The sequence below is a fragment of the Rhinichthys klamathensis genome, unplaced genomic scaffold (genome assembly GCF_029890125.1).
Source record: "Rhinichthys klamathensis goyatoka isolate OS25496 unplaced genomic scaffold, OSU_Roscu_1.1 h1tg000150l_1, whole genome shotgun sequence".
Taxonomy (NCBI): Eukaryota; Metazoa; Chordata; class Actinopteri; order Cypriniformes; family Leuciscidae; genus Rhinichthys; species Rhinichthys klamathensis.
Window position 1 is genome coordinate 1,076,657 of NW_026606685.1, and position 127,892 is coordinate 1,204,548.

Consider the following 127,892-nt stretch of genomic DNA (forward strand, 5'->3'; position numbering starts at 1 on the left):
GTTATCTTTCGCGTCTTATTGCGCTAATATCAATGTCAAATACACACAAGGTTTACATAGTTGGTTATGTCTAAAGTGAACATTTGAGAGAAAATCGGATGTGTGTCTCATAGCTTTGCTTTATACACAGTTTAATGTATTGCACAGTGGTTTGTGTCTCAGTAATGATATTGTGATTTTGCCTCAGTAAAACAGGGTCTTCTGCACTGAGGCAGATGCTGTCGCCCACCTGTTGGTTTACAAATCTAAAAGCGGTTACCAGCTTGCAGTTTAACTGTAAGTGCAGGGACTTCTGTTGCTTTGCTGTGTATAGTTACATATTTCCTTTTTAAAGGGGTCATATAATGCCATTTTTGTACAAGCTAATATGATTCTTTAGGGTCTAAATTAAAAGTTTGTAATATACTTTAATTAAAAATTATCATTAGTATTGTAAGAAAACACTTATTTTACCTGGTCAAAAACAGCTCTGTTTTCAGCACGCCGTTTCAGTGTATATGACTTTAAATGATCATGAGCTTTGCTCACTCCGCCCCTCTGTTCTGTGCGTACACGTTTGTAACACAATAACCATAACGCGTTGTTCATTATAAACGTGGGATTATGAATTATATTGAGAACGTCGTACATAGAAAACATGCCGTAATGTACCCTAAGTGTAAACCTTAGACGCATTCATCGTGAAGCGTGCAGCAGCTAGCGATTTGCAAAGATATAAATATTAATATAAAGGTTAATAAAACGTTACACTCACTTCAGTTGTTCTAGAGGTTCTGCAGGAACACGAATAGCTGGTACGAACAGCTTCTTAGCAAAACCAGCTTTATACTGATCCTCATTTATAAAGCAGTCTGCTGAGAAATGATTCGCGCAAACATGAACGCATTGACGTTGCTCGTGGGGAATATTCCCTTCGAAAACAAACTCAGCCACTGCGTCTTCAGCAGTTCGGATTTAGGAACATTAAAATGACTGCTGTGTTCCTTATTGCACCCAAGAACAGAACACCACAATCGCTTAGACGCCATTCTGCTCATAGACAGCTCCAGCATATCAACAATGACCGCGCCGGTCCGCGCAGACTATGATTGACAGCTCGCTCACGAGCGAGGGTGGGTCTGTGTTGAAACGCGCCTGTCAATCAACAATCGTGGGAGGGGCGTGCGAGCTTGTGACGTCACAGGCTCGAACGGCTCGATTTGAGGCAGGGGCAAACATATAAGGAGATTAAAACAAAACCACTGGATGGATTTTTATCATTATATGATGGTTGTGTACAGACACTGCCAACACACATTTCAGTACAATCAACTTGTAAAAGTGCATGTACCATTATATGACCCCTTTAATTGTTCTGTGGCTGTGGTGGCAGAGGGTAATATCTGGTATTCTTTCCACTTACATCTTTGCCACTTACATCTTTGTTGATGTTAGTTTTGGTTGTAGTGCCGGTGTTTCTTGATCATAATTAAAGTGATGTTTCTAAGCACTGGGCCTTGTGCTTGTCTGAATTTGTGCTTTGTTTGTAATGTTCAATTTCTCAATTTACTTATGGTGTGGTAATTTTCTTACTGTGGTGAATCCTTGAAGGAATGTTGAGGAGACTGTAGTATGGGTTGTCTCAATGTGTCTGTGTATGGCAGTACACCTTACTAATTATGTGTAGACCACTTATGGCACAAAACATACATTTTGGTACTCCCCCAGGTTGTCTTAAACTTTCGACGAACAGGGGCTATATATACCTCTTACCGTTAATTGAGTTGATTGACTAAATGCACTCCTCTCATTTTAATCAGGTTAATTATCTGAACGTGCTCCTCCCAAACTTTGTTAATAAAACATCATGTAGCTATTTTCAATTAACCTGTTTTTCAAAATAATGACTAACAATCCAATTACCTTTACTTGTTACTTACTAGTTAGAGAGGACTGCAATCTGAAAATGCTAAACAAAAGCAAGAACAGACAATTCACCTGAGGAGTGAATTCCTAAAACATCCATGTGAACACAAGTCTCTGCCACTGTTTCGTAAAATGACTACACAGCTGTCACAATATGTGCTGATGACACTGGACAAGAGAGATGCAAATATGAGATATCATATAGAAAAGCTAGGAGGAACCTATATTGAAATATCACTGGATAAAAGTTTTTTTTTTTTTTTTCATATACAGTGGTCACAAAATAGTTGGACACTTAATGTCTGAACGTCATTGTGTTAATTGACAAAATATGAAACCAAATGCTGTAGAAGTATTCATTTTTAGTTCATGTTAATTTAGTTAACCTATTATGGGTGCAGTTTGGCCTATTTATAGGTCGTATACAAAAAGTAATTGCAACAAATTTAATTTAATTTTAAATAACAGTTCTATTTTTAAATATACTAAAAATGTCATTTTTGCGCAAGAAACATTTCTTATCAATGGAGAAAACAGTGTGTATTAAAAAAATTAAAGCGTTTTCACAGTCACTTTGTGTGTGGGTATGCAAATGTATTGTAAATGTACGTAAAGCGACCTTGAGCTATACGCAAAGGAGCTACATACATAAAACTTCTTTGGCAGGTTGTGTTTGCAGCACTGCCCTTTTATTTTGATTTGCTCTTTAACAAATTGCCAGAATTATTTTTACACATGTAAATGCAATGGAAAATCATGACACTCAAGAAGTGCTAAACATGGAGAAAAAAAATGTCTGTTTGATTAATGTACAATTATATAGAAATAAATTAGCTAATTCATGTTAAAAAAATATAGTTAAATATAATTTCACTGTTGTTATTCATTTGATGGACAATAAAAAACAAACAGAAACTCACTGCAGTGTCTATGGCAACACCTGGCATTGAAACATGAAACATGAGGGTCATAGATTAATTGCTTTTATTTGATAAAACATGCAAATTGCTGATAATACATAAACAAAAATGGTATTGGAAGTAATTTGGCGCACAGTGCAACCTCAGACAATTGAATGGAGTTAGGGATGTTTGAAGAAAGGCAGTTCCCTTTCGAACGGTCACTTCGTATTGCGTAGCTATACGCAGGGGGGAAACTCCTTTTCCTCGATTTACTGAAGCCTATATGTAAAACGCATTTGCAGCTGCACAGCTAGCACACTGAGCGTCAGACCCGCTCATTGGCTGTGCTGCAGCAACTGCACATCCAATGTCGCGGGCGAATCTGACGCACGACCAATAAGCTAGCCCAACGTCAGAGCCCGTCGAGGGGGCGTGGCCCAGCCTATATAGACCCCCGAATTCGCCATTATAGCAGATTTTACTCCTTCAGCGACAGTACACATGTCCCTGAGCTTTTTACTGTAGTATTCGCCGTCAAACAAGCCTTTCAGCCTGAGCGAGCTTCTCTTCAGCAGACTTCGCCTGCACGTCGATTGTCTCCTGACGCCGTCTCACCTGTGGCTATCCGGCGACATCCTATATCCTTTGTACTATTATTTGTAAGATTTCTTTTCAGTATGCCTCGTTCATCCTGCGCCACGTGCGGAGGCCATCTGCACGAGGCAGACCAGCACACGAGCTGCATTTCCTGCCTGGGTGTCGACCACGCAGAGAATGCTCTCTCTGCCGGCGGATGTGAGGCCTGCGACAGCATGCCTATCTCCGTGCTGCGCAATCGGCTAGCTCTCTCCCGGGACGGCGAGGCCGCTTCAACCACGCTTTCCATTCCGAGGAAGAAGAAGCGTCGCAGCCAACGGCAACCGGAGGGTATGGAGATTTGTGAACGCACGCCGGCCGCGTCCCCGCGTGTTTCACTTTCTCCGACTCAATCGCCATCACTGGTCCTGTTCGCAGGAGACCAGCGTGGACGGGGGACGCGGACCAGTCTCCTTCGGCGGATCTCTCGAGCGCGACGACAGCATACGTTATCCATCGCCGCTTCTGAGGACGAGTGGCCGGGCTCTCTCGACCCCGTCACCGCTTCTCAATCGGAGGCCAGTGGATTAGCGACCAGGACGAACTCCGATGCCGAAATGCTTCGGATCCTGACGAAAGCCGTCGCGGACCTCGACCTCGAGTGGGCCTCGCCCGAGGAGCCGCCTCGTAGTCGGCTGGATGGATGGTTTCTGGAGGGGCGCCAGCAGGCCCCGCGTCACAAACCGGCGCCATTTTTCCCCGAGGTCCACGAGGAGCTAACCAAGGCCTGACGCGCTCCATACTCAGCACGTGTGGGATCCGCAGTTTCTGCGACGCTCTCCTCCGTGGATGGCGCAGCGGGAAAGGGTTATGAGTCTTTGCCGCCCCTTGAAGAGGCCGTGGCAGCTCATCTTTGCCCGAACACTGCAGCTAGTTGGTGAGCTAGAGCCGCTCATACCAACAAACCCTGCAGTAACACCTCAGCCCTCGCTGGACGCACGTACGCCGCCTCCGGTCAGGCTGCATCGGCCCTGCACACGATGGCCGTGTTGCAGGTCTACCAGGCCAAACTCCTCCGGTCCATGGACGAGGCTGGCCCTCGACCCAGCGCCGTGGCCGACCAGGCGCCTCCGAAGGGGAAAGAGAGAGGGCTCGTGTCTTGCGCTAGCCGGACCACCCTCGAAGAAACCAGCAAAACTTCCCACAGCTCCCTGTTCAGTTCAGGCGGCTGGGGATTTTATTATTGTAAACAGGCCCGCAGCAGTGAGCGCGTCTCTGCAAACAAACGCCGTTTTCACGGCGACCCAAATAAAGCACAAAAAGAGCATGTTTCACAATCACAACACACGGGTTCACGGTCCCCCTTCACTAGGCGGCCCCCGCCCTGTTGTAACACTGACTTCCCCCCGGGCAAAAGCCTATATAGTCAGTCAAACACTCAGTATGTGCACAAATCACATTATAAGGGTATCAGGTCCCCCTATGTTAGGCGGTCCCCCCCATTCAGTGTGTCACGCCCTAGCCACACGAGTGATGGCCTGGCAAGCCATCCCTGGTGTGTCGAGTTGGGTCATAAACACTATAAAGCGAGGCTACTCGCTCCAATTCGCTCGCAGACCCCCGAAATTCCAGGCGGTTATCGAGACATTGGTGAGAAGCGGCGTGAATCATGTGCTTCGCACCGAAGTTCAGGAATTATTAGCAAAAGGAGCGATAGAGTCAGTCCCTCCCGCGCTAATGTATTCTGGGTTTTACAGCCGCTATTTTCTAATTCCAAAGAAAGACGGCGGGCTCAGACCCATACTAGATCTGAGGCGTTTGAACAGGGCTCTCATGAGACGGCCTTTCAAAATGTTAACACTCAAACAAATTCTCGCGCAGGTTCGCCCGGGGGACTGGTTTGTTTCAATGGATCTGAAAGATGCATACTTTCATATTCAGATCGACCCACGTCACAGGCCATTTTTGAGATTCGCCTTCGAGGGGAGGGCATATCAATACACCGTTCTGCCCTTCGGTCTGGCTCTGGCACCCCGTACATTCACGAAATGTATGGATGCAGCGCTCTCCCCGCTGAAAAGCCAGGGAGTGCGTGTGCTGAATTATCTCAACGACTGGCTGGTGCTAGCGCAGTCGAGAGACGAACTAATAGTTCACAGGGATTTGATTCTCAGCCATTTAAAATGCCTGGGTCTCACAATCAATGTTGCCAAAAACGAACTGAATCCCAGCCAGACTGTGGTCTTTCTGGGCACAGTTTTAGACTCGGTGACAATGAAAGGGTGGCTCACTCAAGAGCGCGCGCTCTCTGTGCAGACACTGGTAGCCGCATTCAGGGCGCGCGAGCTGTCTAATGGCAGCTGCATCATCAGTACTCCACATGGGATTACTGCACATGCGCCCGCTGCAGCACTGGCTGAAATGCCGTGTGCCAACCCATGCATGGCAGTCAGGCAGCCTGCGCATTATGGTGAATCAGGGGTGTTTGAGAACACTGATTCCCTGGCGGGCTCAGGACTGGTACCGCAAGGGGGTGACCATGGGGATAGTTTCCAGGAGGAAAGTGGTTTTTACAGATGCATCCAACATGGGTTGGGGAGTGCTGCACGAGGGCAAGCCTGCCTCCGGCCTCTGGTCGAGCACGGAGCAGAGCTTACATATCAACTGTCTGGAAATGAAAGCAGTTCGTTTGGCCCTGAAAGCTTTTCTGTCAAATCTCAGGGGTCACCACGTCTTGGTCCGTACAGACAACGTGTCTGTGGTGGCCTACATAAATCGCCAGGGTGGCATCAGGTCAGGCAACCTGTATACTATGGCGAGGGACCTCCTCATGTGGGCAAAAGCCAATCTGAGCTCTCTGAGAGCAGCGCATGTCCCGGGCGTCCAGAATGTGGGCGCGGATATGCTCTTAAGGGGCAACACTCCCCTAGGCGAGTGGTCCCTGAACCCTCAGACGGTCAGACTAATATGGGAGAGGTTCGGCGAGGCCGAAGTCGACCTTTTCGCCTCGAGAGCCAACACCCACTGCAGGGTGTTCTTCTCGAAAAACAGGGATGCGCTGGCTCATCTCTGGCCCAGCCGCCCCCTTTACGCGTTTCCCCCCGTCTCGATGATCCCACAGGTTAACGAGCGGGTCAGGGAGAGCGGATGCCCAGTCCTTCTGGTGGCTCCTCTCTGGAAATCCAGACCATGGTTTCCGGAACTGGTTCAGTTGTCAGACACGACCCCCTGGCCTGTTCCGATGAGGAAGGATCTCCTCACACAGAACGATGTGGCATCCCCGACCCGATTTATGGGCTCTCCATGTGTGGCCCCTAAACGGGTATCCGGGGACCTTCCTGACAGGGTCTTAAGCACTATGTCTGAAGCAAGGGCCCCGTCTACTCGGCGCCTTTATGCTTTGAAGTGGTGGGGTTTTTCCAGCTGGTGCTCGAGAAATCGTATTGACCCAGAGTCATGTGAGGTTTCGGTGGTGCTCTCCTTCCTGCAGGAGCTACTGGACGCGGGCCGCACCCCGTCCACGCTCAAAGTGTATGTGGCAGCCATCGCAGCGCATCATGCTCTGGTGGCTGGCCAATCACTAGGAAGGAATGACCTGGTGGTAAAGTTTCTGAAGGGTGCTAGAAGGATTAACCCCTCCAGGCCCCCTTCGGTGCCGCCTTGGGACCTCTCCACGGTCCTTAGGGCCCTGAGGGGACCACCTTTTGAGCCGCTCCAGTCGGTTGATCTAAAACCACTTTCGCTAAAGACTGCTCTCCTGTTGGCATTGGCATCTATCAAGCGAGTGGGAGATCTGCAGGCCCTCTCTGTAAGTCCTGCATGTTTGGAGTTTGGATTGGATGACTCCAGAGTCATTCTCAAACCCAGGCATGGTTATGTGCCCAAGGTGCTCTCAACACCGTTCAGAGCACAAGTTATTACGCTATTAGCCCTTCCCCCTTCTGCTGAGGATGGGGAGGTTAATCTTCTCTGCCCTGTGAGGGCGTTGAGAATCTATTTGGAGCATTCTGCGTCTTTTAGACAATCAGAACAGCTGTTTGTCTGCTTTGGGGGCCGATCTAAGGGTGATCCAGTCACTAAGCAAAGACTGTCTAGATGGATAGTGGATGCCATCTCTTTGGCCTACACCGCAGTGGGTCAGGTTTGCCCCATAGGTGTCAAGGCCCATTCGACCAGGGGTATGGCCTCGTCGTGGGCTTGGTCATCTGGTTTTCCCATTCAAGATATTTGTGATGCGGCCGGCTGGTCCTCGCCTTCCACATTTATGAAGTTCTATAATATGGAGGTACCTTCCCTGCAGGCGAAGGTGCTTTCGGTATGATTGAGACCTGACAGTGGCTGGTCTTATCTACAAAAATTACTGTGCATAATCACATACATATTTATATAAACCCGCTTCGGCCGGTAATAAGGTTATACTAATAATCCCGACGGTGTCTGGTTTTGTTAGTATATTCTGTTAGTTGTTACTGACTTATATATATATTATTCAGACCCGACTGTGTCTGGTCTGTTATATATACATGTATATGCATATGTTATTGGGTTCTGGCTTGTTCTGTTAGCTCAGGGGTCCTGAGTGGCAGGGCAACCAGTTACTCATGGTGCGGCGTTTTGCATGGTGTCCCCACTGCGTATAGCTACGCAATACGAAGTGACCGTTCGAAAGGGAACTACTCGGTTACTATCGTAACCTCAGTTCCCTGAGATAGGGAACGAGTATTGCGTAGCCGGCCGCACTATGGTAACCAGTGAAGTTGTCGCTTCAGTCGTATAAACCTGCTATAATGGCGAATTCAGGGGTCTAAATAGGCTGGGCCACGCCCCCTCGACGGGCTCTGACGTTGGGCTAGCTTATTGGTCGTGCGTCAGATTCGCCCGCGCCATTGGATGTGCAGTTGCTGCAGCACAGCCTATGAGCGGGTCTGACGCTCAGTGTGCTAGCTGTGCAGCTGCAAATGCGTTTTACATATAGGCTTCAGTAAATCGAGGAAAAGGAGTTTCCCCACTGCGTATAGCTACGCAATACTCGTTCCCTATCTCAGGGAACTGAGATTACGATAGTAACCGAGTAGTTTCCCAACTCGCCGGAGAAAAAGAATAGCAGGTAAAAAACCACCCAACACAAAACAATACAAGCTAAACAGGCTTAACACTGGAGTATCTCGCTGTAGCAGAATATAGAAGAATCCTCTCATAATAAAAGGCACAGATATGATTAGCATAGTGATGGTCAGTATTAGAACGAGATAAAACGCTCTTCTCATATGTGGTTTCTCTCTCCCTCTCTCTCCTGGTCCTGACTGCTTCATAGAGCCCTGAAAACAGCCACAAGACAAAACAACTCAACGAAGAGGAAGAGGAGGAATTGCACGAATTAAAACCACATAAAAATTATGTGATGTGACAAAATAATGAATATGCAGAGCACACAGGATCCAAGAGTGAATATCCAGGCCACAGTGCAGCAGATCACTCTATATCTGAGAGGTTTGTACTTCAGAAAGGTTACAGGATGAACCACTGCCAGGTAACGCTCAACACAGATCAGACACTGAAACATAGGATGGATGGTGATGATGTTTCCTGAAAGAAATTTTGCTAGAATCAAGAGCCCTTCGCTTTGGAGAATTGGAATCATTCTCAGCAGAGAGATCAAAGCATGGAGAGAGATAATGACCTCACAAACAGAGAGATTAAGGTTGAAGAACTCTGATGCAACTCCACTTCCTGTTCCTGTGACAATGAGCCATATAACATAGGAGTGTGTAGGAAGACCAACCAGGAGACTAAAGCTCAACAAACTAATCTTGAAAAAGTCCAATGGTTCACTTTCATGTTCTGTTATGTTGGTTGATGGGAACACCTTGCATGTGGGATCCTCAGAAGAGCAGTTCATCGCTGTAGGCTACTTCTTAATTTTAGTTAATATCTGTGTGAAAAATATCAAGTTAACATGATATAAATCGAAAAGCAGAATCAAAAGTATATTAAGTAAATGTTGTTGCTATGGTGTTATGAGTGGTAAGTTGTAAATAAAATAAAGATACAAATTATGTTTACAAGAAAATTTCTCAGGTTATGACTGTAACCCTAGTTCCCTAAGAAGGGAACGAGATACTGCATCAATAACACTTTGGGAACACCCCGCGTGATTGCGTCTGAAGCACGTGTCAACTAGTCCAATGGCGAGAGTGAACGTCACTGGTAGGGGATCTCCCGAACAGGACAGGATAAAAGCACACCCAGAAAAAACGGCGTTAGCTTTTATTTAGCCAAAGCAAGTCGATCAAATGGATGCAAAAACTATGGCAAAGTGACGCAGCTTCTCGTTCCCTTCTCAGGGAATTGGGGTAACAGTTGTAACCTTAGACTTAGATTTCTGGGGTCTTCTCGGTGAGAAGAACTCCAGGTGACGAAGAGGTTCCACTTTAGAGCATAGTCTCGTGGACAAGGCCCTAGCTGAAGTGACGGTAGCCACCACCTGAGGTGCTAGGGTACTCAAACCTGCCGCTTCCCGTCCAGGACCCACACATGCAGGTTCCATAGATCGGGACGTGTGTGCCAGAGGGTTCCCTTTCTCTGAGAAAGGAGGTCCTTCCTCAGAGAGATTGGCCAGGGAGGTGCTGTCGCGAGGAGCACCAGTTTGGACAACCAAGTCCAGGTCTGGCGACAGAGCGCTCCACCGGGGGGACCCCAGTGTACCCTTTAGCTGCGGCCCCATCGAGGGAAGAGAAGACGGAGGAGGCCGCCAAACGATCATGGGAAGACAATGGTGACTTCCAGGACCTCGTGACCTCCCTCCTGACGGCCGTCAGCACTCATCGCCCCCAAAAACCAATCATACAGGGTGGAGGATTTCATTCCAGCCCGATGCTCGCAGCTGCCCGGGAGAGCATGGCTGTCAATTCCCGGATCAAACTCGGGTAATGCTAGCACACCTGAAGGCGAAGGCACAGCCGAATCTTTATCTCCGGAAGACTCCAGCCCACCTTGTGATCGACATCGTCTCATCATCTGGAGCGCAGAATGAGATGCGGGGAGCGTCCGAAGACGGACCCGCGATCTCATCCTGAACGGTCGCGGGTTACGGTGCACAAAGGGGGGGTGTGGCCCGAGGAAGAATCGTCGGGACTTTGTTCCACACGTCACTCTCAGGTCACCCTGGCCACCAGCCAAAGTATCGCCTCTCACGGAGGGGATAGAATGGGGTGTGTCAGAGGGGACTCTACCTCCACGGAGGTCATTGAGTCTTGACTCATGTTCCCGCAATGAGAACATGAGTCATCCACAAACGCTTCCTTAGCATGATCTAATCCCAAACACGCAAGGCAGAGATTGTGGCCATCAGATGACAAAACAAATCGACTGCACCCAGAAGTGGACGGGCGAGACATCTTGAAAAAGACGTGCCACGCGCAAGCTCTTTTGTGAGGAGAAGGAAACTCTGCAGAGTGCTGAAAAGCCCAGGGAGAAGCACACACACTGTTGGCAGATCACTGCACAGATCAGCAGCAGGCAATGTGATCTCGCTGGAACGCGCCGTTACACCAACACACTGGAGAGCTGCTCATCTCGTAGAGTCGAAGATCTCAGATACAGGCTTGCAGAGGAGTGAAGAGATATTCTTGGCTCCGAAGCAAAAACATAATGCGAGATTGCCAGCGTCCCTCCTTTTATATCCACGCGGTGGGGCTGAGTTGCGCTATACAAATTCCGCAGACCCATGGCATTTATTTGCCATTGGCTCGTTTTGTATAACTCGAAGGTGATAGGCTTCTAAGCGAAACCTCCATTTCGTCTTTCACTGACGTAACTCGCAGGAAAGTCCTTTTAGGCAAGTCATGCCACTCGGCCGCCATCTTGGCAACGCCTCCGGGCAGCTATTTCGGACTAACAAGACCAGGCTCCTATCTAAATGAATGGGCAGAGAGTCAGAACTGCACTTTCACTGGTCACCGGGAAATAAAAATTGCTTGTATAGAAACAGCAGTAAAATATGATAAAAATCGCTGAAAAAGTTCGATGACTTGGCCCCAAAATAAGGTTTAAAAGGCCTTTTTCCCGACAGGTTATACGTTTAATACGCATAAGCCTGCGTCAGTGGAACCAGACGATAGGCTTGACTGTTAAAAGCAGACGATTGGCTTTCCAGCGGGAGGGGCGGGGCATGTGCATACAACCGCCATCTTTGCCGTTACGGGTTTTCCATATATAGTTGTATTGAGGATTGAGGAAGTGGCATGTCTCTATATAAATTGTCTCTGCTCGCAGTGACTGAACGAAAGGGAACACTTATACAGCAGAATAGATTTACGAAAAGAAAGAGTAAAAACTGCAGTAGCCTACCACACATACACATGCTAAACAAACAGGATCTGAGAGCCATAAACCACACAGCAGCACAACAGAAAAATTTATATCTGAGAGGTTTGAACTTCAGAAAGGTTACAGGATGAACCCCTGCCAGGTAACGCTCAACACACATCAGACACTGAAACAGAGGACGACCAGTGATGTAAAGTCCTGTTCAGAATATTGAAAATGCACTGAGCTCTGGGAATCTTATCACCAAAAACGAGGTTAAATAATTAACAAAAAAAAAACAGATCTCACAAACAGAACAATTAAAGTTTAGAAACTCTAATGCAATTCTTATTCCTGTCACAATAAGCCACAGGATGTAAGCATGTGTTGGAGGACCAAACAGGACACTGAAGCAAAGTACAAAAGTGAAAACCTTCAACTGAATGTTGTCAAGTGAAGTTATGTTGAGATGTGGATTCAGATCAGGGATGGACGAGTTCTCAAATCCAGCCATCTTCTCAATGTGTCTCTATTCATGTCCAAAGAGACACAAAAACAGATCTAAAAACTCATTGATAAACTGAAAAAAGTAACAGCCCTGACTGGTCAAAATAATGACTAGGCTTGGCTCACTGGAAATATGTGCTTCTATCTTTAGTTTTGCAAAACTGTAAACTGTAAGTTTCCAGTTGAAATGAACAATAGTGGAAATAAAATGCCAACTTTTGATCCAATTCACTCAAATTATGCCTACAAGGGCAGATTATGGATTAATAAAGAACTTGTACAATAGCCTGACCACAACACGCTATATGATTAAACTATTTTGTGGTGGTGGTAAGTAACTAAAATACTTTGTTACTTTACTTAAAGGACCAGTTTGGTAATTTACACTTAAAGCCCTGTTTTAAGATAGTGCAACCACAGAAACCGAAAATTCTCGGGACAGCAGCATGTGTCCAAATGTTAATCTTAACCGTTCTATTTCATCAGAAACGATCTTAAAACAGGGCTTAAGTGTAAAATACCGAACTTGTACTTTAAATATTTTTTTTCGGGGATCTGTACTTTACTTGAGTAGGTTTTATTTGCATCTACTTTCACTCTTACTCCACTACAATATTAAAGACAAAGTTTACTTTTTACTCCGATACATTTCCCCATGCCTGCTCCAAGTATTTATTGCACTGGCTTTCCAAACCAATGAAAAACTTGGTTTGGAAAGCCTGCTCCAAGTATTTATTGCACTGGCTTTCCAAACCAATGAAAAACTTGGTTTTCTTTTGAAAAAAAGATTGCACGAGCTCTTTGCCAGCATACGCTCACATAGCAGTCAGTTCGCCATTGCGAAGTTGAAGATGACCGCAGAAACAGGTGAAGGTGCAGCTCTCGCTGCCAGCAAAAATCCCGAGATTCCCGACAGGGATCCCCCATGGCCATATACACTCACCGGCCACTTTATTAGGTACCCCATGCTAGTAACGGGTTGGACCCCCTTTTGCCTTCAGAACTGCCTCAATTCTTCGTGGCATAGATTCAACAAGGTGCTGGAAGCATTCCTCAGGGACTTTGGTCCATATTGACATGATGGCATCACACAGTTGCCGCAGATTTGTCGGCTGCACATCCATGATGCGAATCTCCCGTTCCACCACATCCCAAAGATGCTCTATTGGGTTGAGATCTGGTGACTGTGGAGGCCATTTTAGTACAGTGAACTCATTGTCATGTTCAAGAAACCAATTTGAAATGATTAGAGCTTTGTGACATGGTGGAAGTAGCCATCAGAGGATGGGTACATGGTGGCCATAAAGGGATGGACATGGTCAGAAACAATGCTCAGGTAGGCCGTGGCATTTAAACGATGCCCAATTGGCACTAAGGGGCCTAAAGTGTGCCAGGAAAACATCCCCCACACCATTACACCACCACCACCAGCCTGCACAGTGGTAACAAGGCATGATGGTTCCATGTTCTCATTCTGTTTACGCCAAATTCTGACTCTAACATCTGAATGTCTCAACAGAAATCAAGACTCATCAGACCAGGCAACATTTTTCCAGTTTTCAACTGTTCAATTTTGGTGAGCTCTTGCAAATTGTAGCCTCTTTTTCCTATTTGTAGTGGAGATGAGTGGTACCCGGTGGAGTCTTCTGCTGTTGTAGCCCATCCGCCTCAAGGTTGTGCGTGTTGTGGCTTCACAAATGCTTTGCTGCATACCTCGGTTGTAACGAGTGGTTATTTCAGTCACTGTTGCCCTTCTATCAGCTCGAACCAGTCTGGCCATTCTCCTCTGACCTCTGGCATCAACAAGGCATTTCCGCCCACAGAACTGCCGCTCACTGGATGTTTTTTCTTTTTCGGACCATTCTCTGTAAACCCTAGAGATGGTTGTGCGTGAAAATCCCAGTAGATTAGCAGTTTCTGAAATACTCAGACCAGCCCTTCTGGCACCAACAATCATGCCACGTTCAAAGTCACTCAAATCCAACTTTCTTCCCCATACTGATGCTCGGTTTGAACTGCAGGAGATTGTCTTGACCATGTCTACATGCCTAAATGCACTGAGTTGCCGCCATGTGATTGGCTGCTTAGAAATTAAGTGTTAACGAGCAGTTGGACAGGTGTACCTAATAAAGTGGCCGGTGAGTGTATATCAATGATATGTTCGAATTCACTGAAGTCAAGGGAGATTCTTATAGGCTGAAATGTATTCTTTGCCTGCCACGGGTGAATGAAATTTCAGCATTCAAAACTTCACCCTCAAATCTGAGAAAACATATTGAGGTGAGTTGACGTTAAAGCAACATTAAAGAAGATTTTTCTACCTTAAAATAATGTTTCCAAAATCGTTTCAGTGGTTCATCAAGCCGTAACAGTGTGAAAGGCAATTATGCCTTCGCTTTGTGGTCCTATCTGCTATAACCACACTATGTAAGTTTGCCAGATCGGAAATCCATCGGATGTGACGTGCATGTGCGCTCCCGAGCCTCTCTCCTTTTTAAATACAGTCTATGCGACGGCACTGCAGACATGGAGTCTGATAACACCAAAAAACGACCTGCCTCCAGCACAACACAGACTACAAAACACAAACTCCACATAAAGCTGCTTTGAAACAATATGTATTGTGAAAAGCGCTATACAAATAAATTTGAATTGAATAAATATAAAAAACAAAACAAAAATGTATCTGCTGAAGCTCGTCGGGCCAAACGTGAATCGGATCGACTTAGGACGAAAACACGGATCAACATCGGCAGAGCGTTTGAATTATGGAGAGACCTCCGCTATTTTTATTGTGATAAATTACAAGTTTTCAGATATGCTGAAATAATGGTGAACTGTAATGAAATAGCAAGGTAAACTACAACATACATGAGATATGAAATTAATACAAAAGACAAGGACAACAAAAGGTGCTTTAGGATGTAACTTATTTTATGAACTAGATCTACTGTCTAACGTCACTCATCCCACTACTATCATATTGTTTATAATTTTCAGACACGTTCAGTACAGTAATGTTACTTCCTACGATCTTACTGTTACACTGAAATTGTTCAGTCTAGTCACTAGCCGTTTTCGTTATCATATTATACATCCATCTATGTTGACATTGCTGCCTGATTGTGAAAGATACACGAATAGTTAGTGAAATGCCTTATGCCAACACTACATGTCGGCTAAATGCAGTCAATGTAACGTTATCATGGTACGAGCATGGAGCATTAGTTCAACGTCAAGCTGATTAAAGTAGCCTATTATTGTAACGTTGCAGTGGGAGTTTACATGAGTTTCCAGCATGTTGTGAGATGCTTTCTCCGGTGTGTTGAAAGTCTCAGTGTGGCCGGCCGGTACCATGAGTGCTCGCTCTTGTGTTCGAGCACGCGCAAGAGCACGCCACGAGCGCTCTTGTAAAAATTGGTTGCAATCTGAAACATCACCGATAGAGGCCGCTAAAAAATACATATAGCACCTATAAGTACGTTTTAAATTGGATACTTTTCTACTTTTACACAAGTGATGTTTGAATGGAGGACTTTCTACTTTTACTGGAGTAATTTTTTATTTAGGTATATATACTTTTACTCGAGTATAACTTTTGAGTACTTTTACCACCCCTGCTATTTTTACGTTTTCAAGCAGCTCCATAGGTGTGGTTTTTCTAGCGTAGTAAGTTTGCCCGGTAGGTCACCTGGTACAGCACTAATAGTTTCGAGTTCCTTGTCATTTTACTTGTTTTGCTAAAACAAACAAATAGGTTTAGTGTATATTTTCAAACATGACTGAGCTTTAATCTTTTAGTGTCATGTACACATTTCCGAAATGTAAGCTACAACCAACGCAATAAATCTGGTAAATTCACATTTAACTGTTTCAGATAAATCTGAACGTGCTTTTAGTTCCACTTACTGGACATTGCTAGTAAAATCATTTTGCAGAAATGTCACCCCATGGATGCATTTCCAAGAACACAAGTTTTGACAAATAACTACACAGCGGTCACAATATGTGCTGATGACACTGGAAAAGAGAGATGCAAATATGAGATATCATATAGCAAAGCTGGGAGGAACCTATATTTCTCTGAAATATCACTGGATAAAAAAAAAAAACCTTTTTTTTATTCATATAAAGTGGTCACAAAATATTTGGGCACTTATTCTCCGTAAGATAGACCTCAGCCTGACTTTCCTGTCTGTTTTTTCTTTTTGTCTTTATGAACCCTCTCTCTCTGGTGTGTATAAACTTGCTGACTTTGTAGTAGGCTACGAGGGGAAAATGGGAAGAAGTTTTTATTTCCTTTTCATGTACAGTATGTGTGTGTGTGTGTGTGTGTTTCTAGGAAACCAGCTCAGATAGTAGATCTGGATTTGTCCAGAACATATATACTGCCATATATTTCTCCTATGGACTTGTTTTTCTGTTTGTCTTGCATTCTATATGATGTAATGTATTCTCATTGGACTGTTGCAACACCACCCCTGGACCATGTATAAAAGCTCAAGTACAACAGAAAGTAAAGCTGAAGTAGTTTTGTAAACATAGATTGTCTTAGATGTTCATGACTCTTTCCATAGGCCTAAAATAAGAATTATAATCTAACAATGTCTGAACATCAGTGTGTTAGATGACAACATATGAAACCAAATGCTGTAGAACTATTGTTCACTAATTTAGTTAAACTATTATGGGTGCAGTTTGTCCAAAGGCCTATTTGTAGGTCAAATACAAAAAGTAACAGATTTCAACTGTTTAAACGATTTATTAAAAGACAACATGAAAATCCACACAGCCAAGTCGTATATACTGTCTTCCGCACAGATCATATCATGAGATGAACCATTCAGTCAGCTCTAGTCCATTACAGGTGGGAATTACTTGCGTTTTCTCTTCTTTAAGAGTGCATCTCTGAGGGCGATCTGAGGGGGAAATGAGTGGGGAAGATCACTATTAATAGGAAACATCACAAACACAACACAAACTGAACTTGAATGGGAAGCGCATGCAGGTTTATTGCATCTAAAGTTCTTAAAGATGTGAAAAGAGCTGCAGGCTCACCTGTTTGTCTCTAAAGGAGCGTTTGCCTTTGGTCCTCACGTCCTGACTGTGTTTCATCATTATGAAGTTCTTCTTTCGTTTCTTCTCCTTGTTACTGGTGCTGGCGAACGGGTTTAGCTTACTCCTCTTTTTAACAAACTCCTTCCTATCAGTCCGCCCAGCCTGAGAGAAAAAAATGTCAAGAAAGTGTAACTTTTAACCTTGTTTTTTTTGCTATGGGTAGCTGACAAAATGCCAATTAATGTGTTTTCTTTCCTTCAACATCAGGATTTTAAGTTAAAAATGATTTTTTTTTTAAATCCTGATATTGAGAGGGAAAAAAATACATATACATAAACATTACCATTCAAGAGTTTGGGCTCAGTCATATTTTTTTAAGTAGTCTCTTATGCTCACAAAGTCAGCATTTATTGGATCAAAAATACAGTAAAAAACTGTTTTTTTTTATTTTTAAATGAAATTTTTTATTTATTCCTGTGATGCAAAGCTGACATCAACATTCAACATCATTACTCAGGTCTTCAGTGTCGCATTATTATTCAGATCATAAAGCAATTTTATTTATAATTTAATTCAGCAAGGATCCATTTGATTTTTTTTATTATATTTTATATATTTTTTTTATACTCATACTTTAGTGCTCATATATATATATATATTAGGGCTGTCAGTTAAACGCGTTATTAACAGCGTTGACGCAAACCCATTTTAACGGCGTCAATTTTTTTTATCGCGCGATTAACGTTTTTTTTTGGCCTAGCAAACTTTGTAGTTCTTTTCACATGCTTTTGCAACAGGATGCGGCATGCGCGGCGCTATGAAACCCATTCATTTCAATGGCTTGCGCCGCGCGAGCACGTTTTGTTGCTTCGTTGACCAAAGCGCAAGCTGATCTAGCTAGACCGGAAACAAAACAACAGGCACACACTTGTTTGAGCTTGCGAGCCGGCCAAATACGTTACGTTTTGAGTGGATGGCGAGCGCGAGACGCCAAAATGGATGCCAATAAGATTCTGAATGGAAAGTTTACTTTTCAAAAGTTGCCAAATGGTTCCAATGACAAGACCAAAGTGATCTGTGTGTTTTGTCGTTGTGAACTGAGCAATCATCATCGCAAAACGTCCAGTCTGAAATACCACTTGACGGGCAAGCACACACACACACACACACACACACACACACACAGCTGATGCGAATTCTCCGCCCCCTCGTCAATATCAGGACCTCGTCAGTATTTCTTTCACCCTTTTATTGATGGACAGTTACATTGTGAGAGATTTATTATTTGCTCCAAGTGAGAATCTTAGTGTGAAATTGAACACAGTATATGCCAAGGTTGTTTTCAATAAAAACATTTGCACAAAGCAAGCCGATCCACTTTTCCATGTTGATAAGAGCATTAAAATGAGAAAAAAAAATAATGGGACAAAAAGAAATCAAGAGACATTTAGAATAGATAAAAATGTGTGATTAATCGCGAGTTAACTATGGCATTAATGCGATTAATCACGATTAAATATTTTAATCGTTTGACAGCACTAATATATATATATATATATATATATATATATATATATATATATATATATATATATAAAATATTATAAAATATTATCCCCCATACTCACCATGGCTGTTGCCAGTCGTGTTTCTTTGTCAGATTTGGGTTTCTTATGAAGATGCTCAATGTCTCTCAGGCTAAGCAACTCTCCTCTGAAAAAAAAAATATATATATGAATAGACTGATTATTATCAGTTCATACCAGTAAAGAAACATCCTGCCCAAACCATGTCCTACCTCTGCTCTTCCTCATCACTCTCTACGTTCTTCCTCTTCTGACCCTTCCCGGGTGCAGAGCTGACCTCTTTGGCCATCTGAGCGATGCGGATCTTTTTGAAGTCATCCTGCGTGAGGAGACGACTCGTGCTGACCACGGCAGCTTTGGCTTTGCGCTCGTCCTCTGGGATACTCTGTAACTTCTCAGCCTGACATATACAAACAACAACACAGGTTCAGATGCAGAATTTCCCATCATTAGAATCAAGTGTAGAATCAGATAAGAAAGTGGAATGATCCTCACCACTTCTGCCTGATCTTCATCAGAGGAGTGATGCACGTTCACCCACTCTCCATCTTCACCATCCTCACTCATGCTGGCGCTCTCCCAGCCGTCTTGGAAGGTAAAGCATTACATTGGAATAAATGTTTTACACACATATTACTCAAATGATATAATAAGCAAATGCTAATACAGATTTTCACATGCCTTCATCTTCCTCTTCATTTGCGTTCTCCTCTGCTTCCAGCACCTCAGCACCAGGGATGTAGTTTTTGGCCTCCAATTCTCCATAGCTCTGGATTTTGGCCTCCTTAGAGGATTCTGTGGGCTTTCCCTGATAACAATAATGAGTGCAAAAACAATAATGTACAATACTATTCAAAAGTCTGGGGTCAGTAAGATTTTGTAATGTTTCTGAAAGAAGTCTCTTATGCTCACCAAATCTACAATTACTTGATCAAACATACAGTAAAAACAATAATATTGTGAAATATTACAATTTAAAATAACTCTTTTTATTTTAAAATGTAATTCCTGTGAATTGTCAGCATCATTACTCCAGTCTTCAGTCACATGATTTTTCAGAAATCATTCTAATATGCTGATCTGATGCTCAAGAAACATTTCTAATTATTATCAATGCTGAAAACAGCTGTGCTGCTTAATATTTTTGTGGAAACTGTCATACTTATTTACAGGATTCTTTAATGAATAGAAAGTTCAAAAGAACAGCATTAATGTCCTAACATTTACTGTGACTTTTGATCAATTTAATGCATCCTTGATGAATAAAAGTATTAATTTCTTCCTTTCTTTCACAAAAAAAAATGATCCTAAACTTTTGATTGGTAGTGTACATCTAGAACAGGATTTCCAGCTAACAATTAATTAAATAATAAAAATGTAACATTTTAATGAATAAATCATTTTAAGATAAACAATGAAAATAAAACATGACATTTTATCTGTTTATCTGCATGTCATGTGACCATTAACAGATGGCAGGGAAACATGAACATGCAAATGTGTTGTTTGTTTATTGAAATATTCATTTAAAATCTCAGGGGGCACTTAAGTAAATATTTAAGTCAAAAAGGTTTGAGTGGCAAAAAAGCTTGGGAATCCTTGATCTCTAGAATGTCTTTTTTTTATTTTTTAATATTTTAAGCTTCTCACCCTGTCTTTTCTGTGTAGCATCTGTGGATTGAGATCTCGGAAAAGCTGGATAAGACCTCTGGCAGACATCCCAACATCTGGAAGATAAACAAAAAAAGTCAAACAGTCTATTCTGTTATCATTTCATTCAAAGTACGTAGCATCTGATGAACAGACTGATAAATAATGACAAACCACACACTTTTATCTTTGTGGGTTTTGTACTGTGTGAGATCTTGAAGCAGGTCTTCTGACATCGAGAGAGGACAGCGGGCTACCAGTTCTTTTATAGCGTTGATTCTGAGATATGAGGATGAACAAGAGAGACATTCATGCAAATGAGGGACAAAATAACAGTATTTTGCATTAAACAATTTAACATTTCAGTGTATTTTATTGAGCTTTACACAGCACCTACCCAACTGTCATGACCTCCCCTGAATTCCTGTCCGTAACAAAGTTATTGGCGATGGTCATGATGACTGGCTCAACGATCTGTAGATGTGACAGTAATTAGTTAGAACACTAAAAGTTCAGGGTTGGTTAAATAAGTATTTTGCATTTTAATTGATTTTAAAATGTAATTTATTCCTGTGAATGCAAAGCTGAATTTTCAGCATCATTACTCCATCACATGATTCTTCAGAAATCATTCTAATATGCTCAACAATTTGGAAAACAGTTGTGCTACTCCATATTTTTGTGTATATTTTACAGTGTATATATATTTCAGGATTCTTTACTGTCACTTTTGATCAATTTAATGCATCCCTTCTAAATGAAAGTATGCATTTCTATAAATAAAAACAAAGTCTGACGAACCTCGATCGCTGGTGTGCGAGGCGTGTGCACTAACAAGGACGCTAAACAGTAAACACGGCATTCTCTAGCAGTCATCAGCCTGCACAACTCTCACTAACTGGCCTCTGTTACACACGCAATGCAAGAGTGGATGTCTATTTATCGTAGCAGAAGCGCAACAAAATAATGCTTCACGAAAAATAAAGCGAAGATGAACGAACGACAAGGAAGCACAAAAAAATTAACATACATAGAGTAAATACAAACAAGAATTTGTTGTTAGTTGCTAACAGCACAGCAGCTCCAGGCAAACAATAACACTCAAACCCAGTGTTACTCACGAGTGGAGCCAAATCAAAGCAACACCCGCGTCTGTTTTCAGGCCTTCTCGCTTAGCTCTCTCCAGCGCTGGAAAGCTTTTCTAAAATTAGCGCGGGTCCTAAAGGTCTTTCCGGGTCATAACCTTCCAATTTCCAGTGATATTCTTTTGTAATGTCTCTCAGCCATCACTCTTTCTACAGTCATTCTTCAAATCTCCCTCTTGCTCGTTCTCTCTCCTCCACCGTCACACGGCCCCTAATGCTGATTGGCTACATGTTTGTTGTTGTGTCTGGTTTTGTCAGTCCGACCAACTTTCAAACAGCGTTTTACCTCACCTTCGTTTAATGATATATAAAGGCCTCATGATGAGTTCTTACCTCAGGAGGGACCAGCTGATGGGAGGCCTGGGCGGCACACAACAGAATTTTGGTCACCTCTGAAACAAAAACAACAAATTAACACGAGGAGGACATAAACATGGCCTCTGAAGACACGAGTATTAGATAAGAGACATTAATGATGTGTTCACACTTGGCAGTTTGGGTTGTATTAAAGCAACACCAAGTGACTTTTCCTCTGCGGTCGCCCTACAGGTTGGAAGCGGAATTGTCCATTACTGGTGTCGTAAATAATTTAGCCTACCGCAGCCTACTGTCGCACGTGCACGCACATGCTCTCTGTTTATCCAGCACCGGCTTTGGAATCAACAATGGCCACAGACAAGGTAGAGTATGATGCATGATTTTATGAAAGTGTAGTTGTAGTCTACTGTCGAGTACGCTCCAGCTATCGGCAATTGTAACGCTTGCCGTAAAGCAAGTCAAATTTGTAGTTTTCTTAGGTCTCATTCGCACTACATAAACGCGACCCGATCTGGCAATCTTACATAGCGTGGATATATCAGATATAGGACCGCAAAGCGGTGGCATAAGTGCATTTCACCATATCACGACCTGAACCACCACTGAAACGATTTTGAAAACATTATTTTAAGGTACTTAGAGTTGCTTTAAAACAAACTCTGGTGTGATTGCTCTGTTGAATAAGTGTGAACGTTGCCATCCGAACCCTGGTGCACACCAAACAAGTGGACTGAAAAGGTGGTCTCTGGTGCGGTTTGACTGAAATATGAATGCAACAAGGACCAAAGACATCTAAATGAACCAAAAACAACCTAAAAAGGACAGAAAACCTAAAAACATACCTGTTTTTTCTAGGGGTGTAACGGTACATGTATTCGTATTGAACCGTTTCGGTTCGAGGCTTCCGGTTCGGTACGCATACAAACCGAACGATTCCTAGGACCATTTTTCCTGCCGACAAAATTCACGCTGGCGCGATCACCACAACGTTGCGCAACATCAAATGGCAAGCGTAATGAAAGCAGAACGAAACTGCGCTATTGTGCTTCACGGATCGTTTATCAGTTCGGAGCAGCAACATTTGTGCAGCGGGAGCCGATCTCGATCAAGCGACACTGTTACAACCGTTACAACACAGCGCTAAGAGATCCAGTAAAGAAAACATTTGAGTTCGCCACTGAAGTAATAACATCGCTGCGAGATCTAGTGAGAAGCATTCAAATTTCTCCGTTATTAACCGTAGATCTCTATTAGATCAAACAGCGCTGACGTGGACACCAGGAGAAATATTGTGCCGTGAATGAACTAGTAATACTTTACGTCCACAGACCAGCAACATTCACCATGGATTTAATATAGTAACACTAACTGTAACCAGTTTGGCTGGAATAGTGAAATGCTTTCAAGTACTTCACACATCTTTTTCCAGCACTTCAAAACTCAAATATTATATAAATAAATAGCCTATATGAAGAGTTCAGATGCAAAAGCCTCTATAAGTGCCAATTGAAATTTTCTTCTAGAATGATCATTTTTATGAAGCTTGTACATTTAAGTTCAGTAATTTCACTCAAATGACAATAGGCAATCTTTATTGCCATTTAAGTGAAATTACTGAACTTAAATATACAAGCTTGATAAAAATGATCATTCTAGAAGAAAATTTTAAATGGCTTTTGCATCTAAACTCTTCATATATTTAAATGTTATTTTTAATGTGATGACCAAAACATTATTTGTTCATCCTTCAAAGATGACCCCCATTTATAAACCTGAAAGTTTCAAGATGTAGGAAAACTCACTTATTTAAAAAATATTTTTCTTTTAACAAATAGGAAATTTCTCTGGCATTTCTTACTTTTTGCTGTATCGAAAACGTACCGAACCGTGACTTTAAAACCGAGGTACGTACCGAACCGTGATTTTTGTGTACCGTTACACCCCTAGTTTTTTCTAGTCATGGGATCTATGTTGCCCGTTACAGTTCGGTACAGGCATCAGAACCGCCATCTTCTAGCAGCAGATGTTCATTTGTGTGCAACGGTGGAATTCCTGCCGCTGTATTGACTCCTTTACACATTTTATAAATTCTTCACGAGTTCTCAGCTGGTCAAAATACCATCATATGTACGCACATACAACTAGTGCATTAATACGTGTATTTTCTCTTTAGGATCGGTCTTAAAAATGACAGTGTGATCGCTAAGCGAACCAGGACTAAATGTATTCTTTTCTTTTTTGGTCTTGACCAAAAGAACCGAACTGCAAGTGTGAACACACCCTAAAAATACTGAAGTGAATTACACATTATTTGTGTAAGTATTCTATAAAGACAGCAGTGTTTACCTCTCTGGTGAGGCTGAAGGAACCGCTGGACAAACGGATAGAAATTAAAAAGGAAAAGCTGTAAAGATGAAAACAAAACAGGTTAGATTAAGTTAATGAGAAAATAATGAACCATAAATGTGCAAATGCTCACTTATACATTACCTCATGAATTCCCACGAGTCTAGAGATGAGCTCCATCATCATGATCTTCACCTCGAACCGTTCGTTTGAGCTCTCCAGCTGCTTCAGGAGCTTCTCTGCGAAATCTGAATAACACAGATATAATTATTAATCTAGATGCTTTTATAGAAAGTGATTCACAACATGGATCAGTTCTTGTGGGTCTGAACCTGCAACTTCCAGGTACCAGATCTTTAACCACTACACTACATCACTACATGTATGTTGTATTCTGTGTAAGTGTGCAAGGGTGGTCTGACCTTGTGGATCGTGGATCAAATGGATGGCGGAGAAATTAAAAACCTCCACTTTCTTCTTCTTTTTATGTTTCTGAGGAAACAAAATGAAAATTACAAATTTAGCAGTGACATTAACAAAAAACATCAATTTGCTAATTCTGAAACGATTCATTTAACCTTGAGGACTTTCATTGCTTTCTCCATTTTCCTCTTATTTTTGGACGTTTTCTTTCCGGTGGAATATCGGATCATTAGATCTCTGGTCGTTGGCCCATCATCCTGCAGAGGAAAAATACATTTAATAATTATTTTTAATATGTAAAGTACACTACCGTTCAAAAGTTTGGGGTCATTAAGATGTTTTTGGATGGAAGTGTCCTATGCTCATCAAAGCTGCAATTATTTGAACAAAAATACAGTAAAAACAGTAATATTGTGAAATATTACTACAATTTAAAATAGCAATTATCTATTTGTTTCTGTGTTGCATTTTCAGCCTCATAACTCTCCAGTCTTCAGTGTCACATGATCCTTCAGAAATCATTCTAATATGCTGATGATTTGGTAAACAAGAAACATTTTCAGTGTTCAATGTTTTATTCAAGTTCAAAAGAACAGCATTTTTTCGAAATAGAAATCTTGTGTAACATTATAAATGTCTTTACTGTTGTTTTTGACAAATTTAATGCGTCTTTGCTTAATAAAAGTATTAATTTCCTAAAATAATAATAATTGAATGACCCCAAACTTTTGCATGGTAGTGTACATACAAGCAGCAAGCGGAAGAAAAATCTGCACTTATTTTACCTCCGATTCTGAATCACTGTCTCTCTTTTCATCTTCATCTTTTCCCAGGAAGAACTTCAATCCAGCTACAAGGATCTGAGAGGAGACAGGAATTGTTAATTAGAAGAGATCATAAGCTCTCGAAAAGCAGCCTTGTAAATAAAGTTATAATATAGTGTATAACAAATAATAAAAGTGTCCTTAACTAATATGTCATTAAATGTTTTAATACTGGAAATCCATACATATTAAATTAGAGAGAAAAGGCAAAAACTCGAACCTTTGTGACTTTGGAGAAACACGCTGTGGTGATGACGTTCACGGTTTTAGTGTCATTCCTGATTAGTTGATGTGGGAATGAAAAACAGTTATGACTACAGATCATATTACATGGCATCACATAATATTACAAAGATGCTTCTGTTCAAGGACTCACCAGATGTTTCTTCTGTAAAGCTCAACCATCACATCTAGAGAGATCTTGGCAGCAATGGGGTTTGAATCCCTCAGCATGGTGTACATGAAGTTCTGTAAGGTCTGAGCGCAGAAGAAACAAAAGTGCTGAGTATTTATTTCAAAACGGAGGGAAGGGAATCTCATAAAGTCATATTCAGTGTCATATTTCACCCCAAAATATAAATGTAAAGAAGTACATGATACCAATTTAGATGGTAAATTAAGGAAAGAAATCTAATCCAAATTGACTATCCTTGTTTATGAAATAATGCAGTATTTATAAATGATATACACAAAGTTTTTTTAAATTCATGTCACCTCTTAATCTTTAATCAAAATAACTTTCCCTCTCGCTTGCAGCGACATCTCTTCTCTTCTCTGATGATGCGTTTACTGGCGTGAGGGCGGGGCAACCTGTCACTCACATGAGATCCACCAATAGCAAACCACAACCACCCAATCAATTCCCAATGGAGAAAAAAAGTCCCACCCTACATTTTTTATTGTTCGAGAAGCCATTCCTCTATATCATTAAAATATTGTAATGTTATTATTATAAACAACGCATTATATTTAATTTGAGATGTTATTTTTAACCTTTAATAATAATAACAGCAGACAGGGCTCTGTATGTTTACAGCATTAGGTGAGATATTTTTTTGGAGAACAATTAACATAACGTATCTACTGTACCTAATATTTATCCAAAGGAATCGATATTGAATCAAGATCAGAATCAAATCACAAGAATTGAAATTGTGAAATTTGTGTCAAGCAATAATAAAAACAGTAGCATACCAGTCATTGTACCATGTAAACAATGTGTTGTCAATAAACTTAATAAAATTTTGTTTAGTCACCAAATGTTTTGACAATCACAATACACTTATTTTTACATCCCCCTAATCCCAATCCACCCATTTTATGTTATGGTATGTTACATTTTCACTGTTTACAATGGCAGGGCCTGCCATCTTGTCTTTTTGGCTAGATGTTTCTGATAGCACTTCAACCCCAAGGGGAAAATCCAGATCAAATCCCAGAAGGGAAAATCAAAACAAAATAAAGTTAAAACTTGTTTTGAACAATTTCTTTGTCATCTGCAGATTGATTTTAAGTAGGGGGAAAAAAAATCTATTTAAATCGTAGATCGGATTTTTTTTTAGGACATATCGCCCAGCCCTAGCCCAAATACAAGCGGCTTACCGTGTTCAGTTTGTTGTTTTTGTGCTTGGCATTGATATTTTTGATATCAGTCACAATGTGGGTATATAAAGTCTGAGGAGACAGAGGACATTTTTTTTTTCAGTAGGCTTTGCAATAATTCAACGCAGCATTCAAGCATTTGCAATAATTCTAAAAACAGAATTGCACTGCAAAATTCACAGACCTTTCGCAAAAGTTTGTCATGACAGCGCAGCAGCTCAAAGAACAGTCCCAGAAGACTGGTGGGACTGACCAGATCTTTGTTCCTCAAGAGGATGAGGGCTTTGCAAAACGTCTGAAAGAAATAACAAAAAGTTATTTGTTTAGAAAACAGATCTTCAAAAGTTAAAGGTACACTATGTAACTTTGTAAAAACTTATGTAAAATTGTCTACATATGTTGTGAGCGCGCGTATCCAAAAAAAAGATAAAAGTTGCTCTGGCTACTTTGTATGGTGTGGGAGCGGCATATGTTTGTTCTCACAATGAGCGAGAAAGGTTGACATAGAGCTCACTAAATCTCTAATCTAGTCACACGTTTTAAAAATGCTAAAAATAAAACGCGACAGAGCTCGAAATAAAACAAGAAACAACATTAGCTTGGCTTTTTGGAGAACTGAGGGATTTGAAATGTAAAAGTGACGTGGAGATGACGTTTATATTCCTCAACAGGTGAGTAAGGTATTTTATTGAACAGATAAATTGCCATATGTAGCTCTCTAACAGAGTCCATTAAGCATTATCTATTGTGAAGGGTCATATTCATCCACAGAGCCGAAGCACACCCAAAAATGTTCTTAATGCAGTTTTGTTTTTTAACCGCTAGAGGGTCAAAAGTTACATAGAGTACCTCAAAATAAATAGCTCCTACTCTGAAAGAAAGACTGTAATAGACTGTCCGGATTGAGTTAGTTTAAACTAACCGACATACTAACTGTTCTGTAAAAACTTCATCTGAACAACAAATATCATTCGTACCATTCTGAGATCTGACTCCAGCACCGTATGATGGTTTAAGAGAAGATCAGTCAGCTGCTGTGGGAAGTCTGACAGCTCCTCTAAGTAACAGTGTCCAACCTGGAGACACAAACCACAATCAGTCAATAACCGTCTCATCCATAAGAGATCAAATGCAGAATAAATGGAGAGCACATCCATACCTGAGCCAGGAACATGACCAAATCAGCCAGGTCTTTGTTGGATTTGTCAGGCTGATGTTTAAAGATCTCCACATTTGACTGATAATGACGATACTGCTGCAAAAACTGGAATGACAACAAATTGAGCTCATTTATTAGTAGGGGTGTAACAATATATTGTTACAACATATCGCAATACAAAAATGCAACAATGTGTATCGTGGATACTAGTGACAATATGTATTGTGTATAGTTCACCCAAAATTAAAATTACTGTGAGAGAAAAAAATTCACGTTTACAAAGTTTTAGTGTCAGTACTACATTAACTACTATGTAATGTTGAATATAATGTATAAAAAATGCAATGGGGAAATATTTATGGGTCCTGATATTGCCAAATGTCTTATATTACCAGTAAAAAGTGGCCTACATTATTTTAAATATATCTAGTCAGTGAAAGAGTGCAAGCATATCCGTCTAAAATAATTCTGTATTTTCAGCTTCAGAATCATGAATATTTTTATTCTGGTGACAATGTATGCAATAATATCGTATCGTGAGTTCAGTATAGCATTGTGACATGAGGGTATCATTACACCCCATGGATAAAACTAAATGTGAACATTTATTCCGTATCACTAAGTATCTATTACAGTTACTAGCAGTACCAATTATCATAGCTGATATCTGAACAACAGATCCCCATAGCAATTTGTTAATAATAATAGAATAGTAACTTCTAATGAATACCGTTACATACTTAAGAAAATTAAAGTTACGTAAATAGAATAGTTACATAAAATTAGACGCTCATTAGGTTTAATGAATACATCTAGCTTGTCATAGTTCAGTGCAATGTCATATAACGTTAATTATTTTGGTTACTCGCGACCAGGCCAGTTGACAAATCCAATAGCAAGTGTCTTACCTCCTCCGTATAGCACTTCGGATCCCTCTTGATCAGATTTTGCAACTGTGGGAGGTTCGTCGGTAATTTGTTATTGTTGCGGCCCGACATTTTTGATTATCTTATAATACGCGTCAGAAAAGAACGTTTATTTTGACTGATTAGATTATTTTGTCACCAGCGTGGCTCATAAGGAGGCCGCCATGTTGCCAGCGAACTACGGAAAGCCTGAAAGGACAATCAGGAGGACCTGAAAAGCGTCACTAGCATATCTTTCAACAGATATCTCTCTGTAGACTGCAGCGGCCCCAAGTGGAGATTGGTGGTACTGCAGAAGACATTTATATATTTATTATATATTTCTAACATTTATTTTTGTATTTCACTAATATTACGGATCAATTCAAATCGATTTAAATACCACATCCATTTGAAATTGTAATCTGTTCGTTGTCACTGATCATTATGTTTACATAAAGAAATATGCAATTTCACATTTCGCTATTGAGGTTCTTTATGTAAGTTTAGTTTCTACAGCCTATGATTTATATAATTAGTATTTTGTATGCCTATAGTATATAAGAAATGAGGAAAACATCAATGCATGGGGAAATAGTCAAATCTGTTTTTACTGATACAAACCGCTATAGCCTAAATGTGTAAAAACTCTTTTTGTAATTCTGAAAACTGAATTTAGAGAATGTTTATCTCAAACCTAGTAAAACCTGAATGCATCCAAATAACATGAAAGAAAAAACATAAGTATGGCCTGAAAGGCTTAAAAACAGTAGAAGAAATGGCAACAACACATTAATTAAAGGAAAAATCTTAAAGGCATGATATTCTTTTATTTACAAATTGCAAATTGTCCAGTATGTAACAGCTTTAAAACATATCAACAGATTTCATATGATAAATATCACACTAAATATAACACTTTTAATTTCTTCGATTACCACTGGCACTCAGTGATTTCTAAAAGATTTACAAAGCAAATACTGTCCTGTATTCTGTCAAGGCAACATTTCCAGCATCATTTCGTTTAAAATACACAAGAATCATTTTGTACCACAAAAAAATATGAATTCATTTCTTTTTTTATTTGATCCATAATCTTTAAGGAATCTATAAAAACAGTTTTTGCCCCCCCAAAAAAGATAAGTTATAAAATAAATGCTTTCAAAGAAGTAGCAGCCAATGGTCAAGAATGTAAGCGATGAGAATACACAAAATTCTGCAAGAATTGTATGCATCACAGACGTCCAAAACATCGTAAGAACATCATTTGTTCGGACAAGGTCGAAGCCCCTGATCGGAAATCAAAGAAACTGCTTGGAAACATCTGGATGACTGAAGCCCGCTGGTATTTTCAGCTGATCTGTCGACTCTGAGGAGAGAAGGAAGGCAGTGCTGGTCCACGCTTTTATCCTGAGAGTTTCTCTTCTGCCTGGAGACATCTGAGCACATACAAGATGACCTGGTAGCAGAAAATGTATTGTTCCTGGAGGGGACAACAGGAAATGTTATGTGAAAAAAGACAGCAGAAGTGAACTTCAATTAAATTCATAGTTAGTTATGAAATTCTTACCTCTGTTTGCACCATGCCTTGCCTCTGGAGTCTCATGGTACGTACCACATCTGATATGTCAAACTAAAGAGAGGAAATGTGGAGAGCATATTACATGTAACTTAATTTCACTTTTATTAATCACAAAGCTAATAATGTACAGTTATATAATATAATATATTAATATATTATACATAATGTTCTTAAAGGTGATCGATTTGAGCCATTTCACTAATTTTGCCATTAAACTATTCATACAATTTATGTTATAAAATGTATTATAAAGTGTTACTAGAAACAAACATACATGCATACATTCAGCCAGACAAAATTGTGATTATCGCAAATTAAATCCAAATAAAAATGCTTTTCTAAAAGTAACACCACCAAACATTACGAATTTAAATTCAAGTCAATTGCTCAAAGAACAATGACAGACTTCTATATTTTAAAGGTGACACTTACATCTGCATCTTTGCTGATCAGTCCAAGAACCACGTCGATGCAAATGAGCGTTCCTGATCGGCCAATCCCTGCACTGCAGTGAGTGATGATGGGGCCTGATTGGTGGATGTGTCTCATGTAGGAAATGAATGTCAGGAGCTGTTCTGGTTGAGTCGGGGTTCCATGATCAGGCCAGCCTGTGTAGTTCAGATGAGTGACTCTCTGGATCTCACTAGTCTAAAAGAGAATGATATACACATATGATATACACATATGCAGATTTATGCATTTAAATCACTATATCTATAAGCGTATTTATAAAGATATTAGAGCTGCGTGATTTGGGGGAAAAAAATGTAATTGCTATCTTTCTGATAAAAATGGCTATTGCGATTTGAAATTCCTGATTTGCTGTGCTTGTTCGAAAGAGAGCGAGAATAATAATAATTATTATTAGTAGTAATAGTATTAGGAGTAGTATTAAATAAAATGATTAAAATAACTTTTAAAAAAAGGGGAAAAAATAAATATTACTATTGTAATGTCACTGTAAAATAAAAAAATGAGCATTTAAGAAAATAATATAATACCAATATTATTTTTAGTGCTATCAAATCAATTAATAACATGTATGTGTGTGTGTATGCATGCATGTATGCATGTATTTATGTATGTTATATATATATATATATATATATATATATATATATATATACACTCACCGGCCACTTTATTAGGTACACCTGTCCAACTGCTCGTTAACACTTAATTTCTAAGCAGCCAATCACATGGCGGCAACTCAGTGCATTTAGGCATGTAGACATGGTCAAGACAATCTCCTGCAGTTCAAACCGAGCATCAGTATGGGGAAGAAAGTTGATTTGAGTGACTTTGAACGTGGCATGATTGTTGGTGCTAGAAGGGCTGGTCTGAGTATTTCAGAAACTGCTAATCTACTGGGATTTTCACGCACAACCATCTCTAGGGTTTACAGAGAATGGTCCGAAAAAGAAAAAACATCCAGTGAGCGGCAGTTCTGTGGGCGGAAATGCCTTGTTGATGCCAGAGGTCAGAGGAGAATGGCCAGACTGGTTCGAGCTGATAGAAGGGCAACAGTGACTGAAATAACCACTCGTTACAACCGAGGTATGCAGCAAAGCATTTGTGAAGCCACAACACGCACAACCTTGAGGCGGATGGGCTACAACAGCAGAAGACTCCACCGGGTACCACTCATCTCCACTACAAATAGGAAAAAGAGGCTACAATTTGCAAGAGCTCACCAAAATTGAACAGTTGAAGACTGGAAAAATGTTGCCTGGTCTGATGAGTCTCGATTTCTGTTTAGACATTCAGATGTTAGAGTCAGAATTTGGCGTAAACAGAATGAGAACATGGAACCATCATGCCTTGTTACCACTGTGCAGGCTGGTGGTGGTGGTGTAATGGTGTGGGGGATGTTTTCCTGGCACACTTTAGGCCCCTTAGTGCCAATTGGGCATCGTTTAAATGCCATGGCCTACCTGAGCATTGTTTCTGACCATGTCCATCCCTTTATGGCCACCATGTACCCATCCTCTGATGGCTACTTCCACCATGTCACAAAGCTCTAATCATTTCAAATTGGTTTCTTGAACATGACAATGAGTTCACTGTACTAAAATGGCCTCCACAGTCACCAGATCTCAACCCAATAGAGCATCTTTGGGATGTGGTGGAACGGGAGATTCGCATCATGGATGTGCAGCCGACAAATCTGCGGCAACTGTGTGATGCCATCATGTCAATATGGACCAAACTCCCTGAGGAATGCTTCCAGCACCTTGTTGAATCTATGCCACGAAGAATTGAGGCAGTTCTGAAGGCAAAAGGGGGTCCAACCCGTTACTAGCATGGGGTACCTAATAAAGTGGCCGGTGAGTGTATATATCTATCTATCTATCTATCTATCTATCTATCTATCTATCTATCTATCTATCTATCTATCTATCTATCTATCTATCTATCTATCTATCTATCTATCTATCTATCTATCTATCTATATATATATATATATATATATATATATATATATAGAGATATATATATATATAGAGAGATATATATATAGAGATATATATATAGATATATATAGATATATGTGTGTGTGTAAAAAGTTGTTGTTTTTTTCAGCATTCTTAAACCGTTTTCAACATTGATAATAAATGTTTCTTGAACAGCAAATCAGCATATAAGAATGATTTCTAAAGACTGGAGTAATGATGCTGAAAATTCAGCTTTGCATCACAGGAATAAATTACATTTTAAAATATATTTAAATAGAAAACATTTATTTAAAATTCTAATATTTTACAATAACACTGTTTTAACTGTATTTTGGACCAAATAAATGCACTTATTTTAAAAACATTAAAACCTTTTGAACGTATATATCTCTGTCTGTTACCTGGATGTCTTTGACCTCTATGAGCCGGATGACAAAGTTGTCCAGGTGCTGATCTTTGACCAGTGTGATCTGCAGCCGGTCGTCTACCATCTCGGGTGAGCGGGGCGTATCGGGCCAATACCTCTGACATTTCACTTTCCCTCCTTCCACTTCCTGTGTCATCATGGCGATCACGTTGGACTTCTGCTCCCAGACCATCTGCCAGAAGTCCCCGAGCGTGGTGGGCAGCGGCCCCTGGCACGCGATGTACAGGAACTTCTCGTCTTTTACAGGCATCTTGATGAAGTTAGCATTTATGTAGCCACCATCCTTTCCCAACACGACCCTGGTTGTGTCAACTGAATCATGACAGAGAGCAAGAGATGATTATTAATATGCAAAAAAAGTTCAGAGAAACATGCTGGGACATTGTTTATACATCAGTGTTTCTCCTAACTCACATGGAACGATGTTCTTGTAACGGTTTTTCTTCTTGTTCTCTTTGGTCTGGCCAATCAGACATTCATCCAAGGGGCGCAAATTCTGCAGGTTCTTTGAAAGAAAACAATATGCACATAAAAATGTATTATTTAATCACCATATTAGCATCATATGCTATACACATGCCAAAAAAGATATCAATAAATAATAAAATATACACTGCGATTTAAAAGTTTGGGATTGGTAAGATTTCTTTTATGTTTTTGTAAGATGTCTTAAGCTCACCAAGGCTGCATTTATTTGATCAAAACTACAGTAAAAACAACAATATTGTGAAATATTTTTTTCAATTTAAAATAATTGTTTTCTATTCGAATATAGTTTAAAACGTAATTTATTCCTGTGATTCAAAACTGAATTTTCAGCAGCCATTATAAATGTCTTTACTGATCAATTGAACGAATTCATGCTGAATAAACATTACTTTAAAAAACAAACATGTACAATTAAACTTCTTTATGCACATAAAATTGTTCAGATACATAAAAAAAAATAAAGTAGGCTTTAAAGGTGAAGTAATTTAAAGATGTTTTAAAAATGTTTCTAATAGAAGAAAGTGTGGTAACACTTAACAATAAGGGTCCCATTAGTTCACATTGGTTAATGCATTGACTAACATTAAGGAATTATTTAGTTAAAGTTAACATCAGTTAATAAAAATACAACCGTTCATTCTAAGGTCATGTTAGCTCATAGCGCATATAAACAGATGAAACTTTGGATTTGAAATATATTAGTAAATGTTGAAATTATGGTTAACCTTTTAAAAGCTTTAGAATAAAATTTCCATGTGTATTTTTCACTTTTCATGTGGACTAATGTAGTAAACCGATTTTAACAAACGGAATCATATTGTAAAGTCTTACCGAAATTGCTTTAATACCGCAAAAAGTACAGATGTTATCTTTAAGTATATGGTACAGTGAAATATTTCTGCACCTCAAACTCTTGCAGAGGAACTTTCTGCTCCAGCAGGCCTCTCATCATACGGACTATAGTGTTGAGGTTAGTGGACGTGTAATGACCGTCAGGAACCACTTTAACCAGCGGCAGGGACGTCAGCTCATCCTCAGTAACAATGGGTCCATCTGAGAAAGAGAGAGAAGAAAAATAACATGCATTACCGTTTCAATGAGACAAACGGTGGTTTCAACAGCAAAACAGGTTTCTGCTGATTGACCTTCAGTGAATTTAAGGTTGATGTCCTCTATTGGCAGCTCATCGCTCCCCCATGTGATCTCATCTTCATCCAGCTGGCCTGACGAGGACTGCAGGGCACTAAGATTTGATCGTAACAAACGTGTTAGATTTAACTCTGGCTGAATTTAGGAGGATGTAGTTATTAGTTTCAGTTATTCCTGAAGCTCAAACAGAAGAGCATGACCTGATCATGCATAACAAGCGAGTGCTTTCACTCTGACTGTGTAACAGATCTCTACAGACAAAATAAAATGAATTCTGGGTGAGGACACCATTTATCTTTTATAACAACCAAAATGATAACATGGTTGTTGGGAGTTGGTCACTGAGAATTATTAGTGATGATTTATTGATGTTTTTGAAAGAAGTCTATTTAGTAGGCATTTATTTGATAGAATATCAGAAATATTTTGAAATATTATTACAATTTAAAACTATTTACTTCCTGTGATGACAAAGCTGAATTTGAACCAGCCATTACTCAGATGATAGAAATCATTATAATATGCTGATGTGCTGCTCATTTAGTATCAATTATTATTATTGGCAGTTTCTGCTGTTTCATATTTTTGTGAGAATCGTGATACATTTATTCATTATTAGTTGACGAATAGAAAGTTAAAACAGCATTTATTTGATATAGAAATCTTTAGTAACATTATAACTGTCTATTTGACCAATTTAATGCATACTTGCTGAATAAAAACTTTTGAACAGTAGTGTAGATCCAAACAACATTTAATATACACTATATTGTAACTATAAATTGCAGTCATGTTTACCGAATAGAAAGTGTTTGGGTGAGAAGTCTTTTTTTAAACAATATTTGATGTTGCTTAAAAAATACTTTTTTTGCAGTTTTGCACTGCATTTTTAACCATATTTTCTGAGTTTAAAATGTAAGCTGAAACAAAAACACCCACTGTAGATGTGAAATTAATGAATGAGTCCTATGAGAGTTGTTCAAATTGTTTTCATCTTCCTCACCTGTCGTTCAGTGGGGCATCAACATTTTCTTCCTTCCACTCAACCTTCCGAGATGTCTGAAGACAGAGGAACATGAATATTAATCTGAACTATGTGCTGTTCCAAGTCAATACAGTTGCCTTAAAGTCCATTGTTATTAGATCAGATCTTATGAACTATATTTGACTGCTGTAAAATTGCAGATATTGAAAGTTGAATTACAGATGGCCGTACCTCTGGTGAGTCTTCGGGCAGAGACGAGCCGTCACAGTCTGTGTCCTCTGATAGGTCATCACCACTTCCTTCTGTTCCCTTGCCTTTCTCTAGAGAGCCTGTGTCATAGTCTAGAACACACACACACACACACACACACACAGTAAAATACCACACTCTCACATCTTCAGGTGACATTCAGATGAGCCATCTGCTAGAATGACGTCTCTTATGGGGTTCTTATAAAACTAAAGCCATAAAAATGTTTGCTATTTGAAATAAAATTTAATTAAAAAAAATATTTGCAAAGGCAAAATTTTTCATTTTCATTTACTTTAAATTGACACAAATGTAAAATAGAAATATAAATTAATAAAGACTATATAAACATAAAAAAACGAATAAATTACATGCACACAAAATTACAAAAAAAAAATCTAAAAATTAAAACTTAAAATATTATTTTTCTATATTTTCCATTTTGATTTTAATTGTATGTAATTAATTTTATAATATTTTATTAATATTCAATAATATATTAAAACATATAATAACATTACAGTTAAAACACTATACGTTTTTAAAATATGTTATTACTATTTAATACAATTTGAACTAATTCAATATATATATGTGTGTATATATATATACACACACATACTATACAAACTCACTTTTGTTGCCAGCTATTTTGATAATAATGGCTGTATGTTGAGTTATTTTCAGAAGACAGAAATATATACTGCTATACAAGTACCACATTGACTACTCTAAAATATATCCAAGTTTCATTTCTATAGTATTGTCCCTTGAGTTGTGAGATACTGCGTATGTGTGTGTGTGTGTATATATATATATAATATATATATATATATATATATATATATATATATATATATATATATATATATATATATATATATATATATACACTAAATTAACACCGGTCATGTGATCTTTATTGTACCTATCGGAGGGAGGGGAGGTGAATTGATGCTCTTGCTTTGCTCTGATGGCGTCTGGAGTTTTGTTTTCACGCCACTGTCTTCACTCACATCTGAAACATCACACAACAATAACAGATTTTTATTAGCCCTTTTTGTAAAACTAAATTATCCTTAGGCCTGGTTTCACAGACAGGGCTTAGATTAAGCCAGGATTAGGCCTTAGTTCAATTAGGACATTTAAGTAGCTTTTATAAACATGCATTAGAAGAAAACATTACTGGTGTTCATCTTGAGACAAAACAATGGCACTGACATATTAAGATATGACAGTGCAAGTTGCTTTCAGTTAAAACAGCTCAAACATGCATTTTAGTCTGGGACTAGCTTAAGCCTTGTCTGTGAAACAGGCAGTAAATAAGAATTACCCTTTCATTAAAATAACATTAAAAAAACATGTATCAATTCATTATTTATAACAATAAATATTAAATATCTATTTAAGTCTTAAAGTATATTAAATGACAAAATGTTTTATTTTTATATATAATATTAAATATGTTGTTTTTATATATGTCATTTTTTTAATTACTATGTAAATAAATGAAAAAATGATTGGACAAAAAAATAGATAAACAAAACCTGACAGTTCCGGGCATTCATTCATTCTGCTTTATTAATAACCACAAGGTTGTTAGCGTGCAGACCGTACCGTTATTGCCATTAACACCGTTGGATTTGAGAGGCAGAAAGCCCAGGTACGTGTTGGGCATTTGGTCAGGTGGACGGGAGACGATGAGGTGCACCAAGCCTTTAGATTTACGAATGGTGGTGACGGCTTTAGAGTGAGACACGCCGATCATCAGATCGTCATTGACCTGTACAAAAACACAACCAGCAAAATTGGCTTTCGGAAGTTCAATTTAAAAATGCAACTTAAAAAAATGGGTGTTAAGTTTAAAAACATCGCTTATGTACCTGGATTAAACGATCGCCAACTTGCAACGTGCCCGCAGTGTCTGCGGTGCCTCCAGGGGTGACGGACTTCACGAAAATACCCCTTTCTCCACCAATCACAGAAAAGCCCAGGCCCCCTGCTGGCGGCTTCTCCAACTGCAGCTTCACAATCTGCTCCTGGAAACATTTTAGACAAGAAAAGAGTGAAATAAAGAAGGCAGAATGAATGAGATGAGGAAAAACTGGAGAAAACTTACACAGGGTTTCTGCAGGTATCTTCAAATTAAATGGAATGCTTTTTAATGCCATTTTTTAAAACATTTTTAATGCCATACACGACCCATGACTAACCACGGATATTTTTATCCTTTATCCTTCTTTATTTTGACCACCAACGGGCTGCTGCAACCATGTCCTAAATTGTTTGTCTTCCAGCCACTTCTGCTGGAATTTGAACTTTCCCATTTTTCTGGTCTAGTTTTATTCCTGTTGCTCCAGCTGTTCAAAATGCCCGCGTCACCTCCGCATCACGACAATTTTGCTCCGGCCGGGAGCAAACACCAAACGGGTTCCGCGTGTTTAACGTACATATTTTGCAACAGCAAATAAAAATGATTAATTATGAAGGCTATATTCAAATAAATTGATAATATAACATTTCCTTCAAAACTCTCAACATTTGTAATGCCTGTAGGATTAAAATGTAATGCTTTTTAATGCCATTTAAGGCCTTAATTGTAGCAAAATCCATTTAATGACTTTTAATGCGTTTTAATGCCTCGCCGAAACCCTGTTACAAAAGAAAGCAAGCCATAATGACAATAAAGCACAATTACAGTGAATTCAGTGAAGGAAGAAGCCTCAATGTTGGCCATTCACGGAACACGTTTCCTGAAAATCTAGTCAAATTCCTCTCACCGGCTCCTCTTGTAACGCAGACCGCAGAAATCTGACCAGTCTTTATGACCTGGCTCAGTTCAATTTCAGGCTGTTTGTGTCCCGTCTCACATGCCACAAACAGCACCCACAGTATAATAGTTTCTGTTTCTGAAGTCGGTCTATTTAGTGATAAAATATTTAGCCAGAGCAGCACCGATCAATATTAGGTAATAGTTTACCAGAGGTTCTACAGGTTCTTACCTCAGCAGGACAGATACCGGATAGGGCCTCTAATTCGTTACGATCGTTGCTATGGAGATAACCTATGATACAAAGAGAAAGAGCAAGAGAGAAATGAGGTCACTGTGTAAATTACTCAGCTTACAACCAGAGTAACAACTAACTACTAACTAGAGCATCAGAATGCCAACAGTCAAAAGAAAAATAAACGGTTGATACCATTCATTTAAGCAATAAGTCACACAAGATCATGTGATTTTACCATACAGTAGTTAAGGGGTAATGTTAGCTAAAAGCAATAATATAATATAATATAATATAATATAATATAATATAATATAATATAATATAATATAATATAATATAATATAATATAATATATACATTTAGGCTTCTGCTTCTTGCTCTGTAAATGACCAATCAGAATTCAGTAAGCAAATATTATGATGACATCTTCAGTGTGTGTTACATTACATCAACATTATCAGTCAATGTAAACTTTACAAACTTACCATTTCTTTCTAAATGTATAATTTCTTTAACCGCTTGAAATTTATTGGCTTATTTTAATAGATTTTATATAAATTTTCACAACTCATTTAGCATCACTTCTACATTACCACTCAAAAGATTGGGGTGCGCACCATAAAACGTACAACTTTTACACCATAAAAATACTACTTTCCTTTAGCAAGCATGAATTAAATTGATCAAAAAGTGACAGTTTAAACACATTTTTAATATTTCCTTTTTCTTTTCAACTTTCTATTTATCAAAGTATCCTGGAAAACAATGCTTTCCACAAAAATATGAAGCTGTTTTCAACATTGAGACCCAAATCAGCATATTAGAATGATTTCTGAAGGATCATGTGACACTGAAGACTGGAGTAATGATGCTGAAAATTCAGCTTTGCCATCACAGGAATAGACGAAGTTTAAAAAAAAATATTAAAATAAAAAAAGTTCTTTTAAATTATAAAAATATTTCACAATGTAAAAATGTTGACTATTTCTTAATAATAAAAAATGCAGCCTTGGGGAGCATTAAAGTATTTTAAATCAAACCGACCCCAAACTATTGAACAGTGTATGTGACTAAATTTTGGCCAAAAACTGTGCAGGTACAGCTAGTTTATGTCCCACTACACTTACCGTTCATACTCTGGGAGACTTTAGAACTGATGTTATTGTTTAGTAATGAAATCTCCTCCTCACCCGGAAAAACAGGCTTCCCATGCCTACGGAAATATAGTTAGATAGTGGCATCCGTCCAGAAGTTTTACAGTTTCACACATATCACATAACAACTGACAAACAAGTCCATCAAAAGAATCTTCCCAGCACCTGAATAATTCGATCCTTTTTGCATATTTGAATGAACGTCGTAGTGTTTTTGGTGAACATTGCGAGTGTTGTCGTGTGAGTAACTCACCTGGTGGCTTTGAGACTAAGATTCCTCAGTGACAGCTCCAGAAGTATGCGGCTCTCGCTCAAGGTCAGATCCTGCGTCGGAGCGCCGTTGATGTAATGTATGATATCCAAGTGTCTCAAACTGCCTTCAGCAGAGGCTACGGATCCTGGGATGATGTCCTTCACGTACAGTACTCCCAATCCACTGTCACTTCCTCCATCGAGAACCAGACCTACAAGAGACGGCCACACACACCCAGTAAACAAACACTAAGTGATCCGGCTGCTCTAAACTCGAACACCACCTTCTTTCTTCTTTCACTTTTTTGTCAGCAAGCTGAAATCCGACACCCTTATCTAGCTTGTTGTTGAACCCCTTGAGCTCATTTTTCCAGTGAAACGCAGGTGGGCTTTGTTTATGCTGATGGATATCTGTGTTTTTGCGTGACCTAGTAAATCCCCCATTGACCTCTGACAGTCAGATAACACTAATGCGCCACATGTATCGGTCAAACGCAGCAAAATATACTTGCCCAGCTGGATTCTGGGCATTTCCGGGAACACCATTGAGTTGTAAAGAGGATCAGTTACAATATACCTTGATATTTCCATTACCTAAAGGCTCGTCGTGACACTGAAATGTGATGTCGGGAAGGAGGTGGGCCTCTATTGGTGGTTTGGGAGGTTCTAGGACACGGCCTACCACCAGGTCCACGACTTTGGGGGCGGCACGCACCAGGTTGACCACCTCTGTGTGATTCATGCCAGACACCTCAGTGTTATTCACCTAAAAACAGAGGAAGAAGAATGAAGATGCATAAGTAACAATGTGGAAAATAAATTAAAATGTACGTTTTGTAGCTTGTAGTGCATATGTGTTAGCTTTATATGCTAGTGTACTTCAAAAAGCCAACAAAAATGAATCTATAGAAGACATGTGGACCAAAAAATAGATAAAAATTATTGATGACTCTAGTTTTCAGGCAACTATACAAATGTAGATTGGCTATATATATATATATATATATATATATATGATAATGTTACAAAATATTTCTATTTCAAATAAATGCTGTTCTTTTGAACTTTCGAATTATAAAAGAATCCTGAAAAGCATCTTTTTCTGAAGGATCATGTGACACTAAAGACTGGAGTAATGGTTGCTGAATGCTTTTTGTAATAATATTTCATAATATTACAGCTTTCATTGCATTATTTTATCCAATAGATGCCCCTTCGCTGAGCAGAAGAGATCCTACCGGCCCCAAAGTTCTGAACATTTGAAAAGTTTAATAGAAAATATGTCAAAACAGGAAAGAGAACTATATTTTCTTGATAACTTTTCTCCTACTTAAAAATTATTCAGATATCGGTGTGGATTTCTTTTACCAGCTCTATCAAGCTTTCAAAAACGAGTTAATCTGCAAAACTAGATAAGAGTAAAATTGCACCCATCCCTATGCCAACAGATGATAATATCGTGGTTCGAATAGTCAGATATCGCCAATAGCTGATGTCTTTGATGATAACCAAGATGATATTAGGCTAATTTTCCCATTATTGTATAAATTGTTATTCTTATTAGACTATTATTATCAAATTGCCCCTCCATAGTAGTTTCACATCAACATCACCGCCTATAGCCAGCACTTCATCAACATGCGCATGAAATAAGGATTAGTTTACATTGAAAATGTTTTAAAAACAGACTACAAAACTACAGCCCGCATCAAAACTTCATTGCAAGGTGATAGACATATATTCACAAATGATGTCAAGAGTGCTTGTTACAAAAGAGACATCATTTCTTAAACAGAGGCATCGTCATTCTTCAGCATTTCGTTTTTTAGTTGTTTTTTGCATAGCACATTAACAAAAAATATTGACGTTTATGCCTAATAATAATAATAATAATAAGACAGTTATGACAACACAATATTTGTTATTATTATTATAAAAGAAATATATATATTACACACACACAATCAGTCAACGGTGAAAAAAGCAGCTTTATTTCACACACCAACATAAACTACTTGTTTAACACTAAATATTGCGCATGAACCAGGCCGTTCATATTACTTGTTAAAATGCAATTAAAATGCCTTGTGTCAGCAGATAATGTTTGTATAGGTTTGTGGTTCGCGACTCCTTCACCGGCACCATTGCCTTCTTGTGCAAGGCTTGCATGATAATGGAAAAAAAACTGACAATGCGATATTTTGTTTTTTTTTGTGATATATACCGCAGTATGAAAAAAAAAATAGATTTGGAAATTTGGAAAGAATTAATAATTCTATAACGATTGGGGTGATTTTGTAGGGGAGTGCATCTGCATAAAAAATAATAAACAAATTACAAGCATAGATAAACACAATAGAACAAAGATACAAATGAAATAAACAGTGCTTTATGTTTTTCAGCTAAGTCTAGCAGTATTCAGGTACCGAAATCGAAGAATCAAATGGAAAATAACACTGCAGTCTTCACTGTATAAATTAAATATAATTCATCTATTACAGCTAATAAAAAAAAGTGATTTTCACTTTGTATTTTGTTGTTTGATTAACAATAATGACACAAAGTGACAGCAGCCTAATAAACCCGCTGCTGTCTAAGGCCGAATGCACGGATCCAATATAATGAAACGAATCCGTTTTCTTTCTCGATTGTTTGCGTTCACATGAACCATAAGCTAATGTTTACGCGGATACTTGCCATATGTGTCCATTCAAGCACAAATAGATGTGGAAGAGAACGGAATTCAGAATTCATGTGCTGTCTGCACGGCTTTGTGTGCGCGCCCGGAAAACAGCATGTGAGATCCGAATTGAGCTGTCTTTCGTGTCTTCTTGACCTCAAATGGTTTAGAATCGCTTGAATGTTTAAACTGACAGGACCTAAAACAAGTGCAAATGATAGACTTTCTTTCTATGGTAATTAATCCGAGACACACGTGCGTTTCGAACCCGTGGGGCCTGGTCCGTACGGATCAACTACGATCCCTATACTTGACATCGCACATCCAGTGTACGTGTTACCCGTTTTAAATACTTTTATATTAATCTTGTCAGTTTATCAATAAGCTAACAAGCTGAAGACTGTTTACGCCATCTGTCAGATTTTTACATAGATTCATCCACTTCATCCCAAAAACTTGAAAGTGTCTGGTGAACTGAGAGCAAACTTTACAGTTAACTACTAAATAAAACACGCCGTCAAATTATGTTTGAAAGTTTATTATATTGATTATTGGTGCTTCCATAGACATCAGTGTGTATTCTTACAAACTATAATTGTTTTTTTTTGTTAGTAATGAAACAAAATAAACATTAGATGGTTGAAAACATTGAGTAGTTGCGAAAAAGTCTTTCTCTTGCACCCACCCACATGCGCACGATAATATTGTGTATGGGAATTCTCTCAGTCTGACGATAGGACGATCTGAAAATGGAGACGATCGCCCAACACTAATCCCTATTATCATACCATTATCATGCGATCCCCTGGATGCAGGCGGCCGTCTCCTTTAGCAGGGTCCTGGATAATGTCATGGATGTAGCAATTGTCATCCGGCCCTTTAGTGAGGGTGAAACCTAAACTGCCTTTATCAGACTTCACCAGAGAGACCTTCAGCTCCACCTCCTAAAATGACACAAACATTCTTGTTTTAATCATAGCAGAGAAGTCATGCTTTAAATCTACATTAGAAATCCATTCCCGTTAGAAATTCTCAAAAAAAAAGATCATTTCATAGTTGTGCTAATGGTCACTCACCGGGATGAACTCCTCCTCCTGGCCGTGTTCTGGTAGACAGAGGTTAACAGGGATTGGCAGTGGGGGAGGAAGAGGGTCAGGACTGGGGCTCAGGATCCCCCCCTCAGGAAGAGATGGAGATGATGACATACCAAGTGCAGAGCTGTCCAAATCACTGGATAAAGATGACGAACAGGAAGCAGTGGAGGACAGAGACAGGAAATGGAACATGATTAATAAATATGAATTCTGTGTATGGCAACTGGCCTGTGTTTTGAAAATTTTGGGGAAAAATTGGGGAGAAAAATAAATGCTTTGAGATTATTGAAACCAACAAACCAAAAATAAAACATGAAAAAACTTATATTGAAATACAAATAAATAAAAGTATAAAATCACATTTTTGATAGACATTGAAACTAAGAAACAAAAAACTAAACATAATTTTAAAAAAAAATAGTATAAAAGAAAAAAGACAACAGCATATCATCAGACTAAACATGACTAAAAGGCATCGACCTCTTTTCCTGTTATTTAATTCTTTTCATTTCTGCTCAAAGAGATTGTCACAGAAGTCTTCAGGCAAAACAAGCCACGTCATTTTTCCTGCAGATCTCTATCACACTGCTTTCAGCAGTGCAAACAAGCGTGTCACTGCTGCCAGCTGCCATGTTGTGTAACACTTACAGAGTCACGTGACATAGACTGAGCAAAACACACCCACAGGAGAGGATTGGTCCGTCACACCTGAACTCTGTAACCTGGGCCCAATTATATGAAATGACCAAGTCGGCTTATGTAAGAACCCTGGGGCTATGTCCAAAAACTCCCCCTACACCCTTAAATAGAGCATTATTTGAGGGAAAAGCATTTGTAGTGGTGGAAACCACAGTGGACGTTATCGAGTTAACTCATTCAATCCCATACTGCACCGCAATAACGAGTGTACTACTGAAGTACATTCATTAATTCAAATGCATTTGAATCATCTTAAATTACTTAAAATTAAGATGAATTAAATTTAAGATGAACATTTACATTACTTTAACTCCTAAAAAAGTTGAAAACTTATTTTGATAAGTTATACAAGATTCAACAAAGTTTAAGTCAGTTTTATATAATTTAAGTTGAAATGACTTATGCAGTTGTTGCAAGTTAATTGCACTTAAAAATGTATGGCAGCAGCTTTTCTTTTCTTTTTTACAGGTTAGCAAGCACATATATTAGCAAAACACTATATTAGGAGTACATTCCTGACCTTCTGTTGACCTCCGGTCTAGACATGGATTGTCTGGGTGAGTAATATGCAGATCGTACGGTGTCGTCCATATTGGCCTCGTATGGGAGTCTTTCCATGGGAGTTTGATATACACTCCTGTCCCAGGCTTGACTGGCCTGCTCTAGGTTGGCGGGGCTGAAGGCCTCCTCCATCTCGTCATTGTCGGTGCTGTCGCTGTAACTGTCCCTGCGACTGGGAGACTTCATCAGCAACCTCTCCAGAGCCGCTTCCACAGAGCCCACCGACTGCTGGTGCTCCATCTGAGGGGGGGAACTTGTCTTGGGATCAGGCTGGGGCTTGGGACGAGGTTCCTTTCGCGGAGAAGGCACAGGAGTCTGCGGAGCGGGAATTTTAAAGAAATCTGTAAAAATCTGTGAAATCTGTAAAGAACTGCTAAAGTTGCAAAAAAAAAACAAAAAAAAGGTAGGCTACTGGAGAGTTATTAAGATCCCAATAAGACTGAATAAAATAAATAAAAATTAAATAAAATACTCAAAATAAAAATAAATAAGTAATAATTAAAAAAAAACTCAAATGAGACACTCAGAATAAAATAAGACAAAAGATGATAAATAAATCTCAAAACTCATTAAAATTCAAAATAAAACAAAATTAAATCAAATACGCAAAAATAAAATAATTAAATGTAAAAATAATAATATAAAAATTTTAAATAAGATTCAAAATAAAACAAGACACAAAATAAATCTCAAAACTTAGTCAAACTCAAAATAAAATAAAATGAAATACTCAACAAATGAAAATAAAATACTCAAAATATAAAACAATAATGAATGAAATACTCTAAATAAAAAACTAAACCCTAGCCCTAAATACTCAATAAAACTCAAAATAAGATTGTAAAATAAAATAAAAATAAGACAATAAAATAAGATAAAATAAAAAAGCACAATAAAATACAATCTCAAAATAAAATAAAAATAAAATGACTCAAAATTAAATAAAATGGTGGTGGGACTACTTTTCTAATTGAATATATATGGCTGTAATTTATGGAGTTACATCATGTCTTTTCCTTAAATTCTTGAGCAAAATATATATATAAAAGTCATTTAGGTAATGGAACATGATGCTGACACGTAAATTAAGATCAGTGAGACTAAAAGTCTTACTGCAATGGCAGGGTCCATCTCAGGTAAGACCCCTAATTCAGGTCTACACAAGTGAAGGGTCACTTCCTGTCCTGTCCCCCTCAGAGCAGAGATCACCTCCTGACAAACAGCAATAGAAAAGACATTTTTTGTTTGTGTTTTTTTTTTTTTACTTTTGTTAGTATTTTGTTTTAAATCATATTTTTAAATCCTCTCAGACTAAATTAAAGGGTTAACGTACATGTTGTGAAAGCCCTTTGAGTGGCGTCTGATTGACACGTAGAATGACGTCGCCCACTTCGATGCAGCCACTCTCGGCTGCTGGTTGCCCTGGAAACAGCTTCTTGACCCGGACCATGCTGGAACCCGAGGGCTCTCCGGGAATGTTCTCCTCACGGCTGAAACTGAAACCCAGACCGGACGTGTTCTTCAGCAAACCCACCTCAAACGTGTTATCTAGAGGGGTTGAATAAGAAAGAGGACACTGATTTACTCTTCACAACCAGAGTAACCAGCCCACATGTTTAACCTCTACACCTCTGGCACATTTTCATAAGCTCGTAAGCAAGTGCGTCAATTCCACCTCATACCTGGAGTAATGAAGTTGTATTCTGCTTTCTTGGGTGGTGGTACCTCCTCCACTGCTGCGTTTTGAGGTTCAGAAGTGTCTTGAGGGGTCAGAGGGGCATGAACGCGGTTTTCTGGGGGCAGACCTTTCTCCATAAACAGATGCACCACCTAGACAACAAGAATATAGTTTAAAATACCCGGTTAAACGTTGAGAGAAGAGAAGTCCTCTAGGGGGCGCAGCGTTCTCACCTGCCCAGTATATCTCAACATCTCTACCGCCTGTTTGTGAGACGCTCCGTCAAGGCTCTTCCCGTTCACAGCCATGACACGATCCCCTTTAGGACACAGAATAAACACACACGTTTACTAACAGGCTTGTAACGTTTGGGAATCTTTGAAGAAACAAACAGGTCACCTTTTACCCACAAAAAATATTTCAAATGTTATTATAATAAACATTTATTTGTATAACACTTCTCATACATGGAATGCAGCTCAAAGTGCTTCACAACTATAAAAACTAGTATTTTCAATACAATTTCACACACTATAAATACAAAATATTTGAAACAATTTTAAAAGATTCACAAGGTAAAAAAAAAGAGATTGGCAATACAATTTCACACTATCTATATAAAAACACTCAAAAGCAACTATAAAAGGATCACAAAATAAATTAAACACATAAAACACAATATTGCTACACAAAAAGATGTTTTAACATACCTTTTAAAAATATGAATGCTAGTAGTCGCTTTCACTTTAAATTTTTGGAGCATAGTGGCTAAAAGAAGTACCACCGGATCATCAAGATTTACTGTATACTGAGCCAAAACACCAGCACTTGAGGATCTTAAACTACCATTTGGAACATATCTAGACAGTAATATAAAGGTGCCATATTATGCGGTGTTTTATAAACTAATAAAGGAATCTTAAAATCAATCCTTTGGGGAACTGGCAACTAAAGTAATTCCATTAAAACTGGTGTAATATGCTCTCTCCTTTTTAGTTTCATTAGTACTCCGGCTGCTGCATTTTGTATCAAGTGTAGCTTAGCTATACAACCCTTAGGCAAGCCAGAATACATAATCATTAAAAATAAAAAAAATCTGTCACTTGATTAATATAGGACTTAAGACTCAAGTCACATTATTATATCATTACTTTATATTATAACATATTATATTATATTTAAATAGAAAAAAAAAATTTTTAGCACCAAACAAATTTCTTTTGCATTGTGATATCTCAGTAAATTGTAACAGTAATGAAAATCATTCTGTCTGGACAATTTTTTAAAATAAAATTTGCATAAATTAAATTCAGTACAAAAAGTAATAACATGATGTATACTTGCAACTGTCCTTAAATAATCTTTATTTTTTCCAATATACACTACTGTTCAAAAGTTTGGGATTGGTAAGATTTTTTTTTTAAAAGATTTTTTGTAATAAGTCTCTTCCAAGGCTGCATGTATTTGTTAAAAAAAAAAAAAAAAAAAACAGTAATACTATGAAATATTATGATTTAAAACAACTGTTTCCTATTTGAATAATTTCAAAAAGTTGTTTATTCTTGTGATGGCAAAGCTGAATTTTCAGCACTTTTTTCAACAAATTCTTTGATAGATAGAAAATTCAAAAGAACAGCATGTATTAGAAATATAAATCTTTTGTAACATTATAAATGTCTTTACTATCACTTTTGATCAATTTAATGAATGATTGTATTAATTTCTTTAAAAAAAATATTTAAACAGTAGTGTATGTATAGTTTTAATATATATATATATATATATAAATCCTTTTTACCTTTCTTTATCCTCCCATCCAGATCAGCTGCTCCTTTAGGAATGACTGCTTTGACGTATATCCCTCCATGCCTCAATGTTGTGTTTGATCCACCCTGATACAGACAAACATGTTAATATAGCCATACACAAAGGCATCATGGGTAAAAAGTGCCTATGTTCTGTCTTAGGATCTAAGAGTGTATTAAGCAATCAATTGGACATGCTCAATTTATATTTATAAGATATACCCACCCTAACAATCATAAAGTAAACCAATTGATTTCTTAAGTTGATGATTAATGAATTTCATTGCAGTGTTTTGAAACAGACTTTTAAAAAAAAATCATTTCAATCATTAAAAGTCTATGTAACAAAAGCTGCATGCTTTAAAAAGCATCACTGTAAAAATCACACCGTAGACAAGCAAATGCAAATCCATGCAGGCATTAGTGCGTCTCCGTCAGAAACAAAATACAACTGAAAATGTCTTGGCTGTGCGTGTTTCTACACTTTGCTGTACCTACTGTTTTTCGGTTTTACCGTTTTGTGAAGGAGCAAAGTCAAATGCCTGTAAAAATCTGCATGCAAAGAGCCAAATCTACTTTCCCAAAACTGAAGCCAAGCGAGGAGCTTCAAAAAGGAGCGAGGGCTAAGGGTACAAAAACACCACACACACACACAAAGTAAGTAAAGGGGAAACAAAGGAGAAAAAAAAAGAGAGAGCGGAAACCTTTCCGAACAGTACCGTGACACTAATGCCCAGACTGCTGTCTATTTTGGACAGCTCAATGTCAAATAGATCTCCAGGCTGGAGGCTATTGACGTCTGGGCTACTAGCACTTAAAGTCTCCGTGACGATGTTGGGAGAAACCCCCTGTAAACAGAGAAGAGCTGGGTAAATACAAGGCCGTGCACAGCCGTATTCATGCAAGGGTCAAAGGTTAATGGAGTTGACATGCACAACTGCATTGCATTTACATTCAGAAATGCAATTGGTCAGAAAGAGAGCGAGGGACGGTCACAAGCAGTTAGAACCTTTTTATTGGTATTTCACACATTTGCGTGGCTCTGAAGTGTAGCTAAATACTAAGTATTAACCTTAAATGGTGATATTAGCTTTTAAGGGAACTTCCAAGAAATGTGGAACTGATATACCTGAATTTCAATATGTGAAACACTGTGTACTATCCAGGAGCGACAAGTGAACTTTTGATCTAAGCAGCCTTTATGGCGATGATCGATAGAACATTTAGTCAGTCATCTGGTTGTGCATTTTAGCCCTGCCCACACTGAAATCTCATTGGTCCAAAACCCTGTTGCCATGTAGCTTTGAGTGGTTGTTAACACATTGATATGCATTTGCTAAAATGGTTAATAACAAATCAAAAGTTTGGGGTCAGCAAGACATTTTTAAAGAAATAAATACTTTTCTTCAGAAATTGATCAGACGAGACAGTGAGGACATTTGTAATGTTTCAAAAGATTTCCAATAAATGTTGTTCTTTTGAAATTTCGATTTATCGAAGAATCCTGAAAAAAATGATATTCAGCAATGATAATAATACAAAATGTTACCTGAGCAGCAAGTCAGCATATTTGAATGATTTCTGAAGGATCATGTGACACTGAAGACTAAAGTAATGATGCTGAAAATTCAGCTTTGCCAAGACAGAAATAAATACAATTTTGAAATATATTCAAAAAGAATACAATTTAAATTGTAATAATATTCCACAATATTACTATATTTTTTATCAAGTATATGCAGTCTTGGTGAGCATTGATAAAATCTTGCTGACCCCAAACTTAAGTACCGGTACCTCCTTCAATGCAATGAATTTGGTAACATCCCCTATACTAGAACGACCAATAGTTTTAGGGACGTTTTCTTTAGCAAGTGAGTGGCACTTGATGATTTCACTTGATGATGAAACATGTTGATTTCATTGATTTAAACCTGTCAAACGGCCATGGTTAGAACATGGTGTAAATGTGAAATATGTTTGAAAATCTCAAATTATGTTCTACATTTGATTAAGGGAAAATCCGCTGGCATGTAGGGAACTCCAAGGAGAGATGCAATGAGTGAACGAGAACTGTCCTATTATAAAAAAAAAAAGCAATTTAATATTTGTTGTGAGGTTTAAACACTGAAGTAACATCTTAAAAAGCACACGTCAAAGTTCATATCAAACAGATGCTGACTAGAATCTCGATAGGAAGCCTTGAGGGCTGAGTCAAAGTTCATTCAAATCACTACAGAGACTGATTCTACCTTTTTAGTCTTTTGTTTCTCTTGGCTACTTGAGTGTGTGTCTTCGTCCATGTCGGAATCCCCTCTGTCTGAGTATTCCAGCTCTTTAGGAACATCTGGCACTTTAGGTTTTCTGGTTTTAGGGGGCAAAGCTGGTGGAGTAGCTCCAACAGAGGGTTTACTGTCAGCTGTCAGTGACTGCGCTGCCACGGGACCCTCGGTGGGAATGTTGCGATGGAATCCATTGAGGTTTGTTTGCAGGAGGCCGGCGCTCTCTGTCCTGGAGTCCTGCGAACTGACGCTGCCCTGTCGAACGGACTGAGGCGGAGACGTTTTGCTGGAGATAAGAGGCGGGCTGGGGGAGGGTGTATGATCTTCAGAGGAAGAATCGACATCATCTTCCTGATTTTGAGAGGCTGATTTAAAGTGATGGATTCCTGAATGAGAGTCTAGCAGAAGGGGAAAAGAGGCTTGTTTATGGTCCTGTCATCAAGCCTTCAGAAAAACCTTTTCTCAGAATGATTCTACATTTATATTCGTTCTTCCATAATGTCCACACGCATCCATTACCTGGAAACAGTCTCTCTTTAGGTTGAGAGACCACCAGTGTGACATCATCAGGGGTGCTCTGCAGAATCTCCACCACAGTGTCATGTGACAGGTCTTCCAGACTGACATCATTCATGCTCAACAGCCTGTCACCTGCAGGAACAGACAAAAATGTGGAGTTAACAACCTTACACTGAACAAATAAAAATGTTCTATCGATCATCGCCATAAAGGCTGCTTAGATCAAAACTTCACTTGGCGCTCCTGGATAGTACACAGTTTTTCACATATTGAAATTCAGGTATATCAGTTCCACATTTCTTGGAAGTTCCCTTAAAAGGACTAAAATGTGATGCTTTCAATCAGAAAATTCAAACTACTTCTAAATATAGAAACAAGATCACTCCTCTTTCCACTTTGATACCTGGTTTCAGACACCCGTTGATATCTGCTGGTCCCCCCGGTGTGATGGAGCTGATGAGGGAGCCCAGGTCCTGACGGCCAGAATTCTCTCCGCCTACGACCTGAAAGCCTGGTGAGCGACACAAACGCACACTTCATTCAACTATGTCTCACAGACAAAAAAAAAAAAAAAAAAAGAGGCTGCGTGTTCCGGCGCGTCAGTGGCGCGTTATTCAGATGCTATTTTAAAGGTGCCCTAGAATGTTTTTTTTATTATTTTATAATGTTTCCTGGGTTACCCTTATAATGTTAGTATGTTTTTTAGATAAAAAATAATCATAATTTAGAAATAACTGGCATTTTTCCTAGCCTGCTTTTAGCCTCTGATTTGAACACTCTGTTTGAAGGGGCGTGTCTGCTGTGGGATTCAGTGTAACCGCGGCCACTGCTGTGATTGGCTGACATGCTTGCATATGAAATAGCAACGCATTACATGTGAAACTCTCTCCCGAATACTTTTACTACTGCTATTATACGTTTTTACTATAACAGCTATCGAGATTAACGAATCGTGAGATGTTTTTAAAGTATTTAGATCTATTCCCATCACATAAAATGTTGCCGTGATGAGCATTGAGCAGATGACAGTGTGTTGATCGCGAGAATGAAGATCTTATCATTGCAAAGCAGTTTCTGCACTCTCTAAAGCTTTCCCCAATGCAAACACGATGATGTAAATACAGTAAGAGCTTCGTTGTGCAGTAACGTGCGTCATTGATTTCATAACGAGTTTGGCAAGTGTCCAGATAAACTCGCGCTGTGTGGAAAGATTGTTCTTTGATCGCTTTCTGTATATAATTTGTTCACAATTTAAATACGATTATTTTCATCCTACTAAAAGAAACGATGTGAAGCTGATATTTTAGTCACTGGCTTGACTTACTGATGCATAAACAGTATTGAACGATTTTGAGAGAAAGATTACCTGTCTGAACTTGAACAATTACACATCAGAAAGTGTTGCTTGGTGGCTCGATCCGAGGCCAGCTCTGTATTGGCCCAAGTTGAGGAAACAGTCGGTGAAATGTTTGGAAATTTCCAGAGAAAATAAAATTAACCCATTGTTTCTTCAGAGGCTCAGATGAAGGAACTAAAAAATACTTTTGTGTTCATGTGTACATCCACACTGAGCAACTGCCATGCTTCGGCTGCGCAGTTCCGCCTGGCATTGAGGGCTGGCATTATGCAAATATTTGGAGGCGTACATATTAATGATCCCGACTATTGCGTCACAGTCGGTATTGTGTGGAGAACCGACCGTTTTTCAGGGGTGTTTTTCATAAACGTGAATTAAATGAGAACGCGAAAACAGTCCAGTTTGAGATTCACTCTATGTCATGTCCATGCACTGAACTCTTGTTATTTGACTATACCAAGGTAAATTCAATTTTGAATTATAGGTCACCTTTAAGGGCGCATGCTTGGCCATAATGTAGTGTGTGCACAATGCACATACACTTTGCTTCTCTCATACACACAGACGCAGCAGTTCCAATTTTTGCAAACCATACATAATTACAAGGAAAAATATTACCACACGAGGGAAATCATTGTGGTGTCCATGAAGATGTGAAAAAAATTGGCATAAATCTAGCTTACACATTTACTCAAATTATGATACGCCTGTTTAACCGAAGCTAATTTGGGTGGGTTTCTCCCATGCCCATACAATGTCACTTCTCTGTCTTTTACGGCCCTGGCGAGAACCTCGGTCTCATTGGCTGTGAACCGCTTCCTTGTGCCTGGCAAATCCGCCATTATAATAGCAATCCACCATGGAACAAGCGCGCCTGCTTTTAAAGGGAATGTGAGATGACGATCTGATTGGTTTATTGCACGTAACGCCCAACCCACACCTATGAGTAATGTAGCTACTTCAGACCAACCCATTTTACATTTGCGTCCCGAAGATCCGCCCACAAAGTTACTTGCGTTTGGCGTTTGATACTTGCGTTTCAGATCGTTAAAATAGGGCCCTAAATGCATTTCTCCTATCAGTGATAGACAACCTCTCATTTAGGCTAAATCCTGATAAGATATTTCAGTGCAAGTCCCCATCTGAGGTGGATGTAAAACAGCACATTTCCCTCCCGGAATGGGATTCATTAATCACTGTGTGAGAGGTGAGGACTGCCAGACCTCTGCACTCTATCACACTATAGTCACGTGTGTGTGTGTGTGTGTGTGTGTGTGTGTGTGTGTGTGTGTGTGTGTGGCCTGGTAAACCCTACATTATGGGGACAAAATGTACCCACAAAGATGGTAATATCTGAAATCCTTGTCCTTGTGGGGACATATTTTGGTCACCATGAGGAAAACCGCTTTTAAATCATACAGACTGATGTTTTTTTAAAAATGTACAGATGCGGAACGTTTTCTGTAATGTGTAAGTTTAGGGGGAGGGTTAGGGTAAGGGGATAGAATACACAGTTTGTACAGTATAAAATTGTCTATGAAAAGTCTTCATGAAACCTCAATGTGTGTGTGTGTGTGTGTGTGTGTGTGTGTGTGTGTGTGTGTGTGTGTGTGTGTGTGTGTGTGTGTGTGTGTGTGTGTGTGTGTGTGTGTGCAGCATTTCTGTGTCAAAGGAGCTCCATTCTGACTGGATGTGTGAACCCATCTCTCACCCAGTCCATACTTAACGTCTTTCTTCAGATTAACGGTCTGTATCTCTCGCTCTGGGGAGGGTAAGGCATGCACCTTCTTCTTCAGGGAGTCTGTGGGTGGGAAATAACAGAGGGGGAAGAGGTTTAGGTTTTAAAACAGTGTGTGTCCATTTACACACAAACACACTTTGAGAACTAACAACCAGTGTTATTAAGGTTAGTTCAGAGAGAACAATCAAAAAGACCTATTCACAACTGTACATTTTCTAAATAAAAAAAAAACATTTTATATATAAACATATATATAAAATTGAGCATCCTGCAACAGTCTCTATTTTATATATAGTATACATATACTGTATGTAAAACTTGTTTATTGTATATAAAGTATCAAAAAGCTAAGTATAAAAAGTCTTAAATGCATGCATAGCTTTCCATAAGCTGGGCTAATCTTTCATAACTAGGGTCTTGGTGCTAAGGGACAACATTATGTTTGGCCCAACTCTGATGTGCTATACTAACAGCCGTGGCCAGCAACTCATACTCGAGGACGAGGGAGATTAGCCCACACTACGGCCATATATCAGAGCTGCTAAAAACACTCGGCTTAGCGAAACAGTGCATCTGAGCCAGAGAAAGACGGCAATAAAACTTGAGCCAAGTGTGTGCGAGAGAGGAAAGTGCATAACAAAAGATGTTCTCCATGCCATGTAAAACACCAGAGAAAACAGCAATCCGGAGCATGTTGGATTTGGCAAGTTCTCATCAGACTTTGGGATTCTAAACTCTGATTAAACAGACGCCGTTGTCAATGTGTGGCAAACTACTGTTATTATTGACATTAAAATCAGGACTGTTTTCATTCAGTAAAAGTTCACTGCAATTTAAGCAGATGTTTGTGTTTCAGGGCCAGAGAGGACATGACATTTACTAGCAGCTTTCAGGACTTACTAAATTTGACAATTGAAAAGAAACAGATTACAGGCAGGAAAAAAACTACATAGAGCTGTGTTGTGCTCCACAAAGCTAAACGAAACACAGATTTTATATCGTACCAGTGATTCCTATGGAGGCGGCCGGAGTCGAGGGCACTCCCGAGCTGTGCATGCTCACACCTGCGGAATATTAAAAACAGGTCAAGGTACTAGACCGTCATAACTACATAATTAAATACATGTATTCAAGGGGATGTATTTTGTATTATGTGACACTAAAGACTGGAGTAATGATGCTGAAAATACAACTTTGCATCATAGGAATAAATTACATTTTAAAATGTATTCAAATTGAAAACAGTTCTTTTAAACTGTTATAATATTACTGTTTTTGGTGGGCATAAGAGACTTCTTTCAAAAACATTTTAAAAAATAAAACTGCCACAAATCTTTTAAATAGTAGTGTAGCTACAATGCAACACAGTAATGCTAATTAGGGGCCAAGCACAGAATGTGCGGCGGCACCTATTGTATCCGTTGGCGTTCCTATTATTATTCTTCTTCTTCCGCCATTGGAGTCTATGGCAGCCCATAGAACCGCTTGCGGGAAAGTTATGAAATTTGGTACACTGATATAAGACAGTCTGAAAAGTCTTCATAGCAAATTTGGAGTCTCCAACTCAATCCCTCTAGCGCCACCAACTGTCCAAAGTTTCACTCATGTTTATGCTAAAAACTTTTGATCCATAATGGCTAGAATCACCATTCCTTTGTCCTCTTATTCCTTGGCTCAAACCGATTCGAATGCATCATATGACGTCATTTTCCGTCATGGAAATATGACCGCCATTTTGAATTGTCCAAAAAACCTACTTTTGCGAACTCGTCCTAGACGGTTTGTCCGATTTGCACCAAAATTGAACCAGATCATCTCCAGACCATGCCAACAAAAAGTTATGGAATTCAGGTTGATTCGTCAAACCGTTCTCGAATGCCGCGCAAATTAATTTTACGTACCGCTAGCAAAAACAGTCATAAGGCTGTATCTCCGCAACGCTTTACCGCATTCAGACCAAACTTGGTACATGTCATCACAAGCATGACCTGAGGCTACATGCTGCGTTTCGGCGCAGCGCCACCTACTGGTCCGGATATATGAAAAATGGCTATTTTTGCTCATAACTTCTGAACGGTTTGTCCAAAAATCATAAAAGTGGTCTCATTAGATTCAGGGCGTCATGCCGAGTCGACTGATATCCAAATTTCCCAGATCGGCCATTTTGGCTGTCGGACATTTTGAATTATGTGCAAAAATGCTGTATTTTTTGAACGCATTAACGAATTGTTACGAAACTCGGTAAGGGTCATCAGTACGATGCCCTGAAGGAGCCTGAGAAGTTTCGAAACAGCGCCACCTAGTGGTGAATTTTTTTTCAAATGCTTATAACTTTGGGTGTGGTCGACTTATTTTCACGGGAGTCATCTTTTTGAGTTCCTGAATCGTTGCCGAGTCAAACAATACCAAACATGCTGGGTTTCGTCTTACGGTTTGTGTAGCGTTGCGATTCAGCGCGCAAAAAACATTTGGCTATATCTTCAAAACCGCTTGTCCGATCGAGACGAAACCACCGTCAGAAGTTTGGAAACATAAATCGTTAGCTATACACCAATGCCCAAATGCGAAAATATTGATAGTAAGGGATAGTAAAATTCAAACAAAGTCATGTGTCAGTCATTTTTTACGTGTTTTTTCATATAAATGTCTATAACTCTGAAGCGAATTGAGATATTTTCACCAAAATTGACACACATATGTATGTCTTCAGTCACTCTGAGGACACATAAAAAAAAATTGTGGGACTGAGCCTCTTGGTGGCGCTATAATAGAACAAAACATGAAATTCCCATTGACTTCAATAGAGTTTTGTGAAATAAAATGCTAAACAAATGCATTGCTGTAACATTATGAAACTCAGAATTTGCCAACAACACCATCCTTTGAAGGTACTCAAAAGATTTCGAGATAGCGCCACCAGTTGGTCATAAGTTATAATTAAATTTCCAAAAATGCTAATAACTTTTGAAAAAATAAACTTATTGCAATGACACTGGTCTTAATATATTCCTTGGGTCATGCCGAGAACATAGATACCAAGTGTGACGTATTTGGACGAACTTCCTGTCTGCCATCTTTATTTACTTTCAAAACCTTCTTTTTCGAACTTCTTCTAGACCGTTCGTCCGATTTTCACCAAAATCGAATCATATCATCTCCAGACCATGCCGACTAAAAGTTATGGATTTCGTGACGATAGATGAAACCGTTTTTGTATACCGCAGCAGCAAAGTTGAGGCACGCTGCCAAAATGACTATTAAGTCTTTAACTCTGCAGTGCCTTGACATTTTGACACCAAACTTTGCATGTGTCATTGTCACCTCACTCTGACCACATCACATCGATTTCGTAACTGCGCCACCTATTGGTCGAAAGTGATAATCCATTAAATCATCTTAAACGTTACTGTATATATGATTTTTTAGCCATTTGCCCAAAATTCTCTTAAAATGTCTTTAATTGCTCCTTGCTGCAGTTGATCTGCAACTCCCACCTATGATGCCGCTTCTTGCGCTTGGCCCCGGTAATGGCTGCTTGCAGCTATATTTAATTATTATAACTATTAATAAAATAAAGTGCTTATTGAAGATTGGTGTCTTATATTGTCATTTAAAAACAATAATAATGATTTTATCATGGTTAAAGATAACACGAAACAGTCTTAGCATTTTACATGCATGTGTTTTCACTGGGAATTGATTGAATCATGGAGTTACATGCCATAATAGAGAGGTTGATGGGTTTTTTATGTCACCCAAAAAGGAAAATTTCTTTCTTTGGATTATTGTGCACCAAATTGTCTTTGCACAATAGAACCAGGAACATGCATGAAGAAAGTAAATAGGGTGACCTTTGCTGTCATGTTGCCCAAAATCAATAATTTGCCATGGTAAAATCCCTTTTTTATATAAAGGCTCGCATTATTCTCTGACATGATATATAATGATGAATGTAAAGGCACATCAATTCAGACTGTAACCTCTTTATAGCATCTATTCTACATGCGGAGGAAGATGTTGAGAGGATTTGGGCTGCTGCTCTCTCTGATCTGACAGCGGATGACGGGATGAAATGGAGAGGTAAAATGAAAAGATCAGTGAGAGAACCGAGGGAGAGAGCTGTTAAAAAGATAAAACGAAAGAGGCAGACAGCCTCTGACTCCACCGAGAGACGCAGAGAGAAAAAAATTCCACCCACTATCCTGACAGACCATCAGAAGAGAGACTACAAAGTAAGGAAGTGAGAGATGGCGAAATAAAAGTTCAAAAGCAGAAAGACATGTTCTTTGAGGGTGATGAGCCTTTTTCCAGGCAGGTGCAAGTGGAGATAGGAGAGAAGCAACTGGTCGCGTCTCATTGTCCTCACCTACGACATACGCCTGTCCCGTGTCCTCACAGGAGGAAGAGTCAGACTCTTTCTTTAAGCTTTTGGGGCTCCAGCGGGGACTGCCATCAACCGTGGAGCTGAACAAACTGGGAATAAAGTAAAAGAAAATCAGTGCAAAGGCAATTACATCCAGTGGAATAAATGCAGTTATTTTCATTTTCTGATCAATTCATAATATCGCCAGAGAGTGAAACTGCATATGATATTTATAAAATGAAATTACACACACGTTACAGTCATAAAGATGTACGTGATCACAATCACCTAAATCAAGACTTCACCCACAAGAGCACTGTTCCTGTGAGCATGCATTACACCACTGAGTGTAAAATATTACAATTATCTTCACAGGACTATAATATGGTTGCAAACATGTGCGAACAGGGTTTTAAGAATATCAGTCTCACAGGCACAGAGACTGTCTGTCTCCCTTGAGAGCTGATTAATGCCGTTGGCCCCAGGCAGCTCAGCGGCAAGCTGACACAGCAACACACAAATGCAGAAAAGGAGAGTGCGACAGGCGGAAAGACATTCGGAAAAAAACTGCAGATGAGCAGGAGTGTGAAACAGGTGTATAACAAACTGAAAGAAGCAGAGAGGGAGAGTGAGACGAGTATAAAGACGTAAGATAAACCACAGTAGGCAAGGAAAATGACACTGTTTTGAGACATAAGACAAACTACAGTAGATTAGGAGAGTGAAACGGGTGTAAAGACATTGTAAATTGAGTAAAAAAAATGGTGGGTGAGATGAGTTATCTATTAGACTTTACAAATCAAATTGTACAAGATTAGGTGAGTGAGACAGGAGTAAAGACATTATTTACAAGACAACTACAATTGATTAGCAGAATGAGAAGGGTGTAAAGATATCATAAAACAAAGCTAGAGAGTGAGACGGGTGTAAAACACTGTAAAGCAAAAACACAGCAGAAGAGGAGAGTGAGACAGGTGTGAGGCAATAAGACAAACTGAATCATATCAGGAGAGTGAGACGGGTACAAAGACATCAAAAAACAATCTTCAGCAGAGAGTGAGAGTGAGACAGGTGCAAAAACCTTATCAGATAAACTACAGGAGAGTCAGACAAGCGTAAAGTAGTTACAAGACAAACTACAACCAAGGAGGAGAAGGAGACTGGTGTGTAATATAATAACTGCCAAACAGGAGAGCGATACGAGTGTGAAGACATAAGCAGGAGATTGAGAAAGTTTTAAAGACATAAGAGAAACCATGTCAGAGTTAGAGAGCAAGACGGGTATATAAAGGTATTGTAATATATATATATATATATATATATATATATATATATATATATATATATATATATATATATATATATATATATATTTAGAGAAGGAGAGTGAGACGGGTATAAAGGAATTAAAAGGCACACAATGCTAATCAAGAGTGTAACAAAGGTGTGAAACATAAAACAAACTGCAACTAAGCAGAAGAACCGGAGAGTGAGACGGATACAAAAACATTGTAAAATGGGTGTAAGATGAGTTATCCTCTATTAGACATCACATAAGGTGTACATGAGTAGGAGAGTGAGACAAGGGTACAGAGACATTATTTTCAAGACAAGTTACAATTGATCAGGAGAAGGAGACGGGTGTAAAACAAAGCATAGCAAAGCAGCAGACATCATCAGACAAACTGCAGGTGAGCAAGATGAGTGTAAAAACATTCAACTATCTATGAGACAGCCGGTGAACAAGACAAGATTGCAACCATCATTTGTTTTGTAAATGTATGTTTGCATGTGTCGCTCACCTTTCCTGCTGTCTGGCGACAGAGATGGAGTCCGTGTCGGAGCTTGCACGCTGGTGTGATGATGCAAGCACTTGTGATCGGGCCATGCCGCTCTGTGATTGGCTACTGAAAGGCATCATCCGGTGCTCTGGCGACTCGGGCAGCTGACCCAGGTTATGATGGGAACGACTCATCATCCTGGGGTTGGAGCTGCTGAACCCCGGATAGGGCAGTTCTGATGGGACAGAGAGCCGACCCGATAAACTCTTGCTGACGGACATATCAGAGTAGGACATCCTCTTGTAGAGATCGGGGTCAGTGCTGGGGGAAAGACTAACTGCACCCATCCCATCAGAGTACTGCAGACTGCTCAGAGGAGAGTTCTCTGCAGGGAAGAAACAACAGAAGATGGTGAAGAACATGCAGAGTGCAACAGTTAAAGCCATGATTCAGCTTGCATGCAATTTTTGGCTTCTACACAGCCAAGAAAGGTTCTACATTATGGCTTGTATTATTGACCCTATAGTTTATTTTCAACCCTGAAACCCTGAGTTTAATGCCAGTTCTTGAAGAGCAAATTGAGGAGGATGGGCCATTTGGAACACTTTCTTATTTTCCAAAGGTCTCTTATTTCAAAGGAACTTTTCCTTGCTATTTTCTTGTTTTGTTTAATCATTCGGAGTTCAACCCTAAAAGTCTGCCTAAAGTTTTTTTTATTTTTTTATTGCAAATATTTCAGAATGCCAAAAGTAAATATTGAAATAAATATCAGAAGTCATCTTGTGACAGTGTTTAAAATGACGCGGTCGTCTTCTAAATTCTTAAACAGAAAAGGATTTGTTTAATATCATAAAAGTAAAAGGTTGGGGTTGGTAAGATTTTTTAGGGTTTTTTTTAAAGATCAATTTAATGCCTTCTTGCTGAATAAAAGTATTTAATCAATTAAAAATAAATAAATATTACTGACCAGCACTATGAGTACCACACAAAAATATAATTAAGAAATCAATGATCAATTTATTAATCAAAAACAGAAATGATTCAAATCACAAAAAAATAATAATAAATCACAAAATCATGTTTAAAAAGGTAAATAAATAAATAATAACATTTGACTAAATTGAATACACTTAAAAGCAAATGTTTAAATCGCATTAAAAAGCACTCGCCATTTGCTTTTCCTAATCCATTTGCCAATAGAGTTAAAAAAGCCATTGGACAGTTCACAAATGGGAGCAGCCAATAAATGCATCAACTGAAAAAAGTTATTCACGATCTAAACTATTAATTTTATAAAATGTATGTGGAAATATTGTGTGGAAACTATGGAATATCAGCCTTTCTTGCAGACAAATACACAATTTGAATCTATATTTACAGCTACATAAAGAGTATTAAATAAAAAATTTAATAAATGTTTGCTTTCTGCTTCCATTTTTGTTTGCTCTTTCCTTCTTTCTCACCCAGGTCCTGCAGTTCTTGGTTGTTCTGTCTGGCTTTCATGTGCAGGTGGAATTTGTACTGGGCCGAGCACTGGTGCAGCAGATACTGGCAGGTCTTCTGACTGTCTGTCTGAAACAGATGTTTGATCCCATCCGAAGTGTTCTGCAAGCAAATCTTCTTTTTCTGCCATAGAGAAACACATGAACACACCAAATAAATGATTCCGTGTCAAACAGCCAGAAGCTGAACTTCATCAGCTTATCTTCTGGGAACTCCAACACGGCTGTGTGCTTTCCACCAAACGTACACATGCACATTTAAACATCTTACCGTGAAAGAGATCTTCTTGGTATCCCTCCAGGGGAACCTTAGCACAGGGGTTCGATTTCCATTCAGGACCTCGAAGATGAGGACACCCTTCGAGTAAATGCCCAGCATGATGCCAGTCAGGGATCTCTTCTCAGGAAGCACACGATGGAAGTGAACTCCATATTCCGGCAGTCTCTGGCACACCTTTAAATTAGAGAGAAATGACGAGACCTATCTAATCACAAGCAGACTACAACAACAGCTTTTAGGAGAAGAAATCGAGCACAATCAAAACAAGTCAGTTTATTCACAATTATGGACTTGACTGTACTTATCTCGTAAAAAAAAACTAAAAACAATTCATGTCTGTGAATGAGTACAACCAGGCTCCAAGAACAACTTTTGGTCTGGCTGTAATCAAAAGTATTTGAGGGAAAACAGATTGCAGCAATCTATGTTTATTCCAGTCAATTACAGAAGTTTGGCCAATCAGGAAGCTCTGCCTAGAATCACTCTGCAGGACTGATGCGTTTTATTTAGTTCCTGACCTTGAGGAACTCCAGCTCGGCCTCCTGCTCTGAAGCGTTGAAGTACGAGCTGTGAAGTTTGGGTAGCTCTTCTTTAACGGTGGTCTGATCGATCTTGTCCAGAACCGAAGCGGGGAGGTAGTGTTCCGACCGGAAATATGTCTTTCCGTGGAGCTGATGGAACATGAAGGAGAAAACATGTAATGAACACTCTTAAATATAAAGATTTCAAAAGGGCGATGCAATAGAAGCACCATTTTTTCCTGAAAAAATGCAATGGAAAGGTTCCAAAGGTTCTTCATGGAACCATTGATGCCAATAAGAACCTTCATTTTTGAGAGTTAATATAATGTTCAGATGGTCAAAACAATCTGCTTTAAAATCTTATTTAAGATTCCTGTTTTAAATCACATTTTTTGTTATAAAACACTTGAGTAGTACTAGTGTAATATGGAGAGTTAGATAAATAAATAACTATGGTAAGGGGGTTTTCAGTTGGTCACAACAATCTCTCAAAAAACACTGATGTACTTAAAAGTTACATTGCAATTTTCAAACATCTTGCGAACAAAACTTCTCTATTTTTCCCCATATGTCGTTTGTACCTCCGTCTGATAGTCCCCAAACTCCGCCTGCAGTGCCAAGGACGCCAAGATCATGGAATTTTCCAGGTCACAGCGTACCCGCTCCTCTAGGATATCCTTCCGCAGCTGCAAGTAGTACTGGTGCTTCGTCATCGTGTGTCTATAAAAAAAAATAGCTTGATTAATTTGGCTTTACTGGATAATACATTTAATGATGCAGAACCAATCAAAAGATCGGGGTCAGTAAGAACTTTTTAAAAATAAATTATTACTTTTATTCAGCAAGCATGCATTAAATAGAACATGTATTAAAATTCAATATAGTATTTTAAATGGGAATAATAATAATAATAATTCACAATATTTACTGTTTATTTGATCAAATAAATCATAATGGTCATAATGTTTTGGCTTGTCAGTGTGTGTGTGTGTGTGTGTGTGTGTGTGTATATAAAGATGAAAAAATATGTTTTTTTCTTTGTAGTGGGCAGAACGTGAGGAACGTGGCACCACATTAATTTCTGGGGTTGCAAAAATAAAATGAAAATGAAAATAAGAGTAAAAAGCATTTGGCTTTCTAGATTCATTTCTGATAGTACAGACTGCATGCTTTATTTTGCAATTCATAAAATAGCTAACAAGTTACAATATTTTGGAGCCTGATTGCAGTTGCTGTCTGAGCTCTTACTGTATCAGACTGACATCATCCTGAAAGAACTTGATACGCAGAAACAGATTAAAATTGACATCCGTTTTCTTTTTCTTAGGGTCATCCTTCCAACCATCAGGTGCCACCTTTGAAAGTTTGGAGTCAGGTTCGACGAAGTAGAACTCGTCATCTAAAAAAAGGAAAAAGAAAATAAGAAAAACAAACAGATTATGCTAAAAGTGTTCAATGCAGCATAACAAGCAAAAGCCTTTGGCTTGGGAGGCATGAGTCAGAGGACTTAATGAACCATCTGTGGACACAAACCACCCGTGTCCATTAGAGCTGTAACTAGAGGAGTCATGCAGGGGCCGCGTGTCAGGAAGACAACAACAGAATTATTTATTCTGATGTATTTACACACTTCATAATCAAATAACTCTGTTCACCTGAACATATACCAATAACATAAGCTGTCCTGTTGACATTACAGGTAAAAATCTACTAAAATATCACTTTAAATGTAATGCTGCAGGATTGATTAGATATATATATATATAAATGCAGCATGGTGCTTTCATATAGACTCAACAAAAACTGAGGAATACACAAAACTGTGAAAGATATTGCATTTCTCACAAACGAAACCAAAGACATTTCTTCTCTACAAAGTGTCCACTTTTGTTTTTAGACAGAAAGGTATACAAGAAATGAATGGAGGCAGAAAGGTAGGGAAAGGAATTTGATGCATTTAATAACAGTTTAAAAGAAAGATGTTGTCTGCACCTTTAAGGTAGGCGAGGCTGAAGAGATGGTGCTCCACCAGTCCAATGTGAGCTACCACCATGTCCAAAACGTCCTTACAGACCGCCTTCACATCGCAACACAGCTCCAACTTCTGACCGTTCAGTAAGACCACCCCCACTTTTCTCAGACTCTCCTCCTTTGACTTGTTCTGTCAAAACATGCAAAAATTATAAATGCATGCATATATGCATTTAGACATGTAGCAGCAGAAATCAAAGCAGTTTCGCTGTCTTACCATTATGGACGAAGGCACGCTTAAAACCACAGTTGGCTCACTGCTCATCCTCACAAACTCGGGGCCAAACAGATTCTACAACACAAACATTTGTTTTTCAAACGTCCCACAGAGACCTTAAGTTGAACAAACCAAAGTGATTGTGCTTTCACATACGAACATACGCAGTGTATCTGAAGTCAAATTGAATTATTTCATGTTTGCACCATTCACACTATAACTTGCATAATCTGAATTCAATCTGAATTTTATTGACCTTGATTTCTTCAACTTTGTATATAACTTTAATTAGATAAATATGAACTCAGTTGAGCATGATCACTTCATGCCTGTTATAGTGTGAATGCTGCAAGTGAACTCAATGTGAATTCAGATGAACTGGATTATGTTTATATTATATTATTCTGAAATGAATTTGCTTTAAGCATATTTAATCAAATACTGTTCATTCTGTAACTTGCATAAACTGTTCAGTTGACCTTGATTTCTTTACCTTTGCAGTATTCATGCTAGATAACCAGATAAATTAAAAAATAAGAACTCGGTTGAATGTGATTTGTTCATAAAAGTTGTGGTGTGAACGACATGAAGCAAAAGTAAAGTCAATCTGAATCCAGATGAACTGGATTACGACATTTTTGGATTATTCACAATGTAAAATGAATGAAGTGAATTCAAATGACAGCATCTTTCGTCATTAAAACTAACTTGTACAATGTGAATTCAATCTGAATTCTGCAGCACTGCATTACTTTAGATTTGCGTGGATGGAGGCCGGTCTCCAAAGGACTGCTATGAAGGGGCTCCGCCAGGTCCAGTATGGAGGTGCGCGGGTCTTCGCCAGGGTAGATGGAGGCTCTAGACAGCCGGGCCTGGAGCCTGTGCAATTCTTCCTGACGCTGGATCAGTTCTGTGCCCAATAGCTCATCCTGACCCGCCTCAAAAAGTCTGGACACAAGGCCAAACCAGGATGAAATCATTCTGCTTATATAAACTTATACATATATTTTATATACACCGATATCTGATAAAAGTCATTATATCTATGGAAAGTCCTCATAAAAAATGGAAACACAACATGTGTGTGTGTGTGTGTGTGTTTATTTATGTAATTATAATATCAGCACATTTCAATTTTCAAATCAGGAATAATAGGATGATAAGGATGGGATGGATAAGACGACTAAGAATGTTAGTTAAATGAGTGTGAAGCGTTATGCGAGCACACTTGCATGCCATCCAATGGCAGACCCAGCTGGTTGCCATGGGTGACCTATGATGGGGATCTGAGCCCTGGGCATCCTCAGGGAATCAATTACTGAACACAGCCCAAAACCTGCTCTACACAACAGCAGCACCTGGCAACCATCGCTAACCGCCAACATCTACTTCAGGGAAGAACAGTGGTGGGTATAGTTCATCTGCTTAACCAGCAGGGGGAGGAGTAGAATCACTGCCTCAATGAGAAACACAGTAGATGGAAGTATTTACGGTATTTACACTGACTTTTGGCGGTCTGCCTGGGATAATAAGGATAAAATGCAACAAAAGCTGCTGGAAGATCACTGGAAAAGCTGTTAATAGGCAGAGAACAAGGGAAAACAGTGGGATATCAAAGTGCAAAGTATCTAACGTAGATGGGGCCTTACGATTATGACAGTGATGATGACATATTTAAATGCTCACGCCTTCACTGCCAGAAAATCACTACTTTTTAAAACAAGCAGCACACTTGCAGACACACATTTGAAGTTATATTAGTGAGCCAGGCGCAATGATTTTCATATTAAGACAACAATATGTATTGCGTACTTAATCTTACGGAAACCTGTTGACATTACTAGATTTAATGTAAGGCATTATGTGGCTGATTTATGAGCCTTTCAAATTGTAAGAGCAACTTAAAATGTGCTCAAAAGTCAGTTTATGATATTTCTTACAATATTTGTGTGAGGACAATTTCAAAACTTTATGGCTTGAACACACTTTTAACTTGCTATTGAACACATACACATGATGACACATAGACATTTGTTTACATAAAGCTAAATACAAAACTAAACACTAATCCAAACCTTATTTCAAAAAGTGAGGGAAAATAAAATATTAACATCACATATCTGGGGGTGTCCCCATAGGGAGGTTTTGTGATGTTTAGATCATTTCTGGGGACAATTTTGGTAACTGAAGCCACACACACACACACGCACTCAGTGCTGCAGTTATTGTAACCAGAGCTAAACTTGAACAGGATGAGAGGAAATGAACTCAGGAAGGGTTTAGATTATCATTAACTTGGGCCTGGGTCCACAACCACAAAAGAACTCAAGAAGGGGTCAGTACAGATGATTGATCAACACAAACATCAGAGAGAGAGAGAATACCTGTGTCTCTGTGCACTGCTGAGCGAAACGGCGTCATGCTCTGTGAGGCCGACCTGAGAGCTGAACCGCCTCAAATCTTCTGGCTTCTTAGCTGTTTGTGTACAGAAAGTTGTGAAACTAATGCAGGCGAGGTATGTGCCTTGCACGGTGCAGTAATATGCATATCAAAACATTTTTATGTCCCCTAAATGAACCGCAGGGCCATCAATGAGTTGATTCAAATTACATCCACCCACATTCATCTAAACTGTTGAAATGCTCACAGTGCTACAAGATGTGATGACTCACACTGCATTCATAACTATGGCCCAGATGATCTTATGGATAAACATCATGAATATGCTGAACAGAAAAAAAAAATCATCTCGAAAATTAATCTTATTTTGGTATTTTTAACATTGTAACATTAATTAAGGTCCTTACTGTAATGCAGAAAAATATCATAAAGCAATACAATATACATAAAGCAATAATTATACATATTATATAAAATATATAAAATTATATACTATATATATATATATATATATATGTGTATAAAATTGTAGTGCCTTGAGAAAAACAACAAAAGTAAAACATCTGGACACATTACGGTAATAAGAATGTGGGAGGTAGGGATGCACGATATTGGGTTTTGGCCTATATTCGATACGCCGATATTTTCCAACTAATTTTGCCCGATGCCGATACAGATATATTTGTATTTTTTTAAGTGCAAAAAAGGCTTATTAAAGCTTCTATTAAAGTTCTCAGTCAAGAGCAGTGAGTGATTTCCTCTTTGTGTTTTGTTGTTTTATTAACATTAAAGGGATAGTTCTCCCAAAAATTTAAATAGTCATCATTTACTCTCTCAAGTTGTTTTAAACCCAAATAAATTTCTTTCTTCTGTTGAAAATGAAAATAAAAGTTATTTGGAAGAATGTGGCTAACCAAACAGTTGCTGTACTCCAGTGTATAGTATACAGGGTGCGATTTGTGAAAAAAAACAGAGGGGGGGATGTTTTGAAAAAGTTGTATTCATAAAAATAAATCATGAGAACATGAACTTCATCACTGCATTTGCAGGAATTGTAAAATCTTTTTTCTTATTAACTCATGAAGTAGCCTAACGCAATATTTTTACTCTAATAGCTTATATGAACTGTGATCACGCACAACGAAAAAACACGCAAGAATTAAATCCCCCTCCCAGTAGCTACCATGGATAGTGCCACTCGGCTTGACATGTCAAAACACTTATTTATGAATGGCAAAATTAAATGGCACAACGTAGTGTCAACTTAAACATAAATAGACTATAGTGTAGGCCTTTGCATCATACTAGGAAAACAGTCTTTTTCTGCTTTCCTGTGGGAAAATCCACAGCTTTCCAGTGGGTGGTCCATTTCGGATTTTATTGTTCTATCGCACTGACAGTTCACGTTACAGCGCTTTACTTAGTTTAGGCTAGGCTACTTCTATCAGTCTGCTGAACCATGGATTGATTGCAAAGTTAAACCATCACAGTAGAAACAGTTGTACTGCTCTTAAAGTAACAACGTTAACGTTACATCGCGATGCTGAGCTACAGTGAAATGATAGAAAAGACAGATGCATTATCTGTGTCAATTCGCGTCTACCGCGCCACGCTAAACGCCTCAGTCTCGCAAGTGTTGATAGGCTATTACTCGTGAGAAGTAACCAATCAGATAGCGCCGTGGGCGGGACATTGAGCAAGTCTGCAGAGAGGTGATTACAGAGAGGCTGCGGCCGCTATACCAGAGCCAGCCGAAGGAGCGCATTTTAAAATAAAATTGACTTTAATCAAACCACGGACCCGTGATAAGTTTTGTGATCCGTCTCGCCACTAGTGTAGTAGCACTGATCACTTTGAGGGGGGGATACAAATAATTAAGCAGAGGCAGGGATACTTTGACCAGAAAGGAGGAAATCCCAACAGAGTGAGTAAACAATGACAGAATTTTTATTTCTGGGTGCAGTATCTCTTTAAGGACAAGCGGCAGCATATTATAGATCCTGTCTCTTTAAGAGCTGCACACATTTGACAAGCAGATTTTCTCTGTTTGCTTTCACTTTAGACATAACCAACTTTGTTTATGTAAACCTTGTGTGTATTTGACAGTATTAGCGCAATAAGACTCGAAAGATAACTTAGTCCAGTATGCAGGCGCTGTGACAGGCTTTTAGTTCCTGTGAGCGTCGGGTGTAACGCGCTCAGAAAACCGGATGTTAGAACAGCGCATCAGCACGTGAATGACATGTTTAACTAGCAAGACTTTGACGCACATGCAAATAATGAACTTTTGTGAATTGCAGTGTCCCGTGAGTGTAACTCTACCTCTGCGTTTACATGTGATGTGAATGTACGTCGCGTTGTACAGTATGTTGAGATGAAGGCGCCAGAATTGAAGTGATGCACGATACTATGATTTTTCTTCAAAAGCAGATCGTGGAGACATTTTAATCGTCCACGATCAAAAACCGTGAGACGCACACCCCTAGCTGGAAGTTTAAGTTGCTGGCGCTCATGCTTCGTTCACGGTCGTCACGTGCGCATAGGAAACACGCCACCCTATCGGCAAGGCTCATCGGCAGTAATATTCATATCTGCCGATGCTGGTCATTTTAAGCTTTTATTGGCCGATACCGATGTTGTCCCGATATCATCGTGCATCCCTAGTGGGAGGGGCTTAAATTGTCATGAAAATAATCTCATAATATGACCATAAAAAAAAAAAAAGATACAAAATTGACTTCCAAGATAATAATAATAATAATAATAAGCAAGAAAATAAAAATAATATAAATGATTTTTTTTAAATTGATTCAAACCAGAAATTCTTTATACGCCTTAATGAGGTCATTAGTACAACCTTGTCTGTAGTCGGGGTCTGATGATGTCACTGAGGGGCTTTCGCTGGAGGAACTGTAGTCGCTGTGGTATCTTCTGTGAGTATGTAGGGGATCTGAAAATGGAAATTCACAACAAAAGAAAACAATGCATTACAATTCAAATTTTTGTAAATTCCATTATGTAAGAATGTAGCACAGCACATTCAAATACTAGAGTTAGCCTGTCAATTCTAGCTTATTTATTGAGAAAATCAGGGACAGCCCTGCCCTCAATTTGCGTTTTAGTATTAAAAAGAGCACTTATTGTTCAATTCAATTCACATTTATTTGTATTAGCGCTTTTCACAATTCGTTTCAAAGCAGATTTGTTCTACATTCTACATTCCTGTCACACTTATAGTCTTCTAAATCATGTCCAGAGAAAACCCCAATTCTATCCCCATAACCAAATGAAACAGAAAAATGACCCTAATATTCTCAGTCATGAACTATTATTATCATAGTAAACGCAGATGCTGCTGGAAACTGCTACAGATTATTTCCATCAGTTCAGAAATGTGATGAGGGAGTGTCTAAAAAGCTTCCAAACATTCATACAGTAACTAACAGAGTAGGCTTTTGGTACGAACACGAGTGTAAATCATGTTCTTCCACGTGTCATGTTTTATGATCTCAAAGGAAGGTATGTGACCAGCAGTGAAGTTGAAGGCCTTCGGGTAAATAATCAGCAAATCACACCTTACTTATATCAATATGACCTGGATTACAGTGTGGTAGCGTGTACAGTGTGGTAGCGTGTACAGCGTCTTACAGTGTAGAAGCGAGATTGAAAAAAACTGAAAAGGGTTTACAATACACAGCACAATATCTAATCACTAATCCAGTAAAGTACATTGAGTCTACAGCAAAACTACTTATACTCCACTGAAAGCACCCGAGGAAAGCATCTCAAAAGCACTGAGGAATTGGATGAACGAACACCATATGGCAGTCATTTCATGTCAGAATGCTCAGTTTTCAAACAGGAGACTTTTACAATTAAAGACCCAAGGCCTCAAACCTGAGAAAACCACTCTAGGCTGACCCAATATCTGTTAACATGGATCTGGACTAAGAAGTGTCAGAACTGAGGAATCTGTTTAATATTGATCAGCCTGTAAAAAACAAAAACCAACATTTAAACATCTAAAATAAGGTTTTGTTTCATTTAAATAAAGTTTTTTATTTAACTTTATAGCAGGGGCATATTTGCTGTGAATGCTCTGCATATTTGTGGACTCGCTAATTAATATTACCGGTAACACTATGGCCCGGTTTCACAGACAGAGCTTAGATTAAGCCAGGATTAGGTTTAAGGATTAGGAAACGTGCCTTATAAAAAAACATTACTGGTGTGCATCTTGATACAAAACAATGGCACTCATATTTTAAGATACGTTTTTAAGATCCTTTGGCGCGTACGCTCTTGTTGCTATGATTCGTCATCATTGTCCCGCGTTCTCTTTGGTTTGCTGGCATTTGGGGGATTTCATGCGCAAGAAAAGCTGTCGGCGAATCGCTCGCCCAAGAGGAGAAATGTTCTGTAGCTGCCAGATATCAATCAATAGAAATGACTTTATCATAATATTTCACTTTCTCCATAGGGAGATTTTTATATAGGGGCAGTTGTGGCCTAATGGGTTCAATACTCACTACTGCGTGTGTGTGTTTGTGTGTGTGTGTGTGTGTGTGTGTGTGTGTGTGTGTGTGTGTGTGTGTGTGTGTGTGTGTGTGTGTGTGTGTGTGTGTGTGTGTGTGTGTGTGTGTGTGTGTGTGTGTGTGTGTGTGTGTGTGTGTGTGTGTGTGTGTGTGTGTGTGTGTGCACTTGGATGGGTGAAATGGCTACACACGTCACTTTCACTTTCTTTTTACGAAAGCTTATAAACTGTTAAAGACCTTATCTACTGTAAGTAGACCTACTGTAACTTTCCGAGGTTGTTAATCAATAGTCTATCTATGCACTTGATAAGTCCCCAATTTACATGATTTTCACTTGTTTTAAAAAAAAATAATACTTGTGTTTTTATTTATTATACTTATTTTTATTTATAATATATTTTATTTGTTCAATTACTTGTATTAGTTTGACCTTAAGAAATACTATATCCCCTGTCTGTGTGTTCCCAGTCAAATTATTTCCCAGTTTGCATTTCCAGACCAAGCTCAGGTAGGAAACTCTGAATCATTGACTCAGCTTTACTCTGTGTATGCGTGTGTGTGTACATTACGTCACTATCTAAACTATGACTGAAACTTGACAGCATCCCCCGTGTGTGGCGTGCTGCCTCTGTGCATAACTTGACAAGTCTGTCAGAACCAGAAAATCAGGTTCATGCACTTCAGTTTCTTAATGCTGCATATTTAGCATTGACAGAATTCCTGAAGGATTTCTCAAGCCAGGAGTTTCGGAAAGGCAAAACAATGAAGCTTTAGTATCATGCCCGACTGAATGCTCTCCTCAGTAAACAATTAGCTCAACCTTGAGTGAAACTTTTAAACAATGACAATTGTAAAGCAATCAAAAAAAGCAATCAAACAGTTCCACGTAAAGAGACGTAAAGCTAATGATCGTCTTTGGCCGAAACACTGAAAGATGTGTAAACAGTTCCATAGATTCAGTGAACCAACCAGTCCACTGACTTCAAGGGATAGTTCACACTATCTTCTTTTGTGTTCAGCAGAAGAAAGAAACTCATACAGGTTTGAAACAACATGAGGGTGAGTAAATGATGACAGAGTTTCCATTTTTGGGTGAACTATCCCTTTAAATGAAACCACCTGCTTAATGGAGGAAATGTAGACTAATAAACAGCGATCTTGACCCAGACCATCACTGGGTGTTTGGGAGCTCTGAAGTACCATCGTGTTGTCTTTGCAACAGGGGAGAATCCACAAATTAAGTCACAATGTCAAAATTCATCATTAATAAATAAATAAATAAAAATATATAATACTAAAAAATAATTATACAAACTAAAACACAAAAACAAATAATATAAAATGTATTTATTTATTTTTTATTTATTTATTTAGTGTTTTTATTATAGTACTTCCCATTTTTCTCAACAGTGGACAAATTTCACTATATTGTAATACAGTAATTTGTGTACAAGGATTTATTTATATAACAGTGCAACACATCAATATGATGCATACTTATACATATTTAATGGGGGGTTGCATTAAAAGGAGCTTAAATGTCACACTGAAAAAAAAAAACAATTCTATAAACTTAAAACAAGCTACAAATAACTGAAAATGATTTGCTTTGAAATCAATTTTAAAAATAATTCCTTTCTTTAGTTTGATGTAACGTATAACTTACATGCGTGTTCTTTTGTGAGTTCCAACCCATAATACTTAAAGGGAGGATGACCTGGCAACCCCTGAAAAGGGCGTTAAAAAAAACCTGTACACACACATAAACATAAACCAAGACACACTCACCAACAAAAAACAAAAACAGACACCCATACACATTCTACTTTGACTATGGGAAATGCTGCCCACACAGTGCAGTTATCAGAGCCTGGTGGGAGTTTGGCGGGCTGTGAAGTGAGTCACTCGCACACAAACACACACCGTATCATCAAACTGGCCCATGATAACACTCACAGCACTGTAGGTGTGAGAGCACGTCTGCTAAAAGCCTCTGAAGACAAGTTCAGAGCCGTCACATTAACCCCCTCGAGTGTGCGCTTTCTCTCAGCTCATCATTTACTTTACAACTCTTTCTGTAGAGCGAAAATCTGTGAAACGAACGGAGGAAAGAATGAGTGCATTAGGGAGCAGGACGGCGTGTTCTGCCACAAGCTGCATGCATCACGTAATGTCATACGAATCAATTTTCTGCCACGTTTCATGCCACTTTGCAGATGTGAGATGATTCAAGAGAAAATGCCTCTGGATCAATGCCAACCACAAGCTGAACGATAGTGATGCACGACATCTGCCAAACAAATGTGTGATCTTTTTATTGATGCTTGACAAAGGTCTGTGTAGTTTCATGTGTTCCTGTGTCATCATTATTGGGCCATATTTATCTTAATTGCCTTGTTTATGAAAAATTCGGTGTAAATCCATTCATTCGAATATGACAACATACGCAAGAATGGTGTTAAAAACGATTTTCATGGAAATTTGTTCTGCTCAAGTTTCATGAATGGCCTAATATGTTGTTCTATTATGTAATTTGGACTGTTCAGACAAAAAAAAAAAGCATATTTACGAAAAATATTCAGTAGGCAAAAAAGAGTACAGAAATGATCACATTGATAAAACATGACTAAAGACTTTAAAGGGGTCATGACATGGAATTTTGTTTATATACATGTTCCTCTGGGTTCACTCATAATGTTAATAAAGTTGTTTGCAAAACAAAAATAGTTCTTGAAAGTGGACAAAGAAACAACTGGAAATGAAGGGCAGAACAGATGGTATTCCAATGGATGTTGGATCTCAACTGTTGGGTCCAAATTTTCTGGGTCTGCCGAGAGCGGACGGCCTGTCATGACCTCAGATCTTGTGAGTCCGCCATCAGAAGCTCAGAAGATCGGGACGTGAAGGTGGACCGGTCATACTGTACATATCAACACCACCTCAGTTCTTCTGCTAAATCTCTTTTCAGAGAGGAAAACACCCACATTTAGGCTTATTCTGCTGATTTCTCATTTCCCTACTCTACCTTTTCCCAATCCTGCATGCTCTTCATCATGTTCCTTGCCTTTTTCCAGTAATTTCTTTCTCACCGGTCTCCTCTGATCTTAATGTTTTAGAGGCCCGGGGCAGTTTGGACTCATATACTTGTGATTATTGCCATAGAAAGTCTTACATGCAAATGGATTTCAACAACAAAAAAAACTCAATAAAAACAAAGGAAGAGAAAAAGAACAAGAGATTAATGGGGTAATTAGAGCCTGACGAGGACAGAAAACACAAAAGGGTTTCGGGAGAGAGGCTGTTTTCATTAAAGCGCTGAACACTGAAGAGGTTTGTTCATTAGAGTGGCTTTGTTTCTGTCCTGTAAAGCGCTGATTTTAAGAGGAAGGTCAGAGATTTACTAGCAAAGTGGAAAAAGCTTTCATTCTGTCGAATCAAAGTTCTGTCAGACTTGAACTTGTGCTTTTATAGTATTTTTTCTTTTGATAATTGAAGATCAAACCTAAAAATATGCAAATGGCCTAAGGGCACGTGGTTTTGTAGCAATAACGTATTTGGAGTTGCTCTTTAAATCTCTGACAAAGCTTTTTTTCCCCTAGATATATTGTTTCATAACACACACAAAATAAATCCTACAAACACAGTATAGAGTGTGCTATGCTCAGAATGTTATAAACAAATTTTAAATGCAAATACGTAAAAAAATGTGTATATAAATAAATAAGTACATAAACAAATAAACTAATGTGTAAACAAACATGTGTAAGTAAATAAATTACACTAAATGTGCAAGTAAATAAATAAAAATAAATACATAGATGTGTAAAAAAAAATATATATGTAAACAAATAAACATGAAAATAAAAATTGTAAATAAATAAATGTGAAAATAAATAAGTGTAAATAAATAAATCTTTTTGGGGACCCTCAATGACTCTCGGTGTACAATTTATAAAGTCTCTCTTAAACAATATGTCTAAAATAATATATACATTGATAAACTGCTGGGTCGTGGGTCACGGAACAAAAAGTTTAAAAAAGTTACACTTCTCAGTGACCTGAAGATATGCAGAGTGTAAGAGAGATAAGATCTGATACTCTCTGTGAAACTGCAAGTAGATAAGATCATGACAGGTCGCAAAGCAGATGTAACAGAATAAATGTTACATACTAGGAAGACCTGTGGAATGAAGAAGTGGCGGAGTTTATAGAGCTTGTGATCTGGGAAGTGTCTCCACAGCTCAGAGTTTCCTGAAGCTCTAGTTGAGTGTGGGAGAAGTCTTTAAAAAGCTTTTAGATCCAAATGACCTTCGACCCACGGGTGAGAGATCTTCCATAAAATGTAATCCACACAGATGGACTGAGCTTAAACATGAAATAATCTCTTTCCGTTCTCATCCCTGTCTTTTATTATCAGGATATATGTAGTGACAATCGGACCCCTCTGTCTGCTCAAGAATCCTGATCAATTCTACTCACAAATGTCTCCTATAAAACAACGAAACAGCACACATGACCTGATGACAAGTAATGGACAATTCCTCGTGCCAAAAACACATGACTCAAATTACTCTCTCCAAGGTCAGCACACTCCAAAAACACTGATGTACCTTGACTTGAAAGTGCAGAGTTTCCCTAATGACGGATCACAAACACCAAGTAGGTCGAGATGGAAGCGCAAACATGGATTTTACAAAATCAAATAAAAATGCAGAATTGAAATAATTTAAAATTAAATCAAATTTGAATGTAAACAAATTTAAATTAAGTGTAAAACTCAGTATAAAAGTTATATGGATCAGTTGTTTGCTATGCTACGAGCCTCAACAAATGATCTGTGCACCATTACATTCATTCACAGCAAATACAGGCACCAAAACAACCAAAATATGCGCTCTTTGCCATCATGCTCTAATGGGGCTGGACATTCCTTCTCTTCAGGATTGTGGGTAATGCGGCCCATTATTGTCAGGAAAATGAGCCTGGCTCATGTTTATACAAACGGATGGACAGACGGCAGCTTGACAGACAGAATCTTGTTTTCCCTCACAAAAGCAATACGATGGCAAAGATTCCTCTTATAATACACTTTGGAGAACATATGATTGAAAACAGTGTTTTTTCCTGCTCTTTTGAAGAAAGAGTATAATATAAGATTTATTCAGAAAATGTCAAAGTTATTATATCACAACCATGAATACCTCAACATACGAACGCTAGCTTGATGAACCACACCATGCAGAACGCAAAAATTCAGACAACCAGGTAATTTACACAAGTCTTATAGGTAAAGTAGTAAAAAGGTCATTTAATTCTAAGAGTCTAAAAGAGGATGGAAAGCGCTCATGAAACATTAAATTGACTGGTGTAAAAAAAAACCATAACATTATAACTTGGAAAAAATGCTACTAAAAAAAGTGCAGAGTATTAGACAGCCTCAGACAGATCAGCTTCATGGATCCATGAGCCAGAGTAAAACCACACGGACTGGGAAGAGAATGTCTTTGGTTCTGAGCTCAACCGTGGTAAAAATAGCAGCCAAACAGCTTCTGGGCTCAGTTCAGGGCCAGGTCGGGTTGGAAAGCCTGAGGTTTATTATTATGAAGCAAAGCTTCGCTCCATCGAGAAAATTTCCAGATGGAGGCCAGGCGAAGGATGTGTACATGAAAGTGGCTCATATGAAGAATTCAATATCTCTTATGGAGACGGCAAGGTGGCAACAAGACAATAATGAAGAAAAAACATATATGGGAGAATTAATTACATTACTTTTTGTCTTGCAGATTTACGGCCAAGGAACATGAGATAATAAATATCCTCGCCTAAAATGTCCTCTTTTATACAAGCACAGAGAAGTTTGATTCCTTTTATTGAATAGGTTCGTTCTTCAGACAGATCATTTAAAGGGATACTTCACCTCTGGAAAGATGAATGTGTATTTAAAATGGGTCATTTATGTAGAAGAAAAAAATTGGAGTTTACTAGACTGAGAAAAGCCAGAAAATTTATTTTTGGCTTATGTGGATGAAAGACAACAACTCCCAGAATGCACTTGCTTCGCTGCCCTAGGAGGCCACGCCTACCGATAACAGAGCGCAGTAGTAAAACAACAAGTCTAGGCTACTAGTGAGTCTCCGTGATGAGTCTGCCCGGGATTTCGAGATCGCCCAAAATGTCCGGGATTCGGCTTTTGCGTTCTACAGTCGCCATTCATTATGTTTACTGTGGCGAGCAGGACGAGGCTAGGGCCGCGGGAGAACGGCGCGAGGCCGGTGGCGTGATTGCCGATGAGCGACACCTGTGAAACGCACCGTCTCGTATCTCTCACGGAGGAGCGGGAGTTTTCTTAGCAATGTTAAAACGCACATCAACCGATCACTTGTTTAGCGTTCATGTAAACACTACATTCAGATTCACCAATCGGAATGAATTCAGTTAGATTGAAACAAAAGGTGCGCATGTAAACAATGAATGGCGACTGCAGAAAGCAAAAGCTGAATCCCAGACATTTTGTACGATCTCGACGGCCGGACATGTCTGGGAAAAAGAGGATGAATGGTAACCCCTACTACTCAGCTTTCTCCTACTAAGTTACTCAGCTTTCTCCACAGAACAAGAGCCTGCTAGCTTAGCTTCCAAAAAAGATGTCTGACACTATGTGTACATTCTGTGAGTGAGATCCCACCCTCTATGGGCGGGTTGAGAACATGCGTAACAGCTCCTTCTACTGGCTGTAGTCTTTAGCCTCTGGCCAAAAAAATCCTCCGATGACGCAAAATGACGATTTTTGCGTCATCGGAGGATTTTTTCCAGACAAAAAAAAATACATAAATCTCTCGTCTCAGGGGGATATGAGGGTGGAAAGCATGGTAATTTGAAAATACTACAGGTTTTCTACTAATACAAACCTTAATGCTAAATCCTGAAGTATCCCTTTAAATTAACCGGTTCAAAAATCAATTCAGTCTCTCTGCTCCAAGTATATGCATATTTTTTAACTATAATATTATGATTTATCAGTATTAAAATAAATTAAATTAAAATTAAATTAAAATAAAAACAGCCCTCCCCAAAGCTTACATGCAGTGAACTTTCTCAAAAGGGTATCTTGACTGATGTTTAACTACTTTAAATTAGTTTCACCAACAGTGGGGAAAGTTTTGAATGAAAAGATAGCGGAAAATGGCGAGAGAGACCCAGAGAGAGTGAACGACTGAAAGAGAGAGAGTAAAAAACTTGCATAAGTATGTGAGCTTTGAAGGCCTAGAATTATCCATCTCTCTAATTAGTTCCTGGAATCTTGAGCCCTCAGCCAGACTGAGTCATAAAGAACCTGGCAACATGCCGCACGCGCAAAAGCCACGCAAAACCCATTCATATAACCCTGCGTTCACTACCACCACAAACACACACACAGAGAGACACCTCAGCTCGGCGGGACTTCAATTGCACAGGAACTCAAAGCATCAGAAGAGCAAAAAGTTCCTCTGTAACAAATACAATTCATGGTTGCCGTTGAATCTTCTGATGGTTATTGCGTTTTAGTTATGAGTCAAAGTCAGTAGCACAGTGGTTTAAACCAGCCTGGTTAACGCTGTCACATCAACTGCATTGCATGAAGCCTGTAGAATAAAACCCTTGCCACAAAAGCATTTCGTGATGTGACCATGATGCAATGATAAGCTACAGGCACAATTTCTCATCGAGTAACACAGGGTTAAGTGTTTTCCTGCAACCTTTTGATTACAATCCCAGATCTTAGGCTACATCACCGCTAGTCTCCGTCTCAGACACACACCCACAGTCATTCACTGGTGATTTCAGCCATTTGTGTGTGCAGTTTCCATCAGATATTCCCTGGATTTGGAATTTCTGACAAAATCTCTAAAACTTTTTTCCTAACTTGCAGAGCCATAGGCATTATTTCAATTTTCCACATTGGGGTCGATCTCACAAAGCCTGACAAGAAATGGCAGGGTAATTTAACTCCAAGATCATAAGAAAAACATATATATTGCATGCAAAAAATGAGCCTACAAGTACACTACTGGTCCCTAAGATTTTTTTTTATGTTTTTGAACAAAAGTCTGCTCACAAAGCCCACATTTACTAGATCAAAGAAACAGTAAAAACAGTAATGTTGTGAAATATTATTACATAAGAACTGTTTTATTTAAAAATATAATTTATTCCTTTGATGGCAAATCTGAAATGTCTTCAGTGTCACATGATCCTTCAGAAATCTTTCTAATATGATGATGCTGCTTAATATTTTTTGGTGGAAATCATAATATATAGCTATATTGTTTGATAAGATTTTTTGATAAATAGAAAATAAAAAAACAGCATTTATTTGAAATAGAAATCTAACATTATAAATGTATTTACTGTCACTTCAATTTAATGAATCCTCGCAGAATAAAGGTATAAATTTCTTCTTTTTTTTTTAACCGTACTGACCCTAAGCTTCTGAATAGAATAACATCAGTATAGAAGTAGTATAAAATATATTACTACGCAGTATAAATAAAATATAATACAATTGGCTTAACTTTGTTCATGCAAAATATAAGTTTTTTTTGTGAAACATTCTTTCTTGACAGGTTTTGTGAGATTCACAGACCGTTTATTATTGTAACCGAACAAGTAACTTTGGAATCAGTACTCACCATCGATGGCCTGTTTGAGCGCTTGCAGTTTCTTATGCTTCTCTCTGATCCGGTCGTAAGCGCTGTTGAACGCCGAGCCGACAGACTGACTCGAATGGTGATGGGTCTTCCTGACATCCAAACTCCCAAAGTCCGAATAACGGGAGTCTCTGGTTTTGGAAGCTGATTTGTGTCTACTGGCTGAGCGGGTGCTCAGGGCGCTGCTGCCCCGTCGGGCGTCCTCAAGGGCCCCAAAGCGGAGCATATCCGGATCCAGGCAGGCCAGGTCTGCTGAGGAGGCCCAGCTTTTGTTTCTCTGATGAGGGTGTGAACGCTGGTTCACCTCCACGGGTCGGCCGCGCTGTTGTTGCAGTTGATGTTGTTGGCGTTGGTGGTAGAGTTCGGCAGTGGACTCGGACCCAGCGGGGTACTCTGAAGGGGCATACTGAACAAGACCCTCGTCTGCTCTGACAAGGTCCTGGATGGGAAGAGAGCCCATAGAGCGGCTGAGTCCGCGGTTCAGGTTGGCCTGCTCCTGGGTTCGGGCTCTATAACGCTCCAGCACACGATGGGCGGCACTACGGCCTAATGAAAAAAAAAAAAAAAAGTACACAAAAAGGTTAAACATACAAGAACTTTAAAGTTTAAAGACCAATAAGAATCTATTGAAGGACATAAACCAAATGTGGGACCCTTGCTGTCTTCAGGGAGCATTTTTATTGGATCACGTTTGTCAAGGCGAGATTAGAATGGGTTATAATTGGCTGAAAGAACAGAAGGAACAATAGTGGCCTTCTAGGGGTTACGAGCCCCACTAAAGCCTCTCTGATTTCACCCTGAGGTTCCAGCGACACGCTCTTTAGCCACGCCAATTCCAGCACTGTCAATCAGGAAGGCATAGATGTTCCAGATGGTTCTCTCTTAGGGAACTGTTTGAGCATTAAATGGCTCAACAAGAGGTCTTTTCTCTCATGTTTCATAAAAAGCTTACTATATCGTAGGGGCAAAGATGGACCTGGGCTGATTTCAAGCAGTTAACAAAAAGAAGCATGCTAAAGTCATTACACGCACTGACCCAGACACTTCAAAACCCATGATGCTGGAAGGATACCAGTGTCACAAAATAGAATATAAAAGCGTTCAGAAATTAGATAGAGTCTTGCCATATCGTAGACCAAAAAGATGTAGAACTAAATGCCTTAAAGTCACAATGAATTGGAAATAGCGACAGATCTGTTCTTCCTTATTGTGATGCACATCCAAGTGCAACAGATTATCGAAAAAATAAAAAATTGTAGGGTGGGGACTTGGTTATATGCATTGGTTATTGATTTGATTTTGAAATGTGGGTGTTGCATTCAAAAGTGGAGGAAGAAGAATGCGAGGTAAATGATTGGAGAAGTCCTGCATACATCACCAGACAGAAGTCTGTCGTTTTCACTGGAAGATCCAGTTGTGGCATATTGGTTAAACATTACGAGGTCCAAAAAAAAAGGTGCTGATTTGTGTTAGCACACAATATGCTAAAGAAGACGTAGTTCGGGTAAAGGCACAAACGTGCTCAACATCACCTAATAATTTGCCCAAACACTAGGATTTGTGTACCACTAAACACAGTTTACCCACTAGAAAATGTATCCCAAAAATGTTAGCAACAAATGTTACCTGCAACAGGCCAGTAGCACTTGTATAAAAAAGAGATGCTAATGCAAATAAAACATTGCCATATAGTACATGAAGCTCTCAGAAGTCACATAAGGACAACCACTGTGAAATTTAAACATTTATACTATTGTTTTGACAGCCCTGAAACAGATATAATGCTGCTATGTATTTTCTTAAATCAAGCTAAGCAGTATTAGCATACCCTGAGGCTAATGCTAGTGTGCAGGAAACGAATACTTTGCAAAAAGTCAACAAACATTCGATCTTCAAAATGAGAACAATGACACAGTCTGAGACCACAGTTATTACTTTGTTGCTGAGGTTTCAAGACATCTGTAAACCCAAAAATAAACTAGAGTGAAGTGAGTCACATCATGACCCCGATGCGTGGCCAGATACAACAGCATGAAAACAAAACTTCCTACAGAACACGCAGTAAAAAACCCTGGGAAATATCTATTAGTGATCGATGCCATGCCTCAGTTACATAACCGGTCGGTCATGTTTGTGCTAAAGCACCACTGAAACCACTGGGAAAATCTGGTCATATTTTCCAAAATGAAACGCTCTGGTTTTGGTTTGTGGTGATATGCTTGTCTAGTTTCGGTTCAAACTCTTGTCTATGCACACAGTGAGTAGACAAGAGGGAGAGAGAGAGAGAGAGAGACTAAAAGAAGATAGATGGAGAGCGAAAGAAATGAGGGAGTAGGAAAGTTGGGAGAGGAACAGAGAAGAAGGGGAGAGAAAGGTTCTTTGTTTGGCACATCATTAAACTATAAAGCATAAGAAGTCAGACAGAGAGACGAGAAAAACAGATTGAGAGAATAAAGGAGAAGGCCAAGGGATGTTAGTGGAGTCTTAAAACACAACTAGAACAAAACTGTATCTTCAGAATGATAACACACCGCCTACCGCATACAACACACAATATACATGGAAGAGTGGCATTCTGGAGACTTCTGGAATACCATTTTCCACACATGTTATAAAACATCAAAATACTATGTTCAGAATAGCATACTACTCTTATTATATTTGCAGTGTGTATACTGTGCATACTAAATAGAAATCTTTTGTAACATTATAATGTCTTTACTGTCACTTTTGATTAAATTAATGCCTCCTAGCTGAATAAAAGCATTCTTTTCTTTAGGAATACTATGCAGAATGAAATAAGCAGTATATTAGTATTTCATTTAAAATACTGCATAAACAAGCTGTGCATTGTGACATCCCATCTAGTGCTGCCACTAACGACTAATTTTCTAACGACTAATCTTTCGACTAATTTTTCGATTAGTCGACTAATCTAAACGACTAATTAAAAAAAAAAATCAAGTGTTTATTTCGTTGTGTCCATTTTATTTTGAACTCAACTGAAGGGCCAAAACATAAAATGTCACCTGTTCAAAAACATTATGTATTAACAATCTAAGCATTAAGTATCTGCATTTCCATTAGGCTATACCATATTAGTCAGAGTCCTAATCTAATCCTCTAATAACAAACATGTATGTATTACTTAAATTAGCTCTTTGTTCTGCCTTAAAAAATGTACAGTAAGCTAATAATGATTAATTTATGTACATTTCTGAAAAGCATAACTGATAACATCACTCTGGATAGTAAAGTAGATGCAATGCATTTTCTGTGAAAAACGCTATACAAATAAATTGGAATTGAATTGAAAGAGTCTGGACTAGCCCACTATGAGTCGCGCTGAAAGCAGGCAGGCACGCAGTTATGTAGCTCGCGTTTACACTTGCGTGCATGGCGGGCCCGTGCCGCGGTTCGCGTGAATGTGAAAGCAACACGGACTCGGGAGCGCTTGTTCAGGAAGTTAAGTAAACTGCCCATGCATTTTAGCTGATTATGATGCATTTAGTTAAATAAAACACATGTAAGGGATGATAGTGTTGATGATTTACCTTGGATACGCGAGAGTTGAGTCTGCAGTGTATTCGCGCATTGCGCGTGCAATCAGGGCAACACATTTGGAAATCCACTGTCTCCTCAAAAGAGTCCGTTTGAAAAACACAATATATTGACCCGCGTTCTGTTTTCTATCATGCGCCGTGCACGTTTGCGATGGCATAAGATGCACGCAAACTCAACAGGGTTCGATAGAATTGAGTGTGAAACCAGACCAACGCTGCGGGGGGCGCCGGGAACAATCGCGCTTGCGCTCGGACTCCGGACCGCAGCAAACGTGAAAGCTCCGTCACCTGCCTCCGCAATTTTTCATATCAAATCAGTGAAGGCGGGCGGGAACGTGAAGGAAAATGATAGCAGATAAACCAGCAGGGCGCGCACGGCGCACAGACTGGTGTGTGGAGGTGAATTACAGTGAGCCGTTTGCGACGGGAGACCAAAAATAAATAGCGGTCAATAGTAAAACGACACGTCGACTAAAAAAATTGCCGTCGACTAAGTCGACTAATCGCGGCAGCACTAATCCCATCAGACTATCATAATATTATTTGGAAAACACTTTTCTTCAGAACCACTATTTAAAAAACAATGAATAAAATACATTTCACAAAATTCCCCAGAACCCTCTATCTGCAATCTTATGATTATCTGGAAAGTTCTCCACCAATTTAGTTTCAGTTTGGCACTTCCAGACACTGGTGCTGGTTGTGTTCTGGCTTGTCTCTTGTGGCAGGGAGGATCTATTATCCCTCTGTTCTGATAAGCACCCCAGGGCCAAAGTCGTGTCATGTCAGTACCAAGCCCTGCTTTGTTTACATTCTGAATCACTTCCTCTAGAACTGGACAAATGGTGTGTGATGAGTCAGCGTGAAGCTTAGCGCTTCATGGTCTTAGAACAATCAGTCTGAGATTATTAGAAAGAGGAGAAAGTGTGAGCTGTGATTACAATCAAAATATCATCAAATATTAACAGCAACTTCAAAAGAGTGGTTGGCGAGGAAGACGACTAGAAGGTTGAGGTATGAACGTGTCCTGGCACGCCTGTGTTTGGGTGTGCATGTGTGTGTGGGAGAAAGAGAAAAGTGGAAATCAAATGCATACATGTTTATTCATGTCGGGATGAAAACGAAAGGACTCCCACACTACTAAAAAGTGAAATCCCCAGCTTCAATGTCCTATATATTAAGCATTAATTATATATTATTTTACATCTAGATTTGTGTGTATTACCTGCGGGTAGTCCTTTTCCTCGCAGACGTTCACGAATCTCTTTACTTCTTTCTGGAAGTGACTCCCTTTCGCTTTCAGACAACAGACCGTCCAGCTAAACAAACACACATGCACAGAATGAGAAAGACAAAATCATTCACTCTTAGTCTTGTCAAAGAAAGGGATTACAAGAAAAGAAAAAATGACTGCATCACAGGAATGAATTACATTTTAAAACATTAAAATAGAAAACAGTAATTTGTAATAATATTTCACAATATTACTGTTTTTACAGATTTTTTTGTATTGAATAAAAATGCAGCCTTGGCAAGCATAAGAGTTCTTTCAAAAACATTACAAATTATGTCCAACCCCAAACTTTTGAACAGTTGTGTACTTTAAAGTGCACAATGCAATTTTTTTCCATCAAGCCACCCAAACCATTTAAGCTACAAAAAAAATAAGATCAATTAAAGATACGGTTTAAAGTTCAATAAACTGTTATTGATTTGTTTGATCTGTATTTTAATGAAGCAAATGAATAAAACAAAACATCCAGAAAAATAAATTGGGGGAAAATAAAATAGAATTTTGCGGAGAAAATGGATTTCATAGGGCCTTAGAGGGTCAAGATTGTTAAACAAAGTCAAAACACCTTTTGAATAAAATGGTCAAATTTTTAACTCTAAATCAGGGTTTCTGGAGGAAGAAGAAACACGCATGGTGGAAGACATAAAGATGAGGGTTGCTCACAGGGAGGTAAACCCCAGGGTTCACTCACAGAATACATCAACAGAAATTAGAAGATTGACAGAAATTAGTTCCTGGCAATACACTGTTTCTGTATCGCTGTGCAATTAAACCACTGGGGAGAGTGTAGCTGAGAAACAGGATGTGACATCAAACATGAGAAAACAAGCACAGGAAAGACTGTTAACTACCTTTTTAATTGAAAGCTGTTTTATAGGGCTGGACTGTGCAGGCAGTTCAGTTAATAGGAACAGTATGTTCACACACTTTGTGCTGAATCATTATTGCTTGGATGTGATCAACTAACAAAAAAGTGTTGGGAACCAAGAACCCGTGCTAAATTAAAGCAGATTAAACATGTTGAAAAAAAATACATAGGCACGTACCTGAGAGAGACTGCCAAGAACGAGTCTCACCAGCCTCCTGACATATGAAAATGAAGGGTCACAGTTGGAGTTACGGATGTGAGCGCTGCAGGTGTCCAGAACCGACCGTGCAGACAGTCGGCTGAGTGTGGAATCATCACACATGTTGAGCAAGACTCTGTTCAGGTGTTCTCCCAGTTTCATTGGCTAAAAAACACATGAAGAGGTCAGTGAAAAGATACAAGAAGATGCTGAGTCATCTAGAATCTATTATTTGTCTGGGCCAATTAAATTTATTTCCATAAATTAACTTGATGCTGCAATGCCAGACATCCCACCTCTTCCCGAGGATCTGGGAGTCTCACACATATAGATAGCGGCTCCATGACGCCTGAAAATTATATACAATATCCCGGAAATCGAGCGAGTGAGAAAGCCTGTTTCCACCTGGTATTAAGATGCGTTTTCAGACTCACACTCAACTATATCACTTTAGTTGCAGCGCACAAATACTATTGAATGAACGAACCCGTGTTAGGCAGCTTACGCAAATTAATTTAATAGTATAATATAATTTTTTGTGCCATCTCCCTGAAATGAGTTTTTGCAGGGTGGGATTCTCTATTGATTCCAATTGACGTTAGCATGTTGCTAAGCACTAAAATACATAGTTCAAACAAATATTGGGTTAATATATACAATTTAATTTTAACCACTCTAAATCACTCCTTTTGTACTGAATTTAGTTTCATAAATTAAAATTATGTTTCTATGTACAGCAAAATGAAACAGCAGAGACTCGATTCTTAATAGATATTAGCATATTGCTAAGCTAACAATGTGATGCTCTATAAAGCACTTAAAAGAATTACATAGAATCAAATTAAATTGTATATATTAACCCAATATTTATTTGTACTAACCATTCTAAATCACTCCTGTTTTATATTAAAAATGAAAACTAAAAGTAAATTGAAGAATTATAAACATTAAATGCCTTGAAAGCCTCACCTGGCTCTGAGGAATCTCATAGTCTGCACCCCAAAACAACGTCATGCCAAGTGAATACATGTGCATCTACAAAGTGAAAAGAAAACCGAAATGTCATGTGACAATGGAGCAGTTTATATGATTGCATTTGATGTTTTAGTCCACATAACAAAATGGAGAAACACCAGACAGCCTCATTCTGTGCGAACGAGCTTGTGTTGTCAAAAGCATTTGCAAGCCCACAGTATGTTTCAGGTCTTAATCCGCATCAAACTTTTTACAGCACATCTACATAGTTCTGTGTTTCTTCCCTGTCTAGTTCTTCTATCTGTTCCTCTTGCTAAAGAATAGCTTTGGGCACAGAATATCCAAAAGTCTGCCAAAGAATGCAAAAGATCCTTTAACTTCTCTGCAAATACTCATGCCTTGACTCTGCGGTGGTGTGTCGGTCTCTCAGAGAATGTCATGTGTACACACAAGTGTACTGTCAAAATGGTTTAAGAGCTTATGTATGCATAAAACATAAAAGAAATGGTTGCATGATAGAATGAAAGTAGCTTTCCTCACTTTTCGGTGACAATAAATAACAAACTTGTTTTAACTTTTCTTTTTCCTCTCATATTCACATGCCATTATTCAAAAATGAAACAAAAAACATCTGAAAAAAAAAAAACCTGTTCTGAATAACCTTACTGACAACAGACTCTAAAAGTCTGAAAAGCAGAAAAAGAGCTTTTTAAAATAAAAAATAATTCACTATTTCCTAGCAAGTTCAAATTGATACCAGTAGTCATAAACGAGAAAAGAAACAAGAGATTTTAAATATAGAAACAAGAAGCCCGACAAAAATCGTTCAAACTACATAAGGTACCTTTTCCATATCAGAAAGCGAGGAGAGGTTGAGACCGTTCAGCACCTCTGGAGGAGTGAAAGCCCGCAGGTCCTTCTGTGTCACGTTCTCATCCGTGAAAGAGATGTTTCCGGAAGGCATGAGCAGCAGCGACCATGGAGAAATGATGAAACCCAACGCAGATGGATCTGTTGAACCTGAGGGAAAACAAACATGCAGAGTATTACCACCAACTTGACCACAACTGCAGTTCTTAGGACATCTGAATCTGAAACAAATATAAATATGAGATGGATAGATCGTAAGATAGATTGACAGACAGAAAGATGGATTGCTTGACTGAACAGATGGATAGATAAATTAATTGATCAATTAATTAATCTGCTCTTTTGTCCTTTATCGCTCTATATGGGATTTAGTAAGTTCAGAAATAAAATGTTCCTTTGACAACTATGGAAACAACATTGGCTAAGTTCAGTTTTGTAAAGTGGCACAAAAATTGTGTGGGGAGATTGTAAGGGAGATTATGGCCTTGGCGATCTGACTGTGCACGTTTTCAGGAACTTTGGAGATTTGGTGGTAGAAAGCAAATTCTTTTCATCCGGACAAAGACATGTAATAAAGAGCTACGTTATTCTGTGAATGAGTGCATTTCCTTAAAATACAAGGCCCTTGGGTTCTCTCTCAAAAAGATGATTCTGTATGACAGTTCATTTTTCTTTCTGATGTTTTTTTTCCCTCTTCTTTTGTGCTGCTGTAGGCGCAAAACAATGGAGCCTTTGCAATACAGCCCTGCGGTTTGGATGGAACAGCTGTACAGAAATAACTCCTCCATTACAGATTAAGATTCAGTGGAAATGTGGAATTGCTTTTGAGAAACCTACTTTTTATTATTGCATGTATACCAGAAAACCAGAGCGATATCTCAAAATGATACAATTTAGATTCTTCTATTTACTAAAGCAAATGCTGTCACCTTGATGATAGGGTGTTATGGGTCAGTGAGAATGTTTTTTTTGTTTTGAATGCTTTTTTACAGCAAGGATGCATTAAAATGACAGTAAAGACAATTATAATATTACATTATTTTGTATTAATTCTAATTAAACAAAAATGTCTATTTCCTATGAATGTTGTACTTATCTATTTATTAAAAAAATCCTGAAAATCACAGTTTATTTGAAATATTTGTATTAAAGATATTTGTAAAACTGTTTTCAACATTGATAATGATAAGGAATGTTTCTTATTCACCAAATCAGCATGTCAGAATGATTTATGAATGATCATGAGGGAATGAAGACTGGAGTAATGAAGCTTTGCATCACAGGAATAAACGACATTTTAAAATATTTTCAAATAGAAATAATATTACTGTTTTTCCTGTATTTTTGATCAAATAAATTCAGCCTTGGTGCGTATAAGACTTGGAGCTAATTTTGGCATTTAGTAACATTCACGTCAGTAGCTCAAACAAGTTATGCTCCTAATACTGTAATTTAGAGTAAGGGGTTTGTCCAAATTAACAGAAACATTTTAATAATGTCAGAATGTGTTCAAGAGAACAAATTTTTTTTAATTCAAGCAGCGATGCTATAAAGCACTGGAATTCCCAAAGTAAACACATGTTTCCTGTGGAAACTGTCTGACCACAGTTGAACCTCATAGTGAAAATATAGCAGTGCACTCTTTCGTTTAGCTTCCAGCACAGATATTCCAGCAGCTTTATTAAAATAATTTCTAAAGCTCAGAGTCATCAAGTTGTTAATTGGAAGGAAGCTGACGCACAGTAGGAAATATCTCAGAACGGGTCTATCTGATAAGTTTTTATCTGTCCTATCAGAAACTAGCCCGATTGGACATATAATCTACTGCAGTTCTCGAGCCCAATGAAGTATCAGCCAAAATAGCATCAGAGAAAAAATAATAATAATAATAATACTAATAAAAAAATAAAAAAAAATGTATATATATATATATATATATATATATATATATATATATATATATATATATATATATATATATATATATATATATAACATCAAACATGTGCGGTGTTTGCTTATTTAACCAGTATCTGTTTATTTTAGATGCTCAAGATTACTGCGCAAGGACAACCAACCAAATGACCTAAATACCCATTTTAAAGCGCAGGAAGTAGAGGAAATCTTTGCATTATTTATATCATGCTAAATAACCTTCAAAAATATTGCTTTTGCTGAAACCAGAATACCTACATATTTCAAGACATTTTAATACAGGTGAAAAATAAAAATTCTGCCATATTTATGAAAATGAAGAATCTGTCCAGAAGAAAAACATTATTTGTGTATATATTAGGGCTGTCAAAATAACGCGTTAATTTCGATTAATTAATCTGAGAAGAAATAACGCGTTAAAAAAATAACGCAGATTAATCCATTGATCCGTTTTGACGTTTGCGGAGCCGTTCTAGCCGTAGCCACCATTCGTGTAAAAAGAATGAGGGAGACAAGAACGCGCTGCTTGGATCATTGTTTGGAACATTTACTTATAACAAACGGAGTTCGTCAACTCTAAAGTACCACATCAATGCAAAGCATCCAGGAGTGTGTGCGTGAGTCGGTGAGTGTGTCTGAGAGAAAGCGCGCTTGTGTGTGTGTGTGTTGTAACTTTTCACGCGCTCTCACGTCACAACCATTTTCTCACGTACAGAAAAATCGCGCACCAAAGAGAGGACACGGAAACAGACAAGACAGAGCACGTTACTTATGATATTTAAAAAATCTCAGCTCTCAGATTCTGTCAATTTTATTACGAAAATCAAACAATAAATACCGTTTTGGCGCTTGTAAATGTGACATGACAGATCCCATAGCGGCACGTGAACCGATCATCTCTAGCTAATAGTAAATAAACACGAATGACCAATGTTGAAAGATAAAGTAGGGCAGCCTAAAACTTACCGAAATGTATATTCCTCGATCAATCAGTGTTTTTCAACCGCGAAAAGAGGTCAATAAAACAGCTGGAGAACAATTATGTCACATAACATTTAGCCTAAGTTACCTCAGGAAAGCCATTTCATGACCATATAGCACGTTAGTTGGCTATAAAAAAAGAGCTATAGAGAGTATTTTTCTAAATTTATGTAGCCTACTACTATATTACATATGTATTATATTTCTACTTATATCAAAGTTATTTGTAATAAATATTTCATTATATTTAATTTGAGCTATTTTTAACCTTAAATACTACCAGCTGATATGGCTCTCTGTATTTTTACAGCATTGGGTGAGATTTTTTTTTTTTTCTTGAGAAAAATGAATGCCTATCTTGTGTACCTATTTATCCAAATGAGTCAATATTGCATCAAATCACAAGAATTAAATTATATTGAAATCGTGAAATTTGTGTCAAGCAATAATAATAAAAACGTAGCTTACCAGAAATTGTACCATGTAAACATTGTAAGATTGTGTATGCGATTAATTTAGATTAATTACAGAGTATGTAATTAATTAGATTAAAAATTTTAATCGATTGACAGCCCTAGTATATATGTGTGCGTGTACTAACATAACATAACATAACATACATGTAACATAACATAACATAACATAATATAAATATATAAAAGCAGCACCTTCAAATTAAAACGGCATGTTAGACAAAGCAAACTTGCTGACTTGTTCAAGTCATGTCCCATGAATCTCGTCCAGGGCCCAGAATTTCTGCAAACTCTGTCAAGAGGGACCTTTGCCAGCAAGTTTTCACCCCAGAGCAACTCAAGGCCAGATAACAAGCTACTGTGAGACAAGGAGAGTCCTACTTCTCCCTGCAAACACATACCGAAGCAGCTACATCATCTTTATCATCATCATCGTCCTCCTCGACCCTGAAGACAAAGGCTTAATTACGTTCCAAACCCGACTGGCTAATGGCCAGGTCTGCTGAATAAAGGGGGCAACGACTGTCTGGGATGACGACAGAATGACAATTGTCCACTGACTGTGAGAAAGACTTGTCGAGAGCCTCAAGATCTGTACGGGGAACGGCAGCAGATATCGGTCGAGAGGAGCTGGCATCATCTCAATCACCGCAAACTGCCCACCAGACTGCTCTTTAGGAAACCAGGGTGCAGGCACAATAAAGAGGCTTTTGTTCACAGCGTTGACACACAACACTAGCCCACACAGTCATTCTGAGAGACAGAGGACGGACATAAGGCTGAGTAAGCCTTCTCATAAATTTCACAGAAGTGTTACCCTTCCCTCCAGAGACAAAAAAAAAAGAAAAAAGATCTCCTCTTTGAATCAGACTGATAGGAGCTATTTTTGGTCGGGCCTACGCTGACAGCTTTTGAGGAGGCCGGAGATTTATTCGAATGACTTTTAAACATGAGTGAATTGGCTTAAGACAATGCTAACTGAAAGAATAACCATTCTACAAAAGATTCATGTTGAATGTACTGATAAAGTCATATCTGAGGCTTGTAATGGCACTGAATTGTTTGCAAGAATAGGACAATCCAGCGAATGTGGACAGTGAAATATCTTTTTCACATTTAAAGATATTTTTGTGAGGAAACAGCATGGGATGTGTGGCATACTTGTGGTCTGTGGTTTTTCTTTAGTAGTCGGAGGGTATTCACTTTAAGTCATAGAGACATGACCTCAGTTTCTTGTTTTTCTATTTCAAACAATCCCTACCAGTTCCCCTTGCAAAAACTCACCACGATAACTAGGGGTGGGCGATATACGGTAGAGATTTTGGACTATCGTCTTTATCGCGGTTGCGCTCATGTGACGTTGCTGTGCCGCTGAAGCAGCGAAAGACAACTCATTTCTCTATATGTGTGCATGCTGTCAGAGAGACTGTTTCTCACGTGAAGACGCTTCTCCTAGAGAACTGAACGGAGGGCTTTTTGATGACTAATTGGGCTTGAACGGTTAAATACACATACTTGTGTCAAAGTGACCATGTATTTGCAAGTAAAAAAAAGTCATTTATGTCCTAAGTGAAAGTAAACAGTTGAGAAAGAAAACTCGCCCGTATATTGGATCTGTGCAGTCGGTCTTAAAGTGACAGCATCCAAATTTACCTGCTTTCGTCATTAATGTTAATCAAACAACAACAAAATCTCTCACTGCTCTTGACTGAAGCACTTTTGTAACTTTAATAAGAGTAAATGTATATTTAATTTACACAGAGAAGACTATGCAGGTGTTTTTTTATACATTTGATATACAATTTATGTAGTATTTATTATTTCTAGTGCTTGAAGTTTTTCAGATAGGTCATATAGCCACCCCTAATGATAACCATAGTTTCACTTTCCACCAAAATAAAGTTACTGTGGTTGTTGCTACAATAAAGCTAATCTTATAGCAACAATCATCCAAAAGAATTTGACAGATTTTAACAAACAACTAGATTTTCACATTTTCTAAGAAAAAAAATGGTATTTGCCTATGGAGATGCAAAAGTGTTTAGATTGTTTTTAGCGAAATTGCTATGTGGTTGCTAAGGTGTTCTGAGTGTTTTAACTATGCTGTTCTGAGTGCTATAATGCTTGCTTTTACAGACTGCATTATGATTTGTAGCTACATAATAGTAATATAAATATAAAGTTATATCATATCAAAACTGTGGGGGTGTTTTTGGTGGACATTTTTACTACCATGGAATGGTAATTTACACACAAACACAAGGTTAGCGCATGAAATTCCACTGCTAGATAATGGATTCCTTCCGAAATGTTAAACCCGGACATCTTGTACATTTCACAAACAAGAATGTTTGCAATCATGTCAAGAGGAAAGAATAGCTACAAAGATTCAGGTTAAAGAAAGCTGAAATTGCTACATGCTGACCAAACCAGAGAAACCAGGTGAACAAGGAAAGATTCAGACAAAAATTCAGAGTGAAAATAATTAGAGAGGCAAAAAAAGGATCTAAAAAGCAGAGGCAGGGAGATGTGCCGTGAGCGTATTATTGCAATAATGGACGAAATGGAATGTAAATCTACAAACATTCCACAAAAAAACACTCTTAATGGCACTGCACTTGTTTGGAACACACAAGGCCAGATTTTTCAAAATAAAGCAGCATTCTCTGCATGTTACTTGGCAACAGAAGCTACAGGGTTCTGAAGAGGTCAAAGATGATGGTTTCTTTACAAACTCAAACTTGCAGAATTCATGCCGCATGCTCTATAATAGGTAAGGGTGTCAAGGGTGTTGGGTTTAAAGGATTTTAAATCGAAATCGACCGAAATTAAGTCACAATCTCGACCTTCGAATTAAAAAATGGAATCGTCGATGCTGTCACGCCCCCATGTCACGGCGGTCGGCGTGCCAAGCGGAAAAAACACGCGTGTTGAAGTGCTGCGAGTCAACCTCCTCTAACTTAGCTACAGCCAGTCAAAAGATAGCATGGCAACTGCAGATGCAGGAGACCCATCGACAGAACTTGAACCCCCTCCTCTTTCATTGAAGTCGCCGGTATGGAAGTATTTTGGAATCCCAGTGAATTATGTTGACAACGTTCACGTTCGCGCTTCAATAAAGCTCTGCTATGTGCGTGTACCATATTCCTCCACTGGCAGCATGACTAACATGGCAGGGCATCTCCGCAGGCACCACAAAAACATAGATTTATCTGTTAAACCAACAACTGTTTGTTTGTTTAGTTGTGAACTTGAATGTCATCTTCTGTGAAGACTGCAGTTACAAAAGAGAAACTAGATGGCAGGTTATTTTGCTTAAGTTTCCAACTGACTGAAGATACAAGTTATTGTTACATTATGTTAATAAATGTTTTAAATTTGACAATGAAGTGTGGTACATGGCGAACAAAGGTCAGATATTATCTTGCATAAAAGTCTAGTCTAAAAATGACATAGCAACCTGTGCTTTAAAAAAAAACCTGTGCTTTGTCACCCATCTTGGATACATTCCTTTTTACTGATTTTCTAGCAGTGCATTGTGGGATTTCATTCTTTGTGAAGAACACATGCCAAGCTGCAAAATGTGGCCAAATAATCTACCTTTTGGAACTACCTTCACATAAGGAGCATGACTACTTAAAAATGTTGCCCATGTAGGAAGCAAGCTAGGTTTTTGAAACCGATTCCTTCATATAACTTCCTTCAGTTTTGGATGACTGGCGTTTACACCGCATTTATGCAACCTTATGGCTTGCACTTTAACCAAAGGAAGCCAGATAGCTGGTTTCATTTGCAAAAACTCTGCGTAATTTGAGCAGATTGCTGAATACTTTGGACATGTTTTATCAACAAACGTTCTTATGTGCTCCAAAAATACCAGACGGCAATCCAAGGTCTCTGATTGTCTCGGCCATCCCAAGGCCTCGAGTTGGCTGGGTACCCTCGGGAGATGTGGGAGTTATCAGTGTGGTTTACCTCGTCGGAGGAGTTCATGCAGGCTCTCTGCGCTCTGGTTCAGGACGGCCCAGACCTCCTCCTCCTGCAACGGCCCACCTCTCACCTGCAGCGCCTCAGCCAGAGACACATGCATGCTGCCTACGGGACCACAAAACACATCAATGTTATTCATCCAATCACCATCAACATTGTACATAACACATCCAGGACATTTACAAGTGCTCTCTGCACATCTATGAGGATTCTGATGAACCCTTCTTTTTTCAAATATATATATATATCGGGTATTTGCTATGATTGCTAACTTGGCAAAACTGTAGAAAGGTTGCATCACCTACAACAGTAGCCTAAAACAAATTCTACAGTAAAAAGCTGTTTGGTTGTTGTTAACCAATTGATGTCAGCAAACACACAAAGTCATTTAGAGGAGGAGCAAGTAACGAAAGAGTATTTTGATTTCACGCTGGCTTAAAGAAACAGCTGCACATTTACCTTCTAAAATGCACCATATTTCCGCGTGTAACAATATTCATCTGGAAATAATGTAGAGCAAAGCTTGATTTTATCCCTAAGGATTATGGGCTATGACATTAAAAGTAGGCAATGAATTGAATATATATTAGTTGCCCCGCCCACATGGCCATGGAATACAGGGGTGGGTGGAAGAAGCCGTAAAACACTCATGATTATTTTTCCATTTGGTGTCATAAGTGGTGCGGAAAATATATACTTCACCACTAAGAACAGAATAGATGTAGAAAAAGAATCAACAAGGTATTGTGCGCATGTGTTCTTCCCAGAAAGAGCCGTTCTTTCATCCTCTCTCCTGAAGTCATGCTGTGTTGACCTCAGGAGGCTGACTCATATGTTTGCTGAAGCTACAGTGACATCTCTACAGAATACCACACAGCCTACCAGGAATTAGGTGAGGACAAATCTGTGATTCTGAAAGAGAGAACGCTCCTGAAACTGCACAGCTGATCCAAATAACAGTCCATCAATCGCCATAATGTCACACCAAAACAAGCAAACCTGTGTGTGTCCTGTCAGGTCTGATTGTCAGGGTGGGGTCACTAACACTTGCAGTGAAATTGTTCGTCATTATGTCTAAACTTCTGCACTGCTGCCACAGCTGTAGTTACAAAGAGCCATAAACCCCTGGAAATCCCAGCATGCTGTGAGGCAAGAGAGACAGAGGAAGCTCAGGGTTTAAGGGATTACTTTTGAGCGGGCATTACGCGGGGCTACCTAAATGGTTATATGTCACATTTCAATTGAACTGTGGAGTCAGAGTTTTTTAGGCAACGCGTGCTGCAATGCATGAAACATCAGAGCACATGTGACTTCTGTCATGTTTGGAGATCAACTTTTTCAGAATTTTTCATTTTCATATTAATAAATAAGTGATAACGGTAGTAATATAAAAATGATTAATAAAGCCTGAGACCACATTTAGGAGAAAATTACAAATATTTGTAAGAAAAAAAAATTTATCATAAAATATATTTATTTATATACCATTTTCATACAATAACATTAAATACAATCACAAACAAGCAATTAATCAGGCTCAATAAGGACAATTTATCAATTCATGTTATCTGAAAGTAAAAAAAAATCTGTAATCTTTCATTACAATTTGGATAAAAGATAAAAACAGGTTTAAGGGTGTGTTGTGTTGTGTGTGTGTGTGTGTGTGTGTGTGTGTGTGTGTGTGTGTGTGTGTGTGTGTGTGTGTGTGTGTGTGTGTGTGTGTGTGTGTGTGTGTGTGTGTGTGTGTGTGTGTGTGTGTGTGTGTGTGTGAGAGTGAGAAAAATGAATATATCAACGATGGCTATATTAACTTTTTAAAAGGCTCTAAATCTCATTTTCTGAGACCAAACCCCCATGAAGAATGCACTAAAAGACATGGCAATCACCTTCCATCTAAGATACTTAAGGCCCCGACGAGAGTGGCTAATTCTTAAGAGAAAGAAAGCTCTACAGATAAGCGCATATTTATGCAGGAATGCCATTGGGGATGTGAAACTCTCTGAAAGAGGGATATGAGGAGAGGAAAGTATGATCAGGACCCCTCCCGCATGCCTCATTAGCCTTTAGTGAGGGGGGCTGTCGTATGCAGATTGTTTTCCTCGGCTTTTGTTATTCCAACACAGCCAAGGAGTGGAATGTTTTCCCCCGTCTCTCAGGGTGCAGTGGAGCACTGGGTCATTCCCACCGGTACGTTTAGCCACAGGAGAACAGGAGAGAACCAGTGTCAAAAATATGGCAGATATTCATCCCAGTAGAGCAACACCAAGGTCATAGCCGGTTCAACTCCAAGGGAATGCATAGCTGATAAATGTCACTTTGGATAAAAGTGTCAGCCAAATGCATACAAATGTGAATATTTGGAATGGTAAACTACCAAATATTTTTTTTTAAAGCAGTTTGCACTGAATACTCGCATGACTTACAAGGAATACAGTATTTCACAATACAATGCATTTGACTTCCCTTTAAAAAGAAATATGCCAGATTTAGTACACATAATGTGGATTACCACAACAATTTAATTCCACTAGTCCCTCATTTTCTTTAAACAACAAAAGACTGATCTACAGTGAGGCACTTACAATGAAAGTGAATGTAGCAGATTTTTTAACATTAAAATCAGAAAAATTCTATGTATACTGTTACTGTATATGTACTAGACACACAGATGGAGGTTATATAGGCTACAGCTCAGGCTGACAAAATTTTGAATTATTATGTATTTTCAAGTAGCCAGAACTAGTCAATAAGGAAGATTATGCAGACACTTAATATGTATGTGTTAACATTTTAAGAAAAACACTATGCAAGCATTCTAGTTTTACATAATTTGAAACTGCTACAGCAGCGGGGAAGATGTATGGGCAATAACTGGAGTTATTTTAATGTTGTTTAGTTTTACCTAAAACCTTCCCTGTTCAAACAGTAATACACAAATGTGGACGTGTCAATATTCAAGCATTCTGTACAATGGGCTTAAACAGCTCTCCCTTTTACAGCAGATTCAGTTCACAAACAACTGACAGTCGTTACCTAAATATGATTTTTAGTTACAATAATAAATCCTAAAATTCGGCATTAGTAACTCACTTTTCACGCCATCGGTGACAGTGAAGAAAAAGTAAAAGTTTCCCAAAATAAAAATACTTTGTTACTGTCCATCACTGGTAAAAGGCAATCAAACTGTACTTATTGTGGGTTCCGATTCTGCCGAATTACATGTGCAACTTAGTCATGTGTGAATACGTTACATACTGCATGCAGATACAATATATACACCATGATGCAGTATGAGATACACTAACATTCCATTCTGAACATACTGTAGCATACGTTACACCTTCCACCCAATGTGAGCTCTCACACCAGAGGGTTTATTTCATTTATTTCATTATGTAAAGTTTTCTTTGCCAGTCATTATGCATGGTGGCAGTTCTCTTACGAGAGGTTCTCTCGTATTGCGTAAGCTAGCTTACGCTGCGGGAAAGATTCATCTTTGCTGAGATATTGAAGCCAAAAAATTATTTCATAATTTTGTATCCATACACAACGCAGTTCCTCTGCGGCAGACCTAGAGCGGGCTAGCTAGCAGCTCATTGGTTCGCTCAGAGAGAACTGCTTAAGCCTATGGGAGAGCGGGGCTGAACCCGCTTCCAATGAGAGGCGCCCGCGCGCTCATTGCGTCATGACCCGCCAGAATGGGCGTGGCCATGGTGTATATAAGGCGCTCTCCCAGGCTTATATGTTGATTCATTTCATCTTCAGCAAGCTGCACGCTTCTGCTGTTCCTGAGAAAAGCCATCGCCGTCGAAGAAGGCATCCTCTAGCGAGCTCAAGGACCCTGAAGAAGCCGGCCGTCTTCGCCACCTTCAGCCGCCCAGCAAGCTAGGCCATCCGACGATTGTATCCTTTCTCTATTTCTAAAAGAGCCGAGCGTCTTTTTAAAGATGTCTCGTTTTTCCTGCGGCTCTTGCCGCGCTCGTCTCGAGGACGGAGACCGCCATGTCATCTGCGCTCTCTGCTTGGGACTCGAGCATGCAGAACTCGCCCTCGCTGATGGAGGATGCGACCTCTGTGAAAGCCTGCCGTTATCGTCCCTGCGGGCACGACTTCTGGCAGTGAAAACCGCTCCCGCGCCGCCTATTCTCTCGCCGCGTAAAAAGAAACGCCGCTCTCAAAGGCCGCCGGAGCCCCCAGCGGAAACATGCGGGCCGCCGCCGCCGCCTCCCGCTTCCCGCTCTCCCTCCCCGCCCCTGCCGGACATTCAGTTGCCGCCGAGTGGCCGCTCTGTTGTTTCCGATGACGCCGCGGAGGAGAAGGACTCCTGTTCACTGCTCGCTTCTGACAGTGAAGACTGGTCATCTCTCGGATCCGCGAGAGAGTCGACGGGGACCCGCGCCGGGATAGAAGAGGAGCTGATGCGCCTCCTCTCACAGGCCGTCGAACGCCTCGGTCTCGAGTGGTCTCCTCCACCCGAGCAGGCCCCGAACCGAATGGACGGTAGCTTTTTTCATCGGCGCTCGACCCCCGCGTGCACCCGGGCCGCTCCATTCCTGCCTGAACTTCACGCAGAGCTGACAAAATCCTGGAATGCACCGCTCTCGGCTAGAAATCGCTCCGATGTATCCGCCTCGCTGCGCTCGGTGGACGGAGCCGCCGAGAAAGGCTATGCAGCCATGCCGCCCGTCGAGGACTTGGTCGCCACACACCTCTGCCCGCCCTCCGCTAGATGGCGTTCTTCACCCACGCTTCCTTCGAAGGCTTGCAGAGCGACCTCGAGCTTTCATGCTCGCGCTTACGCCGCCGCCGGTCAGGCCGCCGCTGCGCTTCACTCTATGTCTGTCCTCCAAGTGTTACAGAGCGATATTCTCCGTGAATGGGCCGAAGGCGGTAGAAAACCCCCCCCCGCCGTCACGGATTTGAGAAGTGCTACGGATCTCGCCCTTCGCGCCACTAAAGCCGCCGCACAAGCTCTGGGGAAATGCATGGCCAGCCTTTGTGTTGCTGAGAGACACTTATGGCTCACGCTCGCCGACATGGGAGATTCTGAGCGCGCCGCGTTTCTCAACGCGCCCCTCTCCCCGACGGGCCTGTTTGGATCTGCCGTCACGGGAATTGTCGATCGCTTTTCTGAAGTACAGAAAGCTTCTCAGGCGATGAACTTGTTTCTACCCCGCCGCGCTAGCTCTTCAGCGGGCCACTCTCACGAGCCCTCCGCCAGAGCCCCATCACAGCGCCCCCCTCCGCAGACTCAAACAACTCAGCGCAGTCAGAGCGGCCGCCCTCGCCCTCGCTCTCCCTCTGACAGCCGCCGCAGACCGCCGCCCCCCCGTGGCCCGCGACCCAAGATCACGCTGAAGCCTGATCATCAGAAGTCTGCCTAACAATGTCAAGAAAACGACGGTGCTCTCCCGCCGCGGCCGGACCGCCGTCAAAGCTTCGCCCTCTGCCAGTCCCCGTTATTTCGCCGACTGCTGTAGTGTTGACCGCCACAAACAAGCCGGTGTCCCAGCCCGCTTGCGAGCGACAAAAAGCCGTTTTTACGGCTACCCAGAGAAATCTCAAAAAGAGAAATTTTGCCAGTTGTGTAGAAAATGTGCCCACAATCATGTGTTCACCCATACACACAAGCATAACATATCCCGTGTCTCTATCAGAGCCCCATCACATGAAACGGGCACAGCCCGCTCTAATATCAGAGAACATAAACACGCCCACGAGCTCGTGCACGTGTCCCCTCTCTGCTCGCTCTGTGTCACGGCCCATAGACTCCTCTCTGAGTGCAAATCCCGTTGCCACACACATTCAAAGCGCGCCCACACACTGTGTCCAGCCCGCTATGTGCAGCAATCAGGGCAATACAGCCATTCGGCCACTAGCCGCATGCTCCAAAGCGTGGGAAGCCATTCCAGGCATTTCCCCGTGGGTGTTAAGCATTATAAAGCACGGCTACCTGCTACAGTTTCGCCGCCGCCCGCCTCGTGCGCGCGCGCAGCTCGAATCTTCTGTCAGCCCGCTGGCCGCCGGCACGCTCCGCTCAGAAATTGCGACGCTGTTGCAAAAGGGCGCGATAGAGAGAGTCCCGCCATCTATGACCGAGTCGGGGTTTTACGGCCGTTATTTTCTGGTTCCCAAGAAAGACGGCGGCCTCAGACCGATCTTAGATCTCAGGTCTTTGAACAAAGCGCTCATGAAGAGACCGTTCAAGATGCTCACTACCAGGAAACTCCTCGCGCAGGTGCGCCAAGGGGACTGGTTCATATCTCTAGACCTGAAAGACGCCTATTTTCAGATCCAGATAAATCCCCGTCACAGGCCATTCTTACGTTTCGCCTTCGAGGGTCTTGTTTATCAATACGCCGTTCTCCCGTTCGGCTTATCTCTGGCGCCCCGTACATTCACGAAGTGCATGGATACGGCGCTCGCCCCCCTGCGAAGCCAGGGGCTGCGCATTCTGAATTATCTGGACGACTGGCTGATTTTGGCCCAATCACAGACGGAGCTTCTGTCGCACCGCGCAGTTCTCCTCGACCATTTGGAAACGCTGGGCCTCTCTGTCAACTGGACAAAGAGCTCCCTTCATCCCAGTCAATCGATTTCCTTCCTAGGAATAGATTTGGACTCGGTCACGATGACGGCTCGCCTGTCTACACAGCGCGCGCGCAGTGTTCAGCGTCTAGCCGCCTCGTTCCAGATGGGCAACCGCAGGCCTCTGAAAACTTTTCAGAGGATGCTGGGTTACATGGCCTCAGCCTCCGCTGTACTTCAGCTGGGCCTTCTGCACATGCGCCCGCTTCAGTTCTGGTTGAACAGCCGTGTACCCCACCGCGCGTGGAACACGGGTCGCCAGCTGATCAGGGTTACGCAAACGTGTCTCACGGCGCTGCAGCCATGGACAGTAGCAGAATGGTTTCGTCTAGGCGTCACGATGGGGACCTTTTCCTGCCGAAAAGTCATCTCGACAGATGCATCCAACACGGGTTGGGGTGCAGTCTGCGAGGGCTCACCGGCCTTCGGCCACTGGTCGATTCAGGAAAGCCCATTACATATAAACTGTCTGGAAATGCTGGCGGTCGAGAACGCGCTCTCGCACTTTCTCCCGCGCATCCAGGGACACCACGTCCTGATCCGTTCGGACAATATGGCCGTGGTCTCCTATCTCAACCGTCAGGGCGGTGTCAGATCCAGAAATCTCTGTCGACTGACGCACCGCATTCTAGTTTGGTCTCAGAGCCGCCTGCTCTCGCTCAGAGCGACGCACGTGCCGGGCCATCTGAACGACGGTCCAGACATACTGTCCAGGAACCTCATCTCCACAGGAGAATGGTCCCTGAACTCACAGACGGTCCAGTTACTGTGGCGACTATTCGGCAGAGCAGAAGTAGACCTCTTCGCGTCAGAAGAGAACGCTCACTGCCCAATATATTTCTCGAAGAGCGAGGACGCGCTAGCCCAGGAATGGCCTCGCCGCCCGCTCTATGCATTCCCTCCGATCGCTCTGTTACCACAGGTAATTCAGAGGATCAGGGACACACGCCACTCGGTGCTCCTCATAGCCCCGCGTTGGGAGAGTCAGAATTGGGTTCCGGAGCTCACGCAGCTGTCACAGACAGCCCCGTGGCCCATCCCAGTCAGAGCAGATCTCCTCTCTCAAGCTCGCGGCACGATCTGGCACCCCCATCCACAGCGCTGGGCGCTGCATGCATGGGTGATCAACGACTATTCGTTGATTTGCCAGAGGGAGTAAGAAACACTGTCATACAGGCTAGAGCACCTTCCACGAGAAGGCTCTATGCGTCTAAATGGTCTGTGTTCTCAAAATGGTCCACCGACAAACAACTGGACCCACCGTCGTGCGAGGTGCCGTCTTTGCTTGTTTTCCTTCAAGAGATGCTGGACAAGGGCAGGTCCCCCTCCACTCTCAAGGTTTATGTGGCAGCCGTCGCGGCGTTCGCGGAACCCCGACGCGCTCAGTCATTGGGCAAAGACGAGTTAGTCATCCGCTTCCTCAGGGGAGCTAAGAGGATGAACCCTCCGCGGCCCCCGTCGGTTCCGGTTTGGGATCTTTCTATAGTCCTTGAAGCTATGAAAGCACCCCCGTTCGAACCGCTCGAGTCTGTGGATCTGAAATACCTCTCGCTCAAAACCGTTTTCCTGACGGCTCTGTCCTCAGTTAAACGCGTTGGGGATCTTCACGCGCTCTCATCCAGCGCCGCGTGTCTTGAGTTTGGACCGAATGATTCGATTGTCATTCTCAAACCTAGGCATGGCTATGTCCCGAAGGCGATTGGTACCCCGTTCAGGGCTCAGATTATCTCCCTATCGGCTCTGCCTTCATCCGATAGTGAGCGCGATGCCAATCTCCTTTGTCCGGTGCGGGCTCTGAGATTGTACACTACGCGCGCTGCCGCGTTCAGACGCGCTGAGCAGCTTTTCGTGTCGTTTGGGGGGCGCACCAAGGGTCTGGCCGCCTCAAAACAGACACTGTCTAGATGGATAGTGGACGCTATCGCCTCTGCTTACGCATCTAAATGCCTGCCCTGCCCTCTGGGCATCAGGGCGCACTCCACTAGAGGCATGGCCTCATCGTGGGCATGGTCCTGTGGAATTTCCATTCATGACATTTGTGTGGCCGCGGGATGGGCCTCCCCGTCCACTTTTGTCAGGTTTTATAACTTGGAAGTTCCCGCCTTGCAGGCAAAATTACTAGCTGTCTGACGAACAGCTCTCTAAGAAGCTGCATTTCTGGAGGTCCCTCACAACCGGTTCGCCCCTTGTGCTCTCCTGTAATGCTTATACACTTCATGTGCCCGCTCTGCTGGCCCCATACATGCTTATGTGTACACTTCATGAGCCCGCTCTGCGGCCTCTTTGTACATTCACTCCACGTTAAGAAATTCCCCCGGTATATCCCTGGGTTTTTCATGAGTGGATTCGTAGCGCGCACGGCGTTGGCCAGGTGTTCCCGCAGCGTAAGCTAGCTTACGCAATACGAGAGAACCTCTCGTAAGAGAACGAATCGGTTACCTAACGTAACCTCGGTTCTCTCTAGAAGAGGGAACGAGTATTGCGTTCCCGGCCGTGCTTGCGCTACTAGCGTTTCGCTTCACGCTGAAATAAATCAACATATAAGCCTGGGAGAGCGCCTTATATACACCATGGCCACGCCCATTCTGGCGGGTCATGACGCAATGAGCGCGCGGGCGCCTCTCATTGGAAGCGGGTTCAGCCCCGCTCTCCCATAGGCTTAAGCAGTTCTCTCTGAGCGAACCAATGAGCTGCTAGCTAGCCCGCTCTAGGTCTGCCGCAGAGGAACTGCGTTGTGTATGGATACAAAATTATGAAATAATTTTTTGGCTTCAATATCTCAGCAAAGATGAATCTTTCCCGCAGCGTAAGCTAGCTTACGCAATACTCGTTCCCTCTTCTAGAGAGAACCGAGGTTACGTTAGGTAACCGATTCGTTATTTCTAAAAAGGTTAAAAGACATCGAGCAGCACTGAAATGCTCAGGACTGCAGGGGAATTTGGGTTATGCGGTATGTAATCACTTCAGGGAGAAATCTAGCACGTCTGGGGAAAATGTTTCAAGAGGAGGAAGAAAAGCCTGTTTTTAAAAGTGTATTTTACACAACCAAAAATACACACAAACAACACAGCTTCAAACGACTTCTGTAATATTAAGCTTTCTCAAATCCCTATTTAAAAGGCCATATTTTAAATACGATTTCCCTGATGTCCATTAATAATTTTGATCAAGGTTTCTTGCAGAGAAAAACTTAAAAAGTACAAACATTACATAAAAAGCATAACATTTAAAAAAAAAACATTTTATTAAGCTTTTATTAATATTTGGTATGTTTTTATTTTTCTATTTTCTGTTTAATTTTAGTTAAAAGATTTAGTCATTTCGTTTTTATACATTTTATTTCAGTTTTACTGTCGTTTAGTTATTTTGTACATGTTAAACTAAATGAAAATGAGAAACTTATTGGCAACTGGCTGAAACAAAACAAGTTTAAAGTCAGCATGAAACGGAAGTTGTGATAGTATTTCCTTCCCTATTGTGACGTACATCTGATTGAAGTGGCTTCTCAAACAAGAACAAATGTAGGGCCGGGCGGGACTTGATTTTGTTCATGGGGAATTGATTGGATGGTTGTGGTTTGCTATTGGTCAATCTAATGTGAGTGACAAGTTGCCCCGCCCTCACGCCAGTAAACACGTCATCAGAGAAGAGATGTTGCTGCAAGAAGGAGGGGAAGTTATTTTGATTAAAGATTAAGAGGGCACATGATTAAAAAATAAAAATAATGATGTGCCGATTGTGCACGGACAAATCATTTATAACAAAGGCTGCAATATTACTCAATTTTTATTTCATGTTGTCAAAGTTACATTTGTTTTTGTATATTTTATTTTATTTCAGTTAACATTTATTTTATTTCAATTAATGGAAATGTTTTGATAGGTTTATTTTCAGTTAAGTATCCCACCATTTTACTGAACACTGGTTGTGATTTGCGATGTAAATGTGGGCAGTTATATATAAGTTGTTTAAAGCTGTGAATTTCTTAATGAGCCAGTTTTGCTGCTTATTTTCCATAATGGTCAAGTAGGATCTTTTAAATTATGGAGATTCAAGAGTCAGCAGCAATGAGCTGAGACATGAAACTAAGCCCTAAAACTAGTCAGTACTGAAAGAAGAGCTGCAATGGATAGTAGATTCAGGCCAAGATTATTCCCCCAGTGCCGAGCGAGCTGGGGAAACACAAACGATGAGCGTGGTCAGGGTTTTCCTGATCACAGTAATGAGGATTTTAAAGGGATTCATCTTTGAAACGTGATATCTCATCACGATCCTCATGCGGGTGAAACCCCTTTACCCAAAAAGAAACTTTCCTGGACTCTGTAAAAAAAAAAAAAAAAAAAAAAAAATGTGGAGAACTTTTTTCCACAAGAAAATATTATTTCAGTCTTTCTACTTCACCTTAAAAATTCCATGTTTAATTCAATGGTACTTGCCATTTCATTAAAATCATTTGTGAAATTTACTAGAAATTTCTGAATGAAAACGGTTTCAAAGTAAATCCTACACTAATTGTATTCAGTGTAGAGACAGAGGGTTAATGAGATAGGAGAACAGTGCTTGTTTTAAGTCATCTTCCAGATGATACAAGCTCTCTGTTTTCCCATAAATGCCCGACACAGGAGTCATCATTTCAGTATTTTCCATTTAGTTGCAGAACTTGGCAGTATGCAGATTCAAGAATAAAACTCTAGAAGCAATCTTTTTCTTTAAGCATGGGCTAACAGTTTCCAACAGAACACCAAAGCCCAATAGAGAGGATGTTTAATTTTCTCATAACATTAATCTGTGGTTGGACCCGGTTAAATCATCTGTAATTCTAAAAACAGCCCGATGCCAGTAAGCTGAGCCGAAAATCTTTCTTGGAGATGCTTTTGACCAAAGAAAGCAAAAAACACTCCAAACTCCCACAATCCTTTGCTGGATCCCCTTACCTCTCTCTCTCTCTCTCTCTCTCTCTCTCTCTCTCTTACTCGATCTCTGTTAAAAATAAGGAAAACTTGAGAGCCAAGAATACCTCATAGATTTTCCAAATACAGGTCATTGAGACCTAAAAAGCTTGTATGACATAAAACAGGAAGCAACTATGCTTCCTCCAATAAGGTTCTTCTCATTTCAGCTTCAAAATAGTAGTTCTCAATTGGTGGGCCATGACCTAAAAATGGGTCGCAAGTCTGTTCTGATAAGGTCCAGGGCCTGAATTTCGTTTTGGAAAATGGGGGGGGGGGGACCTTAGATGATTCTCATGGGGGGGATTTTGTTTGTTTGGGGGGGGGGGCATTTTTACCAAAAAAATTTTTATTACATTTATCTTGCCTAAATGTTTATGCTCATTGCATTTTTACAATGGGGTTGTAAATTTACACAACACAAGGAAGCTTGATTTAAATTGAAAAAAGTAGCACAAAAAAATACAATAGAATAAAGATACAAATAAAGACAAATAAAGACAAAAGTTTTGAATAGGTCTAACACTAGTATTCATATACAGAAACTGAATAAAGTAATCAAATGGAAAATAACACTGGGTAGTATTTTAGTCCTGAATAAATTAAATACATAGGCTATTAATTCTGATTCCTTTAACTTAAAGCTATATTTTGTTGTTTTGACGACAAAATTAATGACACACATATGGCTGCCGTCACTTTAAGAGCTAGTGCACGGATACTGTGTTCTTTATACTGGCATGCGTTTTATGCTTATCCTATGTTCAGAGTATACTCACGAAGACCGCAATATAATCCGCGAAAAATAACTTTTGTTACTGGCTAGCTGTTTTTGAGGCTGATCTTCTATGAATGTGCGCATAAAAAATAATCTCTCAGAGAGCGCGCGAGCACTAATTAGTTTAAAATCGCTTGAATGTTTAAACTGGTAAGACTTAAAAAGACGTGCAAATGGTAAACTTCAGTCACGATGCACTGCTGGCCCGATTGTGCAAGTGAATATTCCGTCATGTCCCGACTCCTAAACGTGAGTGTGTATTATCGCCACAGCGCTTGATGCTTGCCTTGCACAACACATTTTGAGAGAAGAGATAGAAGACGCGGCACCGCTGAACACTCACGCTGTTTGTGAAATTGCGTCAGGCAGAGAGTTGTTAAAATAATTATTTGATTTTATAATCTGTGTGGATTACGTTTGCGGGAATTTCCCGCATTATAAATGGGAGACCTGCGGGAATTATTAGAATTATGCGCAATACCCGCGCCGAAATTCGAGCCCTGTAAGGTCATAGACCAAAACATTTCAGCTTCAAAATAGTAGTTCTCAACTTGTGGGCCATGACCTAAAAATGGGTCGCAGGTCTGTTCTGATAAGGTCATGGACAAAAAACAATGTCAAAAAGGAGTAATAAAAAGCAACTAACCATATTATCACACAATTAGCAATTAGGAGAGTAATGTAATCCAAATCTAATTAATATATAGGCTAATGTTCATTTTGTTGTTAGTGTGCAAACTGGCATGGGACAAAATAAAAAAAGTGCATTGTGTGTGTGTGTATACACACACAATGACTATTGCACAATAATCCCTGACAACACGCTTCGCTAAAGCCAGCTCAGAACAGTAGGCTTCTGTCTGCAGTTCATGGGGAAGTAACACAGGCGACTGGAAGGACCAGATTACTGCACCATGATGAATCAGTGCATATTTTCTGTAGCATAAAATAAAACACACTTTTACATGCCAGAGGCAGAAGAACTCCCTTTTACCCTGGATGAGTCACTACTTGGCTGAAAGATTAACCCCGCCCCTGATCTTCATCTCTTTTCCTATTCCACTACTTTGCTTGTGGAAGTTCATCATGATTGTTCAATTCTAAGGAAGCCTATCATTTCTTTCCATTTCTAGTAAAAAAAACAAGGTTTCTATGGGGAACAGAACTATGCCAATCAACTCCTCCTTTTCTCCTCTTCTTTCCTCCACAAGCTCCACCAGGGCTGGACAATATAGTCTATGCAGCCAATTAGACTCAATGGGTCTCATTCATGAAACATTCGTAAATATACGAGTAAATATGCGAGAGATTTGCGCGTAAAGAGACCTTCCCGAAAACTCTTCTCCTGATTCACAAATACTTCGTAAACGTCAGATGTGATAGTGAAATGTGTGTGTGTGTTAATGAATTCCAATCAGTCGTAAATGGGATGCGCGTGCACGTTCATTCTCAATTACCATAAATCCCGCCCATTAAATGCGACTGACAATTATATATGGGCATCATATTATGTCATGAATGCGAATGAAAAAAAAAAAAATCTCAGATGCAGAAATTGAAGTTTTATTATCAGAAGTTCATTCAAAACGCCACATTTTATTAGGCGTACATAGTGGCGTATCGGGTCCTAAAAAAAAGGAAGCTTGGCAGCATATTACAGATGCAGTTAATGGAGTTTCATCTGTTAATCGAACATTCCCAGAAGTGAGAAGAAAATGGTTCGACATTAAGCTTGAGAGCGAAAAACGAATTAGTTCACTTCGGAAAAATAGTATTCAAACTGGAGAAGGACCACCATCGCAGATGCTATTACTGGCTCTCATAATAAGAAAAACCGTATGTAATTACTATATATAATATTTTTTCAAAATGCTGTGCAAATATGTACCCGATTAAGGTGAATTAAAATGCAGTCTTATTAATGAGCAAAACGTTCGGGTGTTAAGCGCAATATTTACGCGTGGCTGGGAGCAGGTGTAGATTTCTTATGTACCAACTAACATTTGGAAAATACGAACATTTTAATGAATCCGAAAATTTACGCCAGAACCACTTTACACACGATTTACACAAAAATTCGTTCTGCTCGTGTTTCATGAATGAGACCCAAAATGTTTAATTTATGAAGTAAAAAAGTCTTTAAAAAATTGTTAATAATAAATGAAAGAAGTGAAAGATACAAATACCTTATTTTCCAGAATCAGAATTCCACAATACAAGTCATCATTTAAAATGTACTGTGACTTATAATGCAAATAGTGCCAAATGACGGATCCAATATACAGATACAGGATCAATTTTCTTTCTCGGTTGTTTACATTCACTGAAGACGTAAGAAAATGTGTTTACGAGGATACTCGTTGAGACTTCAATTTTGAAATAATTCAGAACTGTATTCTTTGTGTTGCGTTGTTTCTGAAACAGTGTGCGTGTGCGAGATTTCCGAAATGCTTATTCTTTCACTTCTAAACACACTTGAGTGTTAAAACTGACTTAAAAACGCATGCAAATGATAAATTTCACTCTGTGATGGTTAAACTAAAAATCGCATGCATTCCGAACAGTGGGTCCTGATCCATAAACGGTACGATGTCGATGCTGAAACGATATATTGTGCAGCCCTAATTTCCTCAACTCCCAATGTACTTTAATGCCAAAACCATTTCTACATTCAATGTTTGCTAGATCCGATGTCAGTTTTGTGATCCATTTGGTAATGGTAATGCTTGTAATTCACACAGGGAGGCTCTGATCCCAGATCAGTAAGGTTGAGAGGTTTCTTTTCTTTTTTTCTTCTCCCCATGGTGTGATCAATCAAGCCTCTAAAGCAGAGCTCTGGAGAAAACCAGAGGCCTCCAGAATAAAACTGCCCACTCGTAGCTGCTTCTCGGGGTCAAACACACTAATATTCGCCACGTGTTGAGCCTAGGCCAAAAGGATACACACTGTGCCCGGGGCAACAGCCCGGTTTGACTTGGATATACTGGTAGAACATAAAATATACCAGCTCTCAGTAAGTTTCCATCCTGGAAAACCCCAAAATATGTGAATCATCCAGGGAAAAAGAAAAGAACCCAAAACAGAATGGCCATTTTTATTTTAAAGCTTACTCTGCATGTCTCGTTTACTGCACTGAAAAGAAAATTAACCAATGCAAGAGCACAAGAACACCCTGTGTTAACGCTAAAGTAATATGAGTTACTCATCATATCAAACACTAGAAATGACACTACCGTTCAAAATTAAGGGGTCAGTAAAGTCTCTTCTCCTTAACAAGGCTGCATATATTTGATCAAATACAGTAAAAACTGTACTTTTGTGAAATATTATTACAATTTTAAATAAATGTTTTCTATTTTAATATATTTAAAAATTAAATTTATTCATGTGATGCAAAGCTGAAATTTCAGCATCATGACTCCATTCTGCAGTATCACATGATCCTTCAGAAATCATTCATCCTGATTGGCTGCTCAAGAAACATTTCTTATTATTATTATCAAGATGGAAACAGTTTTGCAGCTTAATATTTTTGTGGAAACCAACACGCATTTTTTCAGGATTCTTTGATGAATAGAAAGTCCAAAAGAACAGCTTTTATCTCACTGATCATTGATCAATTTGCTATATGAAAATCTTATTGACACTAAACTTTTGAACAGGAGTGTATCATAATATAAAACATTTACCCCCGGTTTCACAGACAAGGCTTAAGTCTAGTCCCAGACTAAAATACATGTTTGAGCTGATTTAACTGAAAGCGACTTGCATATCTTAAAATACTATGTCCGTGCTATTGTTTTGTCTCAAGATGAACACCACAGTAATGTTTTTTTTCTATGGCATGTTTATAAAAGCTACTTAAATGTCCTAATTGAACTAAGGACTAATCCTGGCTTAATCTAAACCCTGTCTGTGAAACCAGGCCTAAGATCTTTATTTCCGTGCCCAAAAAGCCATTTTATTTCAATCCACATCAAAGCTAACTCCGAAACCTAAACATTTACCCAGAATAAGCACAAAGAGTGCAAAAGAGAGTGCAACTGCACATTTTAAAGAAAAACACCTCACATAGATGACTGAATATGGCCGAACTAAAAACCTGAGCTGTGAGCGTCTGGCGTGTAAAAGCGCACTGGACTGCGGTTCAGCAGAGATGGAATTTCCTCAGTGGAGACAGGCCAGAACAAAATAACACGCTGAAAGAGCAGAATTAGCATCAAAGGTGTGAGGGTGCAGCTTGATCCAGGAAGCCATCAAAACTGAGACTTCCGTTCAACACATTTCTCAATCCAGCGAGAAAGATCTCGGAAAAACGTGTGGACACAATGCTTATGTTATTCTTTTTGTAAAATCAGAGGCCAACCAAGACTGTTGGGCCACTTTATCAAAGTCGCCTACAGAAGCTTCCTGTTCACCCGAATGTTAGGAAACAGAATAAACATTTACACAAACCTAACAAGCAAGCAAACCAGTGCTCGCGCCCTTTCTTACCCACCTGCCAAATGCACCATCCACATGGCTGTTGTTACATCACATAATAAGCGCCATAATCCATGCGAAAGGCTCATAGCAAACAGAAATACATAGCAGCTGGATTCAGACAGTCAGAGGTGAACTAACACACTGGATGAAGGTAAACCTCTTTCACTGTCGGCCTACTTTCACATCCATCAAATTTTAGCCTAAGTATTTGAGACACAGGGCTAAAACTGATGGACTGAATAGCCAAAGTTCAAATGTGCTTTTGCACGAGCTGGTTTGCTAAAGGCCAGCTCACACCAAGAATGATAACTGTTAAAGATAATTAGATAACTATTAGCATCCACACCAACGCATAATGATGCTGTTCAATTTATTATACACAAACTGCAGGCATGTTGTCTGCCACTTTAAATGCTCGAGTTCTTTAAAGTTCTGTGGATTCTGGCTGGCTCAATGTTTTTATCGTTCATCATTTAGTGATTTTAATGATATCGTCGGTTCCTCAGTGTTGTTGGCGTTATAGTGTGGACGTCTTGATGAGCGCCTATTGAGGAATGACAGGGTTTTTTTTACACCAAGAACTAGACTTATAAAGATAACTGTAACGATTACTTAGCGTCGACACCAACAGATGACAACATTATGATTATTATAAGCGAGTGATGCTGTTTTGTCGTCTGCTGCTTTAAATGCTCAAGCTCTTTATAGATTCTGATTGGCTGTAAATGTTTTAATCGTTCATCATCTGGAAAAATTGTTTCTCATTATCGTTATAGTTGTGGTGTGGAATCTGCTTTTCTTTTCAATTTAGAACTATTCTTAAAACTTTATCTTTTTCGTTATAATCCTTGGTGTGAATGGGCCTTAAAGATGCTGTATGTAATTTTTTGGACTGTAGTAAAGCATAAAAATACCATAATATGTTTGCAGTTATTTAGGAAACACGCTAAGTTCACGTTCTTGTTTCTATGAAAAAAATTCTATAGCCAGTTATTCTACTTTGAAATGTGTGTTTCGTGTCGAATGTCTGTTTTGGTACGTGTGATCCCGCCCACTGCCAATTTACCCAATAATATTTCGACACTCCGGGTTGCCAGTTGGCAGAAAACAGCGTATTGCAGCCATGGAAGCCAACAAACAAACGGGGTCAGAGATCACAGATTCTACCTGATCTAAAAATCCTCAGCATTCATCTTAAACCAGAGGCATACTAAAATACCAATAAATCAACTCGTCACCTTCCATTGTCAATTCCGCTTGTACCTGTTCTCAATCTGGCAACCCACATGAGCTTCATGACTGAGGAGGAGGGGGCGGGGCAAACAACTCTCTCCAAAATGTTTCGGCTTCTCGAAAAAACAAACAAAATGAGGGGCGGGACTTGGATTTGACCAGCGGGAATTAATTGGTTCATAATTGGATCATGGTTGTGATGTGCTATTGCGGTGAACTCATGTGAGTGACAGGTTGTCTAGCACTCAAGTAAGCCAGTAAACAAGAGAAGAGATGAGCAAGAGGGAGGGGAAGTTATTTCAATTATAAAAGTTACGAGGGTATATGAATTTATTTATTTTTTAAATGTGCATTGACATCCTTTATAATAAAGGCGGCAATATTCCATAAAAAAAAAAAAAAAAAAAAGAACTGGCAATTTTGATGTCATGGTGACTTTAAGTCTAAACCATCTTCTGTCCAGCACAAATGAACTTTGAGACGTTTGGCTAGGCGAGATTACCGAGCCAGATTTCGCACAACCCAGATGTAAGCAGTGCCCGGACTGTATGAACTGCAATAGAGACATGAAACAAAAGATCCATTGAGCTCAGCGCAGAGGATAAAACAAACCTTGGGACCACCGCACAAAAGAAAACAAGAACTTGTATTGGCCCCTATAACTATGGCTGGATGAATCAGACAGCCTCAGTGTCAGGAACATTCCTCTGTGCAAGAACCTTCTCTTTCACTGATAATTCTGTGAACTGCAAACCACACAGCATAATTTCATAAGAACTCCTCATGTTTACACTGGAAAGAGACAGTTCCGCCTGCCATTAGTTCAGGGGTGGCATCATGGGATATAAACAGACTAAAAATGACAAGTTCCAGCTCTCAAATGACAGCTTTAGAGAGCTGAAGTGCATGGGGATGAAAGGTTCCTCAAACTCATGATGATGGTCATCATCAGGATATAAAAAGCAGAGTACAACCTTCTAACTTTTGCAAAATGTACTGTGGAGGTACCATAGTATGGTAATTTTCTGGGATGATAACAGTATTGAACTAAATACAGCTTTCCCGCACTTTTTTTTTTACATTACTTTTAGGTCATTTATGATCACAGGATTTTATACAAATTATTTTATAGAGATGCGGATTTTTAGGTCAGGTAATAATCCATGGAATTACTTATTGAGAGCACCACTAGAATACAATATTAAAACTCTCTTTCGTTAATGTATGAAAGATTGCCATATTTCATGTAGCCTATTGTCGTCAAATTAGTATGTTTTTCTAGCAAGAAATACAATGGCACTATACTGTTAATTTGAATCTTCTGTAGTAGTATCACGTTTAAAAAAATCTAACTTTTATACAATTACCCATTTAACCGGGTCATATTAGGCATCAATGACTATATCCGTGATATTATTAGACTTGCAGTGTTGTGATTTGGAGGCCAGGCTACAAAAAAACGAGCCAAAACAATGACATGCCTACAATAATAATACCAAATAAAGATAAAAAGTCTTTCATTACAATATTACTGACTGAAACTACATGTTAAAGGCACAAACTTATCCAAAGAGACCCTAAAGTGGACCAATGGTAGACCAATGACCATCAGGAAAACACCTGCGGTTACTTCCAACTCGCTCCACCATCCAACACTGCAACATTGGGCACAGTTTGTATTTGCAGAGCTCATATTTTTACATACACAACGCCTTCTTGGAACTTGCTGTAGACTGTGATAATGAAACTCGAATAAAGTTCGAATAAAAGTCGCATTTTTGCTCGACTACACACATAAACCTTTCCTAATCCAAAGCCTGGTGCCTCATGGTGTGCAAAGCTACTTGCGCGGTTTATAGACCAATATAAAAGCTGGTAAACCTTGCAAGCAGTAGCATCAAACTAAACAAAGTATTGATGTAAAAACAAAAACTTACCTCGCAAATAAGTGGCCTACAACTTCAAACTTCGCTCCAACTACCAGCCAGTGCGCAAACAAGAGTCCAGCATCACATCCACCAGCAAACCTGAAATGGAAAACCAGCCCGAGTCGAACTGGCAACAGGTTTTACTTCATAAGATCTACTTCGACCGTAAGGTCCATGATCTCCGTTTAAAAAAAAAAAGTAACCAGCACTCCTTGAATTGTCCTTAAAGGATAATGCGTAAAATGTTGCAGACTGCGAGTAAACAGAGCGGATCTTTTAGGCGGCTGAAAACAGGCAGCGCGTTTTTGGTTCCTCTGGGAAGCCGAGTCACCCTTCCAGCCCGAGAGGTTCAGATCTCTCTCTAGCTTCTGTGAGCCCTCCTGCTCGCGGGAGAGAGGGAGTAACCAGACACCGCACTCCTGCCTCTCATTGGTTGCTTTCCACCGGAGCAGGAGCCGTCACACCAGCAACATGAGGCGTCTCTATAGAAACTCTCCTCGACTGGGAGGAAAATACCACGAAAAGTTGTTAGAGTGAGGCGCAGTCCACGGTGGCCACGCATCCAGATATGTAACGCACCCAAAACAAAACATCTGAAGAAATGAGCAGGTTTTCGTGTAGGGTTTTCTTCCCCTTCTTGGATAGTTCGCCCCAAATAAAAATTGTGTCATCATTTACTCGCCCTCAGGGTGAGTTACGTTAAATGATGCCAAATTTTTCATTTTTGGGTGAACTATCCCTTTAAGTGTGACGCAATCTCATTAAAACCTACATATTTGCATATTAAACAATAAGGCCCAATGCTACCTGTTGCAACAAAGACATTTAACTACAACAAATGTGATTTAATTTAAAATAAATGCTCAATTCAACCTCATTTAACTTTTTCAGAATGTGAGACACAACTTGACACAATGGCACAACTTTAGTTTATTTTCTGAAATTGCTTTGTTGTTTGGGATTAACTAAACCCGTTTGTCAAATGTATATTTCAATATAATATCAGAATATTTAAATAACCCACTTATATGTGTAAAACATGTTTTTGTATGAATAGCCTAGAACATCAAAGACAATCATCCACAAATACTAAATTATCCAAAATCATCATAAGTGGGGAAAATCTAAAATTGCAGGATTATTTAATAATATTACTTTATGTATAATTTAATTTGTTTAAAAAACCTTCAAAATATTTAACCAATAATGCATAGAGGTGATATGAAAATAAAAATAAATTATATTTATTAATTTTTAGATGTGATTTTGAATGTTTTTTTTTTTGTTTGTTTGTTTTTTTCAGTTGCAAAATATTGTGAAGAATCAAAGTAGGGGAAGCTCACCCAAAAATTTAAATTCTGTCATCATTTACTCAACCTCAAGTTGTTCTAAACCTGTTTTTGAATTCATTCTTCTTCTGAACACAAAAGAAGATTTCACGAGTTCGCACTTACAAATAAGTCAGATAGAATAAATACGTATTTGGCGTGCTGTCCGAGGAGAGGGCTCCGGGTTAGGTATTCGGCCCGAACCCAGAGTACTCCCCCCGTATTCCTGGCTGTGAAAGAATAATAGCCAAGAGTGAGGAGTCGGGGTGGTGGAGGGATGCTGAAACTGTCCAGGAATGTTAGGTGAGTCACAGAGTGAATATATATATGCTTCCTCTCGTGCTGATGGGATAGACGTGATAATTGTTTGATGACAAGTTGATTGCAATGATTGTTTGAACGTGCTCCTCCCGAACTTTGTTTATAAAACATCATATTTGGAAGAATATAGGTAACCAAACAGTTGATGGACCCCATTGACTTCCTTTTTTTTTTTTTATACTGTGGAAGTCAATAGGGTCCATCAACTGTCTATACTTACCGACTTTCTTCAAAATATCATCTTTTGTGTTCAGCAGAATAATGGAATAAACAGGTTTGGAACAACTTGAGGTTGAGTAAATGATGACAGAATTTTCATTTTTGGGTGAACTATCCCTTTAAATCCTTAAACGTTAGCATCGACCTCCCATTAGGATAAAGAAGAAATATTGCTGTGTTTTAAAGGGACAGTTCACCCTTTCCCATCCCCCAAAAAATGAAAATCATCTCATCATTTACTCACCCTGAAGTTGTTCCAAACCTGTATGAATTTCTTTGATCTACTGAACACAAAAGAAGATATTTTGAAGAATGTCAGTAACCAAAAAGTTGAAGGCACCCATTGACTTCCATATTATGGAAAAGAAATATGGAAGAAAATGGGGACCAGCAACTGTTTGTGTTCAGCAGAAGAAAGAAAGTCATCCAGGTTTGGAACAACTTCAGGGTGAGTAAATGATGACAGTATTTTCATTATTTGGGTGAACTCCCTTTTAGAGTTCATGCTGTTACACCTCACAGTGTTTTGTAGTGCTTGAAATTCTGTTCTGGGGTCAGTCATGCACCCTAATGCTTGCCGTGTGTTGCCTGAGAGCTACTGAGGAATGAGAGGTTAGTACTCCAACCACAGAATTCCACCTCCACCCCTCCTCCCATCCCATCCCATCTCATCTCCAATCCTCCTTTCCCTCACCCTGTGCCATTATTGACCCTGGAAGTCTTTCTTTAAACTTGAGCAGAGCTTCCTACTTTACCTGGGGCCGCAGGGATCAGCATACATGTCTGCATGTGAACCCTGCAAGAGATTAAAGCTTGTTGCATACATATTGTTTTGATCAGAAAGATTTATTTTACTTTAATGCTTTCATTAAAACATCTTAAACGGTGTCTTGAAAATGTCTTTTTAAACATTTAAGGGTATAACGGTATAATGGCTGAGGTAGGAAAGAAAGGGTGTGTGTGCAGTGAGTTAGCACTGTTCATGACTAACAGGGGGAAAACTGAGTTTCAAGCCACAAATAGCAGGGTTCAGATGAACCAAATGTCACTCCGAGGTACTGTGCTACGTATTTGACATTTCTTCCTCCAAAACAGAATCCGGAGAGAGGCAGAATGAGTGCTATTTTAAAACAGACCGCTGGATTTTTGTTTTCGGACCTGGATTGCCCACCTCCAAAAAGTGAAGCAAAAAGGAGGTGGTGGTTAGACTGAACAGGAGGGCCCTGAGGAGCAGGATATGAAGATTTAGATGAGGAACATGAGACAGGAAGTGCATTGAAATGCAATACAGAGTGCAACAGTGTGTTAAAATGTAATTAATCATTATTTAAAAAAAAGTGTTTCCTTTCAGGGTCTGCCATGAGAACCAGGATTAAAAGTGTCATGTGCTTATATGGAAGCCACAGGTCAGTGTGATTTTAACTTGTTTAACCCTCTGGGGTTCTTCGTCAACCAGTCACATAGGACCTTCACGGTCATAAGTGACCGGACCCCTAAAATAAAATAAAATAAAAAAAAATTCCAGTAAAATCAATGAAATGTATTTTTGTTCAATAATATTTTTTCTTTGGTGTTTTGAGAGAATTCTATGATAATAATTAATATTTATGCAATAATTATGATAATTTTTTTCCATTGAAAACAATATAACATTTATTTATATATATATATACTTTTTTTTAATTGATGCTGTATTTCAGGTTAAAGTAGAGACTAGGCCTATAGAGAAAAAATTTTGAAAGCAGATTGGAGCCATCTGGTGGAAGCAGTGAGCATATTTATCATGCAATATCATATTGTAACCACTAGATGGATTGACAGCTCTCTGTAGAAAGGCTTGTGAATTCTAGTTGTTTTGCACATATTTGCCTATTTTTTTCAGGTTGTGGATTTTAATATATAATAAGAGATTCTCAAAGACTATTTTTGTCAAGTTTTTTGAGAATTTTATGATAATAATGAATATTTATGCAATAATTATGATCCATTTTCCCCATTGAATATAATAGAAAATGTATATATATATATATTTTTTTTAATGCTGTATTTCAGGTTAAATTAGAGACTAGGCCTATAGAAATATTTTTTTGAAATCAGATTGGAGCCATCTGTTGGAAGTAGTGAGCATAATTATCATGCAATAGGCCCTGTCCCAAATGGAAACCTAAGCACTCGCGGGCTTCCTCTGAGTCCGCACTTGTAACCACTAGACGGATTTACAGCTCTCTGTAGAAAGGCTTCTGAATTCTAGTTGTTTTGCACATATTTGCCCTTTTTTTCAGGTTGTGGATTTTAATATAAGAGATTCTCAAAGACTTTTTGTCAAGTTTTTTGTTTGTTTGGTTGGTTTAAAATAATTTTTTGTACAATTCAATGAACAGTAACTCTCATTCAAAATTGGCAACAGCAATTATGAACAAAAAACTAAAATAACAGCAAAAGTATAATAATTATCAAACAGTAAATGGAAAATATGATGATATTTAAAACACTTTTTTATTTCTCTTTTTTTTTTACAATTATACTTTTGCTGTTATTTTAGTTTTTTGTTCATAATTGCTGTTGCCTTTTGAATAAGAGTTACTGTTCATTGAATATGTAAATAATATACACATAATATGTAAATATAGTTAGGATGATATTTAAAACACTTTTTTTATTTCTCTAACTATTACACATTTACATACTAACTGTATTTGCTTATAATATTTGTATATGTATTATATAACATATAACTGTAACTAACTGTAACTGTATTTTATTTCACATATTCTCACATTTCTCTGTTACAGTTTCACCAGTCATATATTTCCCTGTTTGTGTGTGTGTGTGAGTGTGTGTGTGTCTATTTTGCAACCTTGATGGCTTACAGTCTCATGCTTTCATTGCTGTGTGCTTTTTACTCCTTACATTGATGAATAATTGCTTTTATTTCACACATTTCCCAAAATTAGCTTTTTCAATGACACACGTTCATTTGTGTGTGCGTGTGTTTTTGTGTGTATAAGTATGTGTGTGTGAGAGTGTATGTGTCTGTTTTGCACTCGTGATGTTTTAGAGAGTCACCCCTTGACTGTTGAGTGCTTTTTTTCTGCATCGTGGCTGATTTGTAGATTGTACGCACTAAACAACTCTGAATTTTCATATTTTTGGAAATGAATTTCCCATTCATTTCCTATGGGCGGTCATTTATGACCGAAGGTCCCGAGTGTGAATGTTTTTTTTACGACCACTTAGACTTTTCAAATCATGTCCCCAATTTTTTTGTGTGTTCATATACCAAATAACATAAAAGTCACCAAGTTTCGTACCATTCCGATGAAGCTACGATTTTTAAAAAAAAATTGTATTTAAAAAATTCCGGTCAGAAATGACCGAAGATAATAATAATACTCATAGAACTACAATACCCATAATAACCAATCAGAGAAGTCGTTGTTACTATGCAGCCTTCAATGCACTGTATAACATTTTTTGGGGGGAAGTTGTAAATAAACACATTGCAGTGTTTTACAAGAAAATTCTATTTCAGTCTTCTTATAAAAATACGTTTAATTCAATTGCTGTTTTTTTTTTTTTTTTTTGTGGAGATGACAAAATCAAGTTGGCCTCACAGCATTATTTTATAATTTTTTATTGGTTTAATAAATTTGCAAATACAGCCAGGGGATACAATAGGATAAACAAAACAAAGAAAATACATAAATTCAAAATCAAACGATAGAAAATAAAGTTATATAAAAACATTTACACATTTGAACACATTTTACAGGTTTCTTATTTTTCAGACTTAACATTGTTTTTAAGTTGAACTTCTGTTTTTAAAATGAAAAACTAAGGTTTATACACTGCCCGGTCAAAAAAAAAAAGTAGTTTGGATATAAATAGGCAAATGCTTAAGAGTCTATGATTGGATCATAATTGCAGTGATTATTGTGCCATGTTCAATGGACTGGTGCCTTGCCGCGGCGGAACAGCTTGTGAGTCTCTATGACCCTGAGAGCTATGCTGGCGGGGGCCTTGTACCCCTGGTAGCTTCAAGCAAGCCAGACAGGTCAAAGGCGAGAGACCAGACGAAATCCAGTCCACCCTGCTAGCCCGGCAGCAGGGGCTGGTATGCTGAGTATCAGATCGTGCCTGCTGTCACAGCACCTCAGTCGGTCTGTCTCAGCCACCCGGTGAGCAGAAGAGCACCTCGCCAATGGTCACGGGGCAATAGACCTAGTTAGCTGGTCACTGCGGGGCAACTCATAACTACACCAACCGTCACACATCTGTGTTCCGTTGGAATTTGTAGCATTGAGTCCAGAGGTGGAAGGTTGACCTGGGCGAGCATCCTTTCACTTAAATTTTTTTGCCCGGGCGCTCTCTACTATGAGCATCTCATCTCTCTATTATGACGTCTAATATTCAGCCTCCACGACTGGCAACTCGGGAGCACTCTGTCCTTAAGAGTGCTGTCGTTGCTCGGCAAGGTTCGCGTGTACGGCAGGCGCGACCTGGTCGTCATCCTGCAACTGTCGCATATACCTCCATCGCATGCTGGAATGTGCGATCTCTTGGCGTTAGTTCTGACATGGACTGCGTCTCACCTCGTAAATCAGCCCTGATTGATGCAGAACTACTCCGACTTAACATCTCCATCGCTGCCCTGAGTGAAACTTGGCTGACCGGTGTTGGCTCTGTCCAGGAAAAAAACTACACATTATTCTGGAACGGATACCCAGATGGTGACAGACCAATGCACGGGGTTGGCTTTGCAATCCAAAACAAGCTACTGTCCTCAGTGGAAAAACCTGTGCCCATCTCCTCACGTCTCTCCTCACTGCGCCTGCACACAAACTGTGGCCCAGTTACAATCGTAGCCACTTACGCCCCTACGCTGACTTCCGAACTAGATGTAAAGGAATCATTCTACAATCAGCTGAGCTCCATTATTCAGAAGACCTCCTCAACCGAACGTTTGATTATCCTTGGTGACTTTAATGCCAGAGTGGGTGCTAACTCTAGTGCATGGCCTGATATTCTGGGAAGCCATGGATATGGCAACATGAATGACAACGGTCAGCGCTTACTGGAACTTTGCAGCACCCACAAACTCTGTGTCCCCTCTTCATTCTTTCAGGGCTCAAGTTCCTCTAAAGTCACCTGGCGTCATCCACGTTCTAAGCGCTGGCACCAACTTGACCATGTACTGGTGAAGCGTGAGCACTTGAAAGAAGTAACACACTGCCGATCACTGCACTCAGCAGATTGTGACACTGATCATGCCCTTCTACGTTGTAAATTAAGGATGGTCCCAAGCAAGTTTCATTACGCAAGGCCCAAGCCTACTCCTCGTCTGGATATTTCTGCAACCTATGCTCCTGCGTCCTTGCTTCCAGCTTTGACTCTTCACCTCCTCATGCGGATATCACGGCTGCCTGGCAGCACTTCCACTCTGTTACCACAAAGGCTGCATTTTCCATCTTTGGAAAGCGATCCAGATCACAGCCTGACTGGTTCAAAACGCATGCCAGCCTGCTCCTACCTGCAATTGACTCTAAGCGTTCAGCCAGACTGTCCTATTTGCAGCATAACACTCGCTCAAATAGGGCAGCATTGAAGCAGGCATGCCGCAATGTCCAACGGGTCACTCGCACAGCCATGCAGGCTTACTGGAGCACACTGTGTGACCGTATTGAGTTAAGTGCGTCCACTGGAAACATCCGAGGTGTCTTTGAAGGTCTGAAAGAATCCTTGGGCCCAGTCCCTAAAAAATCCTCTCCACTCCGTTCCCTATCAGGCGAACTTCTGACCGATATGGAATCTCAATTGGCGAGATGGGCAGAGCACTACAGCCTTCTCTATGCTCAGCCTGTCACAGCCAACACACTGGCAATAACTGCTGCTATTCCTGAGCTCCCCCCTATGTCTGATCTGGATGCAGACATTACCATTGAGGAAGTCAAATCTGCAATTAAGGCACTGAAAAATAACAAGTCTCCTGGAGCTGATGGCCTCCCCCCTGAGGCTTATAAGGCAGGCGGTGATGTCCTTGCCTCTGTCCTACATCATCTGGTTGTGATGTGCTGGAACAGTGGATATCTCCCAGATGTCCTTAGAGATGCCAACATCATCACCATCTATAAAAACAAGGGGGGCCGTACAGACTGTAACAACTTCAGAGGAATATCTCTGCTCAGCCTTGCTGGCAAGATATTTGCTCGCACTATTCTACCACGTCTACAAATCCTTGCTGACCGTATCCTCCCTGAAACCCAGTGTGGGTTTCGTGCTGGCCGCTCCATAGCAGACATGGTTTTCTGTGTCCGTCAACTACAGTAAAGTGTATAGAACAGCATAAACCTCTGTTCTTGGTGTTTGTAGACTTGACCAAGGCCTTTGACTACGTTAGTCGATCTGGACTTTTCCTCATTTTACAAAGACTTGGCTGCCCTCCAAAGTTACTGAAGGTGATCACTGAGTTTCATGAGGGCATGAAGGCAACTGTACAGTCTGAAGGCACTCGCTCTGACGAGTTCCAGATAAGGTGTGGGATAAAGCAGGGATGTGTCCTTGCTCCTACCCTCTTCGGAATATTCTTCTCTGCCCTACTACGCCGTGCCTTCCCTGATGACTCGGGTATCCTTCTACATACCCGCAGCTCAGGAAAACTGTTCAATCTGGCCAGACTGCGGGCGAAGACTAAAGTGCGCCATATTCTGGTACGTGAGCTGCTTTATGCTGATGATGCTGCCTTTGTTGCCCACTCAGAGGCAGATCTACAACTACTCTGCTCATCTTTTGCTGCTGCATGTCTAGAGTTTGGTTTGCAGATTAGTCTTAAAAAGACAGTTATTCTTGCCCAACCTGCAACCCTAAACCCTACAGTATACATTAACAACACATGTCTATCTGTGGTAGACAAATTCACCTACCTGGGTTCCACCGTATCAAACAACAATAACCTTGACGCAGAGCTTGACATGCGCATTGGGAAGGCATCATCAATGTTTGGAAAATTGAGCAAGCGTGTCTGGCACAACAAGAACCTCTCAATGCTCCTCAAAGTCCGTGTGTACCATGCATGTGTATTGAGCACCTTACTATATGCAAGTGAGACATGGACAACATACAGGAGGCACGAACATCGCCTCAACGCCTTCCATTTTCGCTGCCTTCGTTCCATACTGGGTGTATGCTGGAAGGATCATGTGCCAAACTCTGTCATACTTGAGAGAACTGGTTCCAGTGACCTGTACACCATCCTTCGTGAACGCCACCTCCGTTGGACTGGGCATATATATCGAATGAATGACACTCGCCTTCCAAAAATCTTTCTTTATGGCGAGCTGGCAAATGCCCCCCGCAAACATGGTCGCCCCCATCTACGTTTTAAAGACGTCATTAAGAGGGATCTTCAGGCTTTCTCCATCAACCTGGACAACTGGGAGGCAATTGCAAATGACAGAACCAAATGGCGCACAGCAATTAACAACGGCCGCAGGGACTCTCAGGAGGCCTACAAGTCATTTCTGGAAGAGAGACGCTCAAAACGGGAAGCAGTTTGTCGTACTCGACATGAACGGCCATAGTAGTAGTAGTATTGTGCCATATATTATTATAGCTACAGTTCTTCTAACCCTAATTAATGGAGTGTGTAGCTTTTCATTTCTTAAACAACCATGTAGAAAGACACATCATGGCCATATTCCAGGATGACAATGTCAAGATTCATCAGGCTCAAATTGTGAAATTATGGTTGGGAAGGATCATGAAGAATCATTTCCACACATGAATTGGCACCTGAGTTCAGAGCTTAAATTCAGTGGAAGTCTGTGGGATGGTTCCTGAATTTTATTCCACAACAGACCATCAACAAGGGCATTCCAAAATGTTACTGGAGACAATATATCTTCGAAAGCCTGAAGGCATTGATTATGGGGGAAAGAGAGAAACTGAGTCGACCAGGATCCAATGATTGTAGAGAGAGATGAGGACGGGGATTTTTAAGAAGCATCCATAACTACAGCATTGTCTTTTCTACATTTCACATTTAAAAAAAATTCCAGGAAACTTACAGTAAAAAAAAAACTGCAGCTGTGGTTGCCAGACATTTACCTTAAAATTATGGTAGCTGCATTGTGTTACAGATTTAAATTAAATAAAAAAAAGCAAATTTCATTAACTGATATATTTACCAACAAGTACTAATATCGGTTTAGTACCTTTGTAATACACTGACAAGAACCAAAAACAGGTGGTGATGAGAAAATCACGATGAATCAAATCTCAACACAAGCAGCTCCACTGAAGGCAAGTGAACGTGAACCCATGTGCGGTTTATTAACATAAACATGAACAAAATACACAATGACTAGGCTTGACTTGAACCATGAACTACACTTGAACAGAATATACTCTCACCAACAGCAGTTACACAAGCAAAGCTAAACACAACATAAGGGCTATTTATACACAAAGACAAATGACTAAACAAGACACACCTGAACACATTGAAACAATCGAGACAAGATCACATGAGGGCAAGGTAGTCACATGACAAGAAATCAGGAACAAAACTTCAATATTTTTTTTTTTTTTAATTAACATGCACATGAATCAAAACCCAAAACCCGAAACTAATTGTGACATGACAAGCTGAAAAGGTCCAAATAGAGACATATAAAAGGTGCACACACAGTGTCATTCACACAAACACTGCATGGTAACACACATGCCTCTCAAATAATGCAATAAACATTCATTTAACAACATTAGATGTATAACATAAAACCCTAATGTACATAACAAATCTAAGAGGAAAAATTGTTATTTCAACGAAAATACATAAAATGTGAAGTATCACGCAGGGAATTCTGGGAATGTCAATTTATGGTTTTTCACTGTAAATCATACAATGACTTGTCCTTTTCACATAAAACTGTAAAAATAACAGTATTTTACTGTAAAATAACATTAAATGTAAGGTTATATCTATCAGTTGAAGTATTTTTCGGAATCCTCCAGAAAAACAATAGAAGAAACACTTCAGGAACACAAGGCACTTTTACAAATTAAAAACTTCCCTTGTTTCGAGAATAGGACATTCTTTGTCTGTTTGGATTTTATTTGTTTGGGATGTCTGAAAATGTTCCGCCATGACTTAACGGCGAGTGACAGCAGGCTTTCTCTATCCAGGGCTTTGGAGGTTTGTACCTACAGGGCAAAGCAGCACA

General features: G+C 39.5%; 2 protein-coding genes across 6 annotated transcripts; both read right to left on the reverse strand.

Annotated features, from left to right (window-relative positions):
* Positions 1 to 16,939: 16,939 nt before the first annotated feature.
* Positions 16,940 to 29,419, reverse strand: sdad1 (SDA1 domain containing 1). Its single transcript, XM_056258274.1, has 22 exons — positions 29,217 to 29,419; positions 28,309 to 28,413; positions 28,127 to 28,225; positions 27,334 to 27,444; positions 27,150 to 27,221; positions 25,924 to 26,024; positions 25,768 to 25,825; positions 25,509 to 25,583; positions 24,879 to 24,980; positions 24,723 to 24,792; positions 24,445 to 24,548; positions 24,301 to 24,358; positions 21,970 to 22,028; positions 20,889 to 20,965; positions 20,673 to 20,770; positions 20,492 to 20,568; positions 19,523 to 19,649; positions 19,337 to 19,428; positions 19,054 to 19,241; positions 18,884 to 18,968; positions 17,256 to 17,417; positions 16,940 to 17,116 (listed from the first exon to the last, which is right to left on the reverse strand). The coding sequence occupies exons 1-22, from the start codon at positions 29,304 to 29,306 to the stop codon at positions 17,072 to 17,074; spliced, it is 2,055 nt and encodes a 684-aa protein (XP_056114249.1). The 5' UTR covers positions 29,307 to 29,419; the 3' UTR covers positions 16,940 to 17,071.
* Positions 29,420 to 30,023: 604 nt separating this feature from the next.
* ptpn13 (protein tyrosine phosphatase non-receptor type 13) lies at positions 30,024 to 117,175 on the reverse strand. 5 transcript variants are annotated; one of them, XM_056258277.1, is made up of 49 exons: positions 116,813 to 117,175; positions 96,828 to 96,947; positions 89,438 to 89,613; positions 88,588 to 88,653; positions 87,598 to 87,783; positions 86,483 to 86,576; positions 81,677 to 82,240; positions 71,330 to 71,422; positions 68,457 to 68,547; positions 66,825 to 67,020; positions 66,073 to 66,147; positions 65,817 to 65,985; positions 65,073 to 65,223; positions 64,406 to 64,544; positions 63,822 to 63,974; positions 63,295 to 63,477; positions 62,985 to 63,147; positions 61,543 to 61,906; positions 59,744 to 59,850; positions 56,382 to 56,441; positions 55,348 to 55,437; positions 52,683 to 52,790; positions 52,280 to 52,411; positions 51,731 to 52,158; positions 50,201 to 50,329; positions 49,475 to 49,568; positions 47,910 to 47,995; positions 47,681 to 47,828; positions 47,332 to 47,546; positions 47,112 to 47,210; positions 45,958 to 46,313; positions 44,721 to 44,874; positions 44,433 to 44,588; positions 41,559 to 41,730; positions 40,966 to 41,176; positions 40,686 to 40,771; positions 39,553 to 39,614; positions 38,434 to 38,589; positions 38,168 to 38,333; positions 37,479 to 37,568; positions 36,533 to 36,642; positions 36,320 to 36,375; positions 35,313 to 35,410; positions 35,072 to 35,220; positions 34,093 to 34,183; positions 33,653 to 33,990; positions 31,228 to 31,443; positions 30,784 to 30,846; positions 30,024 to 30,696 (listed from the first exon to the last, which is right to left on the reverse strand). In XM_056258277.1, the coding sequence occupies exons 2-49, from the start codon at positions 96,940 to 96,942 to the stop codon at positions 30,619 to 30,621; spliced, it is 7,482 nt and encodes a 2,493-aa protein (XP_056114252.1). In that variant the 5' UTR covers positions 96,943 to 96,947; positions 116,813 to 117,175; the 3' UTR covers positions 30,024 to 30,618. The 5 variants fall into 5 exon arrangements, with proteins under 5 accessions (XP_056114252.1, XP_056114251.1, XP_056114255.1 ...); XM_056258276.1 differs by having other exon boundaries at positions 50,186 to 50,329; XM_056258280.1 differs by lacking the exon at positions 56,382 to 56,441.
* Positions 117,176 to 127,892: the final 10,717 nt, after the last annotated feature.

Excerpts from the sequence above, each read along its gene's own strand:
- sdad1 (XM_056258274.1), bottom strand. The coding sequence starts at position 29,306 with ATGTCGGGCCGCAACAATAACAAATTACCGACGAACCTCCCACAGTTG. Across the intron at positions 27,445-28,126 it reads TGGAGTCAGATCTCAGAATG|ACGTTTTGCAAAGCCCTCAT; the intron begins GTACGAATGATA and ends TATTTCTTTCAG. Across the intron at positions 19,242-19,336 it reads ATGAAGATCAGGCAGAAGTG|GCTGAGAAGTTACAGAGTAT; the intron begins GTGAGGATCATT and ends TGTATATGTCAG.
- ptpn13 (XM_056258276.1), bottom strand. The coding sequence starts at position 96,942 with ATGCATGTGTCTCTGGCTGAGGCGCTGCAGGTGAGAGGTGGGCCGTTG. Across the intron at positions 55,438-56,381 it reads CGCCTCCATAGGAATCACTG|ACTCCCTGAAGAAGAAGGTG; the intron begins GTACGATATAAA and ends TCCCACCCACAG. Across the intron at positions 38,334-38,433 it reads TTGGCGATCGTTTAATCCAG|GTCAATGACGATCTGATGAT; the intron begins GTACATAAGCGA and ends GTTTTTGTACAG.